Source organism: Rhopalosiphum maidis, chromosome 2, assembly GCF_003676215.2.
Source record: "Rhopalosiphum maidis isolate BTI-1 chromosome 2, ASM367621v3, whole genome shotgun sequence".
In the NCBI taxonomy this organism is placed as follows: Eukaryota; Metazoa; Arthropoda; class Insecta; order Hemiptera; family Aphididae; genus Rhopalosiphum; species Rhopalosiphum maidis.
In genome coordinates, this window is record NC_040878.1 from 85,835,788 (window position 1) to 85,979,966 (window position 144,179).

Consider the following 144,179-nt stretch of genomic DNA (forward strand, 5'->3'; position numbering starts at 1 on the left):
AAAAACTTATTAAATATGTATGACATTTAATTAAATTAAAAATACTTTACTTTTAATTGAGATGCTTCATTATATCTACGTAAACTAGCACCAGCACTTTTACATCCACCTTTTGATTGATCTTGTGTACTTTGAGAACCACCTTGTTTCGCTCTAACAGTATATGAATGAAAAGTTTTATGAACAATTACTTCCTCTCCTAAAATAAATGAAAATTAATAAATCAATCACTATGTGAAAAGTTAATAATATTCTGGTATACCTTTAAATATAGCTGCTGAAAAACGACCACCACCTAACATAATAATAAACCATGTGGGTTTAGTGCTGATAGATTTCAATGAGTTAACCACAATCTCTTCATTTGGAATGTCCTATTTAACAGAAACCAATAATGTATTATTTTTAATTTTGTTTTGATACTGTAAAGTAATTATTACTTTTTTATTAGTCAATAAACATCTGTACACAGAAAAAGCATTACCAAAATTATTCTCAAAAAATAATTTTGAATCAATTGAAAAATATGAATTGTAAGCATTGATCTCATCATCACTTTCACAACTGGATGAGCTGTCATTAGCTTTATCTAAATTAATATAAATATACAATGTACTTCAAATTATAATATAGTACTAATACTAGTATTTATAATCAATGGTACTATTTTCTTAATATCCCATAACAAATAATTTAAATATAGATAAATGACTATAAAAAAATAAGATGAAATAAAATGATAGGTAGATTATATTATTATTGTAATTAAAATGGACAATTGTTAATACTTTCTAGAGCAAGAAACTTTGGCTCGTCAATTGTTTGTCTGTTACGTATTTTTTGCTTTAAATTATACCGATGCCAGTCTGATTTATAGTGTGCTTTGTGTTCTTCAGACAGTTTGAATGCTATTTGACACGTAGTACAATGCATGCCTAACAAATAGTTTTTATCAACATCCAAATCTGAAATTCAAGTTTTCCAATCATTAGTTGAACACAATCCAGGTACTAAGGATGTTTAAAATGTTACTTTTTAAACCGACTGCCGTTGTGTCTTCTTTTCTTGTCAATCCCAAGCTAATGAGTCGCACTCCGTCCAAGAGCGATTGATATTCGGGACGACCTATCAAGACCGTTTTACTAGCAGAGGGTAAAATCGTCGACATTTTAAATACTCGTCGTCTCAACAAAATAGTAAATATTAGAAAAAAACCCACTAAGTACTAATTATTTTAGGTTCAAAGACGATGACAACGGACGTATATTGGCCGCTGTCCACGTTTCGCGAATAGAAGACGTAACCCATGCGGCCACATAGCCGCTGGCCATGCTCGAACTTGTTGATAACAACTACTGAATATTGATAAGTATCTGAACTCTGATCTATGAAGTCAACGTCAACGTCCTCTAAAATCCCGCTCATCATGGTATCATGAATAAAAAATTTAACGTTTTGTTTGTCCTCGTCAATCACGATTTAAGAAAAATATTATCTACATCGTGTTCGATGTGTACATCACGTTTTACAACATTTACTTACATTATTATCGCTATTACCGAGCCGGGAGCAGTAGGAACTATGAAATCATATTTGAATATCAAGATAAAAATATTTTACTATTTATACTGTAGCGAATTAATGATTCATTGTGATAAGAGTTATCCCAATTTTGCAATGGCAAGAATGAAGAAATTCAAGAAAAGTATTAAACCCCATTGAAATTTGCATAAAAATTCGTTTTTTTCTTATCTTTAATGTTTTTTTCGTCTGATCGTAATTTTTTTCTTATTATCAAGACATTAATAATAATAAAAATAATACATATTTGCTGTATGGATTATTCTGTATTCATCAATATCAAAATTAAATGAATTAAATGTAACAAGCCAACAAAAGAATAGATGTATCATGGATGGTACATTAATATATTAATTTATATGTATTATATATTATTATGTACTATTATTATTAAAACATTTAAAACTGAATACAAATTAATATTATAAAAAAATTTAAAAAAATATAGAATAATACAAGTATTAAACAATAATAATAATGAAATATATCAATAATAATAAATCATTATATAAATGATTGGTTTAGTATTTTGCCATTTTGATGATGATGCGAACACTAAAATAAAAATAAAATTCAATTTTTAAAATATGCTAATTATTACTAGTTTATACTTAAATATGTATAAACAAAATTACTTTTCTTAAGTTTGTATTAATGAATGGTTATTAAAAATTGTGTGCACATTGAATTGTTTTTCATAATATTACAATGTTACAAACAAATATTAATCAATTGTTGACAAATTAAAGTGAATAATGAACCTACTCATGATTAGAAGCACCGAAATTTACATCAGTCAGTTAGTTAGTGTATTAATGTTTGCAAAGAAAAATGTAGTACATTTATTTAAAATACTTTTCCTAACTTTCAACAATTAATAATTACATCTAAAACAGTTTATAAATAACACAAGAGCTTGAAAAACCATTTCAATTAATAGTTATTAAGGAAAAAATATTAAATTTAACAAAAATTGTTGTTATTGCTTTCATTCTATCAATTAAAATATTCTTAAAAAAACAATTGTTATTTACTATAGACTAGAAATAAGCAAACCTAATGGCTTAGGAACCATTAAAAAACAATTTTTACTGTTGAAATAAGCAGTTAAACAATATGTACAAACAATTCTAACTGTTTTATATTTTTATATATAAAAAATCTGTATCCGGGTTACCTGTTACCTCGATTACCCAAATATTTAAATATTTCCAAGACTTCTGGTTATATTACAGAACAATCGACAACCTCGTCACGGAGTAAGTTTTATTCTATGGTAAGATATCTTACTAACTTAGTCCGTGACCCATGTACCTCGTTTAAGTAATCTGATTCTGATAATAATAAACAATACAAACGTGAATCTATTTTTAATTTTATATTTCCGCTTTGTAATTATTTGTGTCTTTATACAACATATTCTATGGTATCATCAATTTAATTGAAGTTTGTACAATTTGCTATAGCCACGTATCTTGCCATTAGATCATTAACCAATTATGTGAATTATGTTGGTATTTATTTCGTCAGTCAGTGAACACTTGCTACTTGGACAGTCTCCTGAAAAGTGCTCCTAAAGTTCTAACCCTAAATCCTACTCCTAGTCATGAATAGGTTCATTCACGAATATTTACAAATTTTTATTTCACATATATTTTAATTTGTAGGTTTATAAATTACTTTGTCAGTAGTGCACAAACATAACTGACGTCTGATAGTCCTTTACAATTAAAATGTTATGTCTTATTTCAAACGGGCATGGAGCGACACTGACGCTTGGATATAGTTATAAACTGTCATTTTGTATTAATTTTGACATTTTATTTCGATTTCAGACTGAGACTTGAGAGTAGTAGAGCACTCAGTGAGTAGTACACTAGTAACAGTAGTCACTAGTCAGTAACTAGTAAGTAATAACTTGCCAATTGAATGGTGTGTATGTTATTGTTCTATTTTATAGAATTCCGATAATATATTTTTATTATTGGTACCTATAATAAATAAATACAGGAACACATCTATAATATACCTAGTAATATTCTATTTTGTTACAATTATTATACTTTGTGATGTAAAGGTTTTATCATGCGTTTTCAATTTTTGTATCATCTCTCGTGACAAAACAAATATAGTTATTTTACTCATTCTGCATTTATACTTACGTTGATTATAGGTTCTTTCTATGGTCAAATCGTACACGTCATAATAATAAGATTTCATCAATAGGTGTACTCCAAGTTGCAGTGCTAGTTCAACAATAATAACACAGCATAATATAATAATTGTTATTGATCACTAATATGTCCAAATCTAAGGAAGACGAGGTCAGAATCCCGGATGTGATTATTGACACTAAGAACAACAAAAAGTATCAGAAATGCAGCTTCCTAGGAAAGGTAACAATAGCGAATAACAACCAATGATGTATCAAACATACTTTGTGTTGTACTTTTGTTTTGACTCCACTGTGTGATTTTTATACAGCCTTTTTGACAATAATAGTGTGTCGAGTTATGTTAATCCTATTTTTTATAGAATGTCTGTAATACTTTCATAGATCTATTTAAAGTTTAATCCTAACTTGCCTATTTATATAATAATATCTAGGTATGTTTTGATTGAAAAACAATCAAAAAACATTATAAGCTGGTTACACGAAACTATATTGGTCCAATAAATTGAGTTATTGAATCGATAAAAATTAACATTTGTTGTACAAAGTTTTAATATCTTATTGAATCAATAAGTTATCGACCGTTAATCCCTATTGATTCATTAATTTATAGGCCTAATTTTGGTCCAATAAGTATTATCGGTTAAATAAAATAAAGTTAATCAACATAATAATGAGATATTTGTTTATTATTATTTTTGAATAAAATTTAAATTCGCGTATAATTTTATATTCACAAATATAATATAATAATATAAACAATGATTTGTGCAACAATTTTTAATATTTATCCATCAATAAAATATTTTATCAAACCAATAAAACTTGTGGAGCAAATAAATTATCAAATCAATAAAATAAATATTGGATGTTTTTGTACAATGTTCATATTTTGTATTTATATGTATTTCTTAACTATAATTTATTTATAATGTATTAATATGTAAGATAATAATATATTATTATTTTAAAAATTATTCATACTAGATAGAAAATATAATGTAAAAACAATATTATTTATTGAGAAGAGAAAAGGTAAATGAGGGGTATAATATATTATAGTGCTATCATTGGTGATATAGTATCTTATTTTTCTTTGTCTTTCACTTCTAACTATATTATGTCTATATGAAGTTACTTAGTACTTTACATTCTTGCTCTATACCTACATAGTACTCAGTTCTTCATCCCATCATTATTTACTCAAGCTATTTTTTTTTGTCATTTTCTATTCTGTCTATTCATTTCTCTAGTTATCCTTCTTTTCTTTTAACATTAATTTTCATAGCAAATGATCTCTTCACAACACATCCAAACTATCTCGATCTTTTTTCTCCATTTTGTCTACAATTAGTACAATTTAATATACTACCCTTAATGGATTAATTTCTAATTCTTTCCTCCTTAGTGAAGTCTCCATACGTCTACTATAGTATTTTTATCTCTGCTACATCCATCCTTTATTTTGTTTTAATATCTGCTGCCCAACACGATTAGCTTTAAAACTACTTAATAAAATCTACCTCTTAATTTCAATATCATCCTCTTATCAAACAAAACATATATGCTTTTCCCTACTTCATATATCTATACATAATGATGTTCCTAACATCCTCAAAATCACCATTTTTTTGTAGTACCGAGTACTTGAACGTATTCACTAACATTATTATTTGTGATGTATATTAATATATTCATCAATATTCATTTATAATGTTTTTAATTAAATGTTATAGGGTGGTTTTGCAAAATGTTACGAAATTATTGATATAAAAACCCAGGAGGTATTTGCAGGAAAAATTGTGTCTAAAAAATACCTTTTGAGAAATAATCAAAAAGATAAAATGACTCAAGAAATATTTATTCACAAGATTTTGAAAAACAAAAATATTGTTTCTTTTCATAGTTTTTTTGAGGATAATGATTTTGTTTATATTATCTTGGAACTTTGTCGAAAAAGATCTATGATGGAGCTTCATAAGTGAGTAATTTCAAATTTGGCACTTTGTGCACACTATTTAGTTATTTGTTATTTTTAATAAAAATGTATATGAGTAAGTATTTTGATTTAATTGTTTATTTAAACTGAAAGTTTAATTAATAATTAAATTTATGCTAGATGTGTATTAAAAATGAATTTACAATTCCTGTTATAGTAACATTATAATTTATAACAGGAGAAGGAAAATACTTACTGAACCTGAAACTCGTTACTATGTGTATCAAATTCTTGAAGGCACATTATATCTACATCAACAAAACATTATTCATCGGGATCTAAAATTAGGAAATTTATTCTTAAACGATGAAATGGAGGTTAAAATAGGGGATTTGGGTTTAGCTGCTAAAATTGAATATGACGGACAACGTAAAAAGTAATTATAACCATTTTTAGTTTTATATAAATAAAAGATATGTTTCCATATTTTTTTAATAACAATTTGTATAGGTAGCATTAATGTACTTTAAAAAAGTAATGAAAGTATTTATTTTTAGAACATTATGTGGTACTCCAAACTATATTGCTCCAGAGATTCTTAAAAAAACTGGTCATAGTTTTGAAGTGGATGTATGGTCTATTGGGTGTATTATGTATGTAATCTAAAATACTATTTTTCAATATTTACAATAGATTATATTTAAGGTATACACTGTTAGTTGGAAAACCACCATTTGAAACAAACTCTTTGAAAGAAACATATGCTCGAATTACGCGATGTGATTATAATATACCATCTCATTTAAATAAGAACGCCAGTACTCTTATTGAAAAAATGCTTCAATTTGACCCTAAAAAACGTCCTTTAGTTTCTGAAATATTGAAAGCTGATTTCTTTACTACGGGTTATATGCCTAAAAAGTTGCCACCATCTTGCCTAACCATGGCTCCTCGTTTTGATTCTATTAAATATAGAGAATCGATTTCTAATCGTAGACCACTAATTGGTAATTATTAATTGTATAACCTTTAAAAACCTTATATACTTTTTCAATTTTAATTTATCAAATTTTAGAACTGAACAGTCCAAAAAATATTGTTGTTAAAACTGCTTCAAAACCTCAAGACCCAGATTTTAAACCCCTAGTATTAAATTTGCCAAGCAGACCTGGAAACGGTGTATCTGCAATTGATTGTAAAGAATACATGATTTCTCTTGAAAAAGAATTGAGAAATGTATTGAAGTGTAAATCATCTAAAACTAGAATGAGAAATATGGGTATGATATTTTTAGATTATGTTCCTTATGTGTTAATAATTATTATACTTAATACTGTCGCAATTACCAGGTGTGCAAGGTGTATGCCGTATTCAAGCCCCTTCTGTCTTTTAAATTGTATACTTTTATAGCTAACTTTAAGTTACCTATTATCTATTGTCAATTAATTGTGTTTTTATTAATTTCAAAAAAAGGAATGTTGTTATCCATAATAATAGTTGAAAGTGATTTTTCTAAGAAGTATTTAAATAATAAAATTATATTATCATGATAATTTTATTATTTATCCACTGATTAAACTCTCTGTTATTATCATAACATGATCACTGAAAAAAGCAAAACAGAAACCTAATAAATTATAATTATTTATTTTAGAAGAAACCACTGATCCTGTTGCTCAACCTTTAATTTGGGTTAGTAAATGGGTAGACTATTCTGATAAGTATGGATTTGGTTATGAATTATCTGATGACTGTGTAGGTGTCATGTTTAATGATTTTACTCGAATTGTACTATTGGCAAATTTAAAGTAAGGTGTTTTTTAAATTGCTATATCATTAAAATGTATTTACAAAACCTATTTTAGGGATGTTCACTACATAGAAAAAAATGGCTCTGAACAATACTATACTATTGATCATACACCTCCAACACTAGAAAAGAAAATGAAATTGTTGATGTACTTTAGGCGGTACATGAATGATCATCTTGTTAAAGCTGGAGCAGATATATTAGCTAAAGATGCAGATCAGTTAAGTCGTACTCCATATTTGTATCAATGGTATAGATCTACTTCATCAGTTATTTTGCAACTCACGAATGGGACTCTACAAGTATATAAGATAATTCATACATGTACTATATAAAAATTAAATATTGAAATTTTGTTTTAATTTTTATTAGATAAACTTCACAGATCATACAAAAGTCATATTGTGTCCACTAATGAATGCTGTGACCTTTGTTGAAGAAAATATTTTTCGTACATACCGGTTTAATACAATTGCAGAACATGGCTGTAGTCCTGAATTTGAAAAGTGCTTAGTATATGCTCACAAGAAAATTATTTCTATATTGAAAGATAACCAATAGTAATTTAGAAGTATATTTTTTTTAGAATTTGGAGTAATATTTATGTTTGAAATTTATAAGTTAAATTTCAAAAGCTTTCTATAGATTGTAAATAATTTTTGTTATAAGATGTATTATACTATAACTTCTATTTATTAAATACTAAATTCATATTTCTTTAATAATAATTTTGTTTTTGTTAAAACTTAAAAACACTATTTTCAGAAGATATGAAAAAAAAAAATATTCAAAAATTAATAGCAATATTGCAACATAGAATCAAAGATATTTTTTAGAATTGAAAAAAATAAGTTTCACATAAGGTATTAATGTCTTGAAAGTTTATTTTATAAGTTATGATTTATTCTTATGTATAAACTATAAAAAAAAGTACTAAATAGTGTTAGGTTTTTGTTTATGAGTTATGACTAGTCCTTATATATATTTCCCTTATTTGTTATTGTAAATATTATTTTTATTTCAAATCAATAAATTACATTTGGAAAAAAAATTAAATTGAGGTTAATTTATATATTTGTCTCTGCTAGGATTTGTTTATAAATTAATTGAAGCACTTTTTAAAATACATTACAATATATTTTCTTCTTCTCCCTTAGTGACCAACCATATTTTTCACGTACATATCAAAACTGATTGTAAGAAACTAAAGTAAAATTATTCTTTTAATTGTCTAGAGATCTATAATTTTGACTTAGTTTACCTAAAATGTATACCTATCCTTTGTTTGTCGTAGACATTCTTAACTTAATTTCATTGAGAATGTTGTATTGGTTAATGTTAACTGCCTATAGATGCTTTAAGTCTCACTGAAAGCTTTAATTTCTTTACTATAAGGTTTGAGTTTTCCATTGTTCTTCTAGACTTTAAATTAGTTAAGCTGTTTTAACTAAACCATTTGTTATTGTTATTACTCCTATATTCCATTAATCAGTATGACAATATGTCAATATCATTTACATAACAATATCTTCATGACTTAACGTAATGTACTTATAAGGCCAGTTTAAACTTCAAAACTATTCGATATTCTGTTTCCAAATTACACATTGTACTAAGAACACATATTACTGTTTTATTTGATTTATTAAATATCTCTCATACTATTATAAAAAGAATAAAGACTATATATATATGGTGTAATGATTGGGCACCTTCCCTCAAGATAGCAGTTGGTTGTAGGCCTATGTTCATTAAGATTGTCATGAGGCCAGACCGATACCTATGTGTCTTTTTGAAAGTTCTAAATATATGTAAGTACATGTGTTTAAATCTTAGTTTTATTATTCAACCGTTATAGTTAGTTAATTGTTAAGTATAGTTAACAGATGAATAAGTTTCATAAGGTTCAAAATTATTATAGAGCCGTTCATGGTTTATTTCGACCTATATTGGCATATGATTAGGTTGGTAGGCAGGTAGATACTTAAAGTCAATAAAGTATATTGTGTAGAGTCTACATTGTAGACATCTTTCACATACTTATATTTTTTATAATATTTGTCTGATTGTTAAAATATACTATAATATAGTTAGGAGTAGAGATTGTGGTGGTGAACGGTTATTAGAATACATGGGTACACGAAGTACAGGTACGAGAGCAAAAACTATATTTAAGCCCGTGTATTTATTTATCGTTACCCGAGTTTATTTTATATTAATCCAGACATACTTTAAATATAAATATTTATAATAATATAATGTTATGTGTATTCCAATAATAATTTATTGGTCATTAATTAATAACAACAATTGTATAGCTGTTAATTACCTACTTGCCTATTCTTTATTATTTAGAGATATTATGGATAGTTATTAATTACCTATGCTTAAAAATTAATCAGATCAGTGGCATATTTAAGGGGGAAGGGTTCCTTGGGGTTCTAGAGATTGATCATTAAACCAATTTTATAATTTGACTATATTTATACATATAAAATATAAATATATAATGTAATAAACTTTTCGACCCCCCCCCTCTCCCTCAAAAAAAAAAAGTTTTAAATACGTCATTGAATAAAATACATTTGTTTATCGTATTAGTAATATTATATAGGTATAATCAATGGTATAATGTATAAACTATAAACACATAATAATATATAAAAGAATAATATTATTAATTGATAAATGTGATTAGGTACGACATGATATTATACATTTATACCTACTATTAGTAGGGGCTATAGGACTTATGAGGACATATTATAACATTCAATAGAGTATTCAAGCATTTTTATTACACGGGCTTTAACCCTGACACCCCGTCATAGGAAAAACACGGGTACCCGTGTAGTTCATTACACGTGTAATCGTATAAAAACCTTAAATTTAGTCGAAATATTTTGAAAATGTTTTGTAAATAGAAAACGGTGAAATAAACATTTGGTGAACATTTTATGTGTTAACTGTTATTCGTTTTTGAGTTACATAAAAAAAAACAAAAATCAATTCATCAAAAATTGTATTAGCGTAAAAATTCCCGTTTTTCCTTAATTTTTATTATTAATTAATTTTAATATTAATTATTAAGTATCCCCTAACTACGTCTGGTCAATGCCTAGGAACTTATGTACATACTGACATATTACATTAAATTTGAACATTTCAGATATTAATTAAATTTGAACAACTTGATTTTGGAACAACTATTTTGTGGAACAAAAGGTAGTGATCCGATTTTTCACATCTCCATAATCTCATGGCTTAATAAGTTATTTTTCATATTATTATTGTTCAATCTTTTCACAGTGATACTGAATACTGTGATATTCTGTTATCCAACCGCAGGTTTAAGTAGTCTAACGTTTACAAACGTTTCTCACTATTCAATTTTCATTATTCAATAATCGCTTGGGATAAGTTATTTTGTTTCTATTTTATTAATATAATAACGTACCATCATATTTAAAAAAAAAAAAAAAACATGGCATTATCAATTAGTAGAAAAGAAGTTGAAGACATCAAGCCGTATTTGGAGAAAACTGTTTCCAAGTTTTTGGGATTCAGAGAACCGTCTCTGGTGACCACATTAATGCATTGCTTGTCGTCTGGATACGACAAGTTTAAAACCGCAGGTAAATATTTTTATTTTAAATTAATTTTACAAAATACAAAACTAACACAATTATTTATTATTTGGAACTTTGTTAAAAACAAAATTTAATTTTGCTATAACTTCTCCTAGATAAACTTCGGTCTTCGCTGTTGGATCCAGGTAAGGCATTATCCTTAACCGATAAGGCATTTGATTTGGCTAAGGGAATGACAATGAAGGTTAATAATATTCCTGTAACTACAAAGCGTAGTATTAAAACAGAGTATGACGAAAATAATATTAAACGTAAAAAAGAAGATGATACAACTGTAGTCAAAGAAGAGGCACTTTCCATGGGACAGGTACTTACCTATTTTGTTTTTTTTTAGATTGTGTTTAATCATTCATTATTTTGTTCATCTTTAATAGATCAAAGACATGATGTTGAATGCCCAAAAAATGATTGAAGAACGAAAAAAAGCACTGTCCATACCATCATCAGGTGTTCAAAAAAATACTAATGGCAAAGATAAAAAACCACAAATAACAACTGATTTTGAGAAACAAGCTAAAATTGCTCAATTGCAGGTTATAGTTTGTTTATAAAATATTCTGTCTAGATTATAATATTTATGATACATATTAATATTACATTTTTTTGAATATTTAGGCTCAGATACAAAAAAAGTTAGCTACCGGTATTATAAAGACAGTTCCAAGTGTTCCCAAAACTCTGAGTTCATCTGCAGAAAAACCAACACCTCTAATTCTTGATAGTGAAGGTCGTACAATAGATATTACTGGTAAAGAAGTTCAGCTAACACAAGTTATACCTACATTAAAAGCCAATATTAGAGCAAAAAAACGTGAAGAATTTAAACAAACATTCAGTGAAAAATCTAATGATGATTCTTCTGAGTTAAAGTTTTTTGATCCACGATTAACATTAAAAACAAATATCCGTACAAAACGATCCTTAAAGTTTCACGAACCTGGTAAATTTCAACAAATTGCTGATCGTCTACGAATGAAGGTATTTTAAAAAACAAATTTATTTTATTTAAAATAGGTTTTTAGAATATTTTTATTGATTTTTATATATTTAATTTATAAATTCTTTTAAATTAGTTATGTTTTATATAAGTACTTAATATATATATTCTACGTATTAATAATAATTTTTGAATGTAGGCTCAGTTAGAAAAATTGCAAAATGAAATTTCACAAATTGCTCGTAAAACTGGTATTTCATCTGTAACAAAAATGGCATTGTTAGTGCCCAAAGAAGAACAATTGACTGAACATTGTCCTGATTTTGAATGGTGGGATAGTGTTATTTTGGATGGAGCATCGTAAGTTTATAATTATTCATATATTTTACTTAAATGTTTTACTATAAATGTAAATTACTCAAATTTTAGTTATTTAAATGAGGCCGGCGAAGTTCAGTTTAAAAGAAGTAATATATCACATTTAGTTGAACATCCATTACAAATGAGACCACCAAGTAAGACTATTCAGTATAAGTATCACTAAATTTAAATTTAAGTTTAAAACTTAATTAATTTTAATATTTATAACTATTATAACATTATTATTATTATTGCAATTTTTAGGCTAGGTTTAAAATTAATTAATTAAAAATGTACATAAACTTATGTACTTAATTCAGATAAAAATATTTTTATCCTTAAATGACATAAATTTGATTCAAAATATACTTTAGTTTTAAGCATGAACATAACGATATGTATAATTAATAAAAGAGTAAAACAGTTTACATTTTCTATATCTTCTTGTTTAGATCACTGTAATTTCAACGTTGTTTAATACATTGTCAAATAATAAATAATTTTCAGCTGATCCATTGAAACCAGTTTTTATGCCAGTATTCTTAACAAAAAAAGAAAGAAAGAAACTACGTCGTCAAAATCGTCGTGAAACGTGGAAAGAAGAGCAAGAAAAAATTAGACTTGGTCTAGAACCTCCAGCTGAACCTAAGGTATTTAAATTATAAACTCTATGTCTATATATTATCTTCATATTATTTTTGTCTTACATGTTCAATTTATTGTATGACATTTTAATTTAGCTTCGTATTTCAAACTTAATGAGAGTATTGGGAACAGAAGCAGTTCAAGATCCAACTAAAATGGAATCTCATGTAAGGGCACAAATGGCAAAACGTCAAAAAGCTCATGAAGAAGCTAATGCATCACGCCGATTAAATCCAGAACAAAGACGTGATAAAAAAATGAGAAAGTTACAGGAAGATACTACATTAGGTGTTAACATTGCTATATATAGGTAATTTTGATGTTAGAGTTATTGGAATAATTGTATGTAAATTTAATGTATGCATTTTAGAATTAAAGACCTCAGTAATCCATCAAAAAAATATAAAATAGAAACCAATAGCAAACAACTATTTATGACTGGTTGTGTGATTTTATGTAAGGACTGTAATGTTGTTATTGTCGAAGGTGGTCCAAAACAACAAAAAAAGTATAAAAGGTAACTAAATCATATTTATTTTATTGTTAAATTGTGTTAATAAAAAAATTATTATACAAATTAACAAACAATATTTATGTATATGTTTAGATTGATGTTGCATAGAATGAAGTGGGAAGATGATGTTATCAAAACTAAAGATGAATCAGAACCAAAATCAAATAATAAATGTTCTTTAGTATGGGAGGTAATAAAAAAATTATAAAAACTTATTAAGTTACTATTAAATATTAAATAAAATATAATTAGCATATAATTACACAACTGTTTATAACTCTATTTTCATGATTCAACAATTATTATCTCTAACTAAATGTATAAAATTAATATTTTTTCATTAAATTATTTTGTGAGATAAGACAATATATTATAAACAATATTTTCTTAATTTTCTTACTGAAGAAACCATATAAATTTCTTCACAATTTGTATTGTAATTTAAATATATATATTTGGTATTATGGTATTATATAATTTCTAATAATTTTTGTATTCTGTGATTTCATTTCAGGGTATGTCGAAGCAACGTAATTTTGGTGAAATAAAGTTTAAAGTATGTGCTTCTGAAAAGTTGGCCCGTGAACAATTAAAAAAACATGGAGTTGAACATTATTGGGATCTAGCTTATAGTGATTTGATAATGGATTAAAATATTAGTTTAAGAATAAATGCATTCAATAATTTGTGAGTTTTTACACTCAACTAAATGTATTTATCTTTTATATATACATATATATATATATAAAGATGTATTTATAATTCAACAATGTTTTTCAATTTGTATGATAATATATTTTATAACACTTAATTATTATTCATTAATTTATCCAATTCATTATATTTCTTTTGTTTCTCATATTGTATTTCTCTTAGGTATGATGTGTATTTCAATTCATTTATTGCAATATATTTGCATTTTGCATTTGTATTTGCTTTTAATTTGTATGATATTGTTCTAGCATAACCTTTATTTGTCACTGATTGCACACACATTTCTAAGATTTCTTGATTTATGCTCATAAGACGTTTAATTCCTTTTTTTAGCTTTTCTATTCCATATTTTTTTATCATTTCTTTAAATTTCAGTAAAAACCGTTGGTATAACATGTTATCTGCCATATTGATTTGTTGTAACCGGCGAACATTATTATTTGATAATATTTCTTTGTATGTATTATTTCTACTGTTGAGAGGTAAGTAAGCCATTTTCTCTAATGGCCATCGCATGAAATGTGCAAACAAAACAAGAGATGCGTCTAAATATTCAAATATCATTACAAAATCAAAATCTCTTTCGATTATATTTATATGTTTATTTATCATATCAATGTTTTCAAAATCGTTTGTAACCATTCCCAAGTCCCAATTCATTTGATTTATTCCTAATTTGTTATTGTAACGTTTAATATGGTTTGCAGATGATTTGTTTGAAATCCTAGTGGTGATAAACTCAGTTAAATTACATTTATATTTTTTATCAAAATGATAAAACGAGTACAGTGATTGAAATAATGCTGTGGGTTCCCGAAGAATAGTGACATATACTGTACCGGATCTCATGACGGATTTTATTTCTTGGGAATACCTGGTATGATGGACGAACATGTCAAATTTTCCATCCACAGTTAAATATTTATTACTTATCATACTGGTGTTAAAATGCATAGGATTTCCTATGTAATTATTCATAGTTGGTAACAAAAAATCAAGGTTTTCCATATGACCAAAGCGCATCAGTATATTTTGAACAGTAGAGCTTGCACATTTATGTGTTTTCAAAAAAAATATACGTTTCTTCTCGATTACCGTTGCAGATGATAGTGACTTGGATTCAATGATTGTCCTGAAAAAACTTGTAAAAGTTTTTAAATAATTTTGTTATTTACCTAACATCAAAAGAAAAAATATAATTATTTTTATGTTTTAATAATTTCATATACCGCACTTATTGACAACATTAATCAGATTAACAACTATACCGATTTCCATTAAGTACTTATTTAAATTGTAATTATGTATGTCACCCAGAAAGCATTATGAAAAGATGTACCCATTTAGAGAACTTAAAGTTATTTAGAAAAATTTAAAATTTAAAATGATAAATTTTTTTGTTTATTTATTTAGTAGGTAAATATTATATGAAACATAATCACTGAATATAACTATCTAATATACATACCAACATATGCTACCTCTACTATTTTGTACGACTTTTTATTAACGAATTATTGCTAAACAGTTATTTTATATAAAACAGTTAAGAAAAAAAACGTCTTAATCAATAATTTAGAATTATTGTTTGGCGGGCTGCTAAATTAATTAGGTTATCAAGCATAATACTAATACAGTTATGACAGATGCTTATACTATAATATACTATACAGGTATAATATGTAGGTACCTATACCTATTAGTATATTAAAGAATAAAGGGTATATTATTTTATTATTACACTGTCACTATATTTCCAATAGCATGCAGATCATATAGGCGCAACTTAGACGTCTAAAACGCGGGGCGTTAAGACTGTTGACAGTTTACCAATTGATGGTATTGCACTTAAATAATAATTGTTAGGTATAAAAACAAAACAAGGGGTGCTAAAGATCTTTTTGCATCCCCTTATAGTTGCGCCACTGGTGCAGACCACTACCAGTGTTTCTTAACCTTTTTTAATAGATGATAGATGCATGTTCTGTATTTAGAGACTACATCGAAGGACAGTTTTCAATTGAAATGTGGACCCATCCAATCAATGAAAATATGACTACAAGGACAACAAATGGAGCTGAAAGATTTCATTAAGGATTTAATTCTGAGTTTTACACCCCAAATCCATCTTTGTTATGGTTTTTAATGTTTTACAAAATATTTATATCGATACAATGACACGAATGGACCAGTACCATAATAGAGTGCAAAATATTGTCCGTCCAATTGAAAAACAAAAACAAGTTAGTAAATACATAATAGTGATATTTTCGATTTTTTATTAAATTGTATTTATTTTAGGAGCACTTGTTTAAATGGTGGGAAAAATTTTTAACCGACGGAGATCGTTTGCAATTTTTAAAAAATGTCGGTAATAGATTTAAGCCAATCAAACTTTAAAAATTATACATGCTTTACATTTTTAATTTTTTTTAAATTTTTGTTTGAATACATTTTTATAATTTTTACATTTTAGAATACTCGTATATGCATATTTTTGTTTGAATACATTTTTACATTTTTTAAATTTGAATAGTTGTATATACCTACATTTTTTTTTTTTTTTTTGGAATAAATTATAAATTATTAAGTTTATCTAATCTAGGTAAGTATAACCTTTTTGGGGTCGAAATAAAAAATGTGCGGTTTTTGGATACAACAATTTTAAAAATTGAGCGATTTTAACCTATTAAATGTGTGCGGTTTTGTTCTGTACTTTATTAAAAGTGTGCGGTTTTAATAGTAGCTACTTACATTAACTCTAAAATATTAATGTATTTATTGATTACAATAATTTGAAAATTTGCAAACATTATATTATCAAGATTCAAAAGGACTATAGGTACCTAATATTATAATATGTATAAAAATATAGCACAATCGGTATAATACGCATAAAAGATATAGGTACCTAATCACACATAATAACACGAAAACTTGAATTATGGTTTAAATATGAAATTAAGAATTTATAGTTTATTTAACTTATGTATACATACCTATGTTCAAATCCAGTTGGTATGAAATTAAAACTTATTAAAAATGTTATTAGTGTCAGCAAAATTACAATATAGGCAAAACAATATTTTATTTTTATAAACCGCATAGTATTTATTAAAAAATACTGAATGTAATTAATTGTGTAGGAGTTACTGGATTGTTAACAATGTATTATGCATATTATGCAGTAAGTGTGGCATAGGTATTATTATATGTATAAGCTATACAATTCAGATATCTGACCCAATAATATATTATTACTCGATCCATTGAAATTATTGCTATAATTGGTTACCTACCTATGCCTATCTTAATTTCGAAAGATAATTATGCAGTGTTACAGAACTACACACAATACACTTAAATTTTATTAAGTGCTTTTGATTATGTAGGTACCTATATATATATATACGTACATGTTTTATTGTAAACATTGAGTATTTGACTGTTTCAATAGGTATCATGTTATAAATTATGATATATTGTCATAATCTTAAATCAACATTGTTTTTATATCATATATACATATTGATATCTATATTATAGGTAATGTATAATAATGACAATGTATCTAGGTATTCTAGATTATAGGCTACCTTTATAAATAACATTGTATATTTGTATGAGTGTTCAATCAATAGTTTTCCAGCATTACGTACATGGTTATACAAACGTATAGGTAATTGTTAGATTTACCTGTTATTTGATTTTTTATTTTTGCACGGCTGCAAAGTCTAATATAGAGCATAGGCTATTTAGTATATATAGACTTGAAGAAGGCGGCGAAGTCCCTCTCTCTCAAAAAAAAAATAAATATTTGAGAGTAGTTATCTCTTCTAGTTATTATAATCAGATCAATAAAACAATTTAGGTAATATAAATATACACATTATTTTTTTACTTTTTGCATTATTTTCTCTATTTGTTTTTCAATTCAAGCGCTATATACTTATATTGAGCTTTAAATAGCTGATCTTATAAATTGTATAAATAATAAAATAATAAATTTAAATAACACCTATAGGTGATTAAGTTGTAGCTGCAGGCCGCGGTATTCATCGGCTATTATAGTATTATATTATATGTAGTAATGGAGGTATATTGTTAGTATTAAAAAATATATATACGAATATGTAATACATAACATTGAATTACAATTTACTTTTTGTCATCAGCCAATTACAATAATATATCGCGTAAAGTTATTATCTATTTTACCTGTTTTAGATTCTAAGCGGAGCGATGACTGTCATTATGATTATATTAATATATTATAATATATTGGCTTTACAATGATTAAATTATGTGTTTTTATAAAATATACGTAGTGTACCTAACTATCATCGGGATTCGGGGGTGTTGGAGGTTGGAGCAGAAAATTAACTCCGGATCATCTGCATAGTGTGTTTGGTCGCTGCAGCTGGTAACACATTTGTATTAATATAAGAAATGCAAAAACCCGATTTTATTGGATAATAAATATATAACTAGATAACTGTGCTTATATTATTAAATGTCTGACTTAAAATTTATTTATAGTCATAGTGACCAGTAGCGTGCTGAATAAATTTCAAACCTGAAACAAACTATCATCTCTGACCATCTTTTCACCATCATAAGCTTTTAATCTGGATTTTTTTTTTTTAATTATTAGTTAGTTATTATAAATATTATTATAATTAACACATTTTGATCGCACTAAATCCGTTTCCCAGTATTCGTCTACCCAGTTGGCCAGTTCCCACTCGAACATTTTGATCACGAGGCGATAATTTCCTAAAAAAAAAAGCTCACTTCGGCGCACGTCACTGGTCACGAATTCGTGAAAATGTATCATAATAGAGTAGGTATTGTCTAATAATTGCCATTAAGACGTTATAGTTTTTAAAAACTTAAATTTGCGTAGTGTATTATTTTTTAAATATATTTTTTCGTCACATAATGTTATACAATAAATAATTTGCGTAAATTATTATAATAAAGAACATCGGTACAACCATTATCGTCACATTAAGTTAATAATTTAATGTACATATTACATGTAATAATATTACAGCCCGGCGGAATTGTTCGCGATTTACTAAACAAATACGAATCGCCCAAATCACCGTCTGTACGAGTAGTGAGTTCCGTACGGTCCGGAGAAACTGGCGTGCGAGACAGAGTGCGGAGTCACGACGGTGGCACCGTGGCCGTACGGTGCAGCGACCGGCCCACGATGACTACCGTACGGGACAGCCGCGGCATGTCCGTAACTGTACGGGACGGCGGCGGTCGGGCCGTAACCGTACGGGACTGCGACCGGTCCGTGGCCGTACGGGACTGCGACCGGTCCGTGGCCGTACGGGACGGCTGCCGGGCCGTAACCGTACGGGATGGCTGCCGGGCCGTAACCGTATGGGACCGCGGCCGGGTGATGGTGATACGGCAGCTGCACGTCGTTGGTGTAGCGCACGTCCGACTTGTGCGCGGACGAGTACGGCGTGTCGACGGTTTTGTGGACGGCGGACACCTGTCCCCCCGGGTGGCCGGGCGTCCGGAACACGCTTGTCGACGTGCTAGCCACGGCGCCGTCGTACGGACTGTTGTAGTGCACAGGGCCGCCGACCACGACCACTGGTTTCGGCGGCAAGTATGCGGCCGAGTAAAGCGACGGTTCCACCACCGGTTCGTCCGCCGCCACTGACAATATCATCAACGCAGCCACGACGCCGAAGCACTGTACATTCAACACCTGTATATCGACGACACAAACACAAATTCGTATTTCAACTTATTTACAAATTATATAGTTATACAGTTATAGCTATTTCTACTTGTAAATGTATATAGGTAATCATTAACAGTGTTTTTTTAAAAGGTGGACTGATGACCATAAGACACATAAAAAGTTTACAGACAATCTATACATCATCATGTTACATCTTAATTCTTAATTTTTAGTTATACTTGATTTTGATAAGTTTGAATGTTTTGACAAAAGTAGTCAAATACACAAAGCCATATAGGTAACTTTCTAAAGGTAGGATGTATTCAAACGTAAAATAACGATCTTAATTATTTTATTGTAATTCAAAAATTTATTAATCGCATAATTTTTAAACATTCTATTTCACAGTATTGTATTTAATTTGGTTTTTTTTTTTTTTAATTGAGCTCTTTGAGAGATCATTGTAGTTTTATAAGCTATTTATTTTATTTTGTTTATGTCGATAATGATACAATATGATAAAATATTAATATGCATGTTTTGCAATATTTGTTTAGAAAAACTGTATGGGTTAAATTGTTATAAATTATTTTTTTGAATTAAGTAGTTTCATAAAACCTACAATAATTTGCATTATTGTACGATTGTGAATAAATAAATTGATAAATATTAAATATACTTGTACAATACAATGTCATGCTAGTCGCAGAAATATCAAATATGATATATTTAACTACTTAGATACATAAAAATATTGAAGTAGGTACATATAATAATATACAATATTCACCTGCAGAAGTCCAGAAATCTTGATCTACGATATCTATTATGTGGTGTACCTACGTAATTAGTATTTGCTAACTGTACACATTTAAGTCTTAATCCTATCAAACACTTATGTCCTATTTCCTTAACTTTGAGTGTCCATTATTTTTATTATTATTAATATGTATTATGTATAATATAAATATCAAGTTATGTATTATAGGTGCAACTTACCTTAAAATTCTGCATTATATGATGATATAATAGAGTCGGAGTAAACTGAACCAAGTATATTGGACGCGTTGCTGTAGGTATTATGTATACTGGCCGGTTGTTGATATATGGTATTTCAGTCTGTAGATAATATTACATTGAGTTTATGTGTAATCATTTATGTCTTATATACACCTCGACTTCTATGTAATAATCGGTGGGAAATCATATTACCCCAAGGGGCGAAGTGTTTTTTCAGCTACCCCCTCCTTATACAACAAGCCGATCGCTTTCAGGTTAAAAGGTTCTATTGTTAATATAAAATATTACTATCGATTGTTATACGGTATGATATAGTTTTGCCATAGCCGTTGTGTGTAAAAATCATGAACAATTTCTAAAAGTGACCTTAAGACTACTTTGCAACGTGTTTTATAAAGTAAAATAAAAATATATATAGGTATATAAAATGCAAGTATTTTTATGTAACAATGTTCTTATTTAGATTCAAAACAATGCATATAGTCTTGCAGAACTGCAGAGGCCAGAGACAAACAAGCAACGATGGTCATATTTTATTAGTTATTAATTATCTATTATAGTTATAATAATACGATGAAGTTCGTCAAGTTTGTAACTCTCTCGAAATGGACAACCGTGGTGCACAGAGTAAACATTTTCGGATTTTTACTTTTAATTTTTAAAATAATGTATATAGTAGGTATCCATTATTTGTAATTTACTTACTATATAGTTACCTACTTAAATAAGAGGTTTTATTTATGTCCTCGCCCGTTACATACAACCACATTATATAGCTGATCAAAATATGATTGATTTAGGTTGTATGGGTTATTTAAATTATAATGTTTAATTACAATATACAGTAGGTACATATATATTATATATATATATATATATATATATATATATATATATATATATATGCATGTAAGATGTAATTGTATTTTTAAATTATAAAATTAAAATATAAAATATAAAATTAGAAAGAGCGGAAAGAGTGCATAAAAAGTTTTTAGTTTCAAAATGTACAAATAAAATATAAATATTTAATTATAATATGTAATTTAGTGATCAAATTCTCTAAATATTATTGTGTGACTTTATATAGATCATAGAATATACTACATACACTATACACTATAACTATGCATGTCCTGATTATAATTGAATTGACTGTCAATAAGTATTTGACTTACAAAATGTGTGTATTAAGTATTTTATAATTTATACCATTATATATTTATATATACTTATAATACCTATACAGCTTAGGTATACAGGAAGAATGAAGATTCATTGAGCAATAACTTTTAATTTAAATATATTCTGCTTTATAATAATACATATTACCCGGTATAACGTATAAATAAGATACAACAGTGGCTCTCAATTGAAGGTACGTGGAAAGCTATATCCTACACACTATATTATACTCCTATATATATTGCGGAAAAAATTAGAATTTATAATTATTTATTAAACGTTATAGTCATACTATGACACTTATCACTTGGCTTTTTCATCATCAAATTATGATAAGATATTAGGTTGTCGTTGGCAATCAATTTTGATGGTTTTTATTCAATTGGTATGTGAAAATGTTCAAAGTTTGTAGTTGGTACTCTATACTGGAATTGGAATATAAAAATATTGAAAGTCGCTAACCTATAATATAATTATACATTATGTAATATAATATATTTAGATAATACTAGAATGTAGTTCCCGTTTCATCAAAATAATAGAGATTTTATTTCTTTTAAAAAAACTTTCCATTGTTCCCCGAAGGTTATTGTGTGTAAGAATCCAGATCGTCCATAGAACACATTTATTTTACGAGTACCTATATAGATCATAGATATGTACTTACATGCAATGTATATATAGAGTTCGTCTATTGTCCCGGTGAATTGTGGACGACTTTGTAATATAATAGTGTGTATGAATTGGAAAACATAACGTGATGATTATTGATTGATGACGTATCCTTCAAGCCTGATTATTTGTGGTCGACTCTTTTTGCAGCCTCAAGAAGGTCATTCAAATAATATATACAAATAAGTTTTTCAAAATATTTTCTTGTCTCCTTTACTTAAGGTTAGATCAGTCAAATTGTTTACCGCAAAACATTTAAAATCCTTATCACAATTCTCAAAAATTGTTTAAAAATTTAACGGATTCCTATAATCTTGGATAACATTTTTTTTAATAAAACTTCAGAGACCAATATTTTACGTAGTAATGAGAAAATTCTAATTTCTAAATTACGATATAATGATATGATATTGATATATATATAAACTATAAAGAGATTTATTTGTTTAACATCCGCTCAAAATGCAAAGTTGCATCATGCCACATGAAACTGTATAGGCAAAGTTATGTTACAAAAAGAGGGAGCTATACCAGATTATCTTTTTTTACGTTTTAAATGAACCATGAAAGTTTTGTATTTAATAACTGTATAAAAATTGTATTTTTTTATTACCTAACTTTCATAATTATCACATGATTTTAAAACTAATTATGTATAAAAACAATTTATATTTTTATTATTATTATCATGGTTCCTGTTAATGTGTCTGCTAATGCGCGAGTAGATGTTGAACTCCAACAGCAGAATGTAAGAAATACATTTTTTTTCTTAAAAATTAATATATATTAAAATGTTTTATTTTTTATTCGTTATTTTCTTCCTTGCATATGTAGTTGTTTAACAAACGTCCTTCCAGGTTTTTGAGTCGATGACCAATAAAATGAGATGTCACCACAGGCATTGTACGTTGGTCTTCCTACAATAAAATCACAGCAAATAATTCAAAACTGTTTTATTACACGGATAATTGGAGCTTTATGTCGTAAGTATATCCATAGATACTTCTTTGTAAATATTGTCACGTATTTCTTTTTGGCTTCTCCAACTATCTGTTTTTGATTTCGGATCGAACGACTTATTCGAATTAAAAAGCAATTCGTACTGCAGTTGTTGCACGACTGGTTTCTTGATACCAAAGTAGTTTATTAGATTTTCTTCTGATATGTCCTAAATCACATTATATTTATAAATAATAGAAAATTAATAGTCTACGAATACTGAGTATTAAAGATGCATTAAATACCGAGTAAAATGTATAAACACTTTACGATCATATAAATAATAATAATAATAAAACAATTAGATCATATATTTCTTGTATTGATGTAAAATTATTTATTCGACTTTCGACTAGATACTAATAAACGAAAAAAAGTATAAATAACTGATGGCGTTTTAAAAATAACGAATAACGAGTTGATATAATAAGCATATTATCATTACATCGTACTATATTATGGCTAAATTGGTTAATCGGTTAATCAATAATGGATTTTTACCAACAAACATAAGAGATTAAAAAAAAAATCTAAGGTCTATTTAAAATATTAAAAGTGCACTCTCATAAAATTATTGATTTGTACTAGGAATTTATAATACCTTTAATGGTACAGTAGACTTTTCAAGTTTCGCCCACATGGTTGTTAATGCTCTTTGTACCTGTGTAGGTGTATGCCAATCGGCCATAGTGTTCACCTAGGTATATTATTATTAAAGTAATTATATAAGCAATACGCAATTACATAATATTATATTTACGACAAGTCTAAAGACTAATAAAGAGTACCAATAAAAATTAAGTTGATATATGCAGTTTTCTAATATAATATGTGCAGTAGGTAAGACGAGACTATTAATACTCGGTAACTTATAATATGTACACAATTTTACAATAATACACATTAACGATAAAATATAGGTAACTCGATGTTATATTTTGATCAATTTTTACCATAGATACTAGGTATTTTATAAATATTTTAATAGATATCTAGGTATTTGATTTTATTTTTTTATTTTTATTTTTAAATTAATTTACAATCTGTATGGAAAAATACAATTAGTAATACATATGATACAATGTACGGTTTGAGTGAGGTAGCGTCCTGCAGTAACGCTTGGTCACTGATAGCCGTATATATATTGGACCTAGACAAGTTATAGAAATGCGTTGTATAATATGTTTATTGTTTTGTCGACCATCATGTCGACAATTTTTTTTAAATTCTGATTAATAACAATAATAACCATAATGACTATTATATAGATAACATCAATTGCGAGGTTATTACCTAATGGGACTACTGTACTATAACTTATAAGATTAGTATATTTGATGATTAATAGTTTGACTTTCAGCCTACGATTTATTAAATTAACACTGTTAACTCGACTTCTGCTTACAACATTTTAGAATACAATTTCAGTTCAAAATGTTTGACTATACCTTTATCATTTTAATATTTTATGATTTGAAAATATTAAGATTACGTAGTTTCTTATGACTTAGTTATTCATATATAAATATTGCAAATCGTATTATACAAGTAGTAGTCAAGTACAAAAAAGCTTATTTGGGTTATACCACGATTGGGACTAAAAGAAATTACAAAATGTACATGGGACAGATTGTTATATTATAACAGTTAAAAATTGATGCAATTTTTATGAACAATTATATCTATTATTATGTAATGTGTCTATCGTATACATTTACGCAGGTACTGAGTGATCGAATAAGAACTGTGCATTTTTAGTAAATATTTCAAACTATTGCCACGCCGCGCACCATTTAAGAGAAAAATTTCATATTTATGTAAAATAAATTACGATTGATTTTAATGACTTCATTATCTATTCGAATTTTGTTTCGTTGCCTTTTTAAATCATAGACATAACATGTTAATATTTGTATTAACATGTTATTATTTTATGTCCATGTTTTAATTTTAAACATGAAATATTGCCGCCGGACGGTAAACTCATTGGTTCTTACCAACACCGCGGTAAATGTTCATCGTATGTATCGTTGTTCGTATCATATTATGACGTGTTATCATAATAAAACAATATTGAATTTTATTAAAACTTTGTTATAATATACATTATACAACGATTTTCGGATTTATTAGTTGTAGTGACTTATACTTATTTTTTTACTTACTTTTTGAATGTCAGCGTTTTCAGTTAAATAACCGTTTGGATTGTATTTTATTTGTGAATAGTTTTATTCTCCAGTCACAATGTCAACTATAGAACAGCCTTGCTATACTTTGATCAATATCTCTAGTGACTATGAGATGCCAAACGAAATGCAACTCAAGTCAGATCTTGGTTAGTATTCAGTGTTTATTTCAGGGGGGCTACCGGGGAAAAACCGGAGAAATATGTATAACAATTTTTACTTTCTTTTATTATTATTTACTCCTATGTATACCTACTCAAAAATTTACAATACTCCCTGGGATAGAGGGTCTGAAATTATGTTAGTTTTAAATGTCCGCCGTGGTTGTGTATTAAATTATTTTTATTAATGATATTTAATTTTGGTATGTATATAGAAAAAGGTGATAGCAAAACAAAAATCGAAGCATTGAAAAAAGTCATTCATATGATAGCCAATGGAGAACGTTTGCCAGGATTGTTGATGATAATTATCCGTTTTGTCCTACCATTACAAGATCATACAATTAAAAAACTGCTTTTAATATTTTGGGAAATAGTACCGAAAACTACAGCTGATGGAAAATTATTACAGGAAATGATATTGGTCTGTGATGCATATCGTAAGGTAAAAAATAATTTAACTTTTTTTTATAATTTATTTTACCTATAGTAAATTTATCATAAATTAAAATGAAGTGGTATATTTAGTATTTGCCCAACGTAAAATTTGTCATGCTGATAAGTCAATTTATTTTGCTTGAAAATTTCCATTTTTATTTATATAGTAGCTGTTAAGTATGTTACATCATCTTTACTATATTTTATTCACTGATTTTGAAGTTTTATATGTTTTTAAATATTGATTTTTATTTTTAGTTTCAATTAATAATGTTGATATCAATTTATTGTTCTAAATTTTATTTTTTTTTTTGTATTTTAGGATTTACAACATCCTAACGAATACTTGAGAGGGTCAACTCTTCGTTTTTTGTGTAAATTGAAAGAACCAGAATTATTAGAACCACTGATGCCTACTATACGTTCATGTCTTGAACACCGTCATTCATATGTAAGACGTAATGCTGTACTTGCAATATTCACTATTTATAGGTAATTTGAATTTTTATATTTAGTTAAACAAGTTAGTTTTTATTTTAAATTATAGTTATGTTATCAAAAACTTGTTAAATAGGAATTTTGAATTTCTGATACCGGATGCTCCTGAACTTATCGCTAATTTTCTTGACGGAGAACAAGACATGTCTTGCAAACGTAATGCTTTTATGATGTTACTACACGCTGATCAAGACAGAGCACTTACATATCTGGCTTCTTGTCTGGATCAAGTAGCTTCTTTTGGTGACATTTTGCAACTAGTTATTGTAGAACTCATTTATAAAGTAAGAGAACATTTAATAAATCAAATGATTATTATTAACAATTATGTCTTACTAAAATTAGGTGTGTCATGCAAATCCATCAGAACGATCCCGTTTCATACGTTGTATTTATAATTTATTGAATTCTAGTAGTCCAGCTGTTCGTTATGAAGCTGCTGGAACATTGGTCACCTTATCAAATGCACCTACTGCAGTAAAGGTATGTTTTTATTGCATTTATAGATGTAAATATTATAATAAAAAATGTATGTAGGCAGCAGCTTCTTGTTATATTGAATTGATTGTCAAAGAAAGTGATAACAATGTAAAACTCATTGTATTGGACCGTTTAATTGCTCTTAAAGAACACCCTTCACATGAAAGAGTACTTCAGGACTTGGTCATGGATATTCTAAGAGTATTATCTAGCACTGATTTGGAAGTTAGAAAGAAAACATTGAATTTGGGTAATCATTTATGCTATTATTTACATATAATTATGTAATTAAAATATAATAATGAGTTGTGTCTATTTATATAGCTATGGATTTGGTATCATCTCGCAATATCGAGGAAATGGTGTTCGTGCTTAAAAACGAAGTGGAAAAAACCCATAATTTAGCTGAACACGAAGATACTGGAAAGTATAGACAATTGTTGGTGCGCACACTCCATACATGCTCTATTAAGGTATGTTATTGTTTTATAACAATGTGTTAATTTTTGAATTTTACATTTTACTCATAAAATTTTTTATAGTTCCCAGATATAGCTGCAACAGTGATACCTGTACTCATTGAATTCTTGTCAGATAGTATAGAATTGGCTGCCACGGATGTTATGGTATTCTTGCGTGAAGCTATTTACCTCTTTGAGTCATTACGTCCTCTCATAATTCAGCGTCTATTAGAAGTTTTCCAATCTATTAAGTCTGCCAATGTACACAGAGCTGCATTATGGATACTTGGTGAATTTGCCAACTCACAAGAAGATATCGAAGCAACAATTGAACAAATAAAAACATCACTTGGAGACGTATGTTATTGATTAAATTTATTTTTTAAACTTAAATTGGTTATAACTAATATAAAAAATTAGCACATATTCATCAATATAATTAGGGTTAAAATTTGACAAATTTATTTTAAACTATCAACAAGGAATTTATTCAAATAAGGATTGAATTTAAATTTGTTTTAGTATATTCCTGTATAATTTATTTTTCTGGATATTCTTGTCCATTGGTTACGTTGATCTTAAAGTTTCAAGTAAAAGCCGTGTTTATTTTTTTTAAATAATATAATTATTATTCATATTATAAAAAAAAAAAATTAGTATATTATATTAAAGTTAAAAAATATGTTAGTTCTAATTAATGATGAAAATAAATATTTTTGCTTTATAACTTAAAGTTTCTGTTATGTATAGCAGTTTAATATTTAATAATAAGAATATGTTAATTTATTTTAGATGCCTTTAGTTGAAGATGAGTTAAAGAAAGCAGCTGGAGATTCAGAAAACGTTGAAGAATTTGGGTCTAGCGGTTCACAGTTAGTTACATCTGATGGAACATATGCTACTCAATCAGCATTCATTATAAATACTCCTCGTAGTGGTCAAGCAAAACGGCCACCATTGCGTCAGTATCTAATTGATGGAGATTTCTATGTAGGTGCTGCATTAGGCACTACATTCACTAAATTGGGCATCAGATATGCTGAAATCTGGGAAGAACAAGATTCTATAAAAGCTAATCAATTTTGTGTCAAACTAATGTTAATATTAACTTATATTTTGAAGCTTGGAAAATCGGGTAATTATAATTAAAAGAAAAAAAAACTGATTTTTAGCCATTCAGAAAGTATTTTTACGGTTTCTTGGGTATGGATAAAGCTACGCCACTTATTTTTCTCATAATTTCAATGTCTTAATCATTTATTAAAAATTTCATACTTTGATGAAAAAAAAAGTAAAAACTAATAATATATATATAATTATAATGTAAATTGATGTATTATAAAATAAAAATATGTGAATAAATACATAAACTCATGAAAATCAATTAAATCATTTATGTCGTCAAAATACTATTTATCTTTCAATATATTTTCTTTTAATGGATAGTATTCATTTGATTTGCTTTGTTATATAAACTGCTTAATATGTATTGAGGATGTTTTTTTTAGTCTCTTCATGTTTTTTGTTCTGCTTAGCACTTCTCCACATTCTGTCAAAATTATGTGTGTGAGTTCCACTTATAGTGTTTACAAAGTTATATTTCTGATTAACTGTTGAGTAATTTAAATTATCAGAATTGAGGTTATATTACCTTGTAAAATACTATTGTTATTTTTTTTATCAATCATTATTCTTAAAATATCTAATAAATTAATTTTACATACATTGAGTATAAATGATAAAAAAAAAAATAATATATATTATAAATAAGTGGTGTTACCTTAAACTGAGTGCTGGGATTATACTTTCTGTGGGGTGTTAACTAAACTAATATCAATAATTATATTAATATTTGTAATGTTTACTTATGTATTTTATATATTTGCATGTTTTTATCTAGGAATTTGTTCTAAACCAATTGGCATTGACGATGGAGACAAAATTATGGAGAGTATTAAAATATTAAATGATAGAGATAGCGAAATCGAAGAAATTTATACCAAGGAGTGCAGCAAATCATTAAATGAAATGTTGGCTGCTAAAGAAGATGAAGAAAGCAGCAATAAAAAAGTTAATAATTTATAAAAAAAATTTTTTATCATTATAAAGGTATTATAAATTTATAATGTTTTTTAGGCTAAAGAAAAACCAGGACATAAAGTAAATGTCGATGATGCTATTGTGTTCTTACGTACCACTAGTAATGGCACAGAAGGTACAGAAAATGTTTTTGAACTTAGTTTAAATCAAGCCGTTGCTGGTGGTGGATCTATTCACCAGAATAGTGGTGATGGTGCATCAGGACTTTCTACCAATAGTAAACTTAATAAAGTTACACAACTGACTGGATTTTCTGATCCGGTGTATGCTGAGGCTTATGTTCATGTCAATCAGTATGATATTGTTTTAGACGTATTGATTGTAAATCAAACAGGTAAAATTTAATTATAAATTAGACATGAGTACAAGTTATTTATATTCTTAATAACTAACAATATATAATGTAACACATTAGGTGACACATTGCAAAATTGTACGCTGGAATTGGCCACAATGGGAGATCTAAAATTGGTCGAAAAACCACAACCTGTTGTTTTGGCTCCTCATGATTTCTGTAATATTAAAGCTAGTGTTAAAGTTGCATCTACTGAAAATGGCATAATCTTTGGAAATATTGGTAAATTAAATAAGTTTCTTTATTGTGACTTTGGTTATTACTATTTATTATTTATTATTTATTCATACTAGTCTATGATATCGGTGGTGCAATTGGTGATCGAAATGTGGTTGTATTAGATGACATCCGTATAGACATAATGGACTACATAATGCCTGCTGTATGTAACGACTCTGAGTTCCGTCAAATGTGGACTGAATTTGAATGGGAAAACAAAGTATAGTTCTTTTAGTGTATTGTATTTAAGAGTTTAGATGTTAACTATAAATTGTTTTAGGTTTCTGTTTCCACTAGTTTGACCGATCTTAATGAATATTTGGCACATTTATTGAAGAGCACTAATATGAAATGCTTAACTCCAGAAAAAGCATTATCAGGGCAGTGTGGATTTATGGCTGCAAATTTATATGCAAGATCAATATTTGGCGAAGATGCTTTGGCTAATTTAAGTATTGAAAAGGGATTAGATAAGCCACAAGTTATTGGTCATATTAGAATTCGGGCTAAAAGTCAGGTAATTACAAAATAGTACTAAAATGTTATTTATACCTTACAATTGTTTATACTTCAGTTTAAACTGAATGTTAAGTAATACATTTCATGTTTTTTTTAAAAAAAAAAAAAATTTCTGATCAAAACATACATAACATATTTTATGTTCTGTATGTTGTATAGATTCTTATAGTATTTGTAAACATAATAACTTACTATATTATGTTATTATGAACTGATAGTGAATGAAGTATTGAAAACAAATAGTTTATTATACATAGAATACTACTTAAATAATATTCTATTAATGTAAAACTGAGTCATTGAATTTTAAAAATATTCTTTTAACTATGGAAAAAAATATAAAACTATTCATCACAAACATTTTATTCATAAAAATACATTAGACTATTAGAGATGCATGACAATCGAAATTTGAATGAGAAGTTTAGGAGTTATAAGTGTTCAATGCTTAGATGAACAAATTAGTAAATTAACATTGTGCGGGGTATCCATTCCACTGCTCTCACTTAAACTTTAAATACTTATAACTCATACACTACTCATCGGAATTTTGAATTTTATGTATCAAAGCAATCCAAAAATTATTCCGCTTTAGAATATGAAATTAAAAATGTATAATATTGGCATTCAAAAATATAAAATAAAAATATATCGTTTTATTTTGACTGGAAATTATATAAAGAAAATATTTTTTAGAACATTAATAGATTTTGAAGTGAGTAATAACTAGTATTGTTTGATAAAGGAATTATTCACCATTGTCATCGTTTATCCATTGTAAATTCTCTGATTTAATTAGGTAAATAATAATTCATTAATACTAATATTAATTAAATTAAAATGTACAGTGTTTAAAATAGCTGGTAAATGATATTTTTAGACATTTTTCTATAGAAAATACTTTTGATATTATTAAAAGAATGCGTGTAAAATATTTGAGAAATAATCCTTTAATAGTAGAATTCAATAACAATGAACATAGAAATTGTAAATGTTAGCCCTGGTTTACTGATAACAACACAATGGTACAACATCACAATGTAATTGAATATAAAATTTAGCAAATCTACATTAAACCTGATTTATAACAATATTATAACAACTATTATAACTTTTTATTGAATGGCTATTTGGCATTTCCGCATGTTAGGTATAATGAATCATAAACATATTTTTAAAATGAAAAACAAATTCATTATGATTACATTTTTTCCACTGGCTATGACTGTTAATGAACAACTAAGCTAACAGATTATGAATATTCTTAAACAGTAAAAATGAATTTAAGCCTGGATTAAATAAAAAAAAAAATGATATTACATTGTAGAGAACTGTTTATTGGTAGTTTAAAATCTGTATTTAATTATACACTTATTATTTTACACCAATAGAAAAATTAAATTTTTTTTTCATTTATAGTGAAATTTGAATTCATGATCAGCTAAAGTTCTTTCTGTAATTTAATAATGATGATTTTTGTTCAAATTTAATCCATAAGTATATTCATATATTGTGTTATAAAATTTGATTTTAGGGAATGGCACTCAGTCTTGGCGACAAAATAAATATGATGCAAAAACGACCATACAAAGCAGTTGCGGCTTAAGCTCTACATTGCAGATTCAAATAAAATCATCAACCTTAAGAGTTTATCTTTATTATTATACATATTATATTTATATTGTGTTTTGAATTACGTATTATCAATAGACATTTATTTAGAAAACGTCTTTTGTTTATAATAAAATATTTTAAAATAACAATGTCATCGTTCGTCTATGGGCAGGAATGTGTTATTTATTTTATTTCTATTTTTGCGTCGTGATTATATCACATTTTTTTGTCGTTTAAAAACACGTCTGAACAATAAAAGAATAACACTAACGACACTGATAAAATAGACTTAAAAATGCTATTTAAGGGATTCGTCTGTTAGACAGTGTGTCAGTATTGACGTTTCGTGACTTGATGAGCACTTATTGTCGTGAAACAGAAAGTAATATGATGAAAATTGTAAGTTCTTTTGACCTATACCTACCTATATAAAACTATATTAAAGTATCTCTATTTTAAAACAAACGTTCGTCTACTTCACTTCTATTTGTTGTGTTAACGTTATTTATGATATTTTAGACGATCGCGACGGTAGTGCAGGTGACCGTCTTTTTCGTAATGCAGGTATCCGTAGAACCGTGCAACGATAAATACATCAAGGATATGATAGTGGACGTTTGTGGAATGGTAGGATTAAAACGGTCATTCGGCGATAACAGCAATCCTGGTTTGTTGTTCGGGTTGAGTATAAGAAGAATGTTGGATGACACCGAACGCGAATTCGAACACCTATTTGGAAACACCGCAGAAGCAAAGTTTCAACTGAAAAAATCTAACGAGAACAAACTAAAAGGTATTTATCGCGATGTACCCCAGTGACCGTATGGTAATAGTGTACGTAAGAGTAATCATACGAGTTACAACTTACAAACTTACGTAAAAAAAAATCGGAAATAGTTGTTAACTAGCGAAAACACAATTATAGGTACCTACCAGATTGTTTAAGTTTTGTGGTAGTTTTTTCGACAGACCAGTAAAACGATACTACTATAATTGTCGTTACCGATCAGCGTTGATTTTGTTTAAACAAATGAATCGAATTCGGTTAGCAGCACATTTCATGGGGCACGTGCTCGAAATTAGGATTTGGATAGAAATACGTACAATTCCGTCAATATACGTAATAATTAATTAAGCATTTATAGAATTGTAAAATATTATAAACATATTTTTAAATTGTTTACAGCATCATTTTATTTCTGGGCAGTTTTAAAATAATGTACAATTTAACGACACGCTTTGTTATAGGTAGGTACTACCTACTCGTATTATTCTTATAGACAATAAAATTAAATCTACCTCCGGTATTAAAGAAAATCCAAAAGCATAGTCGACTTAATGAATAACGTTTGTACGAAAAATTATAATTTAAATAATGGTGGAAGTTTCAAGATCTTAAGATCAGTATTTTTTCAATTACAACAAAAAATTAAAATAAATGTTGAAAATCACTTTCGGAGGTAGTAAAAATGCTGAGATTTTTAACTTTTGGGTATGGTTTTTGGTAGTAAATGGTCAAAAGTAAAAAATTCTCAGTGTTTTTTAAAATAACTGGAAAAAACTAGTTAATTACAAAAATCTTTACGCTAAATTGGTATTTAACAAAATCGATTTTTTTTTTTTTTGTGTGTAATTCAAAATTGAATTACTGTATATATGAATTTCTGGTACGTTATTTTAGCATCTGTACTTGTAAAATCATACATTTCATTATTTCAATAATGGAGTATTATTATTCACAGATAAAAAACATTTTAAAACCTGTATTTCTACGTTTATTTATCCAATCAGGATTTAAAATAAATAAAAAAAATTCAACAGTTTTAAGGATATTTTTTATGTTTTCAAATAAACTAATTTATTTAATGTTATTTTTTGTAGAAGTTAAATTTATTTTATTTTCTGGTCCATAAATTAAAGTTATCATATGTGAAAAAAACTAACCTTATGTTACAAATCGGAATAAGTAACTGATTTAATGTTGATAATTTATAAATTAGTGATAATTGATTACGAAAATTGTCGTGAGGGAATACGTATTTTTCATTAATTGTCATCATCATCATTGAAAATAGATTTGGACGATTTGGTGTAATTAATTTGATTATTTTATCAAAATATATTTTTATTACTGGAAATCTTCGAGTTGAATTCCGAGACAATACTGCCTTTATCTTAGAACACAAGGAGTCAAGGACCTTATACTTAAGACCATTACAGTCTCGGCCAAACCGTGACGTATGCCGTCGTAATAATGCTACCATAAATTAATAACTGTTAATATTGACTAATGAGTATTAGCTATCAAAATGAATAATAAGTAGTTTGTAAATATTATATGTATATAACTACATATAAAAATCTCTTGGAACTCATAGGCCTACAATTTGCACCATATCTTAGAAATAATGAATTATTTATACCATTTATCATAATATATATTACGGATATATCCATCTCGAATAACAGTCTGCTTAGATTATAAGGCATATTTTTCGTAAATTTTGATTTTAATAGACAGTTTTATCCAAGTTTAACCATGCATACAGTTTTTAATTGTATTATGTTATACCCGAGAAACTATTGGCGTTGATTTTCCGTAAAATTAGCGTTTTTAAATTTTTTTCCTGATTATTTTGAAAGTAGTTATTGGGAATTTTTATTATTGACCTTTCCTTAGTACTAACTAAATTAAACTTTTCACTCAAAACTATTCTTAAAATTGGATATTTAAGCATTTAAGAGAAGAAAAAAAATATATAAAATAATATTGCTTTGCTCAAGAACCGTTTATCACATACAGAACACAATTGCATTACAATTTTTTTTACACTGATCAACTACTATATTAATCAATATTATCAATTATAGTCTATTTTCCTCTATACGCAATATGCTTTTTTAGTTTATTATTACATAATATATTTTCTTTTATTCATCTTAGCTTTTAATTATTATAAAGGTCAATGACAGACTCTGGATTGAATACTGGAGTGGAGATGAGCTTATAAAAAAATACTACTTACTGAGCAAAAATAAACTTAATACAAAAAGTGAAAAGGTACATAATATTTTTTTGAACATCTTATTAATAAATTGTGTATCATATTATGTCTGCACAACACATTACTATATTTAACATAATATTAATAATCAAACCAACAGCTATATAGACTTCCTGATTGTAGTTATGGTACCTAGAAATTAGAATACTAATAGGTAATACGAATAGCTTTGCATATTCTGAATTATAATTTTATATTACAGTTATTAGTCAGGGGATAAAATACTGTGTCCCAAGTTTTATAACGTGTTTTTAGTTTTGATTGCATTAATAAGTAATAACAAGCATTTAGGAATTTCAACACAATTTAAAATATTTTGAACTTGTACTTGTATTTATTTTATGTATTATTAGCATCAGTATGATATAAATAATATTAATGTGTAAGGAAAGTGGTACTTAAAAGAGGAGGGATTTTGGGAGTTATAACCTCCACAGATTTTTTTGTTATAAAAATCTGTCAAAGCCCAAAGGTAACAGTTAAATTAATAGTGTCTCCTGAAATCAGATGTATTTTCGGCCCTGGTTTTAGTGTTAATAATAGTTGATATTATTCCCAATGGTTTCAAAAATAAGTGAAATACATTTATTTATTGATAATTTTGGCAAATATCATGAGAAATTAAAAAATTTGGTGGTGATAGGTAATGGTGATGGGGGGGGGGGGGAAGACATAGTCTCTGAATCTTTTGGATCTGCCGCAGATATACGTATATCCGATATTTTAATAAGTAGGTATTTATTAATAATACTCAATTGAAAAAATTGTACTTCTTACAAATGTCAATGCTGCAGTAATGCAGTGATATCGTATTTTTCGTTTGTATAGTATATTAATATGTATTAATTAAATTTTTTTTTTTATTTAGAACCAAACGTTACTCCACTTCAGCTTCCAACTCACTTATCAGGTTTCAAAGACAGATCGAGACACGTGAAAAGACGTATGGTTCAAACATTCTAGTATTAATTACATATTAATCAATTTTTTGAAAATTAATTTCAGGCGATGATGTCGGAAAGGCCACGATTATAAAACGGGAAGTAATGGCCAAGCTCAAAGAGTGTTGCGTCAAGAAGTGTACTCCCAAAGATTTACGTCATATATGCGAGAAAAAATAAACAATATAACCAATAACATTTTAACATACCTTGTTTTATTATTAAATTATGGGTAATAATTATTATCAGTAGTCAGTACGTATACATAAAAATACACAAATAATTATTTGTATTTTTTTTTTTAAATATTATATTATATTTTATGTTCCATATAATGGAGCGAATAATATATAAATTGCCGTAAAATCACAGACTTGTTTTTATAATAATTTTCTAAAAATCGTTATTTATATTATATTCACCGACAATCGTATATCGTGAACTAAAATCGTGCAAACTTAACACAGGAACTAACGACTTATTATACTTATAAAAATTAAATTTAAATTAACACAGCAGGACTTTAGTCAATATTTTGTTTTTAATTCTTCGGTTTTTCGCGGCGCTTTGTTACAAAGAAAAATAAAACTGTACATGAAACGTTATACACGACATATTGTATACGTATAGTGTAGAACCAAACAGTGATAGAGATTTCGATGAGTGTTGACGATGGAAGGTCAAAATGAAAGACGAGCTGCAGGCGCCGCAGTGTTATTCCCGAGTTTCAGTGTTGCGTGGTTTTAGTAACGATGACCGATGGCATTTTGTCAAAATATGGTGTTACAGTTTTCACTCGTCCTGGCACCGGGTCCTGGACGATCACCGCCTGGGAAAACGAAAAAAACAAATAATTATAGATTAAGTATTGTTATAGAATGAAAAGACGGGTCGCGTTGTGAAAAACAAATTTATAGCTATAGGCACCTATAATATATGGACGAATAATAATGTATAATATGATTGTATAATGTCGAGGCACTGTACCCGGCCGTGAGTATAATTAGTTATCATACGTACGGATAGGGTATCTTATATTAATATTATTAATTAGTGTTACACGCATTCACTCGTGCGTCTAACGGTTTAGAGATGCATCTGCATTGTGCATGCATAAAGCATAATAATAATATGCAAGGTGTGTCTCGAGGATTCGGCATTTTATGTTGTATTCACATCTTCAAGCAGTTCAAGTCTCCCCTCCCCGCGCATGTTTAAACGTAAATGTAAATATACAATATTTATAGAGTTTAGACAATTCACGGGGCTAGATTTTAGTATAATATAGCTGTTTTAGCCTGTTTGTATATGTGTATTCGAGTATTTAGAGTGACCCTCTGCAACGCCGTCTATCACACGGGGTACACTAGCTGGTACTCATGATTTTATCACGGTATAACTGCAATGACTTAATGAACGGTCGATTGGTAAATTGATAATCAAATAATATACTTTATACAGGTAGGTGCATTGAAGACGGTTAAATCTATAATGCATTTATTGTACTTGCACTTTTGCCGAATGCACTCAGCTCAAATGGTTCCTTTTCCTTAAATATGATTTTGTGGACCGTGGGCCACGAGTGTTTCATTAAATTAATAATCTTTTTTAGAGAGAGAGTGGCCCTATATATATATATGTCTGTTATATTCAGGACACTGTATGTACACACATATCTTTAACTATAGGATTGTCAACGCGTACATATTACGTGTATAGCAATATTCCCATGTAATAGATTCGTCAAGTCTTCTCGTTCCCGACACACCCTGCATATCGCAATTTATATATGTATATAATATAATATGTACAGTCCTGTAGTATAATATATATATATTATTATTGTTATTATGTTTATAAACAAAACAAAAATACATTATACACTTCGTGTACCTATAATAATAATAATATTATATTTATAGAGCATCGAGCGCCGCTATTTAGCGATTCTGATTGGTCGCACGTTACTTTTAGGTTGGTACATTAATACATATTACTATTATCGTCGTTGTTATATTGTATTATTAGAGTGTGATTGAATTATCTTATTATTATTATTGTCGTTTGGCTTACTTCTTTCTTTGGGACGTACGAGACCGTGTTGTATTTAATAGTCTTAATGTTGTTTTGCCTACCGAGCTCTCTAGAATTGGGTATAATACTATTAGATTTCGTTTTGGCAGTCGTGTGCTCAGTCTGCAGCAGACTGTTGCTTTGGCTTTGGGACAGTGTGTTACTCGTGGGGTCTTTCTGGGGTTTCACGTTTTTGTCTACCAAGGGTTTCTCTACAGACGCGGACGGTTCCAAAACACTCCGAGTATCAGACCTGCAAATCATCGTAATAAGATATATACGTGTTTTAGAAATGAAACTATAAATGTATTTGTACAATTGTTCATAGGTCAGACGATAATACAATATTGTATTGTAGGTACAAGACCGCGATCATTTAGAATTTGTAGATGTACGAAATACGAAGTAAATTAAAAGTAAAATACGCATAAATTTGGACCGTATGAAACGGTTATGTTTCTTTGATTTTTGTGTCAATATTTCCACTCGTTCACAAAAGTATATCATGTAATAATAAATTGTATTGTGCATACATAGTGATGAGTGGTTTATCGACTTATCACGAGGATAAGAATAAAAATATAATAAATGATAATTATGTGATTGTTGATGAGAAATGAGAATGAGTGTAAAACAGAAGCAGACGAAATATAATAATACAATGTACTTATAGGTAGACAATAATATACTGAAATAACAAAAAAAGAATTACCGTAAGACTTATATTATCTGACGTGGCAAAATTATTATGTGATACATTAATGTATATGAGAGTTAATGTGGTGCTTAAACATGTATGTGTGTATTATGTATGGGTACACGTGAACACGAAAGTATTATTATAACAATGTAATTTGAACGATCAAAATATGATTTTAATAATATATATATATATATTAAACAGCCAATCAGAATCCCTTTTATACGTGGATCCAGATGCTTATATAATAATATATGTTATATACTTAATGGTATATATTATATAGTTGCAGTGATTATATTATAGCGTGTATTCGATAAGACTTACAATAAGTATCAGGTAGTGTACCTTTACAATAGTTTAATACATACTATATTATATAGTGTTGTCATTTGTCATAAGATTTCATTTCATTCGCTGCTATAACGCAACACTAGGTTTTTGACATTTTTATATCTTTACAGAAATGCGTATTGTGGCACGACAAATTTTTTTTTTGTTTAAGAGATTTGCATTTCCGCCACGTGACGCGTTTGATGATAAAGGTAGTTACTATTAGGAACACCTATGTAATATCATTTTTCGCGTTCGACTAATGCCGTAAAATCAACTATCGCGTATAATAATATAGTTGTCAATTTTATCAACGCTGTCCATTAAAATGTATCGACTAACGCGCGTGTCGTTTTTTCACTGTCGATTTATAGAAGAATAAAAATAATCGCAATAAATTGTTCCAGCAGTGAGTATCCGATTTCATTTCGAACAATTTATTATTTTATTATAACATAAAAAAAAAAAACAGTAGGCACCTATAATTATATTCACAACTTAGATGCCATATGCATGCGTTTAACAACGGTTATACAATATTATAAACCATGCAGTTCTATTTCATCGTAATAATATTATTTATTTATATTTACAATGATAATAACCCAGGAAATCGAATGAAAAGATAATGTTATTATATAGGTATACGATTTGTAATAAGATCTAAATATTGCAACAGCGATGCGTGTTAATTCCTATTAAAATACTGTAAAGAGGAAGTGCATTATGTACTGCAGTAGAGTTGCAAAAACTTCCTGTCTCGATGCAGCGAACAATAATATTATAATACGATGTACGTGTTTTTTTACTAATTTTTTTCCTTTGGATTATATTTGAATAACTTTCGAGAATTATTACATTCGGCTAAATAGAATTTTACGCTTGGGTTCTTATAATAGTATGTTATGTCCGTTATTGGTGCCACTAGAAATGAAAATGCGTTAGGGCGCCAATAAACTACCAGACATAATATACTATATAATATCAGTCTGATATGATTTGATTTTTTAGAGCGCCTAGTAAAAATTGGTCCCGATTTTTCAAATTGTACGTATACATATATGAACTTGCAAGTTGGTTTTGAATTATATTTAGTATCATTCAACAATGTCCGCACAAGAGAGTACGATTAAAATATATGATTTCCGCCCTATGCCTTCTTTAGGTTAGTTTTGTATTCCAAACATATTTTATTTTCATCAATAATTTGTACGATTAAATTTTATCAGTTGGAGGATATCTATACACAAACTATTCTTTTGTTTTAGCTACACGTATACTTATTTGTATTTAAAAATCGTTTTTTTTTTTTAAACAGAGTATAACCATGTTTATGCCACAAGCAGGTGATATTTATATTGTTAGTTGATATTTTTTAAGCTGAGTTTCTTGCAACATTCCCAGAAAGATGCATACATGACGTTTTCCAATATAGATAGTATATTAATATAATGTTATCAATTAAAAAAAAATGGCATCGTAATGGTACGGTGTTATTATTTTTTTTTTTTATAAATTATTCAATTATATTAAATATTTGCTTACTTTGGTAAAATAAATAATTATACATGTACCTAGTATAATATAACACTACATAAGTAATAGTATAATATTTATTTTACCAATTTAAATTTTCAATATTATACTAATACTATAGGTAGTCTATTCAGAAATTGTCCTTTATATACGGTGTCATATGATATTGTAATTAGTGGACATTGAGTATATCTAAAGAGCAGTGCTGAGGGAGTGAAGCCCTTCACCAAAATTTCAGAAAAATTAAAAAAATTCTTTCTATGTTCTGTGAATATACTTTCAAAAACTTATCTCGCTACCCTGCTGCATATTTAAGCCGTGAACGCGTACGCTGCAATTAATTAGAACGACCAAGGTTAGGTTAGGTTAGGTCGTGCAGACTTACGCAGTTTCAGCGAACAAGCAAACTTATCAATACCCATGTATAATTTAGCGTTGATATTAGTCATGTTTAGACGTTAGTTGCAGTATACATTATGATTCTTGATGATAATATTATAATGAGATTTTGGTTAGATATTATACAGGCACATAATATACAATATTATAGCCATTCATCGGCGCGCGAGTGGAAACGAGACACGGAAAATACAGTCGATAAGCTTGATATTTCATAACAATATCGTCGCACACAACAGGCCGTGTATATATTTATATTGATTTATTGATTCGTATTTCGATATCGTGAACAAATGCAAAGTTAAATGTACTCGTTAAGTGTATAGGTACCTTCGATTTTCCCAGCAGTAGGATTTTAAGTGTTTTGGAGTGCAAGTGTTCTCGCAGCACTCTTCGACTATTACTCTTTTTCGACGACGGCTTGGGACTGTAACATCTGAAACAAAAAAATAAATAAATAAATAAACAAATGTAACGACTGCACTCCGCAAAGTTCAAAAAATGGAATATTATAACATAATAATAATCTTATATTATAATGCGATAAACAACAATGACAATATTAACAATGCTCATTATTGTAACAGGACGTATTATATATATATTATATACCTAAAAATATTATAGAGGCGCTCGTAGATTATAATAATAACATAATGTCATCATATCCGATCGCAGTTATAGGCTAATTAATTAATTTGCTCTAATTTTTATTCACGTTGGCGAATTTGTTTGAAATCGCACGAATCTCCTGATCGGTAGGTGTTGATTGTTTTCAGCAAGTACGTTACAACATTAACAAAATACGTTTTTATAAATTCCATACCTTATGCCGAGATGCATCATGCGTAGCAAGTAAAATATATGATATTATATATTTTATGTTTCGGTAAAAAATGACCGCGGAAGGTCGTATTGCAGTGTAGGTGAGCATAAAATATTTGCTTAGAAAATTTAGGCTTATAGAAAAAAAAATAATCATTTTTCTAATTGAAAAAATAAAGGTAGTGTTATCAAAGAAAAATTCACTGGTTTTATGGAATTGAAATTAGCAACGTAAACTATAATATGACGTAAAATGCAATTTTTGTGCTTATAGCTAAAAAAAATTAAAATATGCGAAATAAAAAATAGATCATTTGTACCAATAATAGACGAGTTGTTAGCCACATGTTTATTTTGTATGACAATGTAACAATCTACGGTTCTCGTTGAGAAAACATTAATTTTACGGAATCTTTATAGAATTATTATTATATTATAGTGCATTCGGACTTACCATCACTCGCCGGATGGAAATTGTATCCATTGCTGCAGATCAACGCCAATACGTTGGCGAGTTGTGATCCACAAAAATGCCTCGGCGTGTCCCACGAAAAATTTATGATTGGTGAGCTGCTAACGTGGCTGGCCAGCAACATAACTATTACCAATACCACAGCTGAGTTCATTGCAAATCACACCTGAAACACATAACGGTAAACATATTATTAATATTATATTATATTAAATTGTTTTCCAACTTTACACTCTGTTCGCGCGCATATCGCGCCCTGTTCAAGAAATTCGGAAACTGATGTTATATACATAACAATTTGTGGATAAAAAACGGTTTCTAAACTTTTTGACCGCCTTTTATAAAGGTCGGGTAAAAAAATATACTCATTGGGTATGTAAATTTTATCTATCATCATGTTAAATATATGATTATTGTTACGTTTTTGTAGAGTTATATAATTGGAGCGAGTTGCAATAGAACGTAGTTGTCGAGCAAATCGTACGCGCTCTGTAGTCGGCTTAAAACAGTTCTGCTGAGACTTGATAAAAATCGTCGATGTAAGAATATGTTGTCATAATAATAAGTAAATTGTAATATTATACTCGTGGATTGACGTGGGCGTATAAATTCGAAACAATAATATCGTACAATACTGTAATAATAATATATTATAATACACGTCGTCAAAAAACGATCGGTAGGTACTTGCGAAATGGGAACAGTGACGACAATTATTGTGGACGAGCACCTTTTATGTAGGTATTATTACGAATTCGTGTTCGTTCCCACCGCACAGACATAAACTAGATTACAGCTTTATGGTTCCCGCGCGCGGAGTAGGAATAATTAATATTTAATAATAATTTGGTCGTTACGAACGGGATATTGGTGTTTATTATATATAAATGTACAATTTATACGCGGAATTCCGGTACAATATTGACCTATGTCCTATTGCCTATATACGTGGGATATTTCATCAATTTTTAAAAACAATAACAAAACTATGCGCGCGACGACGGTAAAGTCCATTTTGGGCGCGTCTCGGTTGCAGCTTTAACACTCATTATGAACAGCAATGACGCAACCACGTATTCTCGGATGACAGCGAAAAATCCACCGATCGATCTAACATAACCGCCGTAGGTCTTAAGAAGACTTCGCATCCGCATAATGTGGTGTCTCCGTCTTGCACACGTACAACACGGACAAAACGCGTTTACGCAGTCCGAGTAGAACTCGCTCAATTTCTGTTCCAGAGTAAGTATACCTATTATAAAATTAAAATATGACAACATTTTGGAGGGCAAGACGAAGTGTTTTCTCAATTATTCCCAATATAACGTTCATTATATCGTTTAAAAATATCGAAAATTTTAAAAATTTTAAATACTCTTTAATTTTTCGAATTAATTAATTAATTTTTTTTTTTAAAAACTCATCGTTGCCCTCTAAAATATTGTCATGTAAATGCGTTTTATCTATGGCGTACGCGTGTAAAACGGTGACAACACACGTTGGTGCGACGTCCTCTTAACATAACCTATACTTTTCGCGAGAATACGATAGCTGTTATAAACGTCAGTTTTCCGAAAACCGCACTCATTGATTTGATTTGATGTTAGTTTTAGTAGGGGCGAGAAGGTACACCTAAAAATATGCTCTTAAATCTTATGATTGCGGTTATTTATATTATATTATATTATAGCTGAATACGAAATATAGTCTAATATTAAATTATGTTTATTATTAAGTTTGTGTATTTGTCGTTAAATGGTATATTAATAAGACTTTCAGCAGTAATAGGAAATGCCTTAAAAAAATTAACTGTTATATTAAAAATATGTAAGTTTATAAATGTTTAATGGCGGGACTCATCAAATGTAATTTTTAGTATTTTTTATAAACGTGTCCTGTCTCTTTTGCACGTGAATATGCCACGCAAATGTGTAAAGTTGAATTTACGTGACACTAATTACTGCTGATAATATATTAGATATAGACAATTTTCCACTTGATAGTTGATATACCAGTACAGGAATACTTCGAACAAAAAACCATACCGCATAGGTTTGAGATTTTTTTATATACGGAGTTTTCCGTAATCGAGATAAAGATCACACATGTCGCGGTGTCTTTTTAAGTATAACACACGTGTACTACCGTGGAGTGAATATGAAATAGGAAGTATTTTCAGGGCCAGCTCAAGCCTTCAAAGTTATCTTTTAAATGTTTATCAACCAATATTCTTCTCTCGTTTTTCGAGGGGCTTCTAGGTGTCGGGGGCTTAGCCTTCAACACCTCTACTGTTTGAGCCTATGAACGTATACAAACCGTACCATAATAAATAAATTAATAATAATATTATGCGCGTTATATTTTACATAATAACGATACGTACATGTATAACTACTCTTATGTTGACATCGATGATATAAAATCGATCTTTGCTCCTATCGATACTGCATAATACGCGGTCGTAAGAATTGGTGACATAATAATAATAATAATAATGCTATTTCTTGAACATAATATAGTGTTTCTATAATAACTTCCACGACAAAGACGAATATTATATGATATATTTTTGTTGAGTATTGTGTGTTTCAAATGTTTAACGTATGGAAAACAATACATTTTTGTATAATGCTGATTATATATGATATGTGAGTGAAACAATTGATTTTTCTTTAAGAAAATGTAACAATACAACAGAATATAATCAACGTCGATCAGATGACATTAATTGTACACGAATTGCACGAATATTATTTATTTGTGTTCTTAATTTTTTTACTACACAATCAAGGTCATTAGAATATTATTTTTATATTGGCTAAGGCTTTCAAAGGCAAAACCAATAGTATGTCAAAAAATAAACCACTTCAAGGACGGTTTTGTGGATTATATTTATTATAGCTACTAGTATTGCGAGTTGGCGGGAAGAAATTATTGCTGTTCGGTTGGTCATATCGACTCGTGATATCCCCGCGCCGGAGATGGGACTGGATCGAACAAAAATCGATGGAAGTATACGCGGAAATACAATAGGTTGTAATATTATATTATATTAGGGTTTTTTTTGGGGGGGGGGATCGAAGAATTAACGATATTTGAATTTGAGTTATTTATCTGGAGAAGGGTTCTTTTGAAATTAGAGTATAAAATATTTAGGTAAGATATTTTTTTTATTATATTTATTTATTGCTATTCGAATACTTTCCTAACCAAGGAAATAATTGTTCGTTGCCTTTCGCGAATAATGACAACTTTTGATCGCTGTCGTTCTATTTAAAAATTGTTAGATGGTATAAATATATATATATATATATATTTATTTATATAATATCAAAACGTCCCTCAAAAACTGTCTCGCTTCGACTAGATAATGCATTAATACTTAACCGCCGTCTGTATATTGTTATACAATATAATATAATATAATATAATATACAAATGAACAGAAATTCCGTTTCGTATGGCAATGACCCGTTCAAGGGCGCTTTAGTTTCAATAAAAATTCGTTTACACGGAGCATTATTTTTATTGTACATCATTTATATATTGTATATGTGCATGTAAATGTATAAAGGAATTATGCGAGGTGCCCATAACGGCCGTAACCACTTGATAGATGAGGATTGATGATTTTTAAATTGTGTTACGCGTAAAGGTGTACCTATACGCGACCACACCGAAAATATTAATTAATAATAAACGTACAGCTGCACCGCGGTAACACCGCCAAAAAGACGTCGCTCGTGCCAGGAGGGCGTCAGACGGTCTCGCGCACAAAATAATATAAAGCATAGAACAACGGCGGCGGTAATCATATGATTATTATAATAATATTTTGTTTGTTGTTTTCGCTAAGTTTTTTGAACCGACAGGGTGCTCTTGCGTTGGCTACTCCGTCGCGCACGCCGAGTTTCTAAAATTATAAAACCGTAGAGCATTTATATTAATAACCGAGTTATAAAATGCTACAGTAAGATTTGAAATTTTTGGCTTAAAACCGAAGACTTGAAAACAATTTTTCTAAAAGCTATTCATCTTGAGTTGTGTTTGGCATACGAATTAACCGTTTTATCATAGTATTTATTATTATTTATATATTATCATGTATTTCGATATTTGAAATCCAAGAAGGTATACCCGGGAAAATCGGTCAAAAAATTAAGTTCAACTGCAGTCTACAGGATTTTACAATTTATAGATACCTACAATCTTGTACGGGATCACAAGCCAAGTGCAGTAAAAGTTTGTTTCGTTCTCAGCCAAGGATAATAACCCGAAAGTGTCGCGATTCGCGTACATTAAACGTCCGGCATGATACGCGCGCGGCGTTCCTATTTATCGACGTCCCGTTTATAAATAAAACAATAATTATCAACCGGTTATGTCGGAGGTTATAATATTATCTCGATATTATATTTAGAGGCTAATAATTTTATAAATGTTAATTTTTCGAGTACGTAAGTCCGATAAAATGAGCCATGAAATTTGGTAATCGGACTTTCGAAAGGTCATTCAGCTGATAATATTATATCGGTATAGTACTAAACGCGCGTATTATATGGTTTCAAGTTTGTCCTCAATTTAGCTCGAAATCGCATACAACCATTGCCTTTGTATGATGACTGTGCACTATCGTTTGGCGGTCGATAGTGATATTAATTATTTTTAATTCTCGTTCGTTATGCTTTTTGCCACAAATTAACATCGACAGAACGTATAATAAAATATTTAATATTAATCTATAGCGATTACTGTTAGCGTGGACCAATAAAAAAAAGTGGTCAGCTCATCGTTTACAATATGATCGGAGTTGTAAAAATTCACCGAAAAATCTAGAGAAAGAAAAGATCGAGAGAATGTAAGACAGGGATCACCAATTAATATTTTTGGAGGGTCACTTCAGAAATATACAAAACATTAGGAGCTATCAAAACTGAATGCGCATGTTTACTTGAAGAAAATAAAGATAAAATCAAAAATGAAAATTTCATTAAATTTGTCAATTATTTTGTTAGTGACCCAGATTAAGTTTGTCAACGGTCCGAAATTTGGTGACCCCTGATCTATGGCCTACGCGCTGTAGAGTGTAGACGAATTTAAGTCGAACATGGATTTATTATATCCTGCGCGGCGACGGTTTTATAATATTATATAACATCCTTAAGCTGTTGTAAATTGGAATACAATAATACCAAACTTTTTTCGTATACGACTGAGCAATTCTTATGCTTGTGCAAGTACAATGTAAACTAGTATACTCTTGATCACGGTACAATATAAGAATAAAACACACTAACGGCGAAAAATACGAATACAAATTAAACACCAACGTTTTCAAATGATTTATGCGGCGGTAATATTATGAATATTATAATATATACGTACAGTATGAAGTTTTATATAATTTTATTATGTATTTCATAAGTCACGAGTGAATCAGTACCGGTTTTTACTATAAGAGGGGGGAGCTTATGTTTTAAATAGGCATAAAAAAGAATAATGTATTTTTCTATCCTCTTTTCGAATCTTTTCCAAGCGCGAACTTGAATTTTATTATTGTTATATACATATTAAAAATCTTATGATACATTTATTTTTACCGTAAATAATTGTCATAAATTATTATTTTTAATATTTATCTGGATATAAAAAAAAAAATTAACCAAATTCTAGGTGTGGGGGGGGGGGGGTTACTGAGAATGATATAACATTTGACGAACTTTCTATGTCGTAATATATGATTGGACATCAGCTATCGTAATCTGTTTTTCGATAATGGTAAAAAAACACAGTTTGCCAATAGTGAATTCAAAATGAAGTCTCGTATAGTATATATTATTAATTCCTAAAACACCGTAATATAAATATTTATATAATTATATGGTGAATGCTTGTTGATATTTCAAATTTGTCTCAGCTTTCAGTCTTCAAAAATTCTTACGATGGAGTTTAACGAATTGTAAAACCGTGTTAAATTTTTTTCAAAATTGTTCGGTTTGAGTAAAAAGAGTTTTTATTATTTAGTGATTTAGTCTAATCGAAAATTGTTGAGATACTCAGTTGCATTGTTATTATTATATTTTAAACTTTATTTGTTCTGTATCGTATTAAATAAAACCTTGGTTTATATACGGTATTTGATAGATATAATATAATATATAGCATAAAAATATTGTATAAGTATCAAAATATTATCGTATATTTAGGTGACGACGACCTCGCAAAATAATAAAGTGCTGCAAATTTTTGACAACGTCATGCCTGCAATCTATTTTTAACTGAATAACATAATACGCATAATATTATTATAATACATAGGTAGAATTGCAGGGATGATACAGTAATTATATACTATGCACAATGGTTGGTTTATAAAATGATAAACGACAAAAACGATGATTAGACGACAAAAATGAAAATAGAATATAACAATAGTAGTAATAATAATATTATATTACAAAATAAAAAAATAAGGGCTTAGAACAACATATTGGATATCAATTGAAATCATAATTTAAAATGTATTATGCGATTATGTAATCGTGACTCGATGATTGTTCTGTTTGCTCGGTAAACGTTTTTCAGTAACATAATATGTATAATGTGTATGTTATAGGTACTTTGTGGCTCGCATTAACGTCGTATTACATTTTATATAGAACACACACACACACACAAACATACGAGCGCGATATTTTCACTCCAAATATATTGTGTAAAATAATAAAGCCTTTATTTTTTCCGGCGATAAGACGGAAGGAAAAAGAATAACTCTGCTTTAGTAATTGTTATCGTTTATCGGTCAATATACCATGTACAGTGACGATGTGAACTTTGTGTCGCGGGGTCAAAGACGAGGAACCGCATAATTTAACGAAAAAAACATTTTAATTACAAATTATTAAAAACGTGTGATAATGGTTTTGATTTAAGATTTAAAATTATATATATGTATATAGATGGATAGATATAGCTAAGTACTTACTATAAAATCATCATCTGTTGCAGTAGGGCAAGTTTCGCGAGAATATTATTAGAATATCGTTCTAGACGAAACACGTGTCGGCGATCCGAACACCAGAAATAGTAAAAAAACCAGTAAACAATAATTATTATTGAATTATACACCCAATATTATACTTTATATTTTATTAAATTACGTTAAAATGTTTTAATAATTTGATAATTTTTACAGCTGTGTGTCTGTGTATAATCGTCGTTATCGTATAGCCTGTTAATTATAATAGGTAGGCACGGTAAATTCTATTTATATAAGTCTTTTACGATGAATAATATTATATATTTATGTAGGCATTGAAGTCGTATTGTGGTTTTCGATTATAAAGAAAATTGGGGATGTTAAAATTTAGGGGGAAGGACATAAGAGAATTGTTTACACGTTGTTCTCCCATTGAGTACATAAAAGCAAAGTGCACATCTACGTATGGACATTAAATCGAATTTGCTTAAAATGTAAGTCGTTATAAATGTACCTTATTTGGATTCTTGACTCATTGACTCAATGAATCAAAATCTCATTAGTCGTATGTCATGCATACAAAGTCTTTTTTTTAATATTGTTTTCTATATTACATGTTAATATTTGACCATTATGATCACTGTGCATAAAATAACTATATTTAGGTATTATTTGGTAATATTTTATTTCGAGTATTATATATAGTTTTAATACATACGTCGATAAGTAATATGATGATTTATAACATATGTATTACTAGGTATTTTTTAGTATCATGTGTCTTACCCGTGTCTCGATTGTATTTTTGTTTACACGAAAGTATTCTATATATTAAAGTAGGTAGTTGAAACTCTATATGTCGAGTTACCTTTGACTTGTCGTTTAATTATCATGGCGTTTCCTACAGTCAATAGCAAAATACATTAAGACCATTGCAAGAACGTAATAAATAACTCTTTGATGACCAATATAAAATAAAATATTGATAACTAAAATACAACGTGACAGAATCCTGCACGGTTTTTTGTATGACAAAGAATATCAATAAGATAATTTTTTATTATTTCAGAAAATCGTCAATAAACTATAGAGAAATTATTAAAAACAAACATTGATTTTTAAATATATGTAGGTACCCATGTGATTGTATTTTATTTCCAGAAATTGTTTTTGATAAGGTACAATAGGTTTCAATAATGGTATGTACCTACTACCTACTTGCAAATAGCTGATGTTTTGAATTTAGTGGATTAGATATATAATTTAGATGAATAGTGGTTGAGAAATAATTGTTATTACAACATATTTCATCATTAAGAATTTGGAAACAATTTGAACATATTGTATTACTTATTGGAAAACGAAAATACATTTAGGTATTATTTGTATTTGCAAAGAATATAATGGATTTAAACATATACTGCAGTTATAATATCATCGTATTTATTCTTTTTCATTATTTTATCATTAAAAGTAATCTAAACTATAAATTATGGTGTATAATATATCAAATAAATAGATAAAGACGATGTAATTTATAATATTATTGTTATAATGCTAATTTTGTTTAATTTAAAAAAAAAAAACGTTATATCTGTACCCGTATACCTATACAAAACGTGCAGTACTACACGTTTTATACCTAATATTTTTAAAATATTAATTTCAATATAACTAATAATCTATAATAGTTTCATCCAATCAATAATGACTAAGGTTGTCCATAAAAATAGTTGTATTTCGAAAGGCCTTTGATTTCATTAAATTGTTGTAATATTAATGAAAGGTTTTTATTTATGTTTATATTCTTCAAATGAGATTAAATTGTGAGAGTAAACTTGTAGGGGTAAACTCGTAATAGTTCGGTTATACTAATCAAAGCATAATATGTATAAAAAAAAATTATAAAAGCAAGTATACGATAACTGAAATTAATCAACGAATATTGTTTTATATAAATCGTAATATAAAGAGATTATAATATTACTATGTATACAATAATATATGTATATATTAACATTATATTAATATATTTTCTGTCGTTTATTTGCACGGGATTCAGAAGTACGAACGCAACGATCCCGATTTTTGGAATAAATTTAACATATCAAGAGTAATGACAACTGAATTCATGAGTATTTTGTCAATTTATTACGTGAGTATCGTTAATTTTTACAAAACAAATTCACAACTCTGTTAACCTGTGCATTTATGAATATACTCATGTTCGCAATGTTATGATTATAACAAAGAAAGCATTCATATATATATTATATTTCATGCTAATAAAATATGTATTTTTTTTGAGTATTCAATTTATTATTAAAAAATTTACATAATTATGTATCTGGTATAATATAACAATTTGGTTTACCTATCAAATTACATAAATATAAATAACACCACGAGAATAAATAGAAATAAACACTTTGACTGATTGCAGTTGTTGATAAACGGTCAAAAATATAAGACTCTCAAGATGATGTTACGAAAAATTGACTTCATAATTTTTTCATAAGTTATTTCAGGATTTTTTTTAGCATGGAATGTATAATAGCAATAACATTGCAAGCCAGACATCATAACTGAGGAATTTTATAGATGCTAATTTAGAATATTATAATATTATATTGTTATTTTTATTGAAGAGTGAAGACGATTTATAAATAGTTGACCTGGATTAACTCTTAATGAATTAGAAATATGGTGTCTTTGAACTTCGCCTCGTTATTTTACCCACCATGTAAGAACTAAAATAGTTATAATCATTATGTTTGTGACATTACAATGTAAAAATCATTAAAAAAAAAAATCTGATAAAATAATTAAAATGTTTTTAATAGTAAATATGTATAATGTATATCATTGCATACATTTTAAATATGTTAATTACACGAGTTATCCATTATTATTTTTTAAAATTTTTAATATAAAATAAAATTTTGAAAAAAAAATCTTATCCTAAATTTAGAGTGAATAATATTATGATAAGGATTACAATAATAATGCAAATGAATGCATAATTAGATAAATACATTAACTTAAAAGATCCTGGACATTGCGGTGTCCATTTAACAGGTAGTCGTGCGATAAATATTTTTAGAGTAAGTGATGTTTCTACACATGATATGATGATTATGATAATTTTATTTTAGTTGGTAGATTTAAAACGAGACGACCAAAGTTTGTGCCAAAGTTATGGTTTCGTATTATTTCATTGTCTCTAAATACGCAAATACGTTAATATTCATTAAATTTATTCGTCTAAAAAGTAAAACAACTATACTGCACGCTCTTGAAATATCAAAGCATAAGTTTAATAAGCTAAATATTTTTAGTTAAACATCTGTTTGAGTTTTTAAAAAATAAAATTAATATAAGTAATACATTTACATCAAAACAATTAGTTTATTTATATTAGTTAACTAAAAACTTTTATATGTATTTAATATTTTTTATAGGTAGGTATTAACAACTAGTGTTAAACGTTATATTTTAATTTGATAATTAACAAAATTAAAAATGAACACTTTTATATATGATTTATATAGAAAATAGACATATTTCACACAAATTAAATTATCAGATTTGTCTGACCTGAAAACTTCAAAAATCAAATTTTTGATAAAAAAAACTTATTTTAATATTTTAAATTAAAGTTACTCTTTATAATATCCATGTTTATATAATATATTTATTGTTGTGATGACAGTATAATCAAATGTTTAAATGATAATATCATCAATCATTTATTGACTTAAACAGAGATCTAGTGATAGGATAAACCCCTTTTAAGAGGTCAAGAGTAAATTATTTTCGTAGATTGTGCGTGGTGTGTCTTTAATTTGTTTAGTCTGAAGCACGAGCCAATAAAGCTTATAACATGCAGAATCGAGAGAGTTGAAGGCCATAAGATAAATCTAATATTATTAACTTTTCAAGTCATTATAGTTAGTATTTTGGTAAATAGTGATACGTGTAAAATATTTGTGTTAAGCTAGAGAATAACTAGATCAAAGTCCCAGTGAAATTGTTTTCTAGAACTAATTTTAGATTCTTAGTAATGAGTAATGAATATATTGGTTATACAATAATATGTATAATATATCAAACCTTTTGGAGTAGTTAAAATGCTTCAGCCTATAATTATGAGCATGGTTCTTTTTATACAATTGGATCTAGTACTTTTAAGTAAAAAAGTTCGCAGTACGTTATACGTTATATACTTTATAATAGGGAAAAATATAAAAATATATTATAGAAAAGCAATAAAATTTATAGAAAATTAATTTTTGTTTTTTTTTTTTAGTTTTAATTCAAAAATAAACTACCTATTTAAATATACTAAACTTAACATTAGCTCAAAATATTTATTTAGATAATAAATATATTTTATAAATTTATATTAACATTTTTTTTCGATTTATATTTTTTGTCAATCAAAAATGTTGTTAAGTTGTAATAAAGTGCTACAATAATAGGTGTTAATTCACCCATTACAAAATAGCGATAATACATAGTCACTATTTGTATTTAAAAATAAATTATTTATAAACATATTAATAAATTATGAAATACTAATAATTTGAAATAGATGCTGCCATTCTCTAATCGGAATCGTTTTTTGTATGAAATGATTATTATTGAATTCAAATTTAATACACCCAGAGTCCTACTCAATGACGACATTTACTCTAAATCTACTGTATACAGAAGAATAAATTTTTCGGATTTTTTTCATTTAAATTTGTAGATTTGTCAAAGTTAAAATTTTTTTTAGGAAAATCGACTTTACTAAATCGTCTATTCAAATTTTTAAATAGCAAAAAAAAATAATAATAATATGATACGCTTACTAAGATACGGAAAAAAATGAATATGATAAAATAATAATTATATTATTGCAGTGTGTATAATATGGTAAATAATACGATTTATTTATTTTTGAATCTGCAAATTATATAGTCTCGGAATCGGTAAGATGGTTGCGAGTTGATTTAAATAAGCTGGTAGAAAATCACTGGATTATTTGTAAAAATAAAACCCTTATATGTTTTTAATTTTTAACAGTTTGATTTGCATTAAGAAAATAAAATTATAATACTATTATAGCAGACCGAGACGTTTCAAAATTTGAAATTCGCGAAAAAAGAATGTGTCGTCCGAATTAAAGACTTACAAATTATGTAATATTAAATAATTTAATCGAAATCCACGAGAAAAAAAAACATGATGTTATCTACCCCGTATAAAACCCACGAGATCTGTCGGCGTTTGAGTACCTATAGGGTATACACTATACCTGATCGTAATGTCGATCGGGTAAGACTAAATGCACAACGCGTCGATGATAGAATAAGACTATAATAATAATAATAATAATAATAATAATAAAATGATAGTAATAATAACAATCGCATATAGATTTGAAATCATTGCCGTTGTTATATTTTTTATTACCTGTAATTCGTGGGTAATTATTCTAGCCGAGATCTAGAATTGCCGAGGTATCGGACAACGCGGTCGATCTGAGTAGATGTACTCCGGTCTTGAGCCATTAACTAACTGACTGACTGCTGCACATGACCGGCGTTGTCGGCTTTCCGTTTGCTCTCCGTATCACTCTCTATTTATCCCATTATTATATTATTATTATCATCACCATCGCGGGCCGGCGGCATGTATGCGCGCGCGCGAGCGCGTTCGCGTATTCGCGTATTCGCACCGTAGTTGTGTGAGTGCGTGTTGTACTATTATTAGAACGACTTACTATTTAATATTATTATGCTTTCGAGAACAACGACGAGCGTTATGCGATTATAATAATCATCACTATAGGTGTAAATTGTAATAGTTTAATAAGCCAACCAAGCCAGGTCGCACGAACAATCACTAAACATTTAATACGAATTCAGTGCTGAGCTAACGGTCCCTCAAACGTGATTTAATGGCCCACAATTGGTAGGTACATTGATTTTTAGCGAACCATTGGAAATTAAACATGTTTTTATGCAACTCGAAATTATAATACCTTTGAGGTATTATTAAATTTTTTTACGAGATTATAAATATATTATATATTTTATATATTTTTTTCTTCGCACTTGCTCTTTCTTATTCCATTAGAAAAATAAATATACTGGTTGGTCTGCCTATACACTCGCCAATGAATTATTCCAAAAAAGTTCAAATAACATTTTAGAACAAAATATTATTCACACGATTGAAGACGATAAGACGAAATATCGAAGAACAAAACGTTGCATCAGTAGCCAATAAGCGAAATTTACATCAGGTTTCGATCGGCAGCTTAGTGCTGCAGTAATAACGGTCAGTACTCAATAGACTACGATTTTACTTGAACCTGCTTAGTGCTTGCACATAATTGAATGATATTATATGTAATGAAGATAAGTGAATGTTTTACGTAAAGTATCTTTACAGTATACATTGGTTATTCTTATGTGCTTAAAAATTTGATATATTTTGAACCACGTTAGGTATATTTGAGTATTTAAAATTTCATGTAGTAACCTAACCTAACCCCCATAGTATTTTGGACTTTGAGGATAATTCTTTGTCTCGAATTTGGAACGTGATCTACAAAAATAGAAGCACCTGCTTAAAACTTTGAGGTTTAAAAAAATATTTAAATAGTTAATATTAGTTAATTACCTAGATGGAAACTAAATAAAAATTAAAAAAAAAATATAGAGCATTATTAATTTTAGAAATGCGCATATTATCTAAAATTTTGAACATTTCAAAATATATTGTTTACTTATACAAAAAAAAAAAAAAATACGATTTTTGATTAGGTGCTCCAGAAAATTATGTGGCCTAATGATTATGTAAATAACAGTTTTTAAATATAGACCACACACATTAATCTCTAAAAAATATTAACAAATTTATTTCATTTTTTGAATTCCGAATACAATCTTGGAATTATAAATATATCGTTGATTAAAATAACGATGCCATACGTAATTAGTCAATTAGAAAATCGTATAGTAAACCACATATACGTACAATATACATATACACACACAGACATATAGACATATAGGTATCAGACTTAAAGTCAAATTATCTTTCGGGATTCTTATTGGTCAACGTTCTAGGCAATAACAGTCATCGTTAAATTTATTTGCAAGTGCAATAATAATCACAAAACAAAATAATAAAACTATTTTATTCTTTAATTATTATTACCTAATATATTATATCGTTATTAGTTTATAATTGATGTATATTAGCGAGTTTACTTATCGCGCGTGCGAAACACCGTATAATAATAGAAATTAGCCTCTGTACACGTTAGTACGTTACTGTACTACCTACTATATTATTATACGTACATCATATTTCGACACGTGTGAAGTACATGCGGTAATCGGATATTTTGTTGTTTCAGACATTAAATAATATTTCTATAATAAATTAGACTTCCGTGGCGACCTATCACTGCTCAGATTAAAGTAACTGGCCGAAAATTATTTTATACAAGAATAAAATATGATTATATTCATCGTGGTTCCTCCCAATAATTACAAAGGTTAGGTTATTTTTTATATTAGAATTTAATATTGTTATATAATTATTTATTAAAATTGTATTAAATAGTTATATTATTATATATTATAATACCATTAGGTTTATGATTATTATAACATTAATATTCGTAAATATAAATAATTAAAATTATTACTTACCCGCGTAAATCTGAGTAACTATGAAATTTTAAATTGTTTATCAAATATAAAAACTATTTCCGGTAGCATAACCATCTGCTTGTTGTACATTCGATATGCTATTAGGTATATTATGTCTGTATTGATGAATATTGTTAATTATTTTATTATTTTAATAGTTTTGAATTAATATAATCGTGTGTACAGAGTAATTCACCAAGAAAAATCTCTCCCATTTTTTCATTTAGTAATGAATTTATTAAATTTATATTTTTTTTTAGTTGTAAAATTTTACATATTTTTCGTACTACTTTGTGGTGATAACAACTTATGTTTTTCAAATTACAACTTATTTTTTTTTTAATATAAAAAGTGGATAATTTTACTGGAATCGTTTATGCACTTAATTCAAAAATTTGAATTAGTAGTTTGAATAATGCTATTGAAATATTTATACTAAGAGTAATAGTCCTTAAAAATGGTTTCACAAAAATATAAAAAATATATAATACTGCATCCAGTGTTTATTATACTTGTACAAATTTTACAAATTATAAATGTTGATTGATTAGTATTAATTATTAAAAGTAGTATTATATAGATACGGAAGTTAAAGGCAATAAGTACAGTGATAAAATAAATATTTAAATGTTATGAAATAACGCATGAATACTCAGAAAGTTGGTACATTGTTTTAAGAAAATGAAAAATGATGTATAGAATTACTTTTTTAAACGAGCGGGTCAAGATAATCAAAATATTGTATTATATGTTTCTTAGACCATTTGAAAAAGATAAAGTATCTTATTATTTGTAGTGTTCTATAAATTATCAAAGCATAAAAATCTTAATTTTACGAGTATGTTTTTATAAATATAAATCATGACACATGTATTTATTTAATTTAATTTATTATTTATTGATTATTATAATTTATACAAATCAAGTATACAAAAATAAATGTAATTGATATTATGTTAACGGTTTAACGTTAAAAAACCTAATTTGGAAGAGCCATTCACCTCCTAGTGTTTTAGATAAAAAAAAGAAAGAATTACCTGGTGAATTGGTATATTGGTTACGACACCAATATATCTTTCAAAGCTCGTGAACAGATTACCAGGGATTAGTTGATATATATTTTTTGCGAGGTTATTTGAGTAGTTAATTATTATGCAACAGATTATTTTGGTCGCAAAAACTTTATTTTACTATTTATTTATTCAGAGGAATGGATAATATCGTGTCTCAAAAAATATATATTTATTTTGAAAATGGTTAGGGAACTACAGACTTAGTCTTCGATATCGGTACAATATTCTTGTACAATTAGTTGCTGTAGAGCTCTGGTTAACTGCAGTATATCTAATATGTGTCATACCACTTACTAGATGACACGATTAACAGTGTCCACACTGTTCAATAATTGTGTATGTTAACAATAAATGTATATATTTGATAATTTGACCTAATATAATTTTATGTGACCTTTTAGGGGCTACACTACTCACACTACCCTTAATAAGTGGACTTTATAATAGATTATACGATTAGCTTTCAAGAGTATATTATTAATGTGTTTGTTAAGAAAATAATTTACATAATAAGTATAATACAATTTTTCTTTTAATTATTAATTACAGGTAATTTTAAAATAAATATATTATTCTAATTTCTAATTTTTTGACTACTCACTCAAGATTATTCACAATCCAAAGTGGGTTAAGATATGCTGTTATAAATAATTTGTGTGTGTAATAATTCTTATTTAAGAGATGATATTGTTATGATAATACATTTATATAATTATATAATATATATTATATATAAACATACTACACATAAATCCAGAGATTAGATATGAATTCAATGGCGTTAAATACCACTATTAATATAGATTTAACTTAAATAGGAGCATCGTAGTATTCGCTTAAAAAAAAATTGTTTTGAATTATTTCAATTTAGAATCTATGGATATTAGTTAAATAAATCATAACAAAGAATTTTTTAGATTTTTAGTGGAGTGATAAATGTATTGATTTAACAATGATTTGTTTATTTTTTGTCTGTCATCAACTTTTGGGGTAATAATAATGCTTTGATTTTCAATTTTGGAAATGTTATTTGGTAGAAATTTGATCTAGTTAATACTTTTGGGCGTTAAAAGTAAAAATTCACAGTACTTTTCAAAATAATTGGGAAAAAAAAATAAGGAAAACCCGATATTTTTACGTATTTTACACAGTCGATTTTGTTGTATTGTTGTAACACTTGTAATTAAAAAACAAATATTTTTATATGCTTGAAAATTGTACTAAATGTTTATTGTGTATTCTATGCGTAATAACATTTTTATTTTTTAAGAATTTTTTGAGCTTATTATAGACGTTTTAAATGTTTGATTTAAAAAAAATTAGGGGTGAGCATGCTTGATGAATCGTCCTATATAAAAGATAGTGTACGAATTATATGAAAGTACAATTTTATATATATAAATAATTGTATGATATTAATCATAATATAGGTATATCATATATTTTATAAAAAATTGTTGAACATTTGTTTGTTTCTTAATATTTGTTAAGACATATTAGACTATATTTATTTTAAATGATTTACAATTATAACTTATTGGTTATTATCTAATAATTATACCTATATAATTATAATAATGAATAGTATTAAGATAGTAGATAAATTGCAGACGAAAATAAATTTCATTCTAATGAAATTAAAATTTTTTTACTCGCATGTAGTTTTTTGCATCAAGTCGGGATAAAATAAATAATCCACAACATGATATAGTTTTAAGGCTTTAGGAATGCAAGTTGCATAATTGTATACTTTGAATTGAAAATAATGTATTACATGTAATCAAAAGTGTGTAATGTAATAATGAAGAATGTTTATTTACGGATCACTTGTTTTTGCGCGACTCAGAAGAAGTTATATTTTCTTTGTACAAAAATGATTATTTAATAATTATTAAAAGATAATTATGTTATTATATACAAATGAAAAAAATAACCACAACTTAAAAACATGATGTTTCATTTATCATGTTATACTGCTGAAGGTATCAGAAGATTTTTATTAATGAGAAATTATGCATGTACACGTTTTTAACGTTAATTAAAAAATATAATAAAATACTTACGGTAGGTAATCTGGTAGTATAATATTTTTTAATAGAGTTTAACGCGGTTCAATACTATGGTACCAAGGAGAAAAAATAATTTAACCCAAAGAGGGTCAACAATTTCTATCAAACCGTTAAAAAAACGTATTGATATATTAATATAATATCGTATATATATATGTATATATTGTATATTTGTATACAACACAATACCACACCAGCTAGCTATGTCATGTTAAACTACGGGCGGATTCGTTTATGAAATATATTAATGTACTGACTGAAAAGTTATACTGGCTGCTAAAAAGGGTAAGGTACATTTTGGTCGAAAAGGATCCCGCCCAAAACTAAAACATCAAATCAGATTTTCTTGATTTTTTTATCTTGGGTACTGGGTAGGTATATATTTTTTAGGGCGGGACCCGTTTTGCCCAAAAATGACCCTCTCCATTTATAGTTATATATTTAGGTGAAAAATTTAAATTAATTTCTTTACATTGATCAATAATTGCGTTAAGCGTTAGCAGTATGTTTCATACTTTTTATAGGGAAGTAGACAAAAAATTAACGGTATATAATGTCCATTTTGAAAACCATGAATGGTAAACATTTGCGTAAAAAATCACGCACAATATTGAAAAGTTCCATCGATATAAATTGTGTCCACTGTGCTTAAAAATGTTAAATTAGTCTTACAAGAAAAAATAAAGCGCACCTTTATAGATTTTGATCGATTTCAATTCGATAACAACTGGATTTCTTATGTGTTATCTGCTATCGATTTTATATATTATCATTTATAAACGATTTTTCTTTTGGCTTTATTTTCTTAACTCAATTACCGTAATTTTATTACTATAGGTTTTATAACGTTCCCTAAAACATAATATTTGACTGAACAATGGCCAACTTAATTTTAAATTGGTCTAAACTACTCTGGGCGAAACCGGAATCATATAAAAACAAAATTTGGGTGAAACGGGTACGAAACGGGCTACGCCCATTTTTTAAACACCTATATTAACTTAATCGTCCTAATTAACGACGCGTATATGTTTCTAAGAAGTTGATAGGCATTGTTGGATAATTTGTTTTTTTTTTTTTGTAATAATTTTTCTGAATTATAATACACGTAATTTATGTTAATATTAACTTAATTTTTAGCTTTCAAACAATTGTTTATTATATTATTATATTTATAGAGATAACTCGAGTTTCATACGTTTGTATAAGGACAACGCTATAACGGATTGTAAGACATATACCGATAGCATATTATATTTTGATACATCATGATAACCGAATGTCACCATTATAATATATAGTGCCAGAAGTGGCCAACTTGCGTCTCTCGACATTAAAATCAAAATTTACTTATTTATTATTATGAATTTTAATTTTTTTTGTATACATTTATCAGTTGTAAAAATGTATTAAATTACATAAAATGTATTTATAAACATTTTGGCTTTTGCTATCAATATATTTATATATGTGGCTCGTGAACATATTCATGTTGGCCACCCCTGATATAGCGTATATTTATCGCGCCATAACTAGAACGCCACCTGCATGCACGCGCCACGCACGTCCACGTTGTTATATTATAATATTATTATCATTATTATAGTAATGTGATCCTTACTCCTCTGCTTGATCGTGTGACACTGCAAGACTTATAACAATATTATAATGATCGTACTAATTAATTATGCTAATAATGTTATGTTCAAAGTGTTCTGACCTCAATATGTAGTTGACCCAATAAAACAAAATATTTATGAAGACAAATCGAAAAAACTATATTCATTATGCACTTACGGATCTATGATTTGTTATTATCACTGCTGTTTATAGGTAACTTTCGTCTTGAATTCGTACGGCCAACTGCACCAAGTCATTTAAAGCTCGGCGGGTGCTTGTTGATTAACTTATTAAACGTTTTTAATTTTGTACATCGAACAAAACTAAATAATTCACAAGCTTTAATGACAAATCATTGTTACAATATTGAGTTCATGTGCGAAAAAAAAAATGAAACGAACTGACCTGCTCTTTATATTAATAAATTTCTCAACAAATTTAAAACGATCGGAAAATTATTTCATGCTTTTTTTTTTATAAAATATTATACTGATGTTTGTTTATAGGTACTTTGAAATAATGTATCATCTTAGTCTGATAATGAGTCATATTATTGTACATTCCAGCCACCACTAATGCATTTAAATATATGATTTATTCATTACTGATTGGCAAAAACATGACATGACATTAATTGGTTACAGCGATACTGTTGGTTTGCACCAGAGGTGTAAACAGTTACAACGTGAATGTCTGCAGTGGAAACATGCAGATGTGCCTATAATACTAAAATTATAATTAATATATCGTACTTATTTTTATTGTATAACAATTTATAACAAGGCATATTTATGCAATGAAAGGTTATAATTATTCATACAGCATTATTACTTATTAGTGAATACTTCGTGTATGAGTAAGGTACGAAATAATTAGCCTTTGATCTTTCGATCAAGCAATTCGACCAGTAATGGTGTAGTAGTTAATCAATGTTTTATATAAAAATAAATTACACATACTGTTTATATTGAAGATTTTGCATTTTATAGTGCAAAATTAATCTCGATCGCAATATAGTATACTATATACGATTAGATATATTTGAAGGTTCTAGGCGGTACATATCAATTGAATTTTATTTACCCAATATCACTGAAATAGGTAAATGATAATTGATATTGTCATTTGATTTTGACCCGTCGACCGAAACCAATACACGAGATAAGTTAAACTTGGCAAAATATTTAGGCACGTGTACACATAATAACATAGGTGTTTATGGGTACTATGAAGAATTGTCATCGTTTTAAATCGTACACACTGCCGTTGTGTAATAGTTTCTGTGTTATGTATTAATCTCTATTTGAGTTAAGTCCATCAACCGTACTGAAACAATGCACACAGATATGGATTTTTGTGTTTTATACGCATTATTACACGGGTTAAATTTAATATATTAATAATTATTATTATCCGTTTGGAAAACACAAAAAGTCATAAACATAAAAATATATAATACAATAACAAACATTATATAATCATATAATAAACAACGATTGTGATCATTAAATAACTAAGATTTATACTGTTTTGAAAACTAACTGCGGCTTTTTTCGCCAACGTATGAGTGTTTTTTAGTTTTATGTTCATCGTGTTAATAAAACGATATTTTCTTAGAGCTTCTCGTCGTATTTTTGTTAAATTATATTAACGTATGTACTATAATATTATATTTCAGTAGATTAATAAATCATTTTTAGAGATTGCAGTTTTTTTTTTTACCAAGCATAATATTATTGATAGACGAAACTTTTCGCAAAATATCATGATAATAATGGTTATGGTTCTAAAAACACAATTAAAGTTATCCATACGTTTGTGGTGTAATAAAATTTATACATTCTCGATATTGTTTTTAAAACGTTAAACGTGCGGAAATTAAACTGCAGACATGATTATATAAACATTGTAAACACCGAAATGGTACTGTGCAGGCACTGCAGACGTTGTCTTCTTAAACATATAATATTGTGTATAATATGTTATCGGCAATATGTTGAATCTGGTATTATACAGAAATCCTAGGTATTCTTTAGAGTGCCAAATATGAACAGGAAAAGTATAAAATATAATACAATAATTAAAAAACTTGAAAATTTAATAAAAGGTTTCTTATAAGTTGTTCTTATACTAGTTAAAAAAAATAATCAAAAATCATTAATCACAAAATGTAATATCGGTTGAAGAAGTTCTAAGAGAAAATACATTTTCTTTACGCACAATTGGCAATTGCAACTCAACATTCTACAGGAACTGGAAAAGGTTTTATAAAATGCACATGCAAAACAAAATGTCAATCTAAAAAATAATATTTTATGTAGTTCGAAATGTCATGCATCAATTATATGCTGCAATAAATAATTAAAAATAAATAATAATAAAAATATTTTGATTTAATATATTACCTAACATAGTATTGGCGTTTTATAGAAATCCTAGGAAATGTATAGATTTCCTAGCCATAATATAAAAAAACATTCAAATTTAATACATTGCCAAATAGTTTAAAGAATTCTATAGAATGCCTACAACATTTATAGAATGCCTGTATTCAACACTTAGCCGGTAACATATACATTTATATAGATTATTTATTTCGATGCGTATGACGTTTTAATTTACATTTGTATCATATAATGTACGTTAATAGTATATTCTTTAGTTATGTAAGTAGGTACGTACAATATAAATATTACATGACGAGTGATGTTTATTTAATTTAATTGTTGGTCTATACGGCAAAGTGTTAAGACGTTATGTATACTATGATCATTAATAAAAACAAAAATGACTGATATTTTGACGCGATATAAGTACATAATATACTTAATAGGGTCAGCATATACGAGTACTCAGAACCATAATTTTTTTTGAAACTACGGAAATAGTGAAATTTCCGATGAAATCTGAAAGGAGAACTATAGCCGTTTTCATGTACAAAAACTACGGTTAATTATGGTGTCGGTGTCGACACGTATTTACAATAAATTTTACACAAACATTTACAGGAAAAACTCATGTATCGTGAATAGTGTCAGATTTCAATATTTTTTTTAATTCAAAATATGAAGACGTTATGTAGAAAAATAAATTATGATATGTTATTAAAAACTCTATTTTAAGAAGTTTTAATATAATTATGAATATTCATCACATATATAATACATATTTTTTTGACGTTATTTAAAGTTAATTCAAAATTCAAAGTCCAATATTACCCGATTAAAGTTTTCCTGTATTCAATTAAAAAAAAAAAATTATCAAAATTTGACTATTTTACGAGTTGAAATTGTTTAATTCTATTATTCCGTGTGGTTTATTATATGGTCATCGTGTAACATAATTTATTATAGAAATTGAATCTAGATTTTTGCTCCTTAATACACCAATGCGCGATGAAACGAATTGTGGTGTAAATAAAACGTCTTATTCCGAAACATTATAAGAATTAATACAAAATTCAAATTTAATGCCATTGTAATAATTTATAGATGTGTATATAAATAATATGATTACCAATACTTAGTTTAATTAATTGTTGAATACTTATAATGCTACATGAATGCTGTATTTATAACAATTATTCAACAACACAAAGTCTAAAACAACAAAATATTATATAACTATAAAAATATAAAGATCAAATATTGATTCAAAACTATTTATACGCCTAAATTAAATATATTTGTATACTAAAATTAATATAAAGTGTATTGCTACTTTTTATTACTATTACATTAAAGAAATTTATCTCTATTTATTTATATATATTAAAAAATGATTGTACGTTGATTAGTATTCGGTAGATTCGAAAACCATAAAAGCTATCGAAGTCATATTACACGTCATGTATAAGGTTCGGTTAGTGTGGTTATTGTTATATTTCAGTACTGCCGCAAAAAAAAATATATTTATATGGGCAATACAACGTTTGTTGGATCATTTATTAATATATATAGTGAAACTATAATATATTACATTATAACGTGATGTAAACAGTAATAACCATTAAACTAATTATTCGATTATATTGTATTGTATTATTACTTTATTTGAAAATAGCATGTATAAAACACATACAATTATATTCCTGTATTAGTATTTAGTAGTCTGTTTATTCAATAATATATTTTCTTTAAGATACCGTTAAGTATATGGTATCTATCGTATACATTATGATGTATGAACAATTGTAAAAAGACTAGTGTAAACATTATTAAATTTGGATGTCCTAACATTTTGATCTTTTAAACATAATACCATTGATTACTGATTACTTTTTTACATAACGTTTTATTTTAACGTTGCAGTTGGATTTATGAATGGTTTTACGATGTAATTATAATTACATACAATGGGATCAGGGCTGGAACATATTTGACCTCTATTTAATGTACGACTGTACGAGTGCTAAAGTACAATAACTGAATAATACGAAATATATTTATTAGTTATGTGGTTGTAACTACTATCATGGATAAACTTCACAAATATTGTTGTGGTAGGTCTTTAGTTTTTAATTTATCTATGATAACTTATAACTATGTTATGATTTCTGGCGATTAAATTATGTAAATAAATAACAATAAATTGTTTGTTATTGTATTTTCAATGTTCAGATTCAGTTTTTCATGTCAATCATTTGACTATTATATATAATATATAAATTATTATATTCATATTCAAGAGCACCAAAACAAGTATATATAATGATACCATAATGATCTTGTTTGCTGTAACATATATATCCAATATACAAATAGATTATTTTGTTTAAACAAAATAATAGCATTAAATAAGAATTTATTATTTGGATTGTATTTGAACTCAAATTAAAAACATTTAAAATATTTCTGATAACGTTTTTTTTGGCAAACTATGGTTCACTTGTGTTGACTGTGCTTTGAATTTGACATTATAATAATTAATACGAAATATAAAATTATGTATCAGCAAATTCTTAATACATATTGATTTTATGTGATTTTAATCTAATATTATAATATATGATCTATATAGTCTATATGCTATTGCCTACTACTAACTTCATTTTACTTGTATTCTGCAAGTTAAAATAAAATTATAATAAAAAATTTAAATAATTTTAATAGTCATAATATATTATGTAAACACAATTTCAAGCTAACGTAGAAATAACATTAAAATATATTAAATTGTTAAAAAATTGTTTTAATAACTATGTTTTTAACGGAAATATAGGAAGAGTAGTTTAAAATAAATTACCCTGTAAAGGTTAAAAATAAAGGATTCACCATAAAAATAATAGCAATAAAATAGCATCACTAAGATTTTTCATAGTCATTAATATATAATATATGCGACTAAATTCAAGTAAAGTTATCTAAGTATCTCCGACTGCATTTATCGAATCTTTGAAAATATTTATGCAACGATGAACTGAATTTTGTTTATATTATATTATTTATTTCTCATACTGTCGCAATCCTACAAAGTTTGTGTTTTCGTCGCAGTGGTGTCCATTGCTCGCAAATTTAATTTTAGCGCACAGAAATCCTGATTGCCACCTCCGCCTACATGTGGCGACCTCCTAGTGGCTGTACGGTCAATCGTCGGAATTCAGTCTACCAAAATCAGTGACGTGTTTGATAAATATCTAAGTAATATCTATCATTCGTTGTCCGTTAATTTTATACTGTAACATATACGACTGCAACTCGTGACTACGGTATAGCATTAAAACAATTTCACGTAGAATTGTCATAGTTGTATTATAATATTTATATGTATATGCAGCTATAATGTAACGATGCAACACTTCCATAAATACATATAGCGTGTGGAAATATCAGCGCGTATTGCATTCACACATCTTTAGAATTATTCAAGAATTCATGTATTATAATATTATTAATATAAATTTGTAATTTTTAAATTTATCGCATTTTGATTAACGTGACTACGTGAGTGTTAACTGCTAAAAAGTATATTAAACTTTTATTCCGATAAAATAATTTACTTATCCGCAAGTAATTGGATACTATACGAATTAATGATAATTCGATGTTTAAAAACTACCATGAATTATGCATAGGTAGTAATATTAAATATTACTGTGACAATTAAAAATTAATCACAATTAAACACTAAATACGTATACGCTAAGTAACCTACGTTGATGAAAACATTGTTATGAATCTATAATTACATTTACCCATGCAATGTACTTGCAGCTCTATTATCACAAGTTAGATTTAGAATTGAAACGAAAACAATGAGTTTTAGAATGAGTTATTTCAAAATAAAATAACGAAACCGGCACTAAAACGTTTATCCAAAAAGTTCACAAGAATCAAAATCTTAGTAAAAATTCAGATTTCTTCATATGCAATATGTATGTATAAGACTACGATTTACGTAATAATAATGTTATAATAATTACAATCATCGCAAGGTTCTTCTCCCGAGTACAGATTCAAGTTAGGATCATTTATTTTATGAATACAAGAATTAATTAGTAGATTAGAAGATTAACTAGAAATTAAGTATGTAAGCCATTTTACGAGTAATTATTGATTGTAGTGTTTTTTTAGTCCAGTAAAAAAAAAAAACCTTTTAGTGATGCAGCTTTCACTCTCATCTGATTCTATAGGATTAAAAAAAAGAATCATACAATTATTATTTATAAAAATGATAAGATAGTCAGATGTATGAAAAAAAAATATATGATTCAAGTTTACGACTGGGTATATAATTAATAATATATATTGTACAATAAGATAAATAACTTACTGTTCAAGGAAAATTATATATTCTAGTTCAAAACAATGTAAATTATCAACTCGATACACCAATAAGGGGATTTTTCAAATCTTTATTAATTCTGTTTCTAATTTATTTATAACATACATTATGTGATATAAAAATGCATTGTTAGATATATTTATTTGATTTGATTTGTATACGAGCTTGATACAATATTATAATAATATACCAATTATCTATAATGCGAATTAAATATTTTGATTGCGAAGAGAATTCTGATAGTAAATTATGTTATAATTAATGAATAGACTTCATGCGATTGTACATTTGTATGCAACGGGATATATATCTATATCAATACCATACGTCGTAATAACTACCCAGTACTCACTATATGGGCTAGACATTGTACATTTAAAGCGTGTTTTAAGTTATTTAGCGTAATAACATTTCAATTTTTTTTTTATAGATTTTGCGTATACAGTATTTGACCATGAATTCTTTATGAAAGTGTGGTGGTTATCAATACACATATACACACGCGCACGCGCGCATATATATATACTTAATTGCTTTACTTATTGTTTATATGTATTAGGAGATTCATCGATCGTCGCTTCTTCGTTTATAAAGTCAACATCCGAATATTCTGCTTAGTGATATTTAGATGCTACGTCGTTGTTTGAGTTCTTTCCCTTTTTCTAAAAAATAAATAGTTTAATTCATCGATTTTATTTTGTTTAGTTATCTTAGATGTTGTTATTTTTAAATATTACGTATCCTAATACGATGTAACAAGTAAATGTTGAAAAATCAATCAAGACGATTTTGACCTACGACGCTATATTATTGTGTGTATACTGTATAGGCGCATCGTATGCATATAATAATAACCTATATTTCGTTCTGGTTGAATTTTTTTTTCCAATAATTGCATGCGCTATACGTACGTGACTAAATTATTTTGACTATACCAATGACTGATGATAAGTATGTATATTATAACTTTTGGCTTTTGCTAAATTTTTTCTACTCATAAAATTATAAAAATTTTGGAACTAAATGTACTCACCTTGCATTTACACTGAAGATAACCATGTGCGATATTATACTCACCATATTCGTCGCATAGTTTTACAAGATCCGCCTATAGAATTGCAGGCGTTATACGTGGTGACGTAAGACGATATAATTTAATCAATTATGCACATACACATGACTCTGCTGGGTTCTTGTACCAAACGTTTACAATTTGCCCAAGAGTACATCAGCTGGATTTGTTCCAAGGATTTATGTATAGCGAAAAAAACAACAACAATAATATAAAATAATAATAGTAAAACGTATATATTATATTTTGTAATATTAAATACAATACGTGTTTCGAGTTTATTTCAAACAAAACAAATTATCAAATTTTATTTTCTGTATATATAGCAGTATTTAATAGGTTTTAAATATATCAATTTATCTAAATTAATCAATTCTTAGTGTTATTACTTATTACACACAATGCTATATTATAACGTTATTGTTTTAGAATTTGGACTTGGACGTATTCAATATGAATAAGAATAACAGAACAGGGAAGAAAGGGAATTTTACGGGTGAACGCAGATCGAGCATATATATCTACCTGTATAATATGATAAATTATTATTACAATTATTACATATAACCATATAACACACGTCTTTATCATAATATTATATGTAAGTGCCTTTTTTTCTTCACAATTATTATTGAGCGCAAAACACAAATGTGATGATCAATATATATATAAATATTACATTTATAAAGATATACTATTTTAATCAAACGTATTTGATTTTTCAAATTATTTTTAAGTACACATGACGAGTTTGGAGATATCGATAATTTATAATTACTACTACTCTCATAGCGGGCTTATAAGCTTTTTTAGACATCAACAAATACCATGGTATAATACTGTTGCAATGTTGATTTAATACGAGTGTATAACAATATAAGCAATATAGTTATTTGTTTAGAAATGATGACTATTATGATAAATATAGGTAATTAAAAAATTTTTTTTTATATTTTTGGAATTTTAATTCTCGGTTAGAGATACATTTTTATTTAGCTTGATTAAATTGTATGCAATACGGTCATGGTAGTAAAGGGTGGGCTTCTATAAAAACTATTTTGGAGTGATAATACACAAATTCGTCTGAGCGTAAAAAAATTTAATTCAGTATGAAAACGTACGATTTGGCAACGTTACGTTGACAATTTTTTTTTACTCTAGCTCGTGTTTATTATTATTTTTTTTATAGTTTAGCTTATAAAAAATGCATTTTTTTGACACGCCGCTATTCGCTCAATCGGGTTGCAAAAATAACGAGTATGTCGCTAATTTTACAGCATCTGGCTCCTGAGCTAATTTTGTATTCGGTTGTATGAAATTTATATATGTATGTCCTTGTCGCAATTTATCTGTCACGAATTATTATTAGTATTATTATATATACTACTAAAATGTTATCTTTTCGCATAAAACAATAACTCGCGATTGATAACACGGATATTATTATAAATTTTAAGTTAAGATATAAATATTATAGAATTGTATAACACGTGCGTGTGCGATTTGTCATTTTTGGATAATAATAATAATAAAAAAAACACGATATCTATTTTACATCAGCAACTACACATAGACACAAATTTGGTATGCGTTTTTTTGAACACGCGCCCGGACTATGATCATATGAATACAATTAAAATACCACTACGAATACGTACTACTGTACAGCCATACAGGTAATAACAATAATAATAATAATAATCTTTAATTATAAGACACTAATTCGTATCACACATAAATAATAATTATAATAATAATAATATATAGGTGTACTAAAAATCTGCAATGTGTGCAATGCGCATTAATGCATTATACATTATATGTATATTATAATAATCGGAACGGCCGATGGTTTTTCATCACACGGAACCGCTAAAATAAATACTTACCTATATATTTTTTATTATGATAACAGCGAAACCTTTAGACTTGGGTAAATCACAGAAGTTTGAGTTCCCGTCGTTGCGGCCGTAAAATGCAAACGTACCTATATAATGATTTCGAGACATGAAAATAAATTAAGTAAGTTGTTTTCGTTATAACGTTTGATTTTATATTTTGTTATTATAACTTAACTATACTTAAGAGGACGTAGTACCCGCATGTGTTGTCTCCGTCTTACATACGTACGACATAGATAAAACGCGTAAAAGACTGAGTAGAACTCGCTCAATTTTGGTTTTAGAGTAAATATACCTATCATAAAATTAAGACTATTAAGAGATAACAATATTTTGAAAGGCAATATGGTTGTTAAGTATACTTAACAATCAAAAACTCAGAATTTGGATAACTACATTGTTAAAAGCAAAAATGTGTTGGGGGCTGACCATACATATTGAACCGGTATCATGTTGTGTATACAAAGCATACTTAAAGGCCTATTTTCAAATACTTAAATTTTTAATATAATTTAAAAATTCAAAGTAAGTTCTGTAGCAAAAACCTTTATCACTGTAAGTTGTCAAGTATCTATATGATTTTTTTTATACTTTCATGTACTTATACCACAATTCAAATTTTTGTAATTCCTGAATTATTGAAGCTTATGTAGTTATGTAATAAGAATAATATTTCTTGATAATATGCTTAAAAAAAAAAGATTTATAATTTAAGATTATATAGCTTTGATGATTTAAAAATTATGCACCTCCTTACTGCAGAGTTTTGACTTTTTCTAGCGATTTAAACTGAACGGATATAATGTTTATTCTAATTATTTTTAGCTTACTATAACTATAATATTACAATGATATATCTTTTAAAAATGTAACAACGTAAAAATTATACAAGAAATTTGATTATTATTATTATAATAGTTACCTACAAATAATAATGTTATTGAGAAAAAATATTGTTAATAAATAATCATACTTACTTAAAAAATAAATATTTATAATTTATAGATAATACATAATATTATTAGTAAAATAATAGCTGAAAAACCATAGTTGTATGTGTAGATAACATAATAATAATAATAATAATAAAAAATAAAAAATAATGTAAATTTGACATTTTATAAATATTAAATATGAGACCAAACAATTTCAAACTACCGATAGCATCACGCGTACAGGTTTACTCCGAGAGACGAGTAGTCTAGTCATAAAGTCTGAGTCTTCCCAAACATTAATTTAATTTTAAAAAAGACAATAACATTTTTATGATATAAAATATTTCTCTAGAATAATATTATATGTTAAATTAATAATGATATAACAAAGATGAAAATATTTTGGAGAAAATGTTTACTACGGATTAGCTTACAGACTTAATACTTAATAATAAGAGTACAAAAATATATAGAAATCAATATATTTTATCACAACGTTACGCGACGTAATTTACTGTACTGCACTGTGATATATTTACCAGAAAAACAAATTGAATAAAACTGACTTTCTAATTACTGTTAAATGTGTCCTGTAAGTTTCTATCTGAAGGATACAAATATAATGTAAGTATTTGAATAACACCGGAAGAAAACGATTTTAACTTGTACGTACAAGTTTAATTAAGAGATAAATATACATAAACATGAAATTAATAAATTGAAAAATGTTGTTTGACATAAACTATCTAAATCACATTGTCCAATTATACAAAATTCTACAATTAGGAGTTACGGACTTTATCAAAATTTAAAATAAATAAATATACATAAATATTATATTTTACTTTTTAAAACTACATATTTTTAGGGTTGGATATTTTTTTTTTTTTTTTTATTGATCGAAAAGAAAGAATATACATAAATTTATATGAAGATAATATTTTCGATTATCTATCTCCTTATTACATTAGTATAAATAATTTAGTCATTGCGACTGGTAGGCATGAATATTCCGACGATAATTTTTAGGTTTTATCACTAAAAAACAAAAGGCAGACGAATAAATGGCGATGTCCATCGTTTACACAGTTATATAACAGATAAATACATATAATATGTATATAATATCTATTATTTCTGTAAAATATAAACTTTTGGTAGATCGTGGGGTCACCCCAATAAAGTAGATACTTGACTTGGGAAAAATATAGTAGGGTGGTACTCGGGTGACATAAAATGATATGCTTTCTTTAGTACTTTACTATAAAAGTACATCTAATATTGTGGTGTCCTCGTCTATATACCTTTTATAAGTGTTATCATTGAAATCTAGCGAACGTTGTTAAAAACGCAAATTAACGGATTAAAGGTATTTTTAAAACGTTTAGGTCAAGTAATAAGCCCTTTAAAGTTAGAAAAATCTAAGGACCGACAACAGTGCAGTGGTATATACATACAATACGTTAGTGTTCTTCGGGTATGGATCCAGAGGATTGCTGCGGGTGCTGTCGACGGTCGAAGGTAGTTCCAGATTGCAGGTTTGGCATGCTCATTCGGGTGACTAGTGGTCGGTCGGGCGCGGGTGGTGCGGCGTACCAGACGGACGCGGACTTCTTCATTGCGGATTGCTGAGGTTGTTGGTGTAACGGCGGAGACGTTTTCAGCAGTTGCCCGCGGACCGGCACGGGGGCCGCCCACGATGTAGCGTCTTCACCGGGCCCGCGGTGGAGTTGGTGCTCACCACGGCGGAACTCGTCGATGAGCGTGCGTAAAGTGCTCCGGCGCTCCGGTAATTCGAACGGGTACGAAGTAGACGACGCGGACGTAATCACTGTCTGCGCTTTTGTTGTCGGCGTGGAAATCGTCGATGGCCGTTTTTCACGCAGAGCCCACACCTCGTTCATGGCCCACTGCAAATTCTGCTTGTTGACGAAAGACCCAAGTCCAGCTGTGGTGCCTATCTGTGAGCTGTAGAAAACACAATATCCTCAGTCAGAAGTCTCAAATAACTGTATTATATTCTAAATGAGACCCGACAATGGAAATGAAAATACATTTAAAGGGGAAAGTGTCGCTAAAAGAGGAACAATTAATAAGATCAAACATAGATAATGCTTAGTTTTTGATAAAAATAATATTAATAAAGAATGTTAGTTTAGTTTCTAAAAGAATAACAAGATAGTTTACTAAATTTGTACGAGTGAGAATAATACAATTTAGATTATAGTTAATAACCAAGTTAGTGTGTTTCTCAAAAAAGTAATAATTTGATATTTATTAATGTTATCGAGTTCGGGATTAGAATATAATACATACATATATATATATATATATTATAATATATAGGATCCTATATTTTGTCATCGAATCCACGTTTAGATTAGATTCGGTGAAACTCTGAAGTTACTGTGGCGTATCTAAAGTTTAATCGAGAGAGAGATTGAAATTGCTTAACTCTTGATTTGAACGGTTACTTTAATCGACTTATTGACAACTTTTAACGATAAAACTAGAATTAATTTTTAATGTTATTGATATTACTGATTTTTTTTGCTAATACAATTATAAATTTGTAAAAATAAAAAATTTCCAACTCCCAAATAAGTCATTGTTATAGATACTCTGACCAAATCTCATTATACATTTTTTAAGAAAAAAGATAAAAGTATTCAATTTTTTCAATTTTGATTACTACTAAACTGTATATTTTATCGAATGTCATTGATTGTACCACGGAGATAATGATTTCTTTTGAATTTTTGTTATTCAATCCGGATAAGATTCTCAGTTTTGAGCTTACTTAGTGTCTATATTATTATATAATGTCAATATATAATGCATTGAGATTAAAAACTGAAAAATATTATATTATATTATAACGGTTAATAACGATTAGTCACATGTTAGCATATATTACAATATTATAGTACTTGTCTGACTTGTCATAGTCGTAATTTCATTAAATCGTATTAAAACTAAACATTGCGTCTTCTGAAAACTTTTCTAGAAAATAATTTTACACGCTCAAAATTATTTACAACTATTATTTGCATAACTTCACCAGAATCTTTTGAATTTTCTACCAAGATAACGTGCTCTTCAATAGTTATACTAAAATTATATGTTAAAATGAATAATATAAATTAGGCGCATTAACGCCATTCACTTATCAGTTGACTGACAGACAGTAGCTGTGCGTGTTGCTTATGTTGGTAAAACGTACCCAATTATCTTACCACAATAGAAAATACTTTTGAGTCGACGTTACAAGAATATGTTATAGGTACGATCTAAAAAATATCATCCATCTTGCACCCACAAAAATTCACCTATATGTGACTTTTTGTAATATTTTATCCCCAATAACTGCTAAAAATCGTTTATGAAAACGGCGGAAAAAAACTATGATGGATTATATTTTTTTAAATTGCTTATTAGTATTACAGTGAAATTTCCATAAAACGAACTTCCATTTTATGAAATTTTCTGTTCAAGGCTGTTGAAAGCGAACCATTTTTAAGGGGTTGTATTTAGGCAATATTCGAGAACCATCGTGAGTTATGTGTAACTGTGTGTGTTGTAACTGATCATTAGTGTGCGTGAGTTCCTCGAACGCTTGATGTAATTAAAGATAAACTATGGCTAAGATTTTTGGAAATCAGTATCGTACATACTCGCAGTCACACTACACTAAATTTTGCGATAAAAAAAGTTTTTACATGAACATCCTAAAAAGAGGAAGAAAAATTCACCCAGTACCAAAAGTCCGATTTTAATTTAAAAACATATCTGAATTCCTTATTCTCTTTTCTAGGTTATGTAGAAAATTGATTTTCGATTTATTGTATTGTTTAATTACTATATAGTAACAAATTAATTATATTATATATAACTTTTTTTTCAAAATTCATCTTACATTAGTGTTAAAAAAAAAAATTGAAAATCCATTTCCTACATAACCTAGAAAAGAGAATAAGGAATTCAAATATGTTTTTAAAATTAAAATCGGATTTTTGGTACTGGGTGAATTTTTCTTTCATTTATTGGTCTAAACGCATGAAAAAATGACAAAAAAACGACCCGCTTTCATCATAATAGCCTTAACGAAATATTTTTAAGAGCTATGACCTTCATCGTTAATGAATACGTAATTTTATTTAACGAATCCCTCCATATTACGAATTTTTTTGTTGCTTTTTTGACTTCGTTATATGGAAGTTTCAATGTATTATAAAATTAAAAATTATAGTTGTCTTGTTATATTACTGTATTATTGTTTTGTTTTAATAATACGAACATTAGATCGGGTGACTTCAGTACTTATACATAATAGATCATAGGTACTATATTAATAATAGTACACGTACTTACACGTGAGCGAAAATAGCACACCCACAGAGATAGACACTTTTATAATATTTTCAAGAACAATAAACAATACCGTCTCGTGTATATTTATGATGATACTATCACGATGCGAAAAATAGGCATTACCTAGGGTTTTCGGAGAACTGCAAAATTCAATGACCGCACACACTATTGTCATAGGTACGTCTAATATGATGAATTCATTCACCTATATTATACGAATATAATAGTGCGACGACCACAGTATTTATAAAAAATACAGCTGAACAACTTTAGCTAGTTATATTTTACGTCTTTTAGTTTCTAGAAAATCATGGATTATGTTAAACAACTTCAACATTATTAACTTTTATTATATTATTCAAATGTAATAAAAAATGTTATATTCATTTTAAATAGTCATATATTTATATATATAATATATAAATGAGTTTAAAATGAGTAACACGCGTTTTGATCTCTTAGAAACAATGATCATATTTAAAATTTGTAATTATACTTTGCGGCCAATCATATTTATACAAGAAAATCGTCGTTTAATATTGGTAATTAAGATAAATGTATAATGAGTAATAACTAATTATTGAATAATAATAATAATAATAATAATTTTTTTTTAGATAATCATATTATCAAATCATATACCTAGTTACGCAACGTTATTCTGAAAAACATAAGCATCAAATAATTGTATTACAATTAATACAAAGAAAATCTTGTAAGTAAAAACATCTCAAACGTTTCAAAAGTAGATAATAATCAAATATATACAATATACCTTAGTAAAAATTGTGAAAAATTTAGAATCCTGATGGTTTGGAATTTGCTAATCATTTTTTTGTTAATTTATAAAGTGAATAAAAAAAACTTTAAAAAATTACTTAAGTTTCCAAACATGAATATTAAAAAACAAAACTGATATGTTTTAACAATAATTTTTAATTTTAATATTAACTACAACTTAATAATATCAAATGGATGTACAAAAGCTAAATAATCTCATAAATTTACATTATAAGTTCAATATTATTCAATTTTCATATGGCTTGGTGATTTGTTCTACCCGAACAATTTTTATTATTGTCATAATATGTATGGTTAGGGATTTTTAGAAATTTCATATAACTGAATTGGTTGTAATAAGGCATAACTAGGTTAGTATACAAAAACCTATAGCCTTAATTATTATTTAATTATGATATTTTATTTAATACGTTATGGATTTTATTATATCAAGGTATTTTTTTTTTTTTAATGTTCACTTTTTACGTATTATTTAAGAAAATTTGTCAAAATTAAACAATTTAAATTTTTATTGACTGATCAAAAAATTATTTTGTTCACATACAAAAACATCATCTAATGCCAATTAGAAATCTATTTGTTGTAATAAATAAATGATCATGTTAATTCTATTATGTTTTTAGTGCATATATAATATGATATAATTCCAATAGTTCCTAACCTTCCGGACACTGATCATAAAAAATTATTACAAATAAGAATTACTTAAACATTAATATCACCCACAAAAGAACATTAAGCGACATTACATTGAATACTTATCATAATATAATATTATACTTACTTTTGATACACGCCACATATGGTAGTCCGCCATCTGCCGGACGCCGAGTTGGCTGCCACCATTCGGACAGCCTTACGGAACCTATCGATCGGTCGTAATTGATGTTCAAGTGAATTATCAATGCTACTGCTACTACTGCAAGCACTGCCACCTGGAAATACTGGTGCCACGTAAAAGTCTGACATCAACCGCCGCTCCCAGATTTTGGACTTTTTATCCACTGTGTGAGAAAACGAAATATAATAATATAATATTTATAACAGTATAATAATTAAACATTATGTTTTATTAATACCTAAGATTTTCAGACAATGAAAGGGATGGGTCTAGAGTGGTATATAAAATTGGATTTTGAATCATCGTCTAACCAGAATAATGATTTTGTATTAATAATAATAATAATAAAAATATTGTGTTTCAAGTAAGAAAGAACCTTACAGAACGATTGTGGATGTTACTTTTTAAGACATCAAATGTTTAGAATGATGTAGACGAAAAAAAATATTTATGCAACATATGAGTCGTTTTTTAACATAATATAATACTCAATTGTTGAAAATCTACCGAGTACGACTTACGCCAGACATGGCTGATAAATATATAGACCAGTGGTTCTTAAATTTTTGTTGAACACAAATCTCTGATGAAAGACTTTTAGAAATCACGGATCACTCCCCTCTACCAATATTCTTTCGAATACTTTTTTTTTTTTACTAAACAGTTCAGACAGGAACCACCAATAGAGTCCACATGGACATCCGATACGAGTGTCACGGATCTTCCAATGACCGTGAACCACAGTTTAAAAGATGTTGATATAGAGTATAGACAATCAAATGTAACTTTCAACTAAACACTTTTCTCCATTAACAAAAAATACTAAATGTAATTTATATGGAATATCTAGACTGTTTTAAATTATGATAATAAAAACAAATTATAATTAAATACTTAAAAATAAATTGTATTGACCATTCATGAAATATTTTGATTCAACATGTATTATAAGAATTTAACGATAATAGTACATATTTATAATATATAATACCTTATATTTTTAAAATTGAATCCCCAATTTCAATTCGATACTTTGATATAATTAATGACGTGTATTAATTTTTTTTATGATTTTATTGTTAATATCTTTAGGTGATAGAGTAGGTACAAGACGTGTTTCATATGAACGCACTTATAATAACGTTATACGTGATTATTGCAGGCTATAATAAAAATGCTTTAAAATGATTTGATTTCATACTTAAATTTATTCTTAAAATTAGTATAGGTAAATGACGTTATAATTCTAGTGCTATAGTTTATAATACATCATAAAAAATATATATATACATTTTTAACAGTGAATTAATAAGTTCATCATATATATGATATCTACAATTTTTTAGGATCTGAGCGCACTAATTTATACGAATGATACAATCAACAATTCAATAAATCACTACAACGTTGAAATAAAATTATATTCATCAACCATGTATATTAATTAAATATTTTAGTTAATAGATTTATAGTTCATCACCCTATTATTTATACTCGGCGCTAATGTTTAGAAAGAATTGATAAACTCGTCGATTGTCGTACCTATACAGTCGATATCGGCTCTCTATATACTATAGGTATACCTGCATAAATATGTAAGTACCTATAGGTTCAAATCGTTTTTTTTTCAATGATAACTTTTTAATGTTGTAACTCTTTTTTAATTGAACCTTAAATAGTTAAATATAATAGTATTAATAGCTAAGACCATGGTTAATTAACATTAATTAATTAATTAATCTCCGTTAATCACTGGAATCACATCTCCTGTTTCCTCGTGTTTTCGTTTTCTTATCGTAGTATTGAATTATATTATGTAATAACGTTCAGATTTATTTTTTGTATTCTTGCCAGAGATATTACAGTGATAGGATTATAAAGAAAAATAGTGAAGTTCTCATTAATAATGTTGGCCATAAACGTATATTAATGCATTTTTTAAATTATTTTTTATTTAATAAAAAATTAATATCGTATTGTAGACCACCTACGTACATTCATATACTATAATATTAGTATCTATTGTCAAAATTTCAAGTGTTCTAAATTGATCTATGAATGGTGTGTGTGTGTTAATAGTGGGAGAGGAGGGTTATTTGGTTTTTATTGGGTTCATTTATTTTATTGAAGCTACAACACTATATGATAAATTATAATATGGTAAAATGCATTAATAATCAATAAAAAAAAAGAAATACGTATAAATAGTCTTACATACATTCTATGAAAATATATATCATATTTTTAGTTTTCAATAATATCCTATTTAAAATTGATAAAATAATTTACTTAATACGGCGAAGAAAATATAATGCTTACACTATTTTGTGATGACTTAGCTACATACAAAATTATGTTTCTGTTCTAATATGAATCGTGTTTAAGTTTAAAAAAATTAATATCAAACATAATACCATAAACCTTTGTATTCTATTGTCACTAGTCAGGATGCATGAAGCACTACTTCAATCAACAAACTTAGCAATGTTATTATTCACTTTATTTCATGTTTCACTTATAGCTATATAATAATATGTTAAATATTATTATATATGTACTATTGTATTCAAAAAAATTAAATTTAACTTACATTTTCATATTATAATTAAAGAATTTATTACTCGAATAATGTATTATAATTTACAACATTTTATTCATAATTTATAATTCTCATGAATAATGTAATAGGTATATTATTATTTTGAATAATGTCATCGGTAAAAAAATGTAAATTTTAAATTTGAATACACGTAAAGATAAAATATCAAATTATGACTGTTGACAATTTAATAACACGTACAATTTGATTTGTAAACAGTTACTTTTGATATATACATAAATTAATTGATTAATAAACAAACATATTATTTAATAGGTGGTAATCAAAACTACACAACATATCATGATACTTTTGAGCATATTTAATATTTATATTTAAACATAATAAATATTATTTAAGGGTAAACAATTTGGCAGGTAGCAAAACAATTATTTAAATACAATATAATAGGTACGTATAAGACAAATATATGATAAGCTAAAATGAATCGAGATAAGTACACTTTTTATTACTGTTATACATATAAGGTGTTGAAATAAATAAAAAAATTAAAGACTATAATTTCAATTAATTATTTTTGTTTGAGATAAAATGTATACATTTTTTTTTTAAAAGATAATACAAAAATGATAATTTTTCATTACCTTTCCTTTTTATTTGTCTAATAATATTATATAAATTTGTATAGAGTGATTAAAATAGAGTATTATATCAACAGTTTTTGTATAAATTAAATAAATATTAAAATATATGTAAATATTTGAATTTGTTTTAAAGAATTGTATTTTGCAATTAAATAGTTCTAAACTATTTATAATATAGCATCGAGATAGATAGATAGATTTTATTTATTTATCATAAAATTATAAAATATTAAATTAAGTATTAATACTTTCGATTAAATGATTATTTATGAGTGTAAACAATATAAATTAAATCATGTTTTAGAACAATAGGTAATGAATGATTCACTACTCTTGGTACTGTTTTTATTTTATAAGTTATGCATATGATTAAAATCTTAAATTAAGAAGATCGATTAATATTTTGTTTTCAGTAATTGTTTATGTATCTATAAAATTGTTAAGTAGTATGAGGCTAAGTGTCTATTTCAAAACCAGAAACAGTTTAAGTGCGTATTTTAAATTTGTATTTACATTGTAGATAGTTGAAAATACTAAAATAAATGTACAAATGTCTAATCACAACTTAAACTAAACTGAATCATCACAAATAAAAATGTATAATTCTACATTTTTATTTGTATTGATTATAACCAAGTGCTTAGTTTTGTATCACATAAATTTGATTTATATATATATACGAGTATGAAAATAAATTTATGGTTATATTGAATTTTGCACATACAAATAATACTCGGGGAGTGTTATTTGCTTCGTTTTTCAATCTTTATAGGTTGATGCTAGATTACTAGCATATGAATTCCATTTTGGCTCGTAAAAATTGAATAATTTTGTATACAAATATGTATATATATACATATTGCGTATAAATATGCGTGTGTTTTAACACCACATTCACAAAATACTAGTCAGATACTACACTCGTTATTAAGGTTTAACAACATACACTGTAGTCCATAAGTAATAAGTTGTTAGTTTTTATTCTAATAGGTAGTAATTATTATCCGTATAATTTAATCAAACCTAAATAGATATAGACTGAACTGTATTTTTTCTCATAAACTGATTCTAAATAATTTAGATCATACTCTTAGAATGATGGTAAAATTTGACATTTTAGTAGAATTGTGTAATGGTTTATATTTTAAATTAATTATTGTTCGAATAAAAATGAAAATTGATTTAGATATCTTTACAATGAATATCTGTTCAGTGTACTTACTGGTTTTTTTACGATGATCACTAGGCACTTCCATACCGTTCTTTCGTAGTACTTCTAAAAAGTCGTATTTCATCGTACTGAGCTCAGATTTTATTTCGTTTACATCTTCCTCAGTCACACCTACGTTTTCCATTTCTCGATGCTTCATGGAAATATATCGCCAGATGAGAGCTCGCATCACAGTGGCAAACTCACTCTCCCTTTGACTTCGATTAATGAAACTGTTGGTTTTGTCATTCTGAAAATTAAAAAAAAAATCACTTGATTTCAATTTTTTTTCTTCAAAGTTGACCTTTAAAAAAATATTTGATCATAATTATAAATAGGTTACTGATTACTTAGTGGTGACTTTAATTCTAAGTACAGTTTTTGGAGATGTCGCTGAAATAACCCCCATGCATTGTTTTATATAATGTTGTCGACACAAATAATTTTAATTTACCTATTTTCATTACTAGACCCTATTATTTTTTTTTCTTGAAGTAGTAGACCAACATTTTACTGAGTATCCCTGTTCTATTACGTTCACCTAAACTTAAATACTTATAAGTTATAAGTAATAAACTACTCTTCTGGATTTCAAATTTTATGTATCAAAATGCTCTGAAAAATATTCTGCTTCGGAATATGAAATTAAAAATGTATAAAATCATTTAAAAAATTATAACGATATAAAAAATATAATCTTTTTAAAAAATATTTTTTTTTATTTTGACTGCATACTGTGTAAAAAAATATTTTCAAAAAAGTTAATAGATTTTGAAATAATATTGTTTGATGAAAGAATCACCTTGTTTATAAATCCAACATTAATTGTAGTTATATTTAAAATGGAAGAACCCTTACGTATTTGGAAATGTTGGTCTGTGAGGTGTGATTTAATTACTGGGGATAATGTATAAAGAAGAAAGGTTTAGTGATGAGAGTAGATAAGTACATTACAATTATTTATGTCGAAAATATTATATAAAACGATGCATGGGGGTTATTTCAACGATATCACCAAAATCTGAATTTAGCATTAGAGTACCACTAAGGGCACTAACTAATCAAGAAACTTTGCATTAGAAATATTATGACGTGGAGGTAAATAAAAATCACTTATAGTAATGGGTATATGATTTAGTTTAGTTATAATTTTTAATAGTACACGATTGTATGTAATCACAAATCATGATAATAATTTGTAAGTGGTTGGAAGTACTTACATCGAATTTTCAATAAAGATTGCAACAAAGCTATGCACTATATTTTCTGAATGATTAACTTTTAATAGCTTTTTATCCAGGTATAAAAATATATAAATGCTTAGTGAAGTGTTTCTGTGACGGGGCAATGTTAAGAAAAAAAAATTTTAAAAAAGAAGCTAGTGTTTAATTTCCATTAGAATTAGTGCACAAAATTAGTAAAATAAATAATAGAAGAAAGGATAGGTTGTACCTTTTAATTCAAAATGATATCTCTTGCATTAGGTAAGTAATAATTTTATAACGACGTAATATTCCAAAAATTAATGTACATAATAGTTTAATTTAAAATGTTCAATTTCATTGTTATGATCGTATGTGTGTGTACATCGAAGACGGTTTTAGAGCGGTCTTACAAATTGTTTTTCATTACGTATTCAATAAAATAATATATTAAGTCATGGCTTATGCCCCAGAAATCATAGACACTTTAATGGGTTAAAAAAAAATACTCAAAGATCAATTTGTCTGAGATAATGTACCTTATAATATTATTATTATCATATCTATATAATATATCATAATATAATATATATTATGATTCACATATGCTGCACAGACATACTTTAAACAGCATACAAGGTTAGGTTATATTTACTTTAGTCCATTATAATATCAAAATTCATTTTTTTTTTTTTAAGAATAAATTTTGCATACAACAACAAATAATACAATGATTATTATTGTACGAATGTTTTGCAAAAACATAGATAATTGCCACACCAACTTTTAATTGACATAAATATAGTTCTATAAAGTATACTAGTTTTATTATAATATAGGTATCTACCTATATAATTATAATAATATCCATATAATTATTATTTACAATCAATTGATTAAAGTTCGAAAAACGTTTTGAACTATTATAATAGGTATAATAGGTAGTTACATATTACACTGCAATAATTGTACATTTTAATCAGTTCAGAATAAAGTTAATATTTATACAAATATTTAAGTTGTCTTCTTTAAATATGACTCATTAGCTGCATTACTGGATAAGAGAAAACGAATTTCCCCATTTCCGAGTAAAAATATATATTTTATCGATATAGATTCAATACAGTACTATTTTGTGAAAATCATTTTTTTTCAATTACGAAATTAAACATTTTTACCTGAGGCCATGAATCAGTTTTCTTAGACTTCCATATATAATGATAAAGCTTTTTGAAGTGTTTCAGCGTTGGATACACGTTGTAAGGCGAGGGGAGAGTCGGTGTTTCTTCAAAACAGCTTAACCACAGCTTCGATCTGGAAAATTTCCATTCTACGTCTGATTGACCCTGCAGTTTATCAAGTGTAATGTATTAGAATTATGGTTGTAAAAAAATATTAATATTATTAATCAGTTATGACAACAAAAATATGTATACCTCAATGACAGAATAGGAATTAGACATCATAGCAATGAGCAGGTTCAACATAATCGTAACATTAATTACCGAGTAAGTAGCGAACATAAAAAGTGCCCAGAATTTCGTGTAAGGTTTCATTCCTGGTAGATCAAAGGTTTCAAGATCGACCTCGCCAAAACCCGTCCAAAACAGAGTGTGTATAGACTCAAACACACTGCAAACGTTACAATTTTAATTTAATTTATATTGTTAAATTATGGTATTTGACAGAATATATAGGTATATACATAATTTTATTACGTCTAAAATTAACACCATGTATAATAATACATTTTATTGTCTTATTAATTTTTTTTAGTAACCGTTATAATGTTTCTACATTATAAAAACAAATTAATTAATGTAATGTTTTTATTCTTGTACATTTGAAATTTATTAATAAATTAAAAAATATTTAACATTTTTAATTGTCACGTATGTTTATGCTGTGTTGGCTAATTTTTTATTATTATTTTTTTAAGTATGCAACAATTAACAAAGTAAATAAGTATAAAAAATTAAATCTGACGGAATATAAATCACGCAGATAACAATAGAAAACTCAAAGAATAAATCATTAATACATAGATTACAGTATAAAAAAATGTTAAAATCAGACGCATATAGATTCTGTAATAAGTACACTGTACATCATAATTGTTCAACAAAAATTAACTGAATAACAATTATGCTAAAGTAAAATATATTTTTTTTAAATCTATGATGTTAGCAGCATATTATGTATTTTGTTAAATATTTCAGAGTTTGTAACCATAACATACTGTGGACCAGTATAATCCATATTAATCAAAATAATGAATGAATCCTATTAAAAATTAGAATCCATAACAACATACTTTATTTGTGTTTAACCAAACCAAATTAATTCACAAAAAAAAAAAAAAAAATCAAGTGATATAATATCAATTTATACCAAAATATTATGTTTATTTCTAACCATTACTCGTAAAAATTGTTGCAGTTACACATGCTGAGATTTATAATTAGTTCATTGTTATTATATTCGGGCACTCAATGATTTGCTATAATTGCCAAAATATGAAATATGCATTTTGATATATTCTGGCATAACATCACGAGTCCTAAAATGGCTAGACGTGATATGTACGCATCTTGCTAGGAAATTATAATTATTTCTTATTATATATACTACTATCATTCAACATTGTTTTTATTATTTTTAAAATGAGCTCAAATCATTTATTAACTTTCTGCTTAAACTATTTTTAACATAAAATACCTAGAATCTGAATAAATATCACTTGTAGTTTTTTTATTTTAATTTTAACGGATTTTAGATTATGAACATAAAAAGAAATATTATTGTTAGTGTATTTATTTTTAAAATAGTTGCTGTGAAGATATTAACAGCAACTGTCACGTGTCAACCGTATATGATAACTACAGCACTTTGTGAATTTTGATTTCTAGAACATACCAGTATATTTGCTTTTCATACCATGTTAAAATAATATTATTTAAGTTCTATCACATTTATTTACAGTTTAAAAACTCTATCGTGCTCAGTTATATTATTTCTGCAGTGTTTTTTAACAAAATTTGATTTGAAATTATTAATTTTTTATACTTTTTAAAACGAAATCTCGACTATATTGAATTACATGGTATTACAGTAAATTTAAAAAACCCCTATTCGTTCGGATATAAAACTAATTATTTTTTTTTAACAATCAATAATATAATTACTACGTAGTTATTGTTTTTAATAAAGTCATAATTAGAAATTAATAAGGCCATCTTATTATAATATTATCTTTATCACGCGATATACGTAAACATCATATTTGACCTTGTTCTAAAAAAAAGACGTAATTACTAATGGCGTTTTTTAAAATGAAATGATTTTAATGAATAATTAACAAAGAGAAATTGGGGTTGACTTTATAGTGGGTACCATATCGGTATGTAGGTATGAACAATAGGTATCAGAAAATAATGATTAATCATTATAAAAGCCTTCTAACTAGTTCGTGTACAATTTTCATGGATTACAATATGAGTAAGTAATTTCAGTTTAGAGAAGAGGTATAAGTTCGATTGTTTTTATAATAACCCATTTAATAAGTGTGCGTATAATATACGTACATACTTTATAATTAAGATATTTGGCTTGAATCTTGAACTGATCACGGACAAAATATTGATTGAAAAACACTTCTAAAATCAGTTTAACCATTTTATAGTAGAATCATATAAACCGTTTGGAAATCAATTGGTCATTTGGATCGGATTAAAATTTATTACTGCTAACAGTATCATTGTTTTTATGCTTAAAGTAATAGTTATAGAGAAGTCTATAGTACTAAATATTGAAGAACTAAATACTAAATATTATCAATTATTGAATGTTATTTAATAGATTTTCAATAAGTTTATAAAGTAATAATTATTTAGCAATAAATATATCATTTTATATTTAATCGTATAAAAAAAAAATGTATGATAGTAAGAATATCATAGTTTTAACACAAATATGTTTTTTTATGCTATCAATGTTTTGATTATATTATTATAACTTAATCTAAAAACATATACCAAATAAACTTGTTACTATACTTGGGTCAATAGGCTAATAATTACTTCCCAGTTTTATTTTTTTATTTATATTGTGTACTTGGTAACCTTGACTTTTGAATACATTTTAGAAATTTACAATTGTGTTCATTATTTTATTCCAAAATCGAGGACTAATTAATTTCTAATAAATTCGCTACAATAAACTATTATAGAACTACAATTTGCTATAAAATAAGTATGTTTCAACAATATAAATTTACTATTTAATCTAATGACTTTTAAGTTAGCTGTTTAAAATGTATTTTCATTTTAAGACTCACTTCCCAAAATTCTTCCATTTCGAGCATGACTCGCCCGATCCTGCTTCTATTAAACTGTAACATTTTTTTCGTTCTAGATCGGCAAAATACCACATTAACTGATTAAGTCCGCATGCGAATGAAAATAAAACCAAACTATAAATACTGAAAAACTTGAGTATATCGATCAGAATGCGTTTTAATGACAGCTGTAACGGTCCTAAATGTGAACTAATTGAACACATATGGATCAGCTTTAAAGCGCTGTAAACAAAACATAATATAATATAAATCGATTTTGAGTGAAAATATTTGTTGTGTCGAAATTGCAGTGCTAACGATGAAATAGAACAACGATTTATTCAATAGCTCTATATATTTGTAAGTACTGAGAAAATGCTCACCTCAGTATGTTAGAAGCAGCAAATAGGGCGTCGGCTACGAGTTGAGGGTCGAAGGTTTCCCATTTCTCCCTAGGAATGAACGCCGAAGAGGGATCGTTGGATATCTGTGAGTTTTCGGTCACGTATGCGTAAACTCGCAGCGCGATCACTGTCACATACATCTTGTTCCTGGCAAATTCTACGTAGTTCCATGCGTTGTGCGCCAGGTATCTCTTCAGACCATCCCTGCGCACGTCCAGTATCTCCTGCCATATGTATCCTGCAGCAATAATAAGAACCCCAATCTGAGTCATCAGTCGGAATTACAAAAACGGCAAATAATACCTATAGTTGGGATAATAAATCAATTGATATTCCAATTATATAATATTACTGTGTTTCTTAATTGCAGCAAAATTTATTTGAAAACCATGTGTTTTTTTATCGTGGCATGCAAATATTGTGGAAATAAATATTAAATGTCTCTTACAATTTTTTTAGAACTTATAAGTATAGGATAACTATACAGCATAAGCTACTCTAGCACTTAAATTGTATTAAATTATAGGGTTTGATTAAAAAAATTACTATCTTACAAATGAACAGTCGTAATTCTCAATATGATAGGTGTGTAGTAATAAACTATGATTAATAAATGAATACATTTTTAATTTTTAAAAATAACACATAATATGATCAATGATTAAAGTCTTATGAAAAAAATGTTCAATCAGTCTATTTGAATGATTAATATCAAACGCAAATAATAAAATAATTTATATTGATTTCATAAAGACTACCATTTAACCACCTATCAATTTTTTCCTTTGTTCATTCTGTATCCTTCTTAAATTTATTAAAAAAATTAATTTAAAATTAACTTAACTATATAACTAGTTAATTAATCAGTACAAAATATAATAATATAATTGCTTATTTCCATACATATTGCATTTCAGTGGAAACTATTATAATGAAATATCAAATGTAAATTAGCATTTTCGAAAATGATTAATTTATTTACTTACAAGTAATTACGTGAAAAATAGATATTATATAATCAAAATGTACGTATATATATTATACATAAAAAGTAATTTTAGTATAATATACATTATACATTATATAAGTAAAATCAAACTATAATTTTTGTTCGGGATATTTTTATTTTCTCCATATATTTTTTTAATTCAGTTAAACTTAAATTTTTAAATTGGTAGAATTGATAGATTGTCTTAAATACATCTATACTATTGGACTTTATGTACTTTTTCTCCTATTATAAAAGATCTGGCGAAACCGACGTTTTCCTGATTTTACATCTAGAATTAGTTTCTTTAAATCAAAGCTCGTGGTTTTCGCAACATACGTCATGTTTTATAAAAAATAACGATCCAGTAGCAAAAGTTTGTCCTAATAACTACTATGTAGCCTTATGTTATACTCTACGCGACATGCATTTATATATGGATCCGCTCATTTTACCTATGACAAAATGCAAGATCAAGAGCTCTATATACGACGGTCCGTTGCCGCGTTGCCGAAGTTGTCGCAATTGCAGATTTTTATTCATTGATTCAGACCCGAAGAGCTCTATAAACTGCGTTTCAGCCCGCTGCGACACAAGTACCAATAGACCTATAGTAAAACATAACAAATTTATATAAGGTTAATGGTTAAGCTCATGTGCATATTAATATAAAGTGTATTTTTATTTTAAATTAAATTAAATTTTTAATTTTTAAGTTTGAAAATATACTAAATAAATTCCTGACATATGTACGCACTTAATCATCGATATAATACAATATATATGGTTTGTAATTTAAATCATGACGAATTATTATTATTACATATTTCGTGCAGCACTTTTATCAAAGTGAGTTCATACTTTTCCTTCCTGATTATTAATGGTATTTGGAAACAATGTGTACTTTTATATCATCAGTTAAGATACATTTTATTATTTTAATACGTATGAATAAAGAATTGTTCAGAAAACTATGCGTAATGCATATTTTAGAATATTTTCTTATTTTTCAAAAATGCACGGATTTTAAAAATTTAGCTTGTTATATTACTATTTTGTTAAAGCATTATGAACAGCAAATAATTGATATTTATTTATGTAGGTATTATTTTAACGTACATATTCAAAAAGTTCTTTTTATTGATATAATAATATATAAAATGTTTTCTAAATTATAATATGTGCATGTGCAATAGCAATAACAATTAATAATAAATTATCATGTTTTAATAACATTTTACTGCAAGTATAACGAAGTAGTGTAGTTTATACTTGGTGTTGGTACACCATTCATTTATTTATACAATTATTCTAAATTATTTTACCGTAATAAATCACCTAATATACAAATCCCCCCCCCAAAAAAAGATAATAATACCGTAGAGCTTTATCTCATTTTAAATATCTCTCTATGCTATAGTTGAATATCATTGTATACCGTCATTGAACGTTCTAGAATTTTCGTGCGGCAACCACGTGTGCAACTATTGTAAATCTTCTTCATACATAGATATTATTAGTCGTGACATATGTTACGTTTTTTTTCTAAAATAGGTATCAAAAATAATCACAAAAAAAAAAGGTAAAAAAAAAAATTAAATACGCAATCTGTCTTTGATGAGAGCTATAAATACGACTTTCTATATGGATGTATGTTATACAATATAGGTTTTTGGTCTATTAATTGTGCATAATATGATGGAAACGTACTCAATTATTTAATATCAAACAGTAAAATATTACAGTATGGTAATTAGTTTTTGAACTGTGGTTATAAATTGAATTATATTAAACGATTATTTTATTAGTTAGTCATACACTTAAATTATAATTTATAAGTATCTTGATTATCACAGAAAAAAAATTATTTTTGTACTTGCTATTTACTATAGTTTATGTATGTAACTATAATAGTGTGAACATTTTTTGAATTATGAACTACCTGATAGTTAATCATCGAGGGCAACTATTTTATATTAAATAGTTAAAAAGAATGTATTTTTTCAATTGTGCAAAACAAATAAAATTAACATAATAATAACAACAGCAATAACTTGATTTTAATAATTTTGTTTTACACATATAAACAATAAACATAAAGCATGGGTTGTAAAAAAAATAATAATTACAAAAACAGATAGCGAGATCTAAGTTTACTATTTACTGTCTGAAAGTAAACGAATTTCACAGTGTTTATATTGTTCTATTTTTATATAAAATCATTTTGTTAATAAACATTGTATGATATAAAACGTCATATTTGAATATTTAAAAAATTCAAATTTACCTAATATTTTACTATTAATTGTTTCGATCTATACAATATTTTTAAACATAGATAGATGTTAAGTTTTCATTCTACGGACAATAATGGGATGTGATAATAATAATCCTCTATGAATGTTTTAATTAATTACTTTATTTTTATTTCACCTATTATAAATTTTTGTTATAAAAAATGTATAAAAGTATTGGCTATAATTTTTATTAATTTATCAGTTAAAACTTGTAAACAATCTACTATTGAAACATTATATTTAAACATAAGATGTAGGTTATACATTGGTAATATAAATAAAATTATTAAAAAAAACATGAATTTATTATTCAAAATATTTACTAAACAATAACAAATACGCAATTGGACCATATTATACGATAAACAGGTTGTTCACTAGTTGTATGGCTATAATATTATAATTATCTTTATAAATATGTAGAAGCAATGAAGAACAACGCATAAATTAATTAACCAGGAAAATTAGCAATAGGTATTGACGTTATAAGACGATACAAAAAATTGGTATCTCCATAATGATCCAAGTCTCATAAATTAAATATTTGTATAATATTTTTGTTTCTTATAACGACTATAAAACTGTAAATATTTATGTAATTACCGATAAAATTTAATGTATAATATTTGATAATATTCGTATAGTACTATTATAGTCATATATTGTTGGTATTGTCTTCTGTTTTTCCAAATTTAATGTTTACAGTCATTTGACTTGTTTAAGGTTTCAATTTATTATACATAGATAAAGTGGTAGAAATTTTTAAATATAAGCAATAATGTTTATAATCCTAAAATATCGAACATAGGACTAATGATTAATTATTTATATAGGCTCCGTATATTTATAAAAGAGCAAGAGAAGTATGATATTGTGGCAGTTGAGCTAAAATAGTTCCAAGACATTTTCACAGTACTTCTCCGATCATAAAAATGTTAAATGATTATACAAAAAAATACTAAGAATTATGAAATTGATACCTAGATATACCAATAGGTATATAATTAATGATAAAAAAAACTTAAACCAAGTGTTTATAAAATAAATTAAAAATATAGATTTAAAAAGTAAAATCTAAAATATTACTTCGATGAAAAATAATAAATTTAATAAGTATAGTTAAGTCTTGTAATTTAAAAAATATTTCAAAGTACATTCTAAACTACCGGAAATATCGCGATTGGAGACAAGGGACTTATCGTTTATGGGAAAAAATTCACCAACATAATTAAAAAATAAAAAATGTCAAATAATTCCAATACGTAATATATAACTAATATAACGAGTGTAGTACCTAACCTACGTCGTAATAGTTTGCTTATCTAAAAATTCTAAATGTATGATTGAAACGTACCTACTGTTATCAACTTTTAATATTATAATATGCATAATGCATATAATATAATATATTTACTTACCTAAATATGAAAGATAGGAAGATGAATGAATTAAAAATTTCATAAATGGTTTTTCCATTACTTTTCCAATCTGAGCGCTAGGTGCGTATAAGTACACAAGACAATAGAATGGAAAAAAGTAAACGATTTTGATGATTTCAATTATTTGCTTATAAAGTCGTAAACGACGGAATCCTGGAAGACCTTCGTACCAGACAGTTGCCAAAAGTTGTTGTATATACGGATGTGCTACAAACTATAAGAACAATTTAAAAAAAAATGTTACCTAAATTATATTATTTTGTATACATAAAGTACTTTCAATGATCGAGCTAATCTATTATTATACCTTCAAAATAGTATCAATAAATTTTAATCTATATTATTGCTATTATTTATTTCTTAAGATTTTAAGATGTTTGTAGTTACAATGCATAAAAATATATTATATATATTATATTTTGTTAAATATAATATTACAAATCGAAAAATAATGATTTTTTATGTTAAATTGAAAAATTACCAACTTACGTTTTTTTGCTTGTATTTTATGGCAAGTTCAACGAGTCTTAGTTTCATCGATCCTATGCTAGGAGCATTTTCCGAGTCATGTTTTAAAATCACATCTAATTCGTGGGAACTTCGTGTTTGTCGAAGCAGATCAACGGCGAATTGTTCACATTGTTGTCGAAGTTCCTATAGTATTATATAAATAAAACTAATAAAATAAAACTATTATAATTGAATAAATTTTAAAACTATTATAATTATTACTACAACGAATATTTTTATTGTTTGTCCAAAATTAAGCATAAACGTTACCAGAAAATTATCTAACTTCTTAACGAGAATTTAAGATTCTATGGAAGAAGAAATCGTGGTACAAGTTAGTATATGGTTATATCTTGTCCTTATTAATATAGATTGGGTTAATTCTGATGATGTTTTGAACTTAAGATTTCTAGAAGATTTACTATTTTAGTAAATTTATATTAAAATTAAAAATTACTATTTATTTTTATCGCTTTTCTATTTAACGATAACCTATATACCTAGACTAAATGAATAGTTATATTTATAACCCTTGTAATATTATAAATTCATAAACACACTAGATGATTAAAAATAAAAATGTTTATTTGAGTATTAATGAACATTTTGTTATATATATATATAAAATTATTAAATACACGTAAAAGTTTCAAGTCCCGTGAATAATATTTTTAAATTACAATAAAATAATTGAAATGGTTCTTCTTTGTTTATATACCTAACTGTCAAAATTCGAAAACTTCAAAAGTCTATAAAAAAATTGATTTTTTATATCTATAATATTTTTAAATAGCTATCTTATAACAACTCACAAGGAAACTTGTACTATATTTTCAAGTCTTCGCTAAAAAAAAATTGAATATTTCAAATAATAAAATATTTTGTAAATTTTCGTGAATTCGTTGAATTTTGACAAAATTTAAAATTCAAATGTTTATAAAAAAAGTAATTTCTTATTTATTTTTAATATCTTTATTACTATGGTATGGGAAAAAATATTAAGAACCTTAAATACTGAAATTAACATGTATTAAGTATGCTAACATATACATTTGTTAAAAATATCAAGACGTATTTAAAGTTATTCATTTTTGAATTACTAAAAAATAAGAAAATCAATTTTGTTAAAAACTATTTTGTATCAAAATTTCAGCTTTTATTTATTTATTTTTACTACTTAATTACTTAAAAATTCTGAGAATTTTTAATTCCCCCTTCCCCTTTCCTAAAATATCAATTAGATTCACTTTTCTAATAGAAAAAATTATTACTGAAGTTAAAAATCAATGCATTTTTTTTAATTATACACTTTTGTAAACATATATGGAAAAAACATACATCATTGTAATATAAATATATTTATTGCTCAGCTCAGAATCTTAAAAAAAGAAAACGTAAGCGTCTATCGACGATAACGAAAGTTGTTAATGCATGCAGTTTTTTTTTGTGAAATCTAACAAAATATCACTGTGCTTGCGATTTTATGAATAGGAAATGTGTTTACCATGTATTCGTTTTTGAATTCCTTCTCGATTCTAGCCAATCTTCTCAGCTCCCAGGATAACTGGAACGCAGTGAGTATTGGATCAGCTGATGAAAGTGCAATCAGTGACGGACTAGCCAGTGCTCTATATTCGTTCACTCTACACATAGAGTATCGCAACGAATCTGTTTTCGAAGATGTAATACACTTATCACATCCACACCTGAATAAAACGTTATTGTTATTATCGTCGTTTATTTTCTTACTTCCATTACCATAATATCATGATCTTAAAATAAATTAACATAAAAAAAAATTTAAACATCGTTTACATATCGAATGCCCGTAGCTATATAATAATATTATTATAATATATAACAATAATATAAATAATAATAATAGGTACCTACAACTCTAATATTATACTTTTGGTAATAAATAATAATTATAAGGATTTTTAGTTCATGAATTAAAAAACAGTAAATTATAACCTAACATCAAAAAAAAATTCTATAAAGCCATAAAAAACACTTTTTTTAAAACTTAATTTAATACATCTTGTTTTATACCTACTTTCAAGTATGCTTAAATTTTGTTTTTATAAAAAAATCATTAAAAATTCTTTGTTTAAAAAATTAATTAATTTATGATATGTTTTAAAATGTATTTAAAATTATTTGATTTAAAAAAAAAAACTAACTATGAAATTTTACATAAATAATACATTTATAAAGTTTATGATCTTTCTTTAAATTACTGAAAATATTTAAAAATAACATAAAATTACAAATATATATTAATTTAGAGTCGGAAAATGCAAATTGAAAAATCGTTATTTAGATTCAAATAATATTGAACATATTTTTTTAGATATGAAAGTATGATTTAAGATATTCAAAAAATAAAAAAGTCATCTTATTCCGAGCTCTACTTGTGACGTACATGAAAACGATAACATCATGCTTATATGGTGTGTATATTAAAGTTATAGGCCTTTAAATTGGTGATTTAGCATGTATAATAATATAATAACAATTTAAACGTAATAAATATAAGAAATGAACTGTTAGATAAAATAGGAAAAAAATTGATAAATATTATATAACTCGTATTTTGACGAACGGGTTGTGGGTAATAGGTACTTATAATTAATATACATTTCAAGGAAGAAACCTATGGCATTGGGCGTGAGCCGTTGTTTGGTTTATTATTAATATAAATAATTAATGTGCTATTTCGAACTAAGGCTTATTAATTCGATACTATAATATTATTTTATTCATATTTAAATATCGGTGAAATTCGGTATGGGCATAAACAATAAAATATACATTATTTATTTATTTACGTAAATAAGAAATATTTCTTTCAGCATACTAGGAAATATTTGCACGAAAAATAATTAATACATATTATAATTAAAAATCCAACGTATAGACAAATGTTTATACAATTTGTACGGGCTAATTACTACATAATTATATAATAATATAACCAAACGAATTAAAAGATAATTTAATTCCGATTTTTAAGAAACTATTATATTAAGTTTAATAATATGTCGATTGATTATAAACACCAATTCAATTTTAACTCATTCACTTATCGTATAATTACTTTACGTAAGTAGTATTTAAAAGGTTAAAAATTCAAATGGCAGGTAACTTTAAAATCATTAGCTCGGAGTAATTTGACCTTTAAGTCGTATAACTGTGGTACTCATTTTATAACTATATACAACAACGCATGCATTATTGAATGTGATGACTATATCATACTTGAAACTAAAGAAAATCATATTTTTTAAATGTTATGGAATATATATACTATGCATATATCTATATTTTATTAAGTGTAACTGTTATAGCGTAATGAATTGGTCGATGGCATGAATAGTGTCAAAGTTTCTATAAATAACGCAGTTATAGTCTTATATAGGTATATTTAAAAATTGTTTAAATAATTAGCAAAATAACGTGTACATAATTTTTTGATGGCAATTTCTTCACTATTACATAGTGTTCATGACTATTGAGCTCATATGATTGATACTTGAATGATGGAGTTTTTTTATAATTCAAGTTTTGTCACCCACTAAAGTTAAGATCCTCGAATCTTATCCATAATACATTTTATATATAATGTAGCCTTATTCTCGTAATATTACTTAGTCAATTTTTAATGAGCCACTCTGTATGCGTATAATATTATAACTGTCTATAGTTCTATACGTTTAAACAGTTATGATAGTTACTGACGACGCCGAGATTATACTCGTAGTATTTATGACGTAATTGTACAATACATGTAGTAAACGTATAGTAAGCATGGGATGTAGTTCAAACAATTTAAAGACGCGGATAATTGAAGATAAGAGAATTTATCTAGAAAAAAATTGTTTGATAGTATATTATAATACTATATTAATAAGGCAACGCAAGAAAAAAGGGAGAAAGAATAATAATATATCGGACAGTGTTGTTGGACTAAGCACGCGAATTTTTAGAAAACATGATTTAATATAAAATAAAATAACGTTTAAAAGAGAAGCCACACCCGTATACCGTCTCCGTCTCTCAAACGGATAACGAGTACAATTTTCGTTTAGCTGTTTTAATTTTATATTGTTAGCTAAATATTATTAGTTAATCGACATAATATATTATTATCAACCTCAAAGCTAAGAACATTATTTATATTTTCTCATTAACTTTTTACGGTATTTTAATTTTTAAAAAAGATTTTAAATTTTAATACTTTAACTAGGTACATAACTTCTTTAAAAATAAATTTCGTAAAACCCAACAAGACAACACAGATAATTTACTCTGGTATATACAAACAACAAAATCGGAACTACTGAACTTAAACGCTAATATTTGCCATGTTATTGTATTATATTTTAAGACGGAGACAATCTAATATGTGAGCGTGGTGTCCTCTTAAGACAACCGTAATAAATAATATAGGTTTACTTGATCGTATGTGGCATCGGAAGTGTTGCTCCTCGGTCCAGCAACATTTTAATGATTTCATAGTTATTCTTGTGTGCGGCCAAAATGAGCGGTGTTATGTCAGGAGTGAAATAAGCGGTGTTCCAGTCGACTTTTTCCCAACTCTATTAAAATATTATTATGATTAGTTAACTAGCTGAGTGTGATTATTAAAACAATTTATGATCCGATATATTATGTATAATGTGTATCGACGAATATCTACAAGAAATATTAAAATGCATAACCGACATACATTTGGTAAAAGCAATATTGGTTACACTTTATTATCGGACATTGGTACAAGTTCAACTATATATTATAAAATATATAATACTATACTGGTCTAACTTGTCAGTGGATCAAACTCGTGGTAATGAGAAGAAACTCTAAAGAGTTGTTGTAGGGGTGGATGCTTTTGAGTTATCAAGAGTGTGGGCGTTAGTGTGGTATATTGTGTATATCAGGGACGTATACAAAACAATTTCGAGGGGTGAGGGGGATACAAAATATATCAATACAAATTGTGCCGCAACATAATAAAACAATTTTTGCCTCGTTACTCGAAATTATTTCGGGGGGTGAACAAAAACGACTGCTAAATATCAAGTATTTATTATTGCAATGATTTCATGTTTTTAATGTTTTTTTCCTAAGTTCTATGTAGGTCTGATTGTGCCAATAAATAATTTAGCATTTGAGAAGAATCGTAATAATAGAAGTATAAATTATGCATCGTTTATAAATAATAAATACATACTATAATTAGTGTTAATATAAATAACTGCAATGTTATTATTTTATTAATATAAATGAACGCATTAATAGTGACAAGATTAAATATTTAAATATATAACAAATAAGATAAAATATTAACCACCATATAGATAATAATATGTTTGGTATATGAACATCTACAGTTTGTGCATAATGTGCATAGTGTAATCAAAATATTATTTAAGGTATTTCGTAATAATTATGTAGATATGTATGATTTATATAATTTTAAAGCGATTGAAAAATATTATTTCAAATAAATGGTTATATTTCCAAGCAGATAATAATAATTTTGACCTTAATCGATTTTTAATTTCTTAACAGATTAAAATAAATGACAACTGTTATATATTAATTATATTGAATACAATTAGATGTCCTGCAATCACTCACGTATGGTTCGCCTTCCTTGTGCACCAGCTCTTCGTACTGGAGAAGAAGCTCCACAGCCTCGACGAACTCTGCGTTAATGGCATGCAACAGATTGTCCTTGGGTCCCACACCCATTACCACCAGCATTTCGAGCATTTCCAAATTTTCACCTTCGATCGCTAGGTTGATGGCACCTCGACCAAAAGAGTCAACACAGTTGATGTCTATGTGCCCTGATCGAAAGGCTCGTTGAATCATCCTATACACAAAAAAAAAAACAATTTTCTGTGAAATTAATACTGATTAGAAACCGATTTCGCTACGATCATCCTCATCTATAATATTTAAATTTTTATGACAAAATTAATACCGTTAAGTAAATTGTACTTTTGTTTTATGATCTATTATTATGTATTTCGAGGGTAGTTACAAATGATCAAGGACGATCCTTATAACAAAAACCTATAACGTATCATTAAGTTTATCTATATATTTTAATATTCCGCTCAATAAATCGACACCTAACCAATTTTAAAAAACAAGAATGAACAAAATTATTTTCCTACAAACTATGTTTGTATTAAAAATAATTCACCAAGTATGCTCTTTCCTACTTTTTCCTTTATTAATTAATGAAAATTCTTTAAAAAATCTTCATACTTAAATAATATATTTTTAAATTTTTGATGTAGGTATTTTAACATTTTCACATTTAAAAATAAATAAATATTTAACCCCATTACGTTTAAGTATAGTAAATATCATATTTCTTTATTGTTATATTTTTTAACAATTTTGTTTGTATGATTGCTATAAAATAGTATCTTTGTGCATAAACCATAAACGTGTCTAATCTGCGTCGTATAAAATAAATATGTTATAAAACATCCTTCTAATAAATAAATTCTAAGCCAAGACTTAATAGTGATAGGTGTCGACGCTCGACGAGCCTCAACTTATAGCAAAAAGGAAATTGAGCGCAATACTGGATTGTATACCATACTGTTAAGCTTAAGTTTCAACCTGTCTGTAATGTTTCACTGTGACATGATGCAACATTACGCCATACTACTGTTATGTCATGCAAGTGTGATAAATATAGTTGATAAAAAATATAATAAGCTCGTGTGAGTGAACAAGTGAGGGTAGAACTGTACTCAAGACAGAAAAAAGTAATGTTCGGATTGCACTCATACCAATCATTATATAGCATCTATTTAATAATTATAATATCAGTCAACGGCCATGAAAATAATTATTCTTTTTAATATATAAAGTTTATTGTTTTTATTCAAATAGTTACACACTGACATAAAGCTAAAATTATACTATGTAATATAAAAATATTTAATTTTTTTAAAGTAAATAACTATAATATGAAAACGAGATATTTTCCAAGATGAATAAATAGTTACAAATTTAAATATTACACAAATTTATAATATAAAAATACGTATTTATATTTATTTCTATATTTTTTAATAACGCCATTGTGATACTAAGCTAATCGAAACACATGTAATTTTAATATAAAATAAAGTTCTATAGAGTTATCGGATTGAGCGTAGTTCGAACATTTTGATTTAATGATTGGGTCGGACATGTCTCAATGACGATAACAATATTCCAACAAACCAAACCAGTGGTTTATACAAATTACATAATATGTTTGAAGAAGTATCTAAATAAAACAATTATAACATAAATACTCAAAAATAATTATACTTAATGATATTTTTATTGGTTCCGTAGTAAATTAATTGATTTATCCCAGCTGCTGGTAATTGGAATATACAGTGTACCTAATTTAAATTATTGGAAACTTTAGACCACGAACGAATTGTGTTTTAAATAAATTACGAATAATAGTATTATAAATTGCATGTCAGTGTTAAAGTTCATCGTATATAATAATATGTAAACCTAATTAGTTGAAAAAAAAACACTAACGATTGAAAAATTACAAAGATTATGAGAAAAATAAATAGTTTGAATAATTGGATAATTTAGTATAGTATTATGTGCGTTAAATTGAATACTACAAAAGATATTATTCAAATATTTCTTTTTAGTTGGCATTGTTTGTATCATAATATGTATTATCATTTTCTACCATTCAAATAATAAATCTTAATTATTTTTCATTCAATTATTATTTGTATTATTAAAAATTAAAAACAAACCTAACTACATTATTAACTTAAAAACACTGCATTAAATGTAAATTTAGGAAATTAATAATTAAAACATCAAAAAGAAAAATACATATTTTTATTACTCATTATTAAGGCTTTAACAAAAGATTTGATGGTTACTAGTCTACTATAAAATTAAAATATTAAATACAACTTATACAATTATATATATAATTGAAACTAAAATATTAACAGTATTTACTATTATTTACAATTTTTAGTTTAAGCTTATTATATTAAGGATATATGTAAAAATTTCTTCTGTTTTCTTTACAAAAACAAATGATAGGTATGGCTTAGAATATTTATTCATAATATGTAATTCATTAAAAATTTAGTAAAATAATAGTTAGCAGAGTATAGATAGGAAGTATTTTTGTGTAAAAATGTATAATTTATTGTGTTCAAAATTTTACTTTGGATGCAAATTAATTTTTTTTCTACATTAAAGACATTGTCTTTGCTTGTCTTCATATTATATACTATATAGTTTAAACCAAAATTTATACTACAAAAATAAATAATAAAATGATATAAATATTTAGTAGTCTAAAGTATGAAATTAGAATAATATATATCAATATAATATTATGATTGAATTATTAAACTGGAAAAATATTGTGTTAAAATAATTCATAATTATCATAGGTTGGTAACTAATCAATTTTTTATTTCCCTAAAATATAGTTTTTAGAGTAGTAAAATAAATCTCTTTGTACTATAAATACACAAATGAAATATAAACGTACACAATATTCACTCGGTAGTTGATAAATAAACAAACCCTATTATATTTTATGCATTTAATATTTTGATATCGTTGATTTATTTTAATTTCAGAATTTATAATAAATTGCAAGCTAAACTGGTTTCGGTGTGACCATAATCTCAAGATCAAAGTTATCCGATATGCAAGATTTCAAAAGTCGTACACATAGTCACGTGAACAATATACTTTACTTTCATTTAATTTCAAGTCAATAAGAATAAAGGTCTTTTAACGAGTTTCTTTCAAGTTTGTTTTTCTTAATAAAACTAGACTCGTGATTTAAATATCAAATACAATATTTTAATATTAGAACATACTAATGACTAGGTAGGAGTATCTAGCACGAACGTAAAAACAATTGTTTTAATATAGATATGGCTGATTTAGTTTGTAAATAATTACAAAATATAATAATCATTATTAAAAACAATAAAACGCGAAACGTGTTTACAATCAATTATTACGCTCAATAGCCAATTTAACGCGAAATGTGCATCATGTGCACTACCAGTGCATTGTAAGCGTGTTTTAGTACATGCCATTGGTTAAAATTGTATAGTATAAAACATTATTATAATTTATAATGTTGTGCATCGAGTCGATATTCGAGCAATCGTTGCTTGAAAATAACATTATTTAGATGAATTGTTTATACAAGAACCGCTATTAAAAGCATATCAACGCCATTGTTGGTCACACGATTGTCAATTATTCGATTCCGTGATGCGCACATTAGGTATTAAAAAAAAAATATTATAATATGTTGTTAAATTATTGACAGGAATCTAAATTATCAACATTCTTGTTTTATATAACATCAGACGTTCTGTCGTAAGTTTTATGTACGTCAATTTAATATGTATAATGTTTAGATCAGTGTATTGACTTTACGATTCAAACGTTCATTCGTATAGGTACTACACCTATCCCAATATATTTTACTTTTTTTTGTCTTTAATAACGCAGGTATCTAATGAATTAATTTAATTGTACGTATATCGGTTAGGTTACCTATATCATTTTAAGATATACTCACATTCAGTATATGTCTATATTACACCAAATGAAAACGTGCGCACCGGACTAAAATCCGTATTGCGTAATCGACGCGTAACTACAGGTGCACGTTTTCGTCGGCGGTTATTGCGTATACTCGTTGACTATAATATACGTAATATAATATACTATTATTATATTATACACGATATACCTAATACAAGTACAGATAATTGTTCAACAGATAGTCGATGTATGGCATGTGTTTGGGGATGGTAATATTATAATATATACTGTTATCTGATATATGAACTGTGACGTCAACATAATATAATTATATGTTGTAATATAATCAGTCATATTATATCTTGGAGACTTGGACAATTGGCGCCGCCCGGAGGACAGGGATGATAAAAATCCTTATAAATAATATACAATGTATTATCTTTCCTATAAACATTCTTCATTTAATATACATATTATTCATACATAATTTTAAATCGTTATAATATACACTCATCGGAAACGAAAATAGTATATAATACTATCCTTTACAAATATGCATACAATCAGAATTTAAAAACTCTTACTTTCGATTATTTAATATTAAAAATGATATCACAATAATAATACGGGTATTACAAATTGTAAAAACGTATTTTATATTATATTTTAATTTGAATCAAAAATCTTAGTTGATTTAATGCACAAATGTATACTCTAATTGTATAAAAAAAAATACAGAACAAATTATTTATAAATTTAAATTACCCAAACGTCTTTGTAAAATGTTTAATTATTTTTTTTTTGGACTCAGTTATTGTGTACGATGATTTATCAAACACGATCACTCACATTTTTCATTTAATAGTAAATGTATTCCGTTCAAATTCTATTCTTTGAAATTTTCAAAAATACTTAAAGACCACATTCTCAAATTTTTAAGATTTTTCAAACTACTTTTATGGAGTGTTCTATGGAAATACAAACTTTTGTTTTTAATGGCGACCCCGGGACCTTCTTATTTTCTATATTGAGTTATTTAGCAAATAATTTTTCTGAAAATTTTGACATATCAAAATCAAAATTCGTACCAGTAGTTTATGAGTTATTTAACTTTGTGTACTAAAAATAATTAGCTTTGAAGATATGGGGGCTAATTGGATATAATAATTATTAGGTATTCATTATTTTAATTTTGATAATTATATTTAAAATATTACTATATAATATTTTCACGTTTAATATTTATACATGTCATTAAAATTATGTGTAGATAAATATTAGTATAATTTATTAATGTGTTGCCGCTTTTAAACAATAATTTACAATCCACATAATGATTTGTTTTGTAATTTACATTGAAAATAGTTATATAATACTGTAATTATTTTGTGATCCATATCTGGTCTTCATATTTTACAAAGAACAACACAAAAGACAGGTTGCCGTCTTATGTTTATTCACCAAATATAGGAATAAGTGCAAAAGTACGTTAAAATAATTATTAAATGTTATTATAAAATTATACGCATGATTGAAATACGGTTCGTAAACTATTTGTTATTCATTTAGTCGACATTTGTTGAAGTGTTTAGATATTAAACCCGTTGCTGATAGGTTATCATTTTTATTAAATTATAAACTATATTTTAAAACTTGATTGTCAATAATTATAATAATAGATATTCTATATGTTGTGCAACTTGTTTTTTTGTAGATTATTCAGCGTAATACATTTCACTATTTGTTTTAGTTTCCATTTCATTATTCAATATATTTTGTTAATTGTACAGTTTTAAATTGTATAGGATTTCCAGAATTAAACAAGTTTATATATATATATATATATATATATATTATTTTTTCTTTGCTCAAATACAATAACTTTATTTTTAGTGAAATATTATTAGTTTTATTCGTTAGCTTCTAGATTTTAATGACGTTGATGAGTGAAATCGTACATATTAACTAAAAAGCAACTATACTAAAATTAAACTAAAGAGATTATAATTTTTTTAATAGAAACAAAATTTATCTAGACATATTTAATTATTACATATCTCTTTTGACTTAAGCTTTATACAAATATAATCATTTATAACATGATAGGTACTATACCTACTTACTATTAACTACTCTTTAACTACACTAGGTATACCAATTATCAGCTATAATCATTACTGGGTTATAAATAAAATATGTAGTAAAATTATATCTCTTAATAATTGTATCGCTAACTTATGATAGTACACCGCCTTAATTGGAGAATTGTTTATTCTCTAATACCTTTGAACTTAATTTAAAAAATAAATTTTCTATAACAAATTCCCGTATATAGCACATATACAACTGAAGCAGACGCATTAACAATGTTTTAGCTATGATAATAAATAATTGTTAATTATTCCAATTCATTCTATAAACACACGATTTATAACTTTATCATAATACGTATCATATTTGATGGCTTCGTTATTAATGCCGCCGCAGGTGCTATGATTATACCTTTTGCATAATCGATGTCCATCCAATTCTTTACGGTTGAATCCATACCTCAATTAATTATTTTATCAATCTTACAAGTAATTATATTTGTTTTTGTATAAATTACAGTGATATTGGGAACCAATAACACGTGATTTCGTTTTCGTTTATACAATAACAGTAGCAGTTTTACGTCTATAAAATATAATATAGTGATAAAATATATCATTTACCAATGGTTTTTGAATTGTTTAAGTGATATTAACTACACCAAGTCCCCCTGAAAAAGATCCGGTTGAATTTGGAGTACAGGGGCACATTGAAATTAACTTGTAATTTTTAAAATTTTGCTATACTTATTTCAATTTTCAAGATAATCAATAGTTATCCAACAGATTTAAGTATTAAAATGACAATATATATATATATATCCTCCACTTAGTATTGGAGGATTTGTATATAAATATCATTACTTACTATTATTTATTATTGTTTGACCATTAAATGTTGTACTATTTTGATCATAGATTATAGTAAAGGTTTTTTAATAAATAAATGATTTGACAGAAATATAATATAGATGAAATATTGGATGTAATACTTATTATACTCGAACAAGTTTTATAAATAATAAATATTAATACATCAATATAATATTATAAATTACTAAAATTTGCATATTACCTTAACCCCATAACTAATTATCGTGGACCTATATTATCCTTAGTACATAAAGTTAAAAACTCAAAAACTTTTGACACATTAAAATTTTTATAAAAATTATCTGCTAAAGATCGAAATTTGAATAAATTCATTATTAAATGAAAATGGAAATGATCATGCTCGGTAAATCACCGTGTGTAATAAGTAATAACTTAGCTCAGTGAAATAATTAAACATATAACAACAAAGATTAGATGAATTTAAATTGAAAAATAATGTGTACAGTTTAATAAATTTCTTTTATAAAATTAGAACATTCGTTAGTGTAATAAATCAATAAACATATTTGATTTAATTTCACTGTAATGAAGGCTGATGAAATATTTTTTAATATTAAATAATCAAATGTAAGAACTTTTAAATTCTACCTATATGCATATTTTTAAAGGATTTTTAATCGTGTTACACGATTTTCAACTCAACGGGTGTATATAATAATATTTTAAAGCCGTAATAACAACTTAAACGAAAAAAATGATTGATCATATCATAACGATGTTTGGATGAGTTTAATTTGAAAAAAAAACAAGAATTTCTATCCCGAATCTAAATTCACTTTTACAGCTAAAGACATTATGTTTGCCTGACTGTAGACGTAATAATATGTGCAATTACCGCTTGTATAAGTAGTTATAATTAATAACCGTTTATACATTGAATTTCATTGGTGTGTATAGAATTTACAAATCTAAAGTAAATATGTAAGGTGTATAACGTTAGAAAAGCTATCCAAAACACGGTTTGTTTTTATTTTTTTAATAATTAAATTTAGTATTACCTAATTTGGTGTATCCAGGGTCGCACACGATTAAACAAATAATTCCATAATTAATAATAATTGTAATACGTCCATTTTAATAGTTATTTAATATTATTAATACTGAATTTTCGGTTACTTGAAATACTCATACGGGTAAGTATCATCAAGTACTCATCGCATGAACTGAAACTCCATTATGCTCATCTTGCAATGCACAAATGATGGTATTACTCTAACACATTGTCATTTGTCGTACATCGCCTACATTTTATTTAGACTAGTAATCATGATTTTCAAATAATGAGAAATCTATATGAAAATATTGGGCCATTTTCAAATGTTAAATAGCAATTATTGACATTAAAATGCCTTATGTCTGGGATAAAAAAAAAAAAAAATTGAGTAGGTAACGAAAAAATAGAACGTTTTTGGAACGTAGCAACGAATTATTTAGCAAGGTGAAAACTAACGGAGTGATATGTTCCCAAATATACATTCGGACATTCCCATGTTAAATAATATGTAATACAAACACACAATTATATTTCGTACTTTTCCTATAATAAACCATTACTTTACAATATTATTTATTGTCTGTTGATATAATAAATAAACCTCAAGATTAGGACATAAAATCAGTAATATGTTTTATGTTCTGTCATAATAGACATATTAATGATCTAATAATTTTTCCAAAAATATTTTTTTTTTTTATATATAATTGAAATATTTCAATTAATCTACCTATTTAATATTAATAGCTGTATTTATATTTTTAGACTATCTGGTACTAATATTAATTGTTTAAATACCTGCAGCTAGTTCTAGAATTGTACAAATTGTGTATTCACGTGCTACTATCTAGTAGACAAATTTATTTTAAACCATTGAATAAATTTTGTTTTTTAAATACTATAATGTTTTCTAACGTTTTAACATGATTATTTTATCAGTTAAACCGTTGCCAATTATGTGTGCCATAGTACACAAGTGTGGTATAATATTGTGATGGTACGGCAGTCCGTAGACATATTGTCGATGACTGCAATCTGTTTCTATATAGTGCGCATTTGTTACATATTATAAAATGTTATTAATTATTATTATTGTATATATAACTAAACGTAATTTATAGTGCGTGCACGTAACCTTGACTCGTTAGACACTAACAAGTAGTTTTAATTTATCCCACAATATTGGGATCGGATATCACTGGCCGCGGTCATTAGGTACGACCAAAGGCATAATCCAATTAATTAAACAACCGACGGAGTCGACGGACGCACACGTCACTGATCCTGAACACAACATAGGAATATGTACATGCCTATCTGTGTGAGTGGGCGTGTTATTAAATATAATAATAATGTGTAATTCATATGCTAATATAGTAATATGTATATAGGAACGAAGGAACGTTAAGTCGAATCGTACAGCTTCCAAACTTTAAACATGAATTATATAGGCGAACGGGGTTTTCTACGACCGATTATATTTACAGTGGTTAAGTGGTGTTAAATAAATTATAATTTATTGCTGCGAGTACCTATATCTCACCGACAGAATGTATAATATACTTGATATGTACCTATTCACGACCTCGAGCATAATTTGCAAGAAGTCGAACGTATGATAAATAATATAATATAGTTTATCGAAATGTAAACAATTGTTTTGTTTTCTCACTGCGGTTTCCAATATCACTATTGGATATTATATAACATATGTATTTACTTGTACAGTCGTAGATATATTTTAAAATAGTTATGTCTATAACTCATGCTCTAATTAATATATATATATATAACCGATTACGAATAACGGCTGTCGGCTGATGATTTTTAATGTTTTCAAAACGTTTACGCGTCCCGGCTTTTATATTTAAATGATATGATATTAATATTTATAATATTGTGTAAGTGTAGTGTAATATAGGTAGGTACTATTTTAAAATTATAATATTTCATACCAATTTATTATAAATTTTAATAACATGTTTTGATCGCGACGATTCGTATTCATATAAATTCGTTGGACACACACACACACTAATCTTCGCAATTCAAAGTTATAAATCTATAAAAAATTTAGCCATACAATGTAGACTTAAATAAATGCCACATTGACATCATAAATAATTCAATAAAACCCAATAGGTATAAACTACTTACATATCATTATCGTATCGGAAATAATTTGATTTTATGATAATTTACCTTATGTATGCGTATTAAAGATGTAAATTCGTAAACATAATAACTGTAGGTGCCGATAAAATAACGTCTATAGACAATTGTATAATATAGCGCTCAATATATTATCATTGTTTGGCCTCGTCGATAATTTAAAACGAGTGAATGTACAAATCAAATATATAATATACAATATCATATATACATTAATGAATAGGAAGTACATCCATAAAAGTATATCAACACAGAAAACAGAACATTTAAACTTAGACAGTTAAACTATAAAGAAACATCAACACCATGCTTGCATGAGTTGCGTGCGCTATAGCAAAAAATCTTGCCTAAATGGATACTTATTTATTGAGTATAGTTGTGTGTTATCCTATCTTAAAAAATCGCAAATATCGTGTATCATGTTTTTTAAAACCATAAATTAATATAGGTCACAAAAATATATTTATCTTAGCTAAAATATTGTTGAATTACACCACACCGTCGAATAATTGTACGGAAATTGGCAAAAACAATGAAGAAAAAACACTCTTGAATTTGTAGCCTGTAGGTAATACTATACTCCTGTCTTTCAGAATTTCTATGGAGGAAAAAAAACACAAAATAAGGCAACTGTCTATTCGAAAAAATATTAAAAAGCTTTTTAAGGTTTTTTTTATTGATTTTTATTCTTTATGACATCGGCATCATAGTATAAAATACCTTTACAAAATGTTTACAGTATAGGTTTACTGCTTAGCTTAAATTATGTTCTATAGTTCAGTTTTCACCATCAAATTAACACTATTCTCTACCTACTAGGTACCTACTTATTTGTTAATATTATATTGTTATGACATATATTGATTTTAAATTTAGGTATATCATTTACAATGAAACATTAAAACGTCATTATGCTATTCCAATATTGTTTGATTTTGGTTTTTTAATATATTGGCGGATATTAAAATACGCGTTAAATTGTGAATATGCTGTATATTTTCGCCTTATTCCGAAACTCTTTGCAAGAATAAAGTATGATATACTAAAAGTACAATACCATTTGTGATTTTAGCCACCTATAACTACCTAAGCAATCATAAATACATGTAAATTTCATCGCATCCCAATTTCAGCGTGTAATATATCATACACGAGTACTTAATTATAAAATTAAATATGCTAGGTCATTCTAATAATCTATACACGCGATATAAACACGTCCTTCGTCATACGTTACCCCGCGTTCGCTTACCAGATCCAATTTTGTGTTAGGTATTAACTTTAATACGTATTTTAACAAATGTATATACCTGTTAAGTATAAACTCAAAGGTAAGAATTTAATATCTGTGTTTAAATCATTGTTTTTCATAGGTGACTCGCTTAAAAAATTGTCGTTCAAACACAGATAATGTTCTTACTTTTAAGTTTCATAATATTAGATAAAATCACATTAATATTTTAATTTAAAGCTATAATCTATATAAGGCTATCGCTAAACAAAATATTGGTTTTTCTATACGCAAATGTGCAATTATGCTTTACGATTTGTATATACTTTCGAAAACATGGATAAGTTGGGTCCAGTGGGCGTGTGTCGGCCCCTTAACAAAACATTGTGTCATTATACTTTACTTACGTAATTTCTCCGCGATAAAACGCTGCGTTCGATCCTCGTTCGTGGGTATTATTGTCATATGGACCATATGGTACCTAAGCCGTACGTAAAAATAACGATTTTATCGCGTTACATTGTGTTTTTGTAAATCTCATCATCCAGATAATGATTAATAATTATAACGATTTTCGCGTCTGTCATCGGAACGCCCACGGATAGATCCACTTGGTCACATAACTATCTGAGGGGAGGATTAGTAAGACGGAAGCACGGGACTCAGCGGGCCCCCGTTTGTCTTGAGTTTATCCTCCATGGCTTTATCAGCGAGGCTTTCTATTCGTTTACAATCTTAAGGAACAAATAGATTGTTTGCCGGCTGTTTTTTAAATCCGCCACAAGAGATGCTAAATTATTTTTCTCTTATTGCCTTTGAGGATATTTCGCCTGAAAAATCTACCTACGATATTGTCAAGAATTGTATACAGATGGCATAGAGATTACGGTCCCCGCGATCAAATATTATCAATTAGAGTTTTTATACGGGGTTTAGGGAAAGAGAGAGAGCATTATATATCTTATACCGTCGACGAGAAGTCCTTTCGAGTCTTATTTTAACGGTTTCGGACACGTGAAAACTCACCTCTGCACGTTGGCCACGTCTCCCCGCTGTACCGCCAACAAATACTTCTTTTCTTCCAGCGAAAGGGATTTCGCCGACTTCCGGTCTTTACCCATCCGGTTCATGTTGGTGCTGCTGCTGTTGTGTTATAACGACGATGACACGATCACTATATAAATTTTACGAAAACCACAATTGCCCGCGCTTCCTAAATACTCAGACATCCTCCCCGGCCGCGGAAAACCAGGGGACAACGATGTGCGATAAACGGAATCACCTCTGTCGGGAGGATTGACGAGGGCGATCGATGGCAAGACGAGAAAAGCCCGAGTCGATCGAATTGCGACGACGGAACTGTTCAAGCAATTACAATGAACCGACGTACGCAGTAGTCATTTTACACTATCGCGTTGCATTCGAGTCCTATATACCGGCAGAAAACCTGTTGCACCGTGGTCGCCGCTGCACTCTGACTCACGATCGCGCCAGAGCTGTTGGATTGCGGTAGGCCTTGGACGCGAACGGCTATAATATTGTCTCACCGCCAAAATTCAATAACACAAAAATGTATATTATATACCTGTACTTACGTTATATTAAATGCTTGAATAAAAATAAAAACTATCCGGTTAGACCGGGTTTTCGAAGGTGATCTCGGACGGGCGTTTGCGCGACGTCACGATCTTCCGTCGCGCGGAATATAATATTGTTGTCGCGGGCAACAATTCGATTTCTACGATGGACTTTCGTTTTCAACGCCGTTCGACGACAACATAATATTATTATAATACAGGTAACGTGTGACATAAATAGTGTACCGTCGTCGTGACTTTAGTATCGTATTGTGTTCGTCAATGATTATAATACCTAATTTTATTATTTTGGGGTACGTGGGGTTAAGCGTATTTATGTACAGAAGCAACTTGCCACGCCTTGATTATAGAGGTAGAAAGACCACGTGCACCGAATACTCCACGTCTCCACCAGTTACATCAACGAACGACCACTGATCGAATTTATGTAAATCAGCGCTTCGAACGGACGATGACAAACATTTTTTTTGTTTGAAGAGCCACAAAATATTTACTTTATTTTGCCTCCGAGTCGGTAATAAAAATTAACGAAATTTACATAGAAATGTATGAAATACCGTATTGTTTACATATTTTGTTTTAACATAGGTAAAAATTTTGTCTTGGGCGTCATAAGTACTCACTCGATCTATTTTCGATATAATTATAATTCAACAAAAACGTGTTTAATAGGTGTTATTGTAAAATGTAAAACTAACAAATCAATAAAATGTGGCAGTCAATTCCAACTTGTTCTGTTCTAAAAACCGGTTATTAACTTAAAAAAATATGATTTTAAAGGACAAGGTGAAATACAACTGTAACCCTGAGGTATGAAGTTTAAAGTCGATTCTTAGATAATAATCAGAAAACATATCTTTTATACTCGTAGATTCAATTTATGTTTTTAATATTTACACACAATTTTACAAACTAAAATAGTGTAATCGTGGAAATATAATATAATTGTATAATGAGAAGATGTTTATAGTATAATTATATATTTATATTATATAAGTTTTAGTTAAAGCTATATTATAATATAGTTTATAAAAATTGCAATAAATAAATAAGTGTACAAACAAAAGTAATAATATGGATGATAACAATTTGTAGCCATTATAAAAATAATATATTATATGTGAAAATTATTGGTACAAAATATCACAGTTTATTTTTTTGTGTACTGAATTTTTTCAATCTTTACTTCATCATCAACCAACCTGTAAACATATGATACCACTGTTGAGCTTTGGATATCCATCACCACAAAGGAGGGAATAATGTCACTAAAAAAAATAAAAATTACATTATGAATAGTTTAAAATATTTTTATTTATTTAATGTAATAAATAATTATTGTATACCATAGCTAACATTGAGCAAAAGTTTTTAGTGAAGTATAATATTGATAGTAAAAAGAGACCTTCACTATTCAGTAAAAAGCCATCCAGAAATAAAAAAACAGCTAATTAGTATAATATAAAAATAATAATAATAATAATAATAATATTTTTATTATTTATGTTTAAAAACTTCAAAAACTCGGGCCATAAGCTGTGGGATTAGTATGTTTATTATTATAAGATATAGTACAGTAGGTTTTTGAAACACGTATTTTCACATGATGAACATGACTTTACTCCTAAAAATCCTGGTTAGGTATGGTCGCCCATGATCCATCCAAGAGTAAGCAAAGCTGGGCAGTGCTTGATCGCAGCACTATAATATGACTGCAATCAAACACTGCGCCTCACCATACCTTAAAGGTAGTTTTTATATTATATAAATTAATAAAACACTATAATTATAAGAATTTGTGAAGCTGTCATAAGTATTGTTCGAAAATATTTTAAACCAATCTAATACTATAATATTTTATATATTAAAAATATTGAACCCTTAATTAACCTATCTCAAAAATGGTATCATTTAAAACATTATACATATATCTATAATAATTTTAATTTGTAATTGACTGTATCTATAAGATTAATTTTATCAATTGTTAGAAGCTTATACATTTCTATCTACTGCATATTTTATAATACTGGTTAGATAAATTAATATAGGATTCTATTTTTTTTATATATACAAAGAAAATATTAGTTTAGTTAATAGAGAGTGCTAGGATAACTGTTAAAAATATTAACGCTTTAAAATTATTATAATAAATTATAAAAAATAATAATTAATTTTTAAAAATAAAAAATATATTTATTATTCAGAATTAATAATTTTAAGCAAAATTGTAATTAACTACAATTTAATGTATTTTAATTTTATATATAAAATAAATAAATAAATTTTTTTTTTTGCAATTTATTATTATTGGGAACTAATAATATCATAAAATACCTAGATTTTTAAAGTACTATATTATATTATGAGTAGAAATTATCCAATAATACTTTATTTGATATAAAAACATCATGCTCATTAAGACATATATAATAATTAAATATCAATTTTTATTTATTACAGAAAACTAATATGTTTAAGTTAAAAGATCTTACGGGTTTAGTGGATTAAAAGCTCCAGTAGCTGATCCTGGGTTTAAGAAAAATTTATTTCCAAGTTCGAACGCATCAAACTTATGAGTGTGACCGAACACCAGTACGTCTACATCTAGCTGTCTCTGTAGTAATGCAAGGGATTCTGGATCACCCCACGGTATCACTTGATGACCATGGCATAAGCCCACTTTAAACTGTCCAACATTGACTACCTTTTGGTCTGGATAATTGAGATTCTAAGAATATTAAATTGAATAAAATATATTAGAATGTCAATGCACACAGTTTTCCAATACATTACCTCATCAAAATCACCACGCACAATGTGCACATCATTGGCAATAGACTTTAAGAACTCGTACATTTCTTTCGTGCACAGGTTGCCCGTACACAATACGTGTTGTATTTTACCCGGAGTTAACAGTTTCTTGAATTGGGCCGGTAGTCCGCTGCTACGGAACGGTACGTGCATATCTCCAATCACTAACACCGAACACTGAAAATAATAGAAAATTATAATTGTGCATAGTTTTACGATTTACGGGTGTTCACTATTACTATTTTACACCTCGGGAAAACGAAATAAATTCTATATTAAACTAGTAAGTCTTACCATTTTGAGCTGTTAGTACGTCGGTTGACCCACAGCACAGTATGGACAGACGGACAGACCAGACAGGGCCTATCTACAAATTAACGGAAGTCGGCTACTCAGATTGTTCTGTTTTGAAGTTGGATTAATCAAAATATCAACGAAAAACCGAATTCCTGTAAACGAAAACAATTGTCAATCACTAAACGGATTCGTGTTCGTCGTTATCACACACGCCTATCACGCTACGAGAGAAAAACTCGAACAAAGCCATGACTGGGTCGACGGTCTTTTGCTCCAGAGTGTCTTATGTACAACCGACAATCTTGTCCAATCGATCTGCACGAAACACATATTGGTCTATTATTGTATATACAACTGTATGTATATAGTTAATGTATAATAAAAAATGGATATTATATACTATTAATAATAATTTAAAATAGATAGCATGTTAGCTATGAATATCTATTATTTATCAACATAATGCATATTTCATAGTTTCGTACCTATATTTCAATGATATTGCTTATATTTATGTAGTATATTTTCCATCTGGTACAGTGGTACCTAATAAAAATAAATTAATCTAATTAATGAAACATATTGGTAAAATATAATAACAGTCGTGAATTACCTACCTATTAAAGCATAGATTTTGACTATAAGTTTCAATAAACTATATCAATAACTTAATAATCTGTTTTGAATATGGTGTTATAATTTTACACTGATATTAGTAACTTCACAAAATGCATCAGACATTTAATAATAAATGTAGGTATTGCAATTTTAATTTATTTTATTTAAATATCCAAATCAATGAATGTCATTAAATATTAAAAATACAAATTATTACTAACTAATTATTATTAAAACCGTAGAATAAATTCATCAACAATAAAATATTCTATACTTACGTGATTAATTGATTAGGTTATAGGTAAGTATTTAATTAAAAAAATAATTCCTTTTTTTTAAACTGTAGAATATAAGTTAATTTTTTGGAAGATAAAAATAAGTATAGACTGTGAATAGTATTGTATTTGTTAACATACTACATAAGTACGTGTATATTATATTAAAATTAAACAACTTTGGCACTTTGCTGTAAAACATCAGCGACCACACCCATATTAAATATAATATATGTCTTTAAATAATAATATTTAATTTAATAAAATTACATTTAATTTATTAGATTTTTGTATTTAGAATTTATTATTTTACAAAAATTAACAAGTACCTAACAACAAAAATAATGAATATCACAAATGAATAATGATACACAATTACAATATATTTATTAAAGATTTATTCTAAAAATATTATAATGACATAATGTGTACTAACATTATTATAGTATCATAACATTCATTTATTTCATAACATATAAATGCATTATCTTTTGCTCTTTTATAAAAACTTAAATTAAATCAGTTATATACACGTATTATTGTGTATTTGTGTCGGTTACGTTTTTCAAACAAAAGAACAATTTTGTTCTTTATTATAAGTATTACCTAGGTTTATAGTAATAACCTAACCTAACTGTGTATATTATATTATTATATACCGTACATCGTATTTACTCTTTATAGATAATTGGTACGTCTCGTCAAATAATTTAATAATTATTAAATTAATTGCCCGGTTTTTCTATTAGTAATTGCACAACAGACCTCCAAAAATAAATTTTAACACAAAAACAAGTGGTTTAAAAATAATAATAATAGTAATAAATAATAATATGTATTTGATTTATCAAAATAATTGTATTAAATGTAAGCACCAGACTGAGCCAATCGCAGTGCAGTATTATTAATAAAACGCAATTCTATTGGTCCGGTTGTTTTTTATTTTTTTTTTATTGTAATACATTAAGTTTTACTACCAAAATACTGAATTCATGGATTTAATATATGTATATCTTAGTTTTCCTTGAGCCATCTCAATGATCGGAACGTTAAAATAGATTTTTACCGTCATTGACGAAGATGTATGAACATTTCAACAATAATATTAAAGTAATAGTTTATACATATTATAATATAACTATTAAATATTAATTAAGAATTAATTTGTTGATTAATATGAATAAATAAAACTTATTAAAATTAACAATAAATCTCTTAATTTTAAAATTCAAATTATTCAGCGGTAAATGTTATTTAAATATAAATTAAATGAAAATTGAAACACTAAGAACAATATAATAATAATTGTGTAATATTTTTTTTCGTACAATTCAAACTGCTGAATAAATGTGTAAGGTTAGTTCTTATAAGTTATAAATTTCTAATGCAATAATTTTCATGTGTGTGGACATCACTCATCTCATATTCTCATCAGAGTGGGCCGGTGAGTGCATGATATAGAGCAATCGAAACGATGGTAGAGGAAATATAAAGAATTATTTTTGAACTGAGTCGGGGTTTCATTATAAATCAAATTTATCTTAGATTCTGAGTGGAGCGATGAATATTATATTGATTTTTATCATATGTATTTTATCTGTGTGTGTGTGTGTGTATGTGTGATGGCAGTAGAAAAAATGATTAAAGCTTCTACTTTCAAAATGGTTTCTAATAAAAACTAATTTATATATTTACAGGGGCGTCATTTGGGAGATGGCAGGGAGGCATCAATCCCTCTGACTTTAATACTCAATGCTAATAGGTAATATTGTCTATTGCCTATTGGGTACCCCTCTACATTTATATATATATATATATTATTTATTCATAGTTATCTCTCAAAAAAATGTGTTATTTATGCCTAGAGTAACCACGGTTAACGGTTATCTGAGATAACCGTGGTAGTAACTACTATAGTTACTAACCTAGTACGTATGTATACAATTATTTAAGAAGGCGCGTATGTATTGAGATACAAATGTAATTGTTAACAAGCGGTTTATTTTTATGATTATTATGGACTGGTCAAAAATTTCCCCACCTCCACCACTCTTAAAACTGAAATGACGCCATTTAGTAGGTAAAAAGGAAAAATTCTTAATATTTTTCAGAATAATCAGGAAAAAATAAAAAATTGTGAAAAACTAGTAGTAAAACTAGATTTTAATAAAATCAATTTTGTTTTTTTTTTTTAATATATAACTTAAAATCACGAATCTATTCATATTATTATACGATAAAATTATTAGGTATTGACTCAAAAGTTAATAATTATTATTATAATAGTAATTAAATATTAATTTATTAATAATATAATAAATACAATATTTTTGGGAAAAAATTAAATCAAACTGCCGTTAAATACTAATATTTATATAATCAATAATAGTAATACTAATAGTAAAATAAAAATTTCTCATTTAAATTTCAAACAAGTGGTTCATTACTTATTAGTTATTTAATGTTTAAGCGAGCGGAGAAGCGAAACAGGGATATACGCTGTATTAGAGTATCCAATAATATTAGTCGTCTACCGTTCATTAATCCACAACATAGTTAAGTTGACGAAAGGAGCCACGAGGACGACGAAAGACAGTCAGCACTACAACAGTTGCGTTAATAATTGGAGTGAGTACTTTATTTTTAGTCATACGTGTTATATTATACATGGATGTTTTCGATATTTTATTTCATAAAACTCGTAATTGTCCTTCAGTATTTCACGTATATAATGTGCTATAAATGTACAGTATATTTTATGGACAAATTAAAAAAAAAATGGTATAGTCAGTCCAACTCCTGGTTTTTGTCGGTCGGCGTTTTGATAGTGGCTCTACCGTATCCAATCACTCTAATGGTTGATCGGAATACTTAGTACCGGCTGGTGATTTTCTGCACGCTCGAGAGACAACGATAGGGGACTATTAGAAATTTAGAAACATACCTACCGATATCTATTAGGCCCAGTGATGAGGAAATCGCGGGATTTAACTTTCATAATGGGAACCTCAGATTCGTATTTTTTATATAAATCCATTGAGTTTAATTAAACCTGCAGTACATGATCATTTCACCGATAAATTAATCATATTGTATAAAAGAGGTTTAATATATAGCAAATATTATCGAATGAATTATATGGATATATCATTTATTGTTTTAAATACGGGTAAATTAATAAATAAAATAAAATATAACAAAAAAAAAAATAGCGGTACCTCATTCAAATATGAGACTGAGATTCCCCTTATCCAAGTTGAATCCCGTGATTTCCTCGTCGCTGAGTCAGATAGATTTCGGAAGGTATGTATATAATAGTGACCCATAATTTTCTCCCTCGAGCGTGCAGAAAATCAACAGCCTGTACTGTGTATTCTGATTCTCTAATCGAATGATTCGATACGGCCAATCCACGATCAAACCGCCAACTGCAAACAAAAACTACTAGGCCGTGCCACCGAATTTTTTTTTCGTGCATCCATATTATACTGTAAAATTATAGCATATTATATACGTGAAATATTGGAGGACGGTTAAAAGTTTTATCGAAAACATCCATCTATATATAACAGGTATGAGTGTATGACTATAGAAATGAAGTAGGTACTCACTTGAATTATTAAGGTAAAACTGTTGTAGTTGAGACCGTCTTTCGTCGTCATCGTGACTTTTGTCGTCGACTTGATTGTGTTGTGGGTCGGTGAACGGTAGATGACTGATATATTGGATACTTAGCGCATATTTAAGCAGTTGGAGATTCCCTTCTATATAATTATTACCTATACGTATCTATATGAACTAGGTGGCAGGCATATTATGGAGATAGCCATTAAAGGTGTCCAACTTACTTATGTCATTACCAAAATATATAATGACGAGTATTACGTTATAGAAATTTTGGTGACATCATTATCAAATCGGTGTTTAAAATTTAAATATTATGAAATGAAGCTAAACTTTTTACAAAATTATATCTATTAATTTGGTTGTCGTTATATAATTATATTTTTTTATTCATACATTAGATATTAGTTTTTTGTTGAGTTATAATTCTCTTACTTTCATCATTATTGGCCGAATTCATTCGTATGTCAGAATTCGTCTGCGTGACCCATACATTAAAAAAAACCTGCAATATTTGGATGTGCTTATAAAATTCTATAATCAATACTATTACGCTAGTTTAATATACAAACATATGTGATTTATTAGGCTCCTGAGTCCTTGGTGTTAATTACCTACATACGTAGAAAACAAAATAAATACGTACAATAATATATATATATATATACATATATATACAATATTATTATTTAAATTTACATAATATCGCAGATCACACTCAAGTTAACGCTGGGTTAATTGTGGGTGTGAGGTATAAGTATGGCACATTATTGTTATTATTGCATTATTATTATTATGGCAATTCACGGCTGAAGGGGAGGGGCACGCCAATTCACATCATGGAGGGGATAACTGTGGGGTCATCGGATTCACCAGATATTCAGTGGGCGTGGAACTTACTAAAATACACTATTCTTATATATTTACTAAATATTATTTAGTATTTTAGTATCATTGCTTTTTATAATTCCCTTATATTTACACTGTCTGCATGACAGTATATGTGCTTGCTTATGGTCATATCATTACTATTGCATTAATATAATAATATACACGTTAGGTTAGGTAATATTTTTATATTTTATTTTAAAATTCTTTAATAAATAAGATGAAACTATCGAAATTTTCATGTTGCGCTGTAACACCCTATGTACAATATTTGAAAATTTAGTTGTCAAAATATATACGTATGTAATAATAATATAAGGGCAACGATGTTCATATTTCATTAAAATATTATGAACATTTAAAACGGCGTAAAAACTAGGCAATTTAAGGGCATTCGCGTTTAGAATTGAAAAATTGTGCGTCGTAAATTCAACGTTACTAAGAAACTATATTACTATAGGGTTGAATGATCTATAAAATAATCTAATTTAAGATATTTTTTCAAAAATAAGCTGCACAAATATTTTGTATACTTACCTATTAATATACAAAATATTATAATTTATATTAAACTATAAATCTATAAAAAAAAAAGCCAAAATGGAATATTTTTGACATGGGTATAAATAAAAATGTAATAATACGAGTATACTTACTTATATGTATGTATATATACTACTCAGGGGCAAGTTAGTACCTATTTTATTTTGATTTAAACAAATATATAGATGAAGAAATTAACAGAGAGCCTGCTACTCTCCAAGGTATATCTGATTGAATTTTTTTTAAGTTAGTTTTCTAATAATCTTTCCAGTGACCTCTTATAAAGAGTGTTCTCTTTGATAATTCTAACTATATTAACTATGGAACTAATTTTATTCTTCACTGTTTCTTTTTTTATGTATATATATATAACTATATAAAAACTATAACCTATTTTATGAGTTGTTAATTTTGTAATAACTGGCGCGTATATCCAACAATAAGAAAAAAATAGTAATACGATTTTTGTAAATACAATTTGTAATTTCATTAGCTTTTTAAATCCAAAAATTTCACAATCGTCCTCCTATAAAAGTATAAAACAAATATCGTAGATATATAAGCATATCAATTCAACTGTAATATAGAATTTTTCCATTTTTGAATACAACATGTGTATTCGTTCCCAAGTAAAGAATACTCTCATGTCTATTAGCCTCTTTTTTATTATTAATTATTAATAAATTATATAGCATATTGTTATGCAATAAGACATCTCTTTATTTGTTAAAGATATTTTTAATGCACAGTTATATTATCTAAGTGGTAAAAAATGTGATAATACCTATTTATATAGATTTTCAAAACAATATTTTACATAACTTAATAAAATATATATGTCTTTACATAAATTTAATACTTGACGTCTTGATAAATTAAACAATAGTTGTTTGTTATATTTTATCTGAACATAGCAAAATCATAATATTATAAACACAAATGTATCATTAGGAGTCTATCAATAAATAATTATGGATCGTTTAACATTTAATTTTAAAATGTATTTATCAACTGAATTTGTAATCGGTTTTTCATTTGGCGTTGTAAGTATCGTTGGAATGTTTAATAAAATGTGCTATTACGTATCAGTAGAACGCGGATTTATATGCATTAAAAATCAACCAAATATGCGTTAAAAATCTAAAATATGCATGAAAAATAACAATTATAAAAAAAAAAATTATAGAACCCTCTACTATAGATACTTATCTACTTTTCTTAATTTTTTTCGTCACTTTCATCATCTTGGTATACGTATTTTATTTCCCAAATAATTGATCTAAGGTCATTTGGGAAAACCTTTTTTACCTACAAATGTACAGGAGTTTAAAAATATGTGTGTGTCATAGAGCCGAAGTCGGGGCTATCGAACGATTCAGAACGTTATACCTTTTTGGCCGAACGATTGAGAACACTTAAAAATAACAAAGAACTTACCACTGACCCTAAAAAAACCCAAAACAGAATACGATTGAGAACGAATTTACGTGCAACGTTGCCATAACATTTATTATTTATCATTTAACAAATATTCTAGAAAAAAGTGATATGTAATATAAAAATGTTTAAAAAATTAAAAAAAATATATAATTATATAAAAAAAAAATGTAATATCTATGTATAAAAAATGTAATAAATAAGTATTGACAAATGAGTGATCTATAAATTAGTTATAGCAGGATAACGTAATCCAACATACTCTAAATATTTTAATAAATTACTTGAACTTTTATTTGCTACATACCATAAATATTTATTATGAATATTAATTCATTTTTCCTTTTGTTCTATTTCTTTTTTTTTTATCCTGTTCTATCGTTGCTATTTTTAATGAAGTTTCTGATTGTGTTTCAATTAGTGTTTAAATAACAATATATATTGCTGGATGAGAACTGTAAAATTGGCTGTTAAATGTTCTATGAGAGTTTTCAGTGGCATTGGTAGTCCAAGAAAGTTATTAATTGTAGTAATTATTAATTTGCATTTATTTGAAACTTACCTGGGATTTTCCGAAGGTTTCATTGCTCACAAATTCGTATTGAACGGACAGCCTGGCTCTATGTAATTATTTAAAACATAATCTGAAAAAATGTGACCAATTTCTTCATTTGGGCAAACAGTAATTAACTCCACAAATGCATCTTCAACTTCGCCATGGTTTATAAATTGAAGATCAAAAAAAATTTTTAGCCAATTTCCTGGAGCGTCATCAGCATTTTTATATGCATTTCGAAGTTTACTTTCACTATTTATCTAAAATAAAAATAAATGTTTCAATTAAAATAATATACTTCCTAATTTTTATTGCTATAATTTTAAAAGTTCACTGTTTTAAAAATTAAAATAATAAAATAATTATAAATATAATTTATTTTTAATTTACCTTTCGCCACCATACTTGTCCTAGATTGAATTTGCAACCAATAATATTAACTTGAGGAAACATTTCTACCGTTGCTTTATGGGTTCCAAGTTCAAAATCCAAGTGCAAGTTAGTAATGTTTAACACTCGATTTGTCATTTTAAAACATAAATCAACAATAAACTTCCACATGTTACTGTACGTTTCTTTTAATTTGTAATTTAAAAAAAAGTATACTACAGGCACATAATGGCCATTTTTAAAACAATGAATTGTGTAAAACTGAACAAAATATTTCGGTGCATATTCAAATATACCGTCGCCAAAAAAGTCAGTACAAGTCGTCATAAATTTTGTATTGTAGTTAAACATATAAACAGTTGATTGTCAGGTACGTGAATAAGTTGTTGGCATTTATACATAAAACTGTTTTCATTTTGATTTTCCTTAAGCTGAGTAAATGCTTCATCGAGTAACTTAGGAAATGGTGGATAATATTTCTTCGTTCGGTATACATGGTTTTCCTAATCGTATTAAAGTCTTTATTACATAGAGTCGAATAATTGTCTATTAAAAGTTCAGTGCGTATTATTTTATTTGGCTTTGTTGAAATGCAATCTACGGCTTTTCGCTTGCAGCTTTCACGTACAACTTGACGTTCTATAGTAGAGGTAGGGATATCGGAACGATAATGCTTACCAAGTCTTTGAATCAATAATTTTTTTTTCTGAGTCTGTTAAAATACTTGCAGTACATTTATTACTTGAACACTTCCATTTCAATCGTGTGTCTTTACGTTTCCGAATAAAACGATATTTATTACTATCTAATATTACTAGATTTTCACCTCATTCACTTCGTATAATTTTAATTTCATTATTTTCAATATTATATTATTTAATATATTTTAATATAATATTTTATAAACTGACGAATACTTCGTTGACGTTTGTGCGACAACTAAAACGCCTATTAAGTCATTCTCCCGTATATCTGATATCTAAGTTATAATTAACATCCGATAAACGTCCGATAAATATTAAATATCAACCGGATCAATCGTTCGGCTAAAAAGGTATAACGTTCTTTATCGTTCGATCGATAGCCGATTATCGTGCTCAAATTTATCTTTCGATTACATTTGGCAACGTTGGAAAAAAAATATCGAACGTTTTCAATTGTGTTACCAAAAATAACGTTCTCAAGCGTATTTTACCGGAAGTCGGAACGGCAGTGTATCTTTTACGTGTATAAAAGTCTAGATTAATACGACAATTTCAATCGTTAAATATAATTTTTTTTTAATAACCATATACGTTTTTTTATGTTTATGACACTGATGTAATTATAATTTTGATACACTTTCTAATTTTTTATATAGTAGATAAAAATATTACACTCAATTTCGTAAAATTTGGTTTGCGCGGCAATACAACGACAGTCGCAAACTCAATAATTCTACTAAATTATAATTTATAATATGTAAGCAACAACAAGATATATTCAATTTTAAATCACATTATCGTCTTAAGCACATAAATATACTCAAGATTATAAAAAAAAAATTCTAAAATACTATTTTAAGTTATTAAATTCATTGTGTAAATTAAACCACTTTTGTCCGTAAAACATATTAGGCGGCTGCTCAGTAGTTGGCTTAATGACGTCACGCAGCTATTCATCAACTCTCGTTGAATATCATTTTTTTAACTTCAGATTTTTACCAAAACGTTTTTCATTGTGTTGACTATATTAATACACCAATAAAATAAAAATAAAAAAAAAAAATCTTGTGTTGTGATGTCTTTTAAATTATAACAAAATAATTAACATATTGTTCAAATTGTAATTTAAAATGTTTATACAAAATATAGTTATCTTTATATATTTTTTAGATTTTATAATTCCAGTACTAACTACTTATGATAAATCTTGTATTCAATTTTCAAAACGAAAAGAAAAGTTTTTATGAATTTTTAACTACAAAATAGTTTGTAATTGTTTGCGATTTAGATGAATTTTTAATCTTTAGATATGTTTACTAAAAATAAGCAACCTATGAGGAGCCATTAATTAAATTTTCGGACGGTGCTGGTTTAGTTAATGCCCGCCAGCACGCGTATTCTCCCGCCACTCAGGTTTATTTGATACCTGTCACTTATATTTCTCGTATTTTCGATGTGCTAATTATCTTTTATACTGCAGATAAAAAAGTACGAAAATCTGCGGTATTAAAATAATAATAATAACAACAGTAAATACCAAAGTACGTATATTGCCATATCGTTATATAGTGTATTGTATTTATTGTGTTAATATTATTTTTAAGTACTACAGTATTAACTGTATTAGTTTTAATACCGTGGTGGCGTGGTTTTTCATACCTTTTTTATCTGCAGTATAAAAGAAAAATTGTATAAAAGATAATATTAGCATATCAAAAATACGAGAAATATAAGTGGCGGAGATCAACTAAACCTAAGCGGCGGGAGAATACGCTAGCTGGTTTCTGGTGAACGTCAACTAAACCAGTATCTTTTTACCGATCTTAAAAATAACTTCTGGGAGTTTTTCAGTTTGAGCTCTTCAAAATACGAACTAGATTCAATTTGATATTCAAAACCACCTCCATTTTTGAAAATCGAAACATTTTATCAAGAACTTATCACTTATAGTGCACTCGTCCACAAAGAAAAAGAAATATATCATTGTAAAATCAAGACATTATCGCTTCACTCAGAATCTAAAATACTGTCAAGGTTAGGTAGGTTGAAATGCATATAATTTCGTCAATAAATAAATATTAATATATATATATAATATTAATATTATTATTATTCATAATAAATTTACTATTTGGACCTTAGTAATATTTTAACCATCGCATATTACGTGGCGCCCTCTGGCCGCGAGGTTATGAGTTGTATAAATATTGTTCATAATAATAATTTACTTTCTAACGTCTAGAAATAATAACAGCATTGCACAACATATTAATAATATTGTCTTTTAGATTGTCCCGTCGTTTTATGTATAATCACCCGACCAAATCGCCTTCATATAATAAACAAAACGAAAAGAAGTAAAGCCTTTTATGTGATGTATTAACATTTAACACTGTAGCAGTGAGGTCATTCATTGTGGTCAAATATACGTGAAACTCGGACATCTTGTAGTGCACAGACCGGTTGTTGAACACTTAAGTTTCGCTTCACTCAACTCGACCGCTGGTTATATTAGTGGTGTTCTTCTTAATTACCTCTATAATATATTTATTTAGAGTAAAAATATAATTGATATTTTTTTTTACTTAGTGGCTTTATGGTAATATTGGTAATTGGTATAATCATCAAGTTAAAAATATTATTGCTGCATAAAATGCACCAATTGTCACATCTTAATAGTCTTCTTTAATTTATTACGACAATATAATGTTAAATAATTCGTACGTGCTGTCCTTTTGCAAAAAATATAAACTCAAAATTATAATGTCGGATAAAAGTTTATAATTTTTGTAATATTACGATTTACAAATCATTTGGAAAAACCGTTTTATTTTAAAAATTGTCGGGAAACTCGTCTTTTGCCATATTTTATCGATTATTAATTATGTGTTATGTACTTATATTCATAATGCAGATATTAAATTAATGATTAAAAAAATACTATACTTATAACCATCACAATTCTGTATACTTACGTTTTGTGTTTACATATTTTAATTAAAAATGTTTATAACAAGTATAGTATCAAGCTATGCATTGAATGCAGTATTATAGGAATTATCAAAATATTTTTTCCAGTAAATAAATACGACATAAGTATGATATAATATAATTTATAAGCTATTTAATTTGTGGAGTTATTGAGTTAAGAGGATGACACACGTGTTTAAGCAAGCTATACAAATTTTAAAATTTAGTAAATATAATAAAATTATAGTTTTAAAAAACTCATAATTTGCTCCATAATTAAAATATCAATAAAAACCTCTGAGATGCATAATTACACCTAAGACCTAACCTTCCCTGCATAATTTTTATAATAATTCAATCCTCTTTAATTTGAGTAAAATTGATTATTGTGAGCGTACAATTTACATGTTATACATAATGTTTGTAAGATTGAGACAACACATGCTGATGATTCTTATGATAGTGATATTTGGATACTTAGAAGTTAGAATAACGTCATTTGAAACTCTTTTCTGTTTAATTTTCCCGGTTCGATCGAGTAATTTGAGTATCTTATATTTTGTTTACTTTGAATGTTTCAAATAATGAAATAACGGTATTATGTGTGTGGTAACAAAAAAATTCTAAATTGTTAACTGCCTAAATAAATATTTGTATTTGTTACATGGTATTAAAATTTATACAATATTACGTATAAATGAAGATAAAACTATACATATATATATATATAAATTACACATACGTTCTATGAAAAACTTAAAAAATAATTGCATTCAAACATTTTTTTTAGCTAATATTTTATCATTTCATTGCACGTGAACGATAGCAATAATTTTATGGTTATAACTGATATGTGTGGTTCGACGGTCGTTTGGAATGTGCAAAAACTATATTTATTTAAATAAAAGCAAATTTATTTCTATAATAATTATATGAACGTAGTTTTACGAGGTAGGTACTTCACGAGAATCGAATTCCTAAATCTAATTCGACTGTTATATAATATATAATATATGATTATATGTTTGATTAAAATTATTATAATTACAAGGTAAGTATTAATAATTAAAACGATTAAGCTCATAAAATAACATATGCCACACGGTTTGTTTGCAATGTAAAATATTGCAAATTACGGAAAATGTTTTTAAAAGTTATGCATTTTCAACGTTATGTATTGTCAATGTAACAACGTCGATTTATATTTTATATATCATTATATTAATTGTGAACGTAATTGAAATAAATGATAATACATTTTTTGTTAATTTACGTAATATATATTATTATAAATACATTCATGATTTAAAGTTTTGTGAGTGTAAAATAATAATAATAATAATAATAATACTCATATAATAGTCAAAATAAAACAATGAGTGCTAATAACAACTAAATAAATACAAAAACAAAATAGGTATGTAACTTTACCGAATTTCATAATATAAATCGTAAAATCACTATTATAATATATCATATATATGCATAACAAACTTCGACTTAAACAATATAGTAATTATAATTTATATTTGGTGTGTTTTTAAATTCACAGTTGCCCAAAACAATCTGAAAGTCCTTGGCTCCTTCTCCATGCCGCCAAACGATTTGTATACCACATCTATAATACATAAATACATTACAATTTACAATGGTACTTAGAGTAAATATAAGTAAATAATTATCGCTACCAATACTAGAAAAAAACAAAATGTGATAATAATAATATATTTAACACAACCTTAAGTTTATATGTTTAAATATATATATATACCTAACCTGTATATATATGTGATATGTGCATAATTTAACTGGATTTTAAATCTTAAGTTTATTTTAAAACAACTTTTGCAAATAATTTGGTTTGAACATTTTATTTAGTTATTTTAATACAAGTATATAGCTAATCATTATTTAGTTTTCATTTTTCGTAGTTGTTAAATTAGATCTCCGTTGTAGTAGAACTATTTTGAACTGGATTTTTAACCTTTCACAATTTTTAATAGCATATATTATGAATTAAATATCGCTAACTTTATTCCCAATCATTTAATATGTATACACAGGTAATACCTGTAAAAAACATGTTTTTAATACTGCAGGTTTTAGTATACCTAAAACGCTTAAAGTTTCATATAAAATCACAGTAAAAATGTAAAATAATGTTTTCAATAATAAACTGCAACCGATTGACTTAAATCTGAACATTCTGAACAAGGGAGTTTACAAATAATTCAAATCACTAAGATTCATTACCTAGTAACATTGATAAATATTTCGAGTATAAATAATCTTATTTGTATACTTAATGATGTTTAAATCAATGAATGCTAACTACTGTCTACAAAACCCTAAACATATAAATTTAACAATTATCTGTTAGCTTTTTTATTTTTAATCACATTTGTTAAATTATTTGCGTAATCCACTATAATCCTTTATACAATCAAATACGCGCTAAAATAATTAGTAATACAAAATAAATAATGGGCATTTCAATACCATCTAATAATGGGTAATATGTCTTATAATCGAAACTAAAGAATAATAATTAAAAATTGTAATCAATATTCACATGTATAATTTTTAACATTCATGGTAATTATAACATGGAATATTATATGAATTTAGATATACATAAATATATTTAAACTTCAATAAATGCTTACAACTGGTTAGAGAAACCGAAGTCTAACAACAAAATTATAATTTTAATGTAATAGGTATTTAGCTATATATTAAAACATAAACTTTCCAGTTTATTAAAAATTCCATTTGGTTTGCTAATTTGAATCGAGTTATTCATTTTATTTTAACTAAAAATAAGTAAAAACGTAAACACGTATATATTATTGGCACCAAACTGTTGGCCACTTTACACTTTATTTTTAAACGTAAAATAAATATTATAAAATTCAAAACTTATTCATTAAATGAGGTTTCAAAATTTAAAACTGAAACGACCACGCATGTGTTATAATACGCAAATCGAAATGCAACAGAAATATAGGTATACAGATTTTTATCATCAGATTGACGAGATGATATATTTTATTTTTTAATACACCATTGTATTGTATATTTAGTATTGTAATACTGTATGATAACTATAATAGACAATAGAAAATTAATTTTAATATAGTATTACTAATTATTGAAATCCTTGTCCTAGTAATCAACATCAGAACTAATTTTGTTTTATTTGCTTTATAATATTGATAGATATCACACAGGATCACTACATTTGCGTTTAATAATTTTTAATATACCTATACATTTATTTTTATCATTCCTAAAAGTTAAAACAAAATCTATATGTATTTAGATTTTATATACACTTATTAATTGTACATACACATTATACGGTTATTTATTGTATGGATACCGGGAGATTAAACGTTAGTAATTCTATAATATTAAATATTGATGAATATCTGAAATTATATGAGTCATTTTTGAATAAAATTTTTTGATATGTTAAAGAATTAATAAGTAAATTTTCATTACACTATTGATTTTTATTCAATTTTCCTTTAATCTTTCTGCTGCAGTTACCAAAAAGTTAATTATACATATACAATAAAAATATTTTACAAATCTACCTAGGCATATGCATTCGTTAACCTGTAGGTACATAGGTATAGGAGTATATGACATCAGTTTTAGACGTTTATTACTATAATAAAATCATAAATATACTTCTATTTAAAAATATATTTTTGTGCTGTAATTTATATTATGTACCTGTATTTATTTAAAATAGAAGAGAAATAATGTGTAATAAAAGTATATATTATTGTGGACTGTGGTCTTACGCAACTTGCAAGATTGGTATGACACGACAAAAATAATGAAACCTTTTTATTTAACTATAATATTGTTCTTAAAATCCCATAAAAATTATATTTAAATCTATGAATGGTCTTAAAACTGATGGTGACGTATTTTAATAATTTTTTGATTAGACACAATTGCATATAATTAAAACAACATAGTACCCTGATGTAGGTTAATGGTACAATAATATTACAAGTATGTACAACTTCCATGAACGATATGACATATTTTTGTCTTTATAAAGTGAAACGTAATAATTAATTAAATTTTTTAACTAATTAGAAATATAGCTGAAATAAATATTCAAATAATTATTACTATTTATATGATATTATGATATTATATTACCTTAACATCATAATCTCTGACACCCAGCTCAGCTGCAATAATCTCTAAATCGGTAGAATGAAGCGTTTTGACTTTATTAAATTGAGACTCGAGAACTTCTAAGACTTCGTCAGAAAGTGGTGTACTGTCATTTCCAATTTTGTTAGAAAAATCCATCGCAAAACTACTCTACAACAAAAAAATTAATGCATAGATATTAAAAATATAATCTGATACTTCAATATGTTTTTACATGTATTTAAGCATAGAATTTACAGTTAAAATATTTGAAATAAGTATTTATTTAATTTTCCAAGACATAATGTTATGATGTACTATTTCAAAAACAATAAACACAAATTTAATTGAATTAAATTAATTGCTAATATATTTTATTTGTAGGTTAATGGATACTCAAACTTCTGTAGTTTTCTCAAAATACATTCTATTCGTCATACATTAAACCTTGACCAAGCTTTCGTAGGCTTTATAAAATTAGACGTATTTGTGACATTTTTAAAACTTATTTTTATACATCCTGTTGGTAACTAAAAAACGTGTAAATAAAATAATATATAAGCCATATTTTGTTGTTATTTTTTGTTAAAACATAATTATGAGTTTTTAATTTAATAATTTCCAACGAAGTCAAAAAATCCATCGATAATACGGTCAAAATGTAATTGCTGACTCGTTTTAACAGATACAGACATTATAACATATTATATTATGTCCAAAACAACTAAAAAATAACCAATTTTAATACATTTTGTAATTCATAATATAAATATATTATAAAAATTACAAAAATCTATTTATAGGTACGTTATAAATTGTTGTATTTATCATAGTTATTTTTCAAATGAGTAATGACTAACGAGTTGTATAAAATATAATCAAAAAGTAAATTTTGCCTTTTGATCATTCATAGATTTTGTGATGATATTAAAATTACAACATATTATGTTTAATATATTATAAACATAAATAATGTAATACATTTTTTCAATTTTAAGAATAATAAAATTAGTTTTTATAGAAGATTACACTACTACAAACTACAGTAAATGAATGCTTAAAAAATGTCTTATTTATTTACAAAATACAAAATGGGTTTCTCATCAATACTAAATTGTGTTAATTTAACTTAATAAAGCATTGTTTTGATGATGGCTTAAATTATGAGTTTTGGTTAATCATTACTATAATTCCATGTAATTAAGTATGTCTATAGTAAAATTGTATGTTTAGCATCATTTATATCAATATTTACTATTTACTGTTTATTAATATTAGTATACTAAAATATAGTTGTATTTCATATTATGTTTATGTGCATCCCGCACGTTGTTTAGACATTAATTTATAAACCTAATCAAGAATAATATAAACGGACTAGATTGGATCTTTAATTACAAATAACAACATAATTATATGGTAGGTAACCAAAGATTTTGTATCGACTACCGAAAATATTTTGTGTAAACATACTAAACATGTTCGCATATTTTTACGATCAATATAACTCCTATCAAACACGAAATCCACGTAAAACATGTAGCGATAAGATAATAAGCGATTATTTTTACTAATTCATTATTTTTAATGAATTTATTTAACTTAACTTTGAAAATTGAAAAAATTATAGCTTTAGTTATGTGTAATAAAACACAATAAAAAATAGAAATTGAATTTTAAAAAAAACTTTCACACACACACATTATATTATACATTTATACGCATACGTAATAAAAAAAAATAATTAAGATTATTTTGGCCATATAGCCAATAAATATGTATTATCGTCTTTACAAAATCAGGCGATGACAGATGTGTTATTTTCAGAAAAGTGTCTGTGTTTAATTACCTACCTATTTAATATTATTTTATACTTTCAACGTTTATTTTTCAATTCAAATTTACAATAAAATCGCCGTAAACTGAACATGTGCGTTGATAAAACGTATATCTACACACAACTGATAATAAAATCATAATATGAATCACTTACGTCTGTATTATATTTGGCGATCGAGAGGATATACAGTCGCGGCGATCTTCGGCTGGCGCGTAATAAAACTTAACGAAAGCGGTTCCGAGCAAATCCCGACAGCGGACGACGACGCACTGAATTCGAAATCCCCGCGCAATTTTCCCGTCAATTTTCTGCGGTGACGATTTCGCAAACAATATTTATAACTATTAATGTCTATTGAAATGCGCGCGCAAGTATAATCAGAAATGTGAAAAACGACAAAATGCAATAGGTACCTTATTGTAATAATATGATGAATGCGTTACCGTTACAATCACGATTTATGTTATTTATTGCCGTAAAATTTTGTATCGCAATCGTCAATCGACCACTTCGATCGTTGTAAAAATTTTTTTCTGGCTCGCAAGCGCGCTTGAAAAATTTGGCAAGCCGACAGACTCGCGTGCACGGACCGCTCTCGACGGACAGCTGTGGCGGTTTAAAGTATATAAATTATATGTACAAAACGTATCATAGTCTCAGAACATAATGCGCGCGCGAGTATTTGTGTAATTCTATAGCTGGTTACCTCGAGAGTAGGTCGGACGTCTTCGGCCCCCACCGCGCATACACCTTTTATTATTATTATTATTGCGACGCGGGACTTTTCTCTTCGTATTTTATCGTGGTATACCTAAGTCCTGGACAAAATAATAATAATAATAATAATAATAATAATATTGTGTGTTAAAAAATAATTCTTCTTCGATATCATAAATTAAATTTTAATATTATTTTAAGTGAGTAAGTGTGAATATGTATGCGGTCGTAACATTCGGATGATAGTATATAGCAGCATACATGGTTGAGACGAGATTGGCTGGAACCCTAGAACCCTAGAATAAGAATTTATAGGTACAATTATAAAATGTAAAATACGAATTTAATATGTATTCAGAAATTATTTAAAATGTCACGATATTACATGTAGTATTTCATCGAAAAAACAACTGGTCAAAAGACCAAAAACCAATTATTGTTAAAAATAATAAATGTTAAAATGACCATTACATTATTATGTATGAATATATTTTTTTTCGAAGGCTTTTAATCGTTAAACAATCATCTTTATAATAAATTGATTTATTATTAGTATAAAAAATATATATTTTATTATTTTAAAAAATGTCTAAGATTTATGTCTTTTACGATCTTTAATCGCACGCAAATAGTATGTTTGACTATTGTGCCTGCTGTCTGTCTATAAAATTAATGATGTATTATCACCTCAGAAAGTGCAACATTTCTAACATAGACCTGTCAGCATAATACACCCCTATTAGTCATAATAGTATAATATTAATATCAATAAACTATAAAGTACACATATCAACTCCAAATTAAAACGAATGTGTTTTAATAATATATATAACGCGTAATAAAATATAGTAAATAATTCAACATATTAACTTGGTTCAAGTCCGCGAGGAAAAGAGAAAAATTCACACGATATGCGTATTGTATATCCTCTTTGTGGCCTACGTACCTATATACTACTATATATATATTATGTAATTTATACGGCTCCGCGAAAACTAGATCTATTGTGTTCAGAAAACCTGCACCCGCACGGCGGCGGTGTCACTATTATACATATATACTATACACACATTGCACACACGCTATAGTTTATAATAATAATATTAAAGTGAACGTCGTAATAGTATACATATTATTATACACACACACACACACACACACATATATATATATATTTATATAGAGTATGTGTTTGCGTTGTGTACTCGTGTTTACACAACATATATATAATATATACTGTTTTAAAAATATGTTACACATACCTATATTATAATATTATAATTGTATATAGCTAGGTGGGTAGGTATGATTTTTTTTTATATATGTGTATCGTATTATAACGATCGTGTTCGGGTTTAGTCGGTATTTCGATACTGTGTACTCGTGTGTGCGTGTGTTTGGTTTTATTTTTAATAGACTGCGAGAGACGTTTTCAATTCAATACTGACTTATATAGTTATATACGCCTATATATACATAATAAGCTGCAGTAACAACTAGCTTTTGTACCTACACACACGCACGAGGCCGTACGAAATTCCGAGCTTAATAGGTATCCTTATTTAAATGTCAACGGCTAAAATCGAAATGCTTACACGCACTGCGCTGTGATAGTTTTTGCCGAACGACGACCGGACTGCACGATATTATAATATATTATACATAAGTTGCTATATAATTGTAGTCGTGTCCCTCACACGATTTAAACCATATGATACGCATATCGTTTAATGAATTGATAAATTTAGATTTGTTTTTGGTTCGTTTATTTTAAAACTTTCCTTAATTTTACATATTATATTTGTTTACGAATTTGGCAAGGTTATAGACGAAAAAACTTATTAAAAATTTAAATATTATACGCTACATTAAATTCCAGGCATTTGTAGTAGTTTTATATTTCATGTTATGAATTTGTTTTTATTTAATAAGCGAGGAAAGTAAGAAAAATAACGATTTATTTACTATTAGTATTAATAGTGAAGAGCACGATTTGGTTTTCGAAAGATACAAGATACGTTTTTTTACATATAAATGTTCATTCTGGTAATAGTAATATATTAAATATATTTATTAATACTTAGTACGAATTAAACTATCGTAAATCATTAATATCGCATAATAATAAATATTATAATCTTATCGTTTCGTACGAACTATGAGATTAATTCCGAACTCGAGCACTCTAGATAGAGTACAAACACATAATTGCACTACATTTCGTGAAGGCTTCCATACAATAACTACAGAATAATATAATATTGTGGAATTAATTACTGTGGAAAAAAACTTAATTTGTCGAACAATTAATTCTGTACAGACAATAAACATTTCGTATACTCACAGAAGGTATTATATTAGTTATTAGTTGGAGTCCTAATACTACAATATTAAAAAAAATAAATAAATCATTACAAAACCATTCATTGTTAAAATGTTAAATACTATCTAATTTTAATTCCTATATACTTACACGCATTCACTAATACACTATACAATATACAGTGTACTCTACATAGCGCCTATTATGTTATTTTATAATATACGCGATATACGCCCTCGAGCGTTGTCAAGTCTCCACGTGGTTCTATAGATATAGATAGCCTAATTCAATATCAATGATGCAAAATATTATGAAACACGATGAATAACAATGTTTTTAATAGAATAATTTAGTATCAAAAGAATTAGGTAGGACAGGTAGGTGCTTATAGCCCATATAGGACGAGAATTAATTTTCCACACCATAATTTTATTTGCGTGCGCGTAGCTTAATCATATGGAGTTCCTCGTTTAATATTTCGTCATATAATAATTTATAATATCGAATAAATACAGGTGTATAGCTAATAAATCGTAATAATTTAAAAGTATATTATAATATTGTTTTAACGATGGAGGTAATACAATATTATTACGACTGCGCAGCGGACGAGAATCTTATTATTTTTTTTTTTTATCGTTATTATGTTATTATATACATATCATTATATTCGCTCGTACAAAAAAATAATAATTATATCGCATTGTGCACAGAGTTAAATTCAATACAATAATTCATGTATAATATAACACCGCACATAACCATAATATTGTGTTCACATCTCCTTGTTCCGGGGATTGAACTCTTATCAAATATCATATAAATCATTATAATACGTATATATTATAATATTATTATGTATATATCATGTAGGCTATTACACGAGCAATACGAGCCAAATGCGTACCTGCAGTTAGTACAGATGAAAATTATTGAAAGTATAAACTACATATTATACATTTATTTCCATAAGCAAATGGAACGTGTGGCGACGTGCACCGCTATGTGTTCGGTATATTAGGTTATTTAACATTTGATCACAATACAGTGTATACTATACGTGTATTAGTGTTGCACACGCGGTCCGTGTTTGAAAAGTTTTAATGCCGACAGTGCGCTGTACCGTTTTACATGTACACATAATATATTATTATAACTATTGCTATTATACGCAGTAGTTGGCGATTTCTCCGACGAACCTTCAATGTTTCAACGTATTTACCCAAATTTTTTTTCGACTTGACATGATGTGTATTAATTAACGCGGTTGTCAAACACAACAGATACAGGCCTAAACAAACGATTTTTTTTTTTTTTATGATATTTGTCCATAGTTTTATGTTCGGGTTTTTGTTATTCGGAAAAATTTATTTTTTGGTCAAACAATACATTTGTCACGAATATTCCTAAAACATACTACCTATAAAGTATAATTTTATTGATTCGCATAAGCATAATAATGATTTAACATAATATTAAGGTTAAAGTATACTAAAAATAGCACCTAAGTTTTTTAGAACTATGCGGTTTATAGTTAAAATTAATACATCACATTTAAAATTTAAATTGTATTTAGCAGGGCACATTTATTATAGGTACATATACTACAATCTAAAATTGTAATATTTAATTTATAATACTATACAAGTACCAAGAATTTAAATCATACTCATATTATATTTTAAAATGTTAAATGAGTTTACCGATAATAGTGATGAAATATTAGATTTGCAAATCTAAGGTTCATGGACCTAACCTAACCTAACCTGTCAATATTACAAGAAGAATTTTTAAGTTATTGATATATATATAGTTATATTTCTATAATCATTGATCCATAGTTGAAATTAAATGTATTATAATTATCTGATAAGTTTTGCGATCATACATTTTTAAACGGAACTATCGTTCAGTCGGTTTGTGATGAATATTAATAATATTTTTAAACAAATATGCCTTTGGCTTTACGGCTATACCTGCACTAAAATTTGTAAAATGTGTATAGAAGCAAAAATGTGGCTGTTTTTCTAGGTCGAAGATATAATGACAGCAAATTATTGTACCGGTCAAACGATTACGCTACTGTACCGGCAATCTTGTATATAGCCTATATAGGTAACCGTTAGGCTTATAATATGTATATACCTGCTATAATAAAGCTGTAATTTCCCAAAACCTATACATATCTTATTACCCTGTGACTAACATATATTATACAATATACTTAATTCCTAAGAAAATTCATGATTAAAAAGTTAACACTAATTTTCTTAAAAAGTTTTTACGTAATTATCACTTTCTCTTGTTTTTTAATTTTTTAATTTTGAATTTCATATTCTGAAACAAAACGTTTGTCTGAAATTTTTAATGTATAAAAATTGAATTAAGTGCTGGTGATCTGTTAATAGCAGGTACCTATTTAAACTTTAGACAAGTAGATTGTACCATTCATTAGTCTACTACTAAAATTTTTACGGATAGGACAGTGATCGGAATGGAAAACTTTTTGAACCGGAATGCTATATATTGTTATTAAATACACGTAAAAATATATCTTTAGTGCCTATATTATAATACAGTATATTAAAATTACAATTTCAATTACCAAAACCATGAAATAAATTATCTAACCTAAGTATTAATTATTAATTTATTGTGATATAAACCACAATGATAAATTCTTATTATTTCGTCATTAAATAAATATTTAGTTACACGGAAAACTCAAAAAAATCCTATCCGATAGGTACTCATACCGATTATAATATTACTCATTTGAAATTCGGTTTTTAAATGTTAAAAATATTTTGCTTCAATATATAATATTAAAAATAGTTAAAAAAAAAACATTGTCATGACTTTTAAAAACAATGTAAAAAGAACTATTTCCTAAAACGTTGATACTTTTTGATAAAAATGAGTTATGGTCTTTAAAAAACACACTTAATATACATATTAAATACATAGATGTTTTGCTACTGTGGTCCAAGATCTAAGAATATTACGCACAGTCTTACATCTTATATTATATCAGTCCTTTCGAAATGGATTTAGTTACTACAGCATTAATAGTTTCAGAACATCTTATACACGAGGATATTTAACGTACTAAGTACTTATAATATAAAAAGGAAAATCCTTACGTGTGTATATATATATATATGCCAATATTCTGAAATAGAATAATAAAATCACGTAGGCTGAACACGTCAGTATAGTTGTATATATATTACATATAGACACAGTCAAGGATATTTAATAGGAAATAGGCGTATAAAAGTAAAGTTATAAGATACTGTGTCTGTGAAATAATTTTGTAGATTATATTATTTTACTATTTACGATTTGACTCATATATAGTTATCGTAATAAATAATAATAATAATATAATTAATAACTTATATATTATTCTATAAGCTTCCGCCCCGATAATAATATCTATCGATAATATACGGACAGATATAGGTACACTACGTATTATACAATTTATAATAATATTACTACAAACCATTATTTGTTTAACTACAAAACTTAAGTGTACTACCTATGCCAATATAATTAAAAAAAACAAAACAGTTACATTAAAATATAAATATCAATTGATTTTTTTGTACTACATGTAATAATATTACTTCTAAAATAAATAATAAATACATCAAACAATACAATTTACTATTTTTTTTACATATCAATAGAAATCAAACATTTTTCATTTAAGTTTACCACGTTCAATTTGATAACTGTGATTTTTTTTTTTTTGAAATTACGAAGTTTCTCATTTTTTAAGGACGTTTATCTATCACGGATACCATGTATTGTAACTAAAACCTACGCTGTGTTAAGATATGTAAAGTGTTTATACAAAAAAAAGTTGTATTTTTTTATGTACCTACGATATAAAGTATTGCATACAAATTATGTGTACACTGTTCCTTAACTTATTTAACAAGCTATAATATTTAATAGTATTTGATACACCACACCTTAAATGAAACTCTTTATTAAGTACAATTAAGCAATAATTAACGCACCATAATAATAGAGGGAAGTATAAGTTACAAAATAAATTACGCTCTATAAAGCGTATGTCTTCGAATTTAATACATTAAAAATACTTAAGGGACCGCTACACCATCATTTGTTTTCTCTGCCTATCTTCCACATAATATATAGGAACAAAGATATTCCGTATTTCCACGATTACGACCTTTGATTCAGTTTAGGGCAAAAGCGCCTGTTATATATTTTATAAAGAAGAGCATTTCCTGTACATTGGCCGGGTAGATTTTTAATATTTACAATTTTGAATAAATTATGAATGGTTAAAAATAATCGAAATTATTTTAAATCAAAACATGCTTATATTTATAAAAATGTAAATATTAAAAATCCATCCGGTCAATGCACAGGAAATACTCTTCTTTATATAATATATAATAGGTGCTTTTGCCCTAAACTGAACCAGAGAGTCATAATCGTGTAAATCCGGAGGCGGAGTATTTTTGTTTCTATATTATGTGGGAGATAGACAGCAGAGAAAACAAACGCTAGTGTAGCGCGCGGCCCCTTAAATACTTAATAGGTACTTAAATCCTAATGATGAGCACTTACCCTTTTTGGTGCGTATTTTTATAGTTTATATTTAAGTTTAAAAGTATTTTTTTTAAATTTGTACAAAAGAATTATAGTGATACAAAAAGATAAAAAAGATAATTTTTAAAATACGATAACCTACGCCTATTATATTTGTAATAAAAACATTATAATAGATACTTATTTTAATATTGTACATATTTATTATTTATAACAATCCACATTTCATAATTATTATTGATTATAGTTGTATATTTAATATAAGACAAAATAATTTACTTATAAATAACATGATTGCATAGAATATTATATTATCGTATATTAAAATGAAAAATGAAAATTAATTTAAAGAAGAAATATCAATACTGTTTACGATTGAATTAAATTGCATACAGGATGATTCTTTTATCGAAAGATACTCATTATTAATTCAAATGCTATAAAATTTTTAAAAATATTTTATAGTCATTATGGAAAAATAAAATTTTTATTATCATTACTTTTTTTTTAAGTTTTTACTTTTTTTTTGTGACTACATTACAATACATTTTTTATTTCTTTTTTAAAAGTAGAATATTTTTTTTAATACTTTATTGAGACTAATGTAGTTTATGATTTGTAGATATTTAAAGTTTAAATGAGTAGATTGCGACGTCATGAATAACCCTTCAAAATATTTGTCTCTGATCATCTAAAATTTAAATAACAATTATAACACTAATATAAACTATTTGTTGAAATTGTTATTTTGTGTAAAAATATTTTTCTACATAATACAAAATTAAAATTGTATATTGTCATTCATCAAAAATAAAAACTTAAAAAATGATAACGAAAAAAATATTGTTATGAAACCACTTAAAATTATGAAAACTAATTTTAAAAAAAACGTTAATAGTTGTCAGTTGAAACTTGAAATAATGAGCAAATGATTAGCTATATAATTATTATAAACTATAACCAAGTAGGTTTTAGGTGAAAATATTGTTAGTTTTAAATTATAATAATCATTCTAATTTCTCAATGATATAAAACACAGTCTACACGGTTGCCAGAGTTTGTAGTTTTCATAATTTTAAATAATAAACGTTAAAATAGAGATTACCTTCTCAAAATATATTCATTTAGTTTTTAACTTAAAAGAAATTATAAACTCTAACAGTTCTTAGTTATTATTTTGTTTGATATAATATTTATTGATAGTTTGACACATAACAAAAAAGTTGAAACCATACTTGTATAATATCATAAAAAAAAACTGTAATACATTCCGTAAACAAAAATAAAACGAAAGAGAAAAATATTTAACATTTAATTCAAGGATATTGTAAAAAAGTTTTAAAATATTGTTTTTCTAACACACATTAACGCCGAACTGCCAGATAGAACAGATATCTTATTTGATGGGTTTATTTACCTATTGAACCACTATATTATATTTTATAACTATATAGAATATAGTCATGTAAATAGGCGTATAGTGAATAAACGGGCATTATCATTTGAAAGCGGATGCCTGGCAGCGCTTTGTAAATTATGCTAATGGTTCCAGAAATGAAAAACAACTATTTTAAAAACGAATTTTTGTTTGATTTCTCTTACATTTATGTATTGAACGAGTCGGATACACGGTTAGTAATTAGGTAGGTTTTATATCAGTAGATTCAAACTTCCGAGACACGAAGCGAAGAAACTATTTAACCGCGTGTACCTTTTGGTTTTACGGAGATTTTAGTTCAGAATTAAGTTCTTAGAAAATATACATGCCTATAGCTCTACACTTGAGTAACTAAAGAATGTCTTCGAC

The 144,179-nt window shown here is 27.0% G+C and overlaps 12 protein-coding genes across 21 annotated transcripts in view; 4 read left to right on the top strand and 8 right to left on the bottom strand.

The window, feature by feature from the left end:
- The window catches only part of LOC113553285 (ankyrin repeat and zinc finger domain-containing protein 1-like), a 3,451-nt gene extending 1,854 nt beyond the window's left edge, over positions 1-1,597 (bottom strand). The window contains exons 1-5 of the mRNA XM_026956542.2: positions 1,033-1,597; positions 789-965; positions 441-589; positions 263-374; positions 51-199 (exon numbers count right to left, since the gene is read on the bottom strand). Coding sequence (XP_026812343.1) covers positions 51-199; positions 263-374; positions 441-589; positions 789-965; positions 1,033-1,168 — 723 coding nt within the window. The 5' untranslated portion in view covers positions 1,169-1,597. The remainder of the gene's footprint in view (positions 1-50; positions 200-262; positions 375-440; positions 590-788; positions 966-1,032) is intronic.
- A 1,569-nt stretch (positions 1,598-3,166) lies between these two features.
- Positions 3,167-8,092, top strand: LOC113553222 (serine/threonine-protein kinase PLK1-like). 6 transcript variants are annotated; one of them, XM_026956435.1, is made up of 10 exons: positions 3,167-3,613; positions 3,808-3,977; positions 5,491-5,735; positions 5,932-6,129; positions 6,251-6,346; positions 6,399-6,700; positions 6,769-6,972; positions 7,348-7,501; positions 7,559-7,805; positions 7,876-8,064. In XM_026956435.1, the coding sequence occupies exons 2-10, from the start codon at positions 3,882-3,884 to the stop codon at positions 8,062-8,064; spliced, it is 1,731 nt and encodes a 576-aa protein (XP_026812236.1). In that variant the 5' UTR covers positions 3,167-3,613; positions 3,808-3,881. The 6 variants fall into 6 exon arrangements, with proteins under 6 accessions (XP_026812236.1, XP_026812235.1, XP_026812232.1 ...); XM_026956434.1 differs by having other exon boundaries at positions 3,167-3,487; XM_026956431.1 differs by having other exon boundaries at positions 3,168-3,613; positions 3,755-3,977.
- A 2,895-nt stretch (positions 8,093-10,987) lies between these two features.
- LOC113551589 (U4/U6 small nuclear ribonucleoprotein Prp3) lies at positions 10,988-14,420 on the top strand. The gene is made up of 11 exons (XM_026953913.1): positions 10,988-11,138; positions 11,249-11,460; positions 11,528-11,686; positions 11,769-12,131; positions 12,290-12,450; positions 12,520-12,605; positions 12,958-13,100; positions 13,191-13,405; positions 13,466-13,612; positions 13,703-13,799; positions 14,124-14,420. The coding sequence occupies exons 1-11, from the start codon at positions 10,988-10,990 to the stop codon at positions 14,259-14,261; spliced, it is 1,872 nt and encodes a 623-aa protein (XP_026809714.1). The 3' UTR covers positions 14,262-14,420.
- LOC113551590 (galactosylceramide sulfotransferase-like) lies at positions 14,344-17,504 on the bottom strand. Of its 2 annotated transcripts, none has more exons than XM_026953914.1 (2): positions 17,323-17,504; positions 14,344-15,464 (listed from the first exon to the last, which is right to left on the bottom strand). In XM_026953914.1, the coding sequence occupies exons 1-2, from the start codon at positions 17,427-17,429 to the stop codon at positions 14,417-14,419; spliced, it is 1,155 nt and encodes a 384-aa protein (XP_026809715.1). In that variant the 5' UTR covers positions 17,430-17,504; the 3' UTR covers positions 14,344-14,416. The 2 variants fall into 2 exon arrangements, with proteins under 2 accessions (XP_026809715.1, XP_026809716.1); XM_026953915.1 differs by having other exon boundaries at positions 14,346-15,455.
- A 1,701-nt stretch (positions 17,505-19,205) lies between these two features.
- Positions 19,206-21,152, bottom strand: LOC113553833 (cuticle protein 76-like). Its single transcript, XM_026957375.1, has 2 exons — positions 21,033-21,152; positions 19,206-20,057 (listed from the first exon to the last, which is right to left on the bottom strand). The coding sequence occupies exons 1-2, from the start codon at positions 21,045-21,047 to the stop codon at positions 19,428-19,430; spliced, it is 645 nt and encodes a 214-aa protein (XP_026813176.1). The 5' UTR covers positions 21,048-21,152; the 3' UTR covers positions 19,206-19,427.
- Positions 21,153-23,713: 2,561 nt separating this feature from the next.
- On the bottom strand, positions 23,714-24,597 carry LOC113554860. The gene is made up of 3 exons (XM_026958928.1): positions 24,511-24,597; positions 23,914-24,078; positions 23,714-23,827 (listed from the first exon to the last, which is right to left on the bottom strand). Exons 1-3 carry the CDS (start codon positions 24,595-24,597, stop codon positions 23,714-23,716), a joined length of 366 nt encoding a protein of 121 aa, XP_026814729.1.
- Positions 24,598-26,003: 1,406 nt separating this feature from the next.
- On the top strand, positions 26,004-33,052 carry LOC113554967 (coatomer subunit beta). Its single transcript, XM_026959151.1, has 15 exons — positions 26,004-26,244; positions 26,472-26,701; positions 27,017-27,186; positions 27,269-27,476; positions 27,538-27,675; positions 27,730-27,922; positions 27,997-28,145; positions 28,215-28,490; positions 28,926-29,268; positions 30,034-30,203; positions 30,270-30,567; positions 30,649-30,810; positions 30,882-31,027; positions 31,088-31,324; positions 32,861-33,052. Exons 1-15 carry the CDS (start codon positions 26,154-26,156, stop codon positions 32,930-32,932), a joined length of 2,883 nt encoding a protein of 960 aa, XP_026814952.1. The 5' UTR covers positions 26,004-26,153; the 3' UTR covers positions 32,933-33,052.
- A 117-nt stretch (positions 33,053-33,169) lies between these two features.
- On the top strand, positions 33,170-37,224 carry LOC113554968. Its single transcript, XM_026959152.1, has 4 exons — positions 33,170-33,339; positions 33,460-33,733; positions 36,874-36,948; positions 37,011-37,224. Exons 1-4 carry the CDS (start codon positions 33,295-33,297, stop codon positions 37,124-37,126), a joined length of 510 nt encoding a protein of 169 aa, XP_026814953.1. The 5' UTR covers positions 33,170-33,294; the 3' UTR covers positions 37,127-37,224.
- Positions 37,225-37,468: 244 nt separating this feature from the next.
- On the bottom strand, positions 37,469-55,869 carry LOC113554969. Its single transcript, XM_026959154.1, has 5 exons — positions 55,724-55,869; positions 43,267-43,450; positions 42,318-42,423; positions 39,020-39,272; positions 37,469-37,775 (listed from the first exon to the last, which is right to left on the bottom strand). Exons 2-5 carry the CDS (start codon positions 43,436-43,438, stop codon positions 37,674-37,676), a joined length of 633 nt encoding a protein of 210 aa, XP_026814955.1. The 5' UTR covers positions 43,439-43,450; positions 55,724-55,869; the 3' UTR covers positions 37,469-37,673.
- A 17,668-nt stretch (positions 55,870-73,537) lies between these two features.
- Positions 73,538-113,239, bottom strand: LOC113551432 (transient-receptor-potential-like protein). Of its 2 annotated transcripts, none has more exons than XM_026953675.1 (14): positions 113,033-113,239; positions 100,681-100,918; positions 99,493-99,635; positions 96,539-96,740; positions 95,014-95,178; positions 94,504-94,738; positions 91,244-91,396; positions 89,780-90,038; positions 89,397-89,639; positions 86,497-86,692; positions 86,239-86,406; positions 83,871-84,108; positions 79,388-79,607; positions 73,538-75,399 (listed from the first exon to the last, which is right to left on the bottom strand). In XM_026953675.1, the coding sequence occupies exons 1-14, from the start codon at positions 113,134-113,136 to the stop codon at positions 74,895-74,897; spliced, it is 3,069 nt and encodes a 1,022-aa protein (XP_026809476.1). In that variant the 5' UTR covers positions 113,137-113,239; the 3' UTR covers positions 73,538-74,894. The 2 variants fall into 2 exon arrangements, with proteins under 2 accessions (XP_026809476.1, XP_026809478.1); XM_026953677.1 differs by lacking the exon at positions 113,033-113,239 and adding an exon at positions 112,414-112,527.
- A 1,275-nt stretch (positions 113,240-114,514) lies between these two features.
- Positions 114,515-116,908, bottom strand: LOC113551433 (vacuolar protein sorting-associated protein 29). The gene is made up of 4 exons (XM_026953678.1): positions 116,713-116,908; positions 116,401-116,595; positions 116,100-116,335; positions 114,515-114,872 (listed from the first exon to the last, which is right to left on the bottom strand). Exons 1-4 carry the CDS (start codon positions 116,713-116,715, stop codon positions 114,755-114,757), a joined length of 552 nt encoding a protein of 183 aa, XP_026809479.1. The 5' UTR covers positions 116,716-116,908; the 3' UTR covers positions 114,515-114,754.
- Positions 116,909-130,141: 13,233 nt separating this feature from the next.
- Positions 130,142-135,393, bottom strand: LOC113553507 (homeodomain-only protein-like). 3 transcript variants are annotated; one of them, XM_026956873.1, is made up of 4 exons: positions 135,153-135,393; positions 134,893-135,047; positions 132,903-133,070; positions 130,142-130,338 (listed from the first exon to the last, which is right to left on the bottom strand). In XM_026956873.1, exons 3-4 carry the CDS (start codon positions 133,056-133,058, stop codon positions 130,267-130,269), a joined length of 228 nt encoding a protein of 75 aa, XP_026812674.1. In that variant the 5' UTR covers positions 133,059-133,070; positions 134,893-135,047; positions 135,153-135,393; the 3' UTR covers positions 130,142-130,266. The 3 variants fall into 3 exon arrangements, with proteins under 3 accessions (XP_026812674.1, XP_026812673.1, XP_026812672.1); XM_026956872.1 differs by having other exon boundaries at positions 132,903-133,065; positions 134,893-135,393; XM_026956871.1 differs by having other exon boundaries at positions 134,893-135,393.
- Between the last annotated feature and the right edge of the window lie 8,786 nt (positions 135,394-144,179).

What these genes read in the sequence shown, in the direction of transcription:
- LOC113553222 (XM_026956435.1), top strand. Translation starts at nt 3,882, where the DNA reads ATGTCCAAATCTAAGGAAGACGAGGTCAGAATCCCGGATGTGATTATT. An exon ending in TAATCGTAGACCACTAATTG is followed by an intron (nt 6,701 to 6,768) that starts GTAATTATTAAT and finishes ATCAAATTTTAG; the next exon opens with AACTGAACAGTCCAAAAAAT. An exon ending in GTACTATTGGCAAATTTAAA is followed by an intron (nt 7,502 to 7,558) that starts GTAAGGTGTTTT and finishes AACCTATTTTAG; the next exon opens with GGATGTTCACTACATAGAAA.
- LOC113551589 (XM_026953913.1), top strand. Translation starts at nt 10,988, where the DNA reads ATGGCATTATCAATTAGTAGAAAAGAAGTTGAAGACATCAAGCCGTAT. An exon ending in ATTACAAATGAGACCACCAA is followed by an intron (nt 12,606 to 12,957) that starts GTAAGACTATTC and finishes AATAATTTTCAG; the next exon opens with CTGATCCATTGAAACCAGTT. An exon ending in AATGTTCTTTAGTATGGGAG is followed by an intron (nt 13,800 to 14,123) that starts GTAATAAAAAAA and finishes ATTTCATTTCAG; the next exon opens with GGTATGTCGAAGCAACGTAA.
- LOC113551590 (XM_026953914.1), bottom strand. Translation starts at nt 17,429, where the DNA reads ATGCGGTTTATAAAAATAAAATATTGTTTTGCCTATATTGTAATTTTG. An exon ending in CCAACTGGATTTGAACATAG is followed by an intron (nt 15,465 to 17,322) that starts GTATGTATACAT and finishes AACTTTTACAAG; the next exon opens with TTTTTTCAGGACAATCATTG.
- LOC113554860 (XM_026958928.1), bottom strand. Translation starts at nt 24,597, where the DNA reads ATGGCCGATTGGCATACACCTACACAGGTACAAAGAGCATTAACAACC. An exon ending in AGTCTACTGTACCATTAAAG is followed by an intron (nt 24,079 to 24,510) that starts GTATTATAAATT and finishes AATGTGATTTAG; the next exon opens with GACATATCAGAAGAAAATCT. An exon ending in GTGACAATATTTACAAAGAA is followed by an intron (nt 23,828 to 23,913) that starts GTATCTATGGAT and finishes ATTTTATTGTAG; the next exon opens with GAAGACCAACGTACAATGCC.
- LOC113554967 (XM_026959151.1), top strand. Translation starts at nt 26,154, where the DNA reads ATGTCAACTATAGAACAGCCTTGCTATACTTTGATCAATATCTCTAGT. An exon ending in TTTGAAGCTTGGAAAATCGG is followed by an intron (nt 29,269 to 30,033) that starts GTAATTATAATT and finishes GTTTTTATCTAG; the next exon opens with GAATTTGTTCTAAACCAATT. An exon ending in AATTTGAATGGGAAAACAAA is followed by an intron (nt 31,028 to 31,087) that starts GTATAGTTCTTT and finishes AAATTGTTTTAG; the next exon opens with GTTTCTGTTTCCACTAGTTT.
- LOC113554968 (XM_026959152.1), top strand. Translation starts at nt 33,295, where the DNA reads ATGAGCACTTATTGTCGTGAAACAGAAAGTAATATGATGAAAATT. An exon ending in AAAGTAATATGATGAAAATT is followed by an intron (nt 33,340 to 33,459) that starts GTAAGTTCTTTT and finishes ATGATATTTTAG; the next exon opens with ACGATCGCGACGGTAGTGCA. An exon ending in TAACGAGAACAAACTAAAAG is followed by an intron (nt 33,734 to 36,873) that starts GTATTTATCGCG and finishes TTTTTTATTTAG; the next exon opens with AACCAAACGTTACTCCACTT.
- LOC113554969 (XM_026959154.1), bottom strand. Translation starts at nt 43,438, where the DNA reads ATGAACTCAGCTGTGGTATTGGTAATAGTTATGTTGCTGGCCAGCCAC. An exon ending in TTTCCATCCGGCGAGTGATG is followed by an intron (nt 42,424 to 43,266) that starts GTAAGTCCGAAT and finishes TTTTTGTTTCAG; the next exon opens with ATGTTACAGTCCCAAGCCGT. An exon ending in CGTACGTCCCAAAGAAAGAA is followed by an intron (nt 37,776 to 39,019) that starts GTAAGCCAAACG and finishes TCGTTTTCCCAG; the next exon opens with GCGGTGATCGTCCAGGACCC.
- LOC113551432 (XM_026953675.1), bottom strand. Translation starts at nt 113,136, where the DNA reads ATGAACCGGATGGGTAAAGACCGGAAGTCGGCGAAATCCCTTTCGCTG. An exon ending in GCTGCTTCTAACATACTGAG is followed by an intron (nt 89,640 to 89,779) that starts GTGAGCATTTTC and finishes TTTTGTTTACAG; the next exon opens with CGCTTTAAAGCTGATCCATA. An exon ending in TGATCATCGTAAAAAAACCA is followed by an intron (nt 79,608 to 83,870) that starts GTAAGTACACTG and finishes TTTCTCACACAG; the next exon opens with TGGATAAAAAGTCCAAAATC.
- LOC113551433 (XM_026953678.1), bottom strand. An exon ending in TGCGTGGTGATTTTGATGAG is followed by an intron (nt 116,336 to 116,400) that starts GTAATGTATTGG and finishes TAATATTCTTAG; the next exon opens with AATCTCAATTATCCAGACCA. An exon ending in GCTTTTAATCCACTAAACCC is followed by an intron (nt 114,873 to 116,099) that starts GTAAGATCTTTT and finishes TATTTTTTTTAG; the next exon opens with TGACATTATTCCCTCCTTTG.
- LOC113553507 (XM_026956873.1), bottom strand. Translation starts at nt 133,058, where the DNA reads ATGGATTTTTCTAACAAAATTGGAAATGACAGTACACCACTTTCTGAC. An exon ending in TCAGAGATTATGATGTTAAG is followed by an intron (nt 130,339 to 132,902) that starts GTAATATAATAT and finishes TATGTATTATAG; the next exon opens with ATGTGGTATACAAATCGTTT.